The sequence below is a fragment of the Bos indicus x Bos taurus genome, chromosome 8 (genome assembly GCF_003369695.1).
Source record: "Bos indicus x Bos taurus breed Angus x Brahman F1 hybrid chromosome 8, Bos_hybrid_MaternalHap_v2.0, whole genome shotgun sequence".
NCBI lineage: Eukaryota > Metazoa > Chordata > Mammalia > Artiodactyla > Bovidae > Bos > Bos indicus x Bos taurus.
This window is the reverse complement of record NC_040083.1, coordinates 92,804,420-92,948,598: the sequence shown is the minus strand read 5'-3', so window position 1 is coordinate 92,948,598 and position 144,179 is coordinate 92,804,420.

The following is a 144,179-nucleotide window of genomic DNA, read 5'->3' as shown; positions in this document are numbered from 1 at the left end:
GAACTGATTCAAATGCATTCTTTTAATGGCTGAGTAATACTCCATTGTGTATATGTACCACAGCTTTCTTATCCATTCATCTGCTGATGGACATCTAGGTTGCTTCCATGTCCCGGCTATTATAAACAGTGCTGCGATGAACATTGGGGTACATGTGCCTCTTTCCCTTCTGGTTTCCTCAGTGTGTATGCCCAGCAGTGGGATTGCTGGATCATAAGGCAGTTCTATTTCCAGTTTTTTAAGGAATCTCCACACTGTTCTCCATAGTGGCTGTACTAGTTTGCATTCCCACCAACAGTGTAAGAGGGTTCCCTTTTCTCCACACCCTCTCCAGCATTTATTGCTTGTAGACTTTTGGATAGCAGCCATTCTGACTGGAGTGAAATGGTACCTCATTGTGGCTTTGATTTGCATTTCTCTGATAATGAGTGATGTTGAGCATCTTTTCATGTGTTTGTTAGCCATATGTATGTCTTCTTTGGAGAAATTTCTATTTAGTTCTTTGGCCCATTTTATGATTGTGTCGTTCATGGATCGGAAGACTCAATATAGTGAAAATGAGTATACTACCCAAAGCAATCTATAGATTCAATGCAATCCTTATCAAGCTACCAATGGTATTTTTCACACAGCTAGAACAAATAATTTCACAATGTGTATGTTTTAAACTTTTTAATTACATTGGTGTACAGTTAATTAACGGTGTTGTGGTAGTTTCAGGTGGATAGCAAATGGACTCAGTCATACATATACATGTATCCATTCTCCTCCAAACTCCCCTCCCATCCAGCCTGACACACAACACTAAATAGTTTCCTGTACTATATTGTAGGTCCTTGTTGGTTACCCATTTTAAGTATGGAAGTGTGTACTTGTCATTCCAAACTTGCTAATTATCCCTTTCTCCCAGATAACCACAAGTTTGTTCCCTAAGTCTGTGAATCTGTTTTGTTAATAAGTTCATTTCTATCATTTCTATTTAGATTCCTCATATAAAGGATAGCATACAATATATCTCTTTCTTTGTCCTACTTTCTTCTTTCAATATGACAATATCTAGGTGCTTCCATATTGCTGAAAATGGCATTAATTCATTCTTTTTAATGGCTGAGTCATTCATTCAGTCAGTTCAGTCGTTCAGTCATGTCCAACTCTTTGCAACCCCATGGACTACAGCACTCAAGGCCTCCCTATATAACACCAACTCCCGGAATTTACTCAAACTCATGTCCGTTGAGTCGGTGATGCCATCCAACCATCTCATCCTCTGTCATCCCCTTTTCCTTCCACCTTCAATCTTTCCCAGCATCAGGGTCTTTTCAAATGAGTTAGTTCTTTGCATCAAAGGTGGCCAAAATATTGGAATTTCAACATCAACAACAGTCCTTCCAATGAATATTCAGAACTCATTTCCTTTAGGATGTACTGGTTGGATCTCCATGCTGTCCAAGGGACTCTCAAGAGTCTTCTCTAACACCACAGTTCAAAAGCATAAATTTTTTGGCATTCAGCTTTCTTTATAGTCCAACTCTCACATCCATACATGCCTACTGGAAAAGCCATAGCTTTGAGTAGATGGACCTTTATTAGCAAAGAAATGTCTCTGCTTTTTAATATGCTGTCTAGGTTGCTCATAACTTTTCTTGTAAGAAGCAAGCATCTTTTAATTTCATGGCTGCAGTCACCATCTGCAGTGATTTTGAAGCCCCCAAAAATAAAGTCTGTCACTGTTTCCCCATCTATTTGCCCTGAAGTGATGGGACTGGATGCCAGGATCTTAGTTTTCTGAATGTTGAGTTTTAAGCCAGCTTTTTCACTCTCTTCTTTCACTTTCATCAACAGGCTCTTTAGTTCTTCTTTGCATTCTGCCATAAGGGTGGTGTCATCTACATATCTGAGGTTATGGAAATTTCTCCCATAAATCTTGATTCCCAGCTTGTGATTCATTCAGTCCAGCATTTCTCATATGTACTCTGCATGTAAGTTAAATAAGCAGGGTGACAATATACAACCTTGACATACTCCTTTCAAAATTTGGAACCAGTCTGTTTTTCCATGTCTAGTTCTAAATGTTGTTTCTTGACCTGCATACAGATTTCTCAGGAGGCAAGTCAGATGGTCTGGTATTCCCATCTCTTGAAGAATTGTCCACAGTTTATTGTGATCCGCACAGTCAAAGGCTTTGGCATAGTCAATAAAGCAGAAATATATGTTTTTCTGGAACTCTCTTCCATTTTCTATAATCCAACAGATGTTGGCAATTTGATCTCTGGTTCCCCTGCCTTTTCTAAATCAGCTTCAACATCTGGAAGTTCACAGTTGACATATTGTTGAAGTCTGGCTTGGAGAATTTTAAGCATTACTTTGCTAGCCTGTGAGATAACTGCAATTGTGGAGTAGTTTGAGCATTCTTTGGTGTTTCCTTTCTTTGGGGACTGGAATGAAAATTGACCTTTTCCAGTCCTGTGGCCACTGCTGAGTTTTCCAAATTTGCTCACATATTGAGTGCAGCAATTTCACAGCATCATCTGTTAGCATTTGAAATAGCTCACTGGACTTTCATCACCTCCACTAGCTTTGTTTTTAGTGATGTTTCCTAAGGCCCACTTATCTTCACATTCCAGGATGTCTGGCTCTAGGTGAGTGATCACACCACTGTGATTATCTGCATCATGAAGATCTTTTTTTGTATAGTACTTCTGTGTATTCTTGCCACCTCTTCTTAGTATCTTCTGCTTCTGTTAGGTCCATATCATTTCAGTCCTTTATTATGCCATTTTTGCATGAAAAATTCCCTTGGTATCTCTAATTTTATTTAAGAAAACAGAAGATGATCAGAGTGAACATCGACATTTTAGGAATCAGCAAACTAAAGTGGACTGGAATGGTTGAATTTAACCCAGGTGACCATTGTATCTACTTCTGTGGGCAAGAATCCCTTAGAAGAAATGGAGTAGCCATCATGGTCAACAAAAGAGTTTGAAATGCAGTTCTTGGATGCAATTGCAAAAACGACAGAATGATCTCTGTTCGTTTCCAAGGCAAACCATTCAATATCACAGTAAATCTAAGTCTATGCCCCAGACCAGTAATGCTGAAGAAGCTGAAGTTGAATGGTTCTATAAAGACCTACAAGACCTTCTAGAACAATACTCAAAAAAGATGTCCTTTTCATTATAGGGGACTGGAATGCAAACGTAGGAAGTCAAGAAATACCTGGAGTAATAGGCAAATTTTGCCTTGGAGTACAGAATAAAGCAGGGCAAAGGCTATAAGAGTTTTGCCAAGAGAACACACTGTACATAGCAAACACCCTCTTCCAATAATAAAAGAGAAGACTCTACTCATGGACATCACCAGATGGTCAATACCAAAATCAGATTGATTATATTCTTTGCTGCCAAAGATGAAGAAGCTCTATACAGTCAGCAAAAACAAGACCGGGAGTTGACTGTGGCTCAGATTATGAACTCCTTATTGCCAAATTGAGACGTAAATTGAGGAAAGTAGGGAAAAACACTAGACCACTCATGTATGACCTAAATCAAATCCTTTATGATTATACAGTGGAAGTGAGATATAGGTTGAAGGGACTGGATCTGATAGAGTGCTTGAAGAACTATGGATGGAGGTTCATGACATTGTACAGGAGACAGGAATCAAGACCATCCCCAAGAAAAAGAAATGCAAAAGGCAAAATTGTTGTTTTAGGAGGCCTTACAAATAGCTGAGAAGAGAAGTGAAAGGCAAAGGAGAAAAGGAAAGATATACCCATTTAAATGCAGAGTTCCAAATAATATCAAGGAGAGATAAGAAGGTCTTCCTCATGATCAATGCAAAGAAATAGAGGAAAACAAGAAAATGGGAAAGAGAGATCTCTTCAAGAAATTTAGAGATACCAAGGGAAATTTTCATTCAAACATGGCACAATAAAGGACAGAAATGGCTGAGTAGCATTCCAGTTTATATATGTACTGCATTTTTAAAATTTATTCCTCTGTTGATTAATGTATACGTTGTTTACATGTCTTGGCTATTATATTTACTAATCATGCTGATTGATAGTTATACTTCATAGAAAATTCTGTACTTACCTGTTTTCTGCCTTCTTGCCTCCATAATTTTTGATATGGAGTCTGTGGTGATATAAATTATTCTTTCCCTGTGTATAATATGACATTTTTGAGTTAATTTCAAAATTTTCTCTTTCTGTTTGATTTTTAGCAAGTTGATTTGTCTTTACTAATATTTAGTTTTATTTATATTATTCTACTGTGGATTTACTCAGCTTCTGGTTTGTATAAAAGTATGTCTTACATACATTTGGTAAGTTTTTGTCCATTATTTTTCCTTTTTTTTTTTTTCTGTCTTGATGTTGCTTAACTAAAGCTTCTTTTGCTCAAATTATATATAATTTATACTTTTGACATGTCCCACAGGTTCCTGAAGCTCTTCATTTTTTTCCAAACATGTCTTGGCATTCTGAAGATTGTATTATACAGTGGAAGTGAGAAATAGATCGAAAGGATTAGATCTGATAGAGTGCTTGAAGAACTATGGATGGAGGTTCAAACCAGATTGACCTTCAAGATTACTGATTCTTTACTCTATCATCTGTATTCTGCATACCCAAAGAATGTTTTATGTAGATATGTATTTTCTTTGAATTTTTCTTTTTTTAATAATCTTAGATTTTCTAGATTTTTATGAGTACTTCTTCATTTACCACACACATATACCTTCCTCAACACACACACACACACACACACACACACACACAAACATACACATGCCAGCTGCTTTAAAAGTCCTTCTATGATAATTCCAATATCCGGATAATCTAAGGGTTCAGATATGTTGATAATTTTTTCCTGTAAGAATGAGTACCACTTTAAAAAAATATTTATTTGACTGCACCAGGTTTTAGTTAAGATGTGTGATCTTTAATTGTGTCACGTGGGATCTAGTTCCCTGACCAGGAATTGAACCCCAGCTCTGCACTGAAAGCATGGAGTCTTAGCCAGTGGACCACCAGGGTAAGTTCCAAGAATGAGTAACACTTAATTCCTCATACATGGGTAATTTTAACTATATCCCACTAATTGTGAATGTGATGTTATACATGTGATATATTTGCATTACTCATTGGAAAAGACTCTGATTCTGGGAAGGATTGGGGGCAGGAGGAGAAGGGGACGACAGAGGATGAGATGGCTGGATGGCATCACTGACTCAATGGATGTGAGTCTCAGAGAACTCTGGGAGTTTGTGATGGACAGGGAGGCCTGGCGTGCTGCGATTCATGGGGTCGCAAAGAGTCGGACATGACTGAGTGACTGATCTGATCTGATCTGATCTGATCTGATATTCTTAAGAATGGTGATATTTGTTTTGTTTTACTAGGCAATTGGTTTGATTACGTTTAAATTTTAAATATTGCATCTCAACTCTAAGTTCAGTTATTTTAGAATCATCACAGCTACTTTGAGTCTGCACCATACATTTATGGGTTAGGAGCCAGGCAGTCTTGGGTAGAGCTTATACTCATAACTTGGGTTTCCTCCTCTGTGACATTCTCCTTTCCAGAGGTCTCCTCTCAAGTTTTTCAAAATACAGTTGCTTTGAAATATGTCTTCTGGTTTTTCAGGTAAGGAAGTCTGCAGAATTTCTCTAAGAATTATAGTCACTTCACACATTGAAAATGTTTGCCTAACTTTAAAGTATAATAAAAGCCAGGAGAAAAAAGCCATGTATTCACACAGTACCATTCTTTTTTGACAAGTGTCAGTTCAGTTCCTGAATGTACCTGCATTTGATTACTCTCCATTGCTTTCTAGACATTCTTTATTTTTGTTTTTTTGTAGTTTGTCTGGATTTTATAGTTATACACAAGTGGATTGGGTTCAGTAGGAGCTACTTAATCATGTTGGCAGTGGTAGTCCTTGTCTTAATTTTTTTTATTATTTCTTATTTCATACCTCCATGCAGGGAAACAGGAAAAGAGGAGCCAGAAGTTTCAAGAATTGGGGCTGGCATGAGTTTCCTACAGTGAATGATATGTGTCCTCAATTTTGGGCAATGCCGATACATTTGCCCAGATTTCAACAGTTGCATTATATGTGTATGTGTGTGTGTATCTGTGTGTATGTATGTGTGTATATAGGAAAGGAGTTCTGAATTATATCTTACAACATCTCTTTATAACTTTTTATCCTCAATATATATTAATATTATTTCCTGTTCTAAGTGAGAGTAATAGAAGGGTTGTAATTTGAATGTATTTAAATGTTCACAAAATAACAAGGCTTCAAATCAATTATTTTATCATCTCATATTTTATTCCCCTATAATAATTAAGTTAATCATATTATTCCATTATAATAATATAATGGAATAATAATTATAATAATATAATATTGTTATATAATTTTAAATCTTCACTAAGCTCTAAAAATATGGAAATATCTTCAGTGACAGCATATTCTGGATATGTCCAGAAAAATAGCTTGGATTAATTTAGATCCGTAGACTTATCAGCAGAAAACTCAAAATTGCTTTCATAAGTATTCCAGGGGAAGTAAAATCTATATATAATCTTTATATTGCCATTTTATTCTTCAGAAATGCCATATGCTTACTAATGTAAGACAAAGTAGACACCTTAAACTTATTTGTAAGGGAAAATAGCATCTCGGTGTCAGTTCCTATGGTGATTGATTGACGAGCACAAATTAAAGCTCATATCTGTATTAATTAATGACTTGCAATGAATCAATCAAAGATGAATAGGTCAACCAAATAAATTTTTCTAAATATACTGCCATTGGTATGTCATTAGGAAAAAAATCACAGCTATCAAAAAAAATTGGTTCAGACTTCAAATGCTTATTGAGTTATTAAATATTCAAAGATACATCCTCATTTTCAACTCTTATGTGATACAGTGAGGCAACTCCATAAAATTTGAAAATGAGGGAATTAATTTTCATGGACCTCTGAATAGTTAAACAGTGAACAAACATTTAATAGGGGAATTTAGTAAATTCTTAAAGATTTAGGAAAAGTTTATGGATTTCTGCTAGTCAAGCTGTTGGAGTATAGCTTAAGGCCAAATTGCTCTGTAGAAGCAAGACAAGTTTAGGTCATAGAAAATGACATTAATAGTCACAGAGGGAAAATCAATAGCCAGAGAAGATAAAACAACTTAAAGGAGTCTATTTACTGAATATTGAAATATTCTAATAAATGTTTAAAATAATTGTTTTCAGTTTCATTGAAATTGCAATATTCAGTACATATTGAGCATGGTCAGTGTGAAATCAGAAAGTCAAAGAAGATATTATCATTTGTATTCTTATGTAACTGGAAAAAATAGTAAAACGGGTAATAACTGATATGTGTATTAAGTGCTCCCTGTATTTCAGGCTTCACATGCTTTATCTTTCAATGCTAATGGCAGTGCACTGTTTTTCAATTGTTTTTGCTCAGTCAGTCAGTCGTGTCCGACTCTTTGTGATCCCCGTGGACTGTAGCCCGCCAGGCTCCTCTGTCCATGGAATTTTCCAGGCAAGAATACTGGAGTGGGTTGCCTTAGCTTTGTGTAAATTAATAAATTGAATTTATGTTGCCTACTCTGATATTATATACATATATTAGTTTATATTTGTTAGATGAGGCACATAACAGATAGATTTTTTTCTGGGCATTGAACAGTAAGCCTGAACTTTCAAATAACTTTTATAATAGTGAACATGTCCAAAGTAGTTGAGATAATATTTATTGTTGCTGTTTAAATTCATCATTCTACCTCTTGCTCTTTAATTCAGTGACATTAATTCTTATGTAAAAATATATTAAAAGGTATATAAAGCTTAAAATTTGTATATTACTAACAAGCATAGTATGCATTTCAAAAAACATGACTATAATAAAATATAATTTGCCTCTCACAGAATAAGTTAAATGGTGAGTTATGGAACTGCAATAATAGCCAAAATCATCAGCAGTACTATACAGAATACGCAAATTGAAATTAATAGAGGACAGAAAATGTCACAGTGTTGGAGCAATGAAAATAACAAGAATAAAACATAAAACTGGACATATGCTGAGCTGTTAGCCCAAGAAAGAGATTTTGAAATGCAAGGGAGTAAGCCTAAACTGTCTCATGAGGGAAGATAGAGGAAAGGAGCTTGGCTGGAAAAAAGGGTGAGATTCTGGGTATTGCATTCAGGTTAGAAACTTGTTTCCTTTAGTGATGAATGATTGTTTCTCTTTCTGGGTAAATTTAGGATTTTTTTTGTCATAAGGAATAAAAATTTTTCCAATTAGTTAAATATACTATAGCATATACAAGAATTTTATTCATGTAGAAGGAAGAAGCTTACTTATATTTTTCAATGGTTCCTGTTTGAATAAGTACAAACTTCTATTATTGCTGCTAGATAATTTAAAATTCATCCATGAGAAATAATATTTTTTCATATTTTATATTTATGCAGGTGTGTATATTTATGCACTGTAAGAAAGACTGATTTCTCCCAGATTACACACTTATCTAGAATTCATATTGAATGCTTCTGACTTTGTCTGCTTTTCACTTCTTTATAATGCATTTGCAGTGTTAGGTTGGGTGGTCCTTGATTAGGAGATGAAGTATATGTCCCTTCCAGGCTTGAATTCTTAATTTTATATATATATATATATATCTTATCAGAGGGCTTCAGTATTTATAATTTCATCATCTGCAAAAAGCAGGTGCTGTTATTGCTAATCTTTTGAGTATTTGAGAGAATTTTTATTTCATGCTGGAAAAATATAGTTGGATTTATATTACTGGTTTGTAATATATTCATATCAAGGTATATTAACATGTATTTCATTTTATTTTTGACTTTAATGTTGTAGAGGCAAATTCTGAAGCCAGTTTAACAGCTGTTGCTTTTTTGCATGTGACTTGTTTTTAGGACATATTTAGTAATATTGTTAGTTGATTGGTTGTTTACCTTGCTTTGTTCCTTTTCTTTTTGTCTTGTTTTTATTTTTCTGATTTTGCCCTCATTTCTCCTTAAGATTATAGTGCTTGCATTAAACCTTCATAAATTTCAGGACAAGTTTTAGTTGGTACTCAAATGTATACATTTGAATACATTACATTGAATACATTACAATACAATACATTACATACAAAATAAATAAATAAATAAATTAAGTAAAACAAACCTCTCTGAAATTAAATTGTTTGCAGTTAACACATAGATTCCTTACATTTTGTCCCAAATAAAAAGTTGTTGATAATCAGGAATTATACCAAACCATTTAAAATATCTCAAGAGCATTGTTCTTAATTAATGTATTTGTGTATCTATGTATGCATACATAATCTAATTTAAAATAATTGAAAATGTAAAAATATGAGATTAGCTGACTCTTTTGTGATTCAAAGTGAGAGAGGAATATAAAGCGGGCATATGTTTAACAGTAAGTTATTAACAAAGGTACAAATAAAGAATTATGGATGCCCAAAGGAGAGATTGTTATTTACTCACTTGAAATGAGTAATTAGTTGCATGTCTTCCATAACTGTTTTAATATTCCAAAAACAAAAGGTCCTTCATAGGAAATCCATATAATCCATTTACTTATTACAAAACTTATATATTACTATTCTAGAACTAATAATTTTTATTTGTATGTGTCAATTAAAGATTTAGGTTAATTACTATAATTTGAATGATCTGTATTTTTGGTTGAAAATAAAGATTATATATGTGTTATTTTAACTTTTTAAATGGAAATTTTAAATAATGCCATAAAGAAGGGATGTATATTAAAGTTTCTTCCTTCAAAATAAATCCTCCTATAGAGAAAAGAGAAGGAAAGGAGGAAATATTTTCTTCTTTTCTTCTTAGTTTAGGTCCTCAGTCTAGTCATACTAACCTGGTCTTACAAGATGCTATTGCTTATATGTAGGCACAAGTATCATCTTATTGGTAGAACTAACTCAGAATTTAATATGAATTCATATATTTATTACTTTTAAAAATTTTCCTCATTTCTTTAATTATTATCATCAATTTATTAAGAAATCACATTAAAGTATATGATGAATATAAATCTAGATGTTTTCTTTGTCCCTAATACATTAAGTCTGGTTCTAAATAGGAAAAGGAGTATATTTTGCTTCCAATATACAAGGCTATATATTGTCACCCTGCTTATTTAACTTATACACAGAGTACATCATGAGAAACACTGGGCAGGAAGAAGAACAAGCCAAAATCAAGATTGCTGGGAGAAATATCAATAACCTCAGATATGCAGATGACATCCCCCTTATGGCAGAAAGTGAAGAACTAAAGAGCCTCTTGATGAAAGTGAAAGAAGAGAGTGAAAAAGTTGACTTAAAGCTCATGAAAACAAAGATCATGGTATCCAGTCCCATCACTTCATGGCAAATAGATGGGCAAACAGTGGATACAGTGTCAGACTTTATTTTTTGGGGCTCCAAAATCACTGCAGATGGTAATTGCAGCCATGAAATTAAAAGATGCTTACTGCTTGGAAGGAAAATTATGAGCAACCTATACAGCATATTAAAAAGCAGAGACATTACTTGGTCAACAAAGGTCTGTCTAGTCAAGGCAATGGTTTTTCCAGTAGTCATGTATGGATGTGACAGTTGGACTATAAAGAAAGCTGAGCACCAAAGACTTGATGCTTTTGAACTGCGATGTTGGAGAAGAATCTTGAGAGTCCCTTGGACTGCACGGAGATCCAATCAGTCCATCCTAAAGGAGATCAGTCCTGGGTGTTCGTTGGAAGGACTGATGCTAAAGCTAAAACTCCAATACTTTGACCACCTGATGCAAAGAGCTGACTCATTGGAAAAGCCCCTGATGCTGGGGAAGATTGAAGGCAGGAGGAGAAGGGGACGACTGAGGATGAGATGGTTGGATGGCATCACCGACTCAATGGACGTGAGTTTGGCTGAACTCCAGGAGTTGGTGATGGACAGAGAGGCCTGGCATGCTGCGGTTCACGGAGTCACAAAGATTCGGACATAACTGAGCAGCTGAACTGAACTGAATACATGAAGCCAAATGGTTAAGATAAAATGTTTATCCTCATTGTAGTTCAATGAAAAACAAAGTATCAAAAAGTGGTATATAGTACCAAATGTATATTCTGTACCCCAGTTACCAGGGAATGTTTTCCCACAATAAGCTAAGCTCTGATACTGTCTGGGTGTCCTGTGAACTCATTCACCGTGTCTGACTTTATGAGACCTCATGGACTGTACCCTGCCAAGCTTCTCTGTCCATGAGATTTCCCAGACCAGAATACTGGAGTTGGTTCCTATTTCCTCCTCCAGGAAGTCTCCAGACCCAGGGATCAAACCCACATCTACTACATCGGCTGAATTGACAGGCAGATTCTTTACCACTAAGCCACCTGAGAAGCGCCCGTGGTGTCCTACAGTGCAGCTCAATTCTGGCATTGCATCCCAGAGATAGCATCAGATCCCACAGGTTAAAGACTGTCCCTTAGATTGTAACCTGTCCTAACCAATGGACTATAAATCAGAAGTTCCTATAACTCCTTCCTTGGATCGATTAAAGTAGCACACAGAACTCAGAAGTATTTTACTTACTAGGTCTTCAGTGTATTATAAAATAATACAATTCAGAAACAGGTAGATGAAAGAGATGTATAGGGAAAAGTATGTGGGAAAGAACGCAGAGCTTCAATGCCTCTCAGCATTTTTCTCCCTAAATCTGCACATATTCACCAACCCTAATATATGCAGAACCTAGTCCTTTTAAGTCGGAAGAAACACAAGCTGGAATCAAGATTGCCAGGAGAAATATCAATAACCTCAGATATGCAGATGACACCACCCTTATGGCAGAAAATGAAGAGGAACTAAAAAGCCTCTTGATGAAAGTGAAAGTGGAGAGTGAAAAAGTTTGCTTAAAGCTCAACATTCAAAAAATGAAGATCATGGCATCTGGTCCTATCACTTCATGGGAAATAGATGGGCAAACAGTCGAAACAGTGTCAGACTTTATTTTTCTGGGCTCCAAAATCACTGCAGATGGTGACTGCAGCCATGAAATTAAAAGGCACTTACTCCTTGGAAGGAAAGTTATGACCAACCTAGATAGCATATTCAAAAGCAGAGACATTACTTTGCCAACAAAGGTTCGTCTAGTCAAGGCTATGGTTTTTCTTGTGGTCATGTATGGATGTAAGAGTTGGATTGTGAAGAAGGCTGAGTGCCGAAGAATTGATGCTTTTGAACTGTGGTGTTGGAGAAGACTCTTGAGAGTCCCTTGGACTGCAAGGAGATCCAACCAGTCCATTCTGAAGGAGATCAGCCCTGGGATATCTTTGGAAGGAATGATGCTAAAGCAGAAACTCCAATACTTTGGCCACCTCTTGAGAAGAGTTGACTCATTGGAAAAGACTGTGTAGCTGGAAGGGATTGAGGGCAAGAGGAGAAGGGGACGACAGAGGATGAGATGGCTGGATGGCATCACTGACTCGATGGACGTGAGTCTGAGTGAACTCCGGGAGTTTGTGATGGGCAGGGAGGCCTGGCGTGCTGCTATTCATGGGGTCACAGAGAGTCAGAAACGACTGAGCGACTGATCTGATCTGATCTGATGGAGAGTTGTGTTACACTGACATTTCGGATTAAATCACAGGCCATTGGTGATTGATTCAACCTCCAGCCCTTCTCCACTCCCAGGAGATGGAAGTGATGATGGGGAGACTGAAAGTCCAAACCCTCTTGTCAGGATCACATGGTCTGCTGTCCAAGTAACCAGCCCCACCTCATGAAATACTAAAGACACTTTTCTGGTCTTGTCACTTGGGAAGTTATAGGAGTTTTGGGAGCTCTGTGCCCAAAATGGAAATGAAGGTCAAATATATATACATATATATATATATTAAATTGTGTATATATATATATATATATATATAATTTTTTACTATAAATCAGAATATCACAGTACTATTTCAGCATTCTGGCTACAGATGTGTAGTAAAAGCATGTGTTAGGAGCCAGACAAACTATGATTTTAAGGTCATAATTTACTTCTGTGACCTTCAGCTTTCTTACTTCTGAAGACTAGCTTCCTGAATATGCTGTTGTATTGATTAAAACTATTAAAAATAGAGTGATTAGGAGAATGAATTAGTAGTATTCTGAATGCTTCAATTATAGAGCAAGGCCAAATCCACTGTGAAAAATGGAGGTTCTTTTAGACTTTAAAAAAAAGAAAGTATTCATAGATTATTGATATTAATTATTTGTTCCCTTCTGGAATATTTTTAAAGTTTTTGTGGAGTCATTTAACTTGTATTTGTTTAGCTGGAACTCTATCAACAAAAGAAAAATCTACTGTAAATGGTGCAACTGATTTTCCATGCTTCTTTTATGGAAAATATGAGCCAATCTGTCACCCACTTATGGTAGATAAAAAGGATATTAGGTTTTTGTTTATGCTTGATGCTTTAATCCTGGCTTCATCTGCTAATCCTCTGTCATGGTGGTGGGATTTTTAAGCCACTTAAACTCTGCTCCAATTAGCTTAAGCTGCATGAACTTAAGTTACCTTAAATCCCTAGGTCTGATTTTCTATGTGATAGAATAGAGTTAAAGGTATCTAATTGAAGAGGTGTGTGAGGATCAAAATATATGATGTATACAGAGTACATGCTAAAGTGCCTAAAATTATGCTAAAATTAGATAATCACTATTGCAGACAAGCAAAGGCTCACTACTCAACTGGAATAGAAGCCAATGCCATGGTACCAGCTTTTAAGATATTAAAAAGCTTTATTTTGAGGTCAACTGACAAAGACATGGAGAGGGGAGAGCTAATATCTGTCTCCTTGCTCTGGCTTTTGGTCAAAATTAAATGAGTTAGGGCAAGAGAGTGGAGATGTAATAGCACTGGCAGGGCAAGTTTCCATTGGAGAGCTTGGGAACTTAGCCATTTATAGTAAGATATGACAATACCATTATACAGTGGAAGTGAAAAATAAATTCAAGGGATTAGATCTGATAGAGCACCTGAAGAACTATGGAAGCAGGTTTCTAACATAGTATAGGAGGTGGTGATCAAAACCATCCCCAAGAAAAAGAAATGAAAAAAAGGTAAAATGGTTGCATGAGGAGGCCTTACAAATAGCTGAGAAAATAAGAGAAGCTAAAGGCAATGCAGAAAAGGAAAGATACACCTGTCTGAATGCAAAGTTACAAAGAATAGCAAGGAGAGATAAGAAAGCCTTCCTCAGCGATCAATGCAAAGAAATAGAGGAAAACAGTAGAATGGGAAAGAAAAGCAATCTCTTCAAGAAAATTAGATACCGAGGGAACATTTCATGCAAAGATGGGCATAATAAAGGACAGAAACGGTATGGACCTAACAGAAGCAGAAGATATTAAGAAGAGGTGGCAAGAATACACAGAAGAATTATACAAAAAAGATCTTAATAACCCAGACAACCATGATGGTGTGATCACTCACCCAGAGCCAGACATCCCGGAATCTGAAGTCAAGTGGGCCTTAGGAAGCATCACTATGAACAAAACTAGTGGGGGTGATGGAATTCCAACTGAGCTATTTCAAGTCCTAAAAGATGATGCTGTGAAAGTGCTGCACTCAGTATGTCAGCAAATTTGGAAAACTCAGCAGTGGCCACAGGAATGGAAAAGATCAGTTTTCATTCCAATACCATAGAAAGGCAATACCAAAGAACGTTCAAACTACCACACAATTGCACTCATTTCACATACTAGCAAAGTAATGCTCAAAATTCTCCAAGCTTGTCTTCAACAGTATGTGAACCAAAAACTTCCAGATGTTTAAGCTGGATATAGAAAAGAGAGAGAAACCAGAGATCAAATTGCCAACATCCATTGGATCATAAAAAAAGGCAAGATAATTTCAGAAAAACATCTACTTCTGCTTTATCGACTACATCAAAGCCTTTGACTATGAGGATCACAACATAATGTGGAAAATTCTTTGAGACTGGAATACCAGACCACCTTACCTGCCTCCTGAGAAATCTGTATGAAGGTCGAGAAGCAACAGATAGAACTGGACATGTAACAATGGAGTGGTTCAAAATTGAGAAAGGAGTATGTCAAGACTGGATATTATCACCCTGCTTATTTAACTCTTATGCAGAGTACATTATGTGAAATGCTGGGCTGGATAAAGCACAAGCTGGAATCAAGATTGCCAATAACATCAGATATGCAGATAACATCACCCTTATGGCAGAAAGCGAAGAGGAACTGAGGAGCCTCTTGATGAAAGTGAAAGATGAGAGTGAAAAAGCTGGCTTAAAACTCATCATTCAAAAAATGAAGATAATGGCATCCTGCCCCTTCACTTCATGGCAAATAGATGGGTAAACAATGGAAACAATGGCAGACTTTATCTTCTTGTATTCCAAAATCACTGCAGATTGTGACTACAGACATGAAATTTAAAAATGCCCCTTGGAAGAAAAGCTGAAACAAACCTAGACAGCATTTTTAAAAGCAGAGACATTGTTTTGCAGACAAAGGTCCATCTAGTCAAAGCTATGGTTTTTCCAGTAGTCATGTATATATGTGAGAGTTGGACCATAAAGAAAGCTGAGGGCTAAAGAACTGATGCCTTTGAACCGTTGTGCTGGGGAAGACTCTTGAGAGTCCCTTGGACTGCAGGGAGATCCAACCAGTCAATCCTAAATTAAATCAATCCTGAATATTCATTGGAAGGGTTGATGCTAAAGCTGAAGCTCCAGTACTTTGGTCACCTGATGGATAGAGCTGACTCCTTGGAAAAGACCCTGATGTTGGGAAAGATTAAAGGCAGGAGGAGAAGGGGACAACAGAGGATGAGATGGTTGTATGGCTTCACCAACTCAATGGAAATGAGTTTGAGCAATCTCCCGGAGATGGTGAATAACAGGGAAGCCTGGCATACTGCAGTTCACAGAGTTGCAAAGAGTCAGACATGACTGAGGGACTGAACAACAACAATGATAATCAGACTTCAACACTGGAGCTTTCCTGGTAGCTCAGTTGGTAAAGGCTCTGCCTGCAATGCAGGAGACCCGGATTCAATCCCTGGGTTTGGAAGATCCCCTAGAGAAGGGAAAGGCTACCCACTCCAATATTCTAGCCTGAAGAATTCCATGGACTGTACAGTCCATGAGTCACATACAACTTGGCAAATGGTGCCATAATAATTATGGCATCACTGATGTAATGAACATGAACTTGGGCAAACTCCTGGAGATGGTGAGGGACAGGGGAGCCTGGCATGCTGCAGTCCATGTGGTCTCTGAGTTGGACTTGACTGGGCAAGTGAACAACAACAGTAATAATTATGTATATTTTAGCAACTTATTAATTTATATTCTTATATTTGTTTTTATGTAAGAAACCCTATATTCGAGAACTAGTTAAGACATAAATGAATAAATAAACTCAATGTTGCAATGATTTTACTTCCTTCAGTTTGACGTTACTCTAATTTTGAAGTTAGTCATTTCTCTTTTACCTTCCCTATATTAATATTCCTAATTTCAGATAAAAACATCAGAGATCAGTTTTTTGTTTTTTTTTTTTTAGCTCAGCATCCAAGCCTTCCCTGATCCCTCTGCTCTCTAAATTTGAATAAGGCAAACATTTCTTTCTTTTCTTTCCAAGTATTGAAAGCTAAATCTCGGAATGAAATAAAATGGAAACTAAATGAAAAGCCAAACTAATTTTACTTAAGCAGTTACAGCTTTCACAGTGAATGATTTGAAACTCTTCAGTGTTACTTAGTGAATGTAATCACATGTATTTGTCTTGTTGAGAATTATATTGTGACATATGCATGGTAAGCGGGACTGCTATTATATAAATTTCCCAAGATTTATCGCTTGCAGTTGCAGAGTACAAAGTGAAAGCCTGCTTGAAGTTTTCTTGACAAAAATATTTTCATTATTTAAAGAAACCTTGTGTATGTAAGTTGTTAACTAATTAATAAGACTAATAATCTCATTAAATTTAAACATTATTTGAATTCAGTGATAGAAATGCCTAAAATGTTTAGTAAGTGAAATAGAAGGGGAAAATGGGATGGTGTTCTGAAGTGCAGGCTGCTGCTGCTGCTAAGTCGCTTCAGTTGTGTCCGACTCTGTGCGACCCCATAGACAGCAGTGCACCAGACTCCTCTGTCCCTGGGATTCTCCAGGCAAGAATGCTGGAGTGGGTTGCCATTTCCTTCTCCAATCTGAAGTGCAGGACAGCATTCAAAGTTCACTGGTGGCAAAATATAATAGTCTATGATATACTTTTCCCTTCTTTTTTTCCCAGTTGTTTTAATTCATCTATTTTTTTTTTCCAGCATACACTGTTACGTGTCTTCTTATATTTTCTTCTTATTGCATTTCTCCTATTAGGATTACATTTCCTTTCAGTTGATACTTCAGTATTATTCCTTTTGTCTTCTTGAAATGGCAGCTTTGCATGCAAACAGAATGAGAGGAATGTCATGAGGTGAATGATTTGGATTGAAGTAAACAGATAAGGGGGCTTCCCTGGTAAGTCAACTGGTAAAGAATCCTCCTGCAATTCAGGAGACCTCAGTATGTTTCCCGTGGTGAAAAGTTCCCCAGGAGAGAAGGGATAGGTTACCCACTCCAGTATTCTTGGGCTTCCCTAGTGCCTCAGATGGTAAAGAATCTGCCTGCAATGTGGAAGACCTAGGTTCAATCCCTGAATTGGGAAGATACCCTGGAGGAGGGCATGGCAACCCACTCCAGTATTCTTGCCTGGAGACTCCCCATGAACAGAGGAGCTTGGCAGGCTGCAGCCCATGGGGTCACAAAGAGTCAGACACAACTGAGCAACTAAGCACAGCATGTCACAGACACATAAGGAGATAGCATATTAAAAAGCAGAGACATCACTTTGCTGGCAAAGTTCCCTATAGTCAAAGCTATAGCTTTTCCAGTAGTCATATACAGATATGACAGTTGGACCGTAAAGAAGGCTGAGCACTGAAGAACTGATGATACTGGAGCAGATTCTTAAGAGTCTTTTGGACAGTAAGGAATTCAAACTAGTCAATCCTAAAGGAAATCAACCCTGAATATTCATTGGGAGGATTGTTGCTGAAACTGAAGCTCCAATAGTTTGGCCACCTGATGTGAAGAGCCAACTCATTAGAAAAGACTCTGAAGCTGGGAAAGATTGAAGGCAAAAGTAGAAGAGGACAGCAGAAGATGAAATGGCTAGATTAAATCACTGACTCAACGAACGTGAATTTGAGCAAACTCTGGGAGATGGTGAAGGAAAGGAAAGGCCAGTGTGCTGCAGTCCATGGGGTCACAAAGACTTAGTGACTGAACAACAACAAGCACATAAGGAAAGAAATTCGGCTCAAATCCATGTTTGGTAGAAACCCTAGGATACATAAATCAGGAAAAAGGCAATGGTGAAAAGAGGCCTCTATTTATGGTCTTTCAACTGATTTATTTTTTCTCCAGTGGTTAAATATTTGCCATTACTGTTCATCAGTGCCACAGTTGGTTCCATAATTATTTGAAGAATATCCAGAATTCAGGTAAGCAATGAGCACTAGCTTTATATTTTTTAAACTAATATTGTGATTAAAGAAAACATTTCTGTTTTATTTTACTCCCAAATAACTTAAATGAGTAATTAAGAATCAGTAAATACTTAACTAACAGTAAGATATTGTCTTGAAACTGAGTTTATTTCTACATTTTGGCTAGTAAATTCTTGGGTTCATTCATCCCATATAAATTCAATTTTATCTCCATAATTTAATAAGAGTGTAGCTTTAGGATATCTACTGCTTAGGGGAAACAATTTCATTGTTAATATTATCTTAGAATAGAAATTAATTTCTAACTATGTACTGAGAAACAATTCCTTAAAAATCCTCTGAAATAAGGTCAATATTATTTCCAAAGATGAAGCTTTAATTGCTGCTTTGTCATTTAACCTATTTTACTGGCAAGACTCACTGTATATGAGTTGAATGATTATAACATTTTATCTGTACTCTATTTCATACTCATAGGCACCCTATGTTCAAGATAGGCTAGTAATATTATTTCTACTTTTAATATGAACGAATAATATCTTAGTAGCCCACTAGCATAAATCTAAAATATTCAGTTCAGTTCAGTCGCTCAGACATGTCCAACTTTTTGTGAAACCATGAATCACAGCACGCCAGGCCTCCCTGTCCATCACCAACTCCCAGAGTTCACTCAAACTCATGTCCATCGAGTTGGTGATGCCATCCAGCCATCTCATCCTCTGTCATCCCCTTCTCCTCCTTCCCCCAATCCCTCCCAGCATCAAAGTCTTTTCCAATGAGTCAACTCTTCGCATGAGGTGGCCAAAGTATTGGAGTTTCAGCTTCAGCTTGGTAGGCTATACATAAAACATAGGTCTTGTAACACCAAATAATACGTATGTCTTTCCTAGCAAAAAATACTTTGTCTATTAGTAGGGATTTGTTTTCATTTTAGAAGATATATTTTTCAGCACTCTGTTTAAGAAATCAGTTTATGGTTGTATTTGTACACGTTCTGCAAACCAGTTGGAAATACATCAAATGATCACTTTTATAATGTGAAATTATTTTTTAAAATGTTCACCATTTTTTATTTTGCTATTTACTAGCCATGTGACCTTAAACGTTGCTTAACAGCTCAGAGTCTGTTTTCTCATCGCCCCAAAAATGCAAATAATAATTTTACTAACCGCAGATAGTTTCTTTGTAGATTATATGAGCCAATATATTTAAAGTACTTAGCATAGGGCCTGGCACACTGTAAATGCTATATAAATGTTACTTATTAATAGCATCATCATCATTAATCCTTTTTAAAATATGGCATCAATACTTGGATGAGGAATAAAATTTGCCAGTGTGTTTACATGATCTTTTAAGACAAAGAATAAATGTCAAAGTTATGTAAGTAGTGAACAAAATTGGTTCTAGGAAAAGAATAAGAAAAGTTATAATTAAGGAGTAAATCTAGGTCCCAACTTTCTGTCAGTAAATCAAAAGTAGGAAACATAAATTGTATGTTTGTAGATAACTGAATAATAGAACAAAGTCTAGATTTAAAATATAGCCATTAAAGAACCTATGTGAGGACTATTACACAGTAATTATTGGAGATTTTCCTATGTATGTTAATATTGGTTGCCTTCAAATGTCACCTGAGATGAACAGTTATTAATCAGGATATTAATAGGAAAATGGTAATTCAGTATGGTGCTTCAAACACTGATCCTCATTCTCATGGTGATATAGTGATGTAGCTAGAGATGCAGAAAGTGGTATAGTTGATCTTAAATCTATAAAATAATTAAAAGATTAGCACAGTTCAGTTTAGTCGCTCAGTCATGTCCAACTCTTTGCGACCCTATGGACTGTAGCACACCGGGCTTCCCTGTCCATCACCAACTCCTGGAGCTCACTCAAACGCATGTCCATTGAGTCAGTCATGCCATCCAACCATCTCATTCTCTGTTGTCTTTGAAAATGAATAAAGAGGATTATAGACTTCAGTGTTCAGTTAGAATGTAGTCATAATCAGCTGTGGCCTCTTTTTCAGCTATAGTTACAAAGCGGCCTTGAAAGTTTATCTTCTTGGGCACATGGCAATGATAACCAAAATTCCCAGTAAGTTAAGTCCTGTGGCAATAGTTGGATTAGGAATAAACCTTTGCAACTTCAGTACTTTTGTGGAAAGGAATTCAGAGATATGGTCTGCAACTGTTCAAGAAATTCCCAGCTTAAGGAGCAGTGTAGAAGATCCTAAGTGAGTGAAAAGGTACAGTAAAGAAAATAATTATAGTGAAGTTGAGCAGAATTCAGTAGGGAATCTTAAATAATACAAAAAACAAAATGTGCATGAAGAGTTCTTAACCCTGACTTTCCAGAAAAGAAAAAAAAAAAACAACTTAGTTCTAGCTATGGGCTATGTTAACAGTTAATTTATTTTTCAGATTATTTTCTCTAAATATTACAGATAGATCTTTAGGGAGATAGGTACAATTGATATTCTCTGAGAGTTGCACGTGTACCTTCTCTTGAGTTCAAGAAAACATCTTGTATTCCTAGCTTTTGATCTATGATCTTCCCAATTTTGAATCCTTTTCTAGTAACCAGATCAAATATTTTAGTGATATTATTCAGAATTTTGGCAAAGTTTTAACTATGACATATAGAACTCTGTGTAATTTTTATGTTCCTCTTATGAATTAAAGTGAGACCTAAGTAAGGCAGATAACAGCATTCCAGTAATCTGTGGATAAGGATAATCAGATTGTCTAAGTTTATATCTAGTTCTTAGTATTCTTTTTCCAAAGTTTAATGCTTTTAATAAAGTGAAAACTGTCTTATTGTAGTCTGATCTCTGACATTGACATTGTAGTAAGAGGTTTGCAAATCTTTAAGAAAAATTTGGTGATACTGAGATCATAATATTGCTCAGAATGAACAAAAATAAAAAGTTCTGTATTTTCCCTTTAAAAAGATTTGGGTAGTTATTTCTTTAATTCATGGCCAGGTAGAATATCCCAACTGTAATAAAGGTGGCCTGAAATATGTTTTAAAAGGAGGATATTAAGATAGTATAAGAAAGTACAATTTTTATAGTCAAGAAAATATTTTTCAATAGTTTTTTTTTTTTTTTTTTGCCTTTATTACACATTATTTCCCTGGATATGTACTCATAGGTAAAAAATGTTTTGGTTCTTGTTCTCTATCTGCTCAGGGCTTTGCAAACATTTTAGTGATTTATATTTTTCTTAGACATGAGTGAGATTGAAAACTTTCCTGCAGTACTTCTACTGTTTTTAGTTCCAGTTTTCCATATATTTCCAGTTGATCAATTTATTTAAGAAGTTTGCCACCTCTCCAAATAAATGGATTTTCAAATATATCAACAAGTATTGCATCAATTTCCCAGACAGTATCAGACAGGGAGAATACACAAAGCATGTTTTAGCAATCAATGCTCACACACACACACGATCATATATTTGTCATATATATTATGCATTTATATTTTACACATAATTCAACAGAGTAAATAATGTATTATTTATTATATAGGTGTTTCGTAAATCTGACTAAACAGCAGCATTCAAAACCAGTTATAACTCTTCCTTCAAATTGGTCATTGGACATGATATTGGTCTGTGAAATAGCATATATATTTCATATATGTGGCTCATATTTCTCTTCATTAGTAGCACATACAAAGATATGAACCCAATCACATTAATAGTAAAAATTCCATTAAAATAATTCTTTATTCACTGTGTGTTGTTTATGCTCATGACCATTCATTATTGGAAAGGAAGGAATTAGCACTAGGCCTACCCAACTTAATCATTCTGATTATAGAAGTTCTGATAAGTATACCATTAGGGCTTAGTAGAAGGAATGAGCTTTTCTATGAAATGCTTTTAGCAGTATGTATCTGTCTGCATGTATCTTACCTGTCAAACTTTGAAACCCTTCTGAGTTATGAAAAGGAAGAAGCATTAGCAAGTATGCTGTTATTAGTCACCCTGTGGGTGACCCATATATCTGAGCTAGAAAAACCCTACCATGGTGGGAAGTATGTGGATCCAGAGAAGGGATAAATTATGGAAAACAAAGGATGTTCATTAGTGAATCATGAACTTAAATAAGAATACAATCAAATTATTTACACAGGAGTACCTCAGAGCAAGAGAAGATTGCTAACTATCTCTGTCCAAACTGGCATTCACTAGTGGCAGATGCTGGAAGAAACCTCTGGATCTGTTTTTCCCAGAAAAGAAGAATCGGGCTCTTGATGATTTATTGACTTTGCCCCAAAACTCCACCTAGATAATTTGGTGAAAAGAAGTGACATAGTACCCTTGATAACTCAGCTTATCACTAGCCACCTACTACCATTTGATTCATGGTTTATAGTCTATATTTGCCATTCTGGTTATTTTTCTGATTACCCGGGGAAAATACTACCAATGAATCAAAGAGGGTGGAGAATACTGAACAGCAGAGCTTCTGTCATTTTGTGGGGCTGTTAATCAAAGTGATACATTGCTGAGACAGCTGCCTGGGTGTGACAGAAAGCAGATTGCTCTGCCTTCTCAACATGTCAGAAGTTTGTTTGCTACTTTGAATATATGGAATGTCAATGTCAGTGGAATGCATTTAAAGAAGGTGTAAATGAAACCTGAAGAGCCTCAAGAGAGTTTGCATGTGCTTTGGTCTCCTAATTATACCAACAATACCCTCTGGAGTTATATAAGGGATATTTACATGATACCTTATATCACAGAAGTTGGGGATACACTAGGGGGTCAATATATCTAAGAGTTTCACAGGGCACAGTGTTTTAGGGAATGTAGTTACCAAAAACAATAAACAAAATGTAGTGAACAAAAACAATAAAATATAGATAGCAGTAATATATATTTTAGATTGATAGACCTGACCATCCAGCCTAAGATAATCTGTGAAAGATTTAAGGAGTTAATCTTGTAATACTAAGTGTGGCCAAAATGAGACTACTAAGATTTGTCATTAGGTGCCAAAGACTTGCTAAAACAAATAAGAACACTAGTGAGAACTAGAGGGATCTTCTATTTCGGAGAATGACCATGACTGGAAGATTTAATAAAGATATAAGCAAATGGATAAATTGAATAATAATTCTCATGGAAAATCAATAGCAATGTTGGAAGAAATCTTGTACTTTCATATATAAAGGACACGTGGATATTCTAATATTTATTAGAATATAGTATTTTTAAAAGTCAATGGTTGAGAGTTCTAGAGGGGAACAGGAAGTTGTATTGGTGGGATATGTTGCAAGTCTAAATTAAGGCATGTTGTCAGTGGAAATTGTGGCAAATACTATTCTCTCATGCCATTGTTCACAAAATAGCACTGAACTTTCCTTCTCTGTGATAAGTTGATTGGAATTAGGTAGATCAAACAATGGCACTTTTTTCCTATTACAATATTGCATAATGGCACTTGGAAGCCAGTACTTGTAAAACCTATATGATATATTAGGAATATGGTTATGACCACCAAAAAGATGAAGTCCAGAATTTACTGAAATAGGAGTGTACCAATTAATGAGGGTTTTGATACATAAGAATCTCTGTTGCAAAGAATAATTATGCTATATATTTTTTCTTTTAATGAAACCACTGGGGAAAGGGCAGTAAGCCCCGTAAAACACAATACAAAGATGAAGACAAATTGCCCCTAGAGAGAGAATTAAAAATAACCTCTATAGTCAATAGAGAGGGGAAGGAAACCAGCTGTGTTCATATCATTAGACATCTCCTACCACTGGGGAAAGGTTAGAAACTATGAAAATCTCAACTTCTTAGACCCAGGGAGATATATAGATATAGATAGATGTATGGAGAAGGAAATGGCAACCCACTCCAGTATTCATGCCTGGAAAATCCCATGGACCGAGGAGTATGGTGGGCTATACAGTCCATGGGGTCACAAAGAGTTGGACACGATTGAGTGACTTCACTTCACTTCATATATATTCGTATATATATATTTTTTTTTTTTCTTTTTTACCTGTTTGCTATCACCATCTTAGCAAATCTGAAGCAACTGTCAAGAACTTAGCTGAGCCTGGTAGAGCTGAGCTGCCAAGAGTCAGAGTGGGCAATACAGATAACAAGCTGGAATGAAAGTAACATTGAAGCCCTTAATCTCTTACTGCAATAGTGTAGAAAGAAGTTAAACTGGAGAAAGTAGTTCTCTGTTCCATGTCCTCATATGGAATGGCTCAGCTGCTGAAAGTTGAGTCAGCAAAGATATTTTGGCCATCTCACTGTAGGGTAGGGACCCTGAACAAATAGTGCTTGCAATTTGATGGACCTGAATGCTAGAAGAGGGATAGAGAAAAGGGCTAGAAGTGGATAAATACTGAGTCAGAGCAGTGTCTTTAACATTTCCTTTCTTTCTCTAATAAAGAGGCCTCAAAACAGGCTTTAGGAAGGTGTTTGCCAAATGGCCCAGGTAAAGAAGCTTCTTATGAAACAAAACTAGTGGAGGTAACAAAATTCCAGCTGAGCTATTTAAAAGCCTAAAAGGTGAGGCTATTAAAATGCTGTGTTCAGTATGTCAGCAAATTTGGAAAACAGCAGTAGCCACAGGACTGGAAAAGGTCAGTTTTCATTCCAGAAGAGCAATCTCAAAGAATGTTCAAACTACCATACAATTGCACTTATTTCACATGCTAGCAAGGTTAGGCTTGAAATCCTTCAAGCTAGACTTCAACAATACATGAACCAAGAACTTCCAAATGTACAAGCTGGGTTTAGAAAAGGCAGAGGAACCACAAATCAAATTGTCAACATTTGTTGGATCATGGAGAAAGCAAAGAAATTGACTTCATTGCTTCATTGACTATGCTAAAGCCTTTGTCTGTATGGATCACACAAATTGGAAAATTCTTCAAGAGATGGGAATACTAGACCACCTTACTTGTTTCCTGAGAAACCTGTATCAGGTCAAGAAGCAACAGTTAGAACCAGACATGACTCAATGGACTGGATCAAAACTGGGAAAGGAGTACTTCAAGGCTGTATATTGTCACTCTGCTTATTTAACTTATATGCAGAGTACATCATGCAAAATGCCAAGCTGGATGAATTATAAGCTGGAATCATGATTGCCTGGAGAAAAAGTCATTAGAGTTGTTACATACCATCTTACAGAAAAATCCAAACAAATTTTTTGGCAAACCCAATGATTAAATAGCAGAGATTTCTTTTTTTGGCTTTCTCTTGAATCTGAAGTTATCAAGATTTGCCCTTACTTTAAAAATAAAAAGATTCTTGAAAAAAACTAGAAATACGATACTCTTGATAAAACAAAAGGTGAAAAATGATATTACTAATATAAATCAATAAAACTACTGAGAAAATGCATTCAAAACAAAAAATTCACTTCTATGAATTTTCCAGGTTTAAAGAGTAAACTATAGTGCTGAAGGAATGGTGCTAAAGATCTTAAAAGTATATCAGGAATCTCAGTTTTGCTATTGTAGACATTATAACCCTCAACTTGTGAAACTTTGCCAGCAAAAATACTTAATATATTTAAAATCATAGTTACAATCAGCTTTAAGAGTATGAAACACTCCTCAAAGAACATTTCTTTTATTCATGACACTTAAAAAGCAATTTATTTTCCTGTAAAGATATGAGCAGATCACTCAAGCCTTTTATATACGCAGAGTTTCAAAGTTGGTATATACATTGTCACCCTACTAATTTTAGCATGATGGTAGTGATGATTCCCAAATGGTGCGGTGGTAAATAAAGAATACGCCAGCCAATGCAGGAAACACAAGAGACACAGGTTCAACTCATAAGTTCAGAAGATCTCCTAGAATAGGAAATGGCACCCCACTCCAGTATTCTTTCCTGGTAGCTCAGTTACTGAGTTACCAGTGATTGAGCAGGTAGCTCAGCTGCCTGCAATGCAGGAGACCCTGGTTCAATTCCTGGGTCAGGAAAATCCACTGGAGAAGGGATACACTCCCCACACCAGTATTTCTTGGGCTTCCTTCGTGGCTCAGCTGGTAAAGAATCTGCCTGCAGTGCAGGAGACCTGGGTTTGATCCCTGGATTGGGAAGGTCCCCTGGAGAAGATAATGGCTTCCCACTTCAGTTGTCTGGCCTGGAAAATTCCACGGATTGTATAGTCCCTGGGGTTGCAAAGAGTCGGACATGACTGAGCCACTTTAACTTTTTCCAGTATTCTTGCCTGGGAAATTTGATAGGCAGAGAAGCCTGGTGGGCTACAGTCCATGGGGCCACAAAGAGTCAGGCACGACTATCTGAGCACAGAGCACAGAGTTGATTTACATTGATAGTATTGACCAATTTGGTCCTGAGAATTTTCTTTAATGATACTTCATTTAGTTTTTCTTTAACAAGGAAGAATAGGAGTTAGTCACATGCCATGTGATGTTGGAGAAGACTGGAAGTTCCCTTGGACTGCAAAGAGAGTCAATCCTGAAAGAAATCAACTCTAAATATTCATTGGAAGAATTGATGCTGAAGCACCAATACTTTAGCCACCTGCTGTGAAGAGCCAACTCATTAGAAAAAGCCTTGATGCTGGGAAAGATTGAAGGCAGGAGGAGAAGGGGACAACAGAGGATGAGATGGTTGGATGGCATCACCATCCAACTGATATTAATGGATATCAGTTTGAGCGAACTCCGGGAGATGGTGAAGGACGTGGAAGCCTAGCATGCTGCAGTCCGTGGGGTTGCAAAGATGGAGCAACTGAACAACAACAACAATAATAATCCTTATAAAAGTTAACTTTCCTATCAGTGTCTTCTTCCCAGGAAACTCAACCTAAGATAATTGATATCAGAAATGGATCAAAAAAACTAGGTGATAGGGTGATGTGTTATGGCTGGATTTCTTGCTTCCAGACTGGCAATAAGGACCTTTCACTGATGATTCCTATTGGTGGACACAGATCCTGGCACAAGATAAAAAGTGCAGTTGTTAAAATTTTCATTTTTGGCAAACTGCAATGGTATTCTGCTGAGAAGAAATGTGCTAGTTGTTATGAAGTATGCAGCATTTGAAAATATAAGAAAAATAGTAAATGTAAGGTCAGTGGTATTAGGTAGTTATTACTAAGCACTGTTAATGTTGCAAGTGATCAAATGATGAGAGAAATTTTTAGGCAAATAAAATTTACATGTAAAAGTCAGAGAGTCTCTGTAGTTTAATTTTGTATGTCCATCATCCCTTTCAAGGGAGAGCAGAGAAAACTGAAGACTTGTCTCAGGGATAAACCACCAGATTAGCTGAGCTTCCAATGAGATAGGTCTGATATGCCAAGGCCAGGGTCCTGTTTGGGGTAGAGAGGGACCTCGATCTGTGAGATAGGAAATTTGAATTGGTGCACTGAAAAGTCTGAGAAGTCCATGTTCTTCAAACTCTCTGATCTTGTATAAATGGCCCAGTGTGTGCATGCTCTCAGTAAGTTATGTCTGAGTCTGTGACCCTGGGGACTGTGGCCTGCCAGGCTGCACTGTTCATGGGATTTCCCAGGCAAGAATACTGGAGTGGGTTGCCATTCCCTTCTTCAGGGGATCTTCTCATCCCAGGGATTGAATCCACATCTCCTGTGTTGGCAGGCAGATTCTTTACCACTGAGTCACAAGGGAAGCCCCAAATGTCCCAGTATTTCCTGTTAAATTCTATCACTGCGACTTGGTTGAAGAACTCAAAGAAACTTCTCCCTAAGAAAATATGCATCTCTCAAGATATGTACTCGGTTTCCCACCTTGACTAAATACCAGTAAAAAGAGTTGAATTACAACTGGTTTATTTAAGGATAAGCAGGGTGTCATTAAAAATGAAAGGAACTATAACTTCAAAAAGTTAGACTTAGCTAGTGCATACTAGCAGAAGCTGGGAGAATGTGCAGAGGATACATTTCTGAGTGTGTTTGATCAAGGGATGTTGAAACTAAAGTTGAACTAAAGCTTATTAGCCTATGGGTGTCTTCTGGAATACAAGATTTAATATACTAACAGAACCCTAGGAAATGATATAAACGTGCTACTAAGGTAGCTTTTAAAAGAATGAGAAAAATGGCCCTGTAACATAATTCAATTACTAGTTTTGCCAGGTTATTTTGTAGATTAACTTGGATTTTCTACCTCCATATTTTATGTAAATAATGATAATAACTGCTATTATTGTTAATTGATATCCAAATTATATTTCATGACCCATCAAATTTATCATGAGCTTGTCAAGACTAAATTCTCTTTACTGTCACTCTAAATTATTCATCTTCTTCATGTTGTTTGAATTGGGATTCCTAATGTCCTAATTCTTCTGTCACACCTAACTCCTATCTTATATTTATAACTTAACTTCTCTTTGTTTCTCTTTGTTGTTGTTTAGTTGCTAAGTCGTGTCCGATTCTTTGGGACACTCATGATCTGTAGACCGCCAGGCTCTGTCTATGGGATTTTCCAGGCAGGAATACTGGAATGATTTGCCATTTCCTTCTGCAGGGGATCATGATCTAAGACTAATCATATCATATTAGAAAAGGCAGAGGAACCAGAGATCAAATTGCCAACATCTGCTGGATCATCAAAAAAGCAAGAGAATTCGAGAAAAACATCTATTTCTGCTTTATTGACTATGCAAAAGCCTTTGACTCTGTGGATCACAATAAACTGTGGAAAATTCTGAAAGAGATGGGAATACCAGACCACCTGACCTGCCTCTTGAGAAACCTATATGCAGGTCAGGAAGCAACAGTTAGAACTGGACATGGAACAACAGACTGGTTCCAAATAGGAAAAGCAATGTGTCAAGGCTGTATATTGTCACCCTGCTTATTTACCTTATATGCAGAGTACATCATGAGAAATGCTGGACTAGAAGAAACACAAGCTGGAATCAAGATTTCCGGGAAAAATATCAATAACCTCAGATACAGATGACACCACCCTTATGGCAGAAAGTGAAGAAGAACTAAAGAGCCTCTTGATGGGAGTGAAAGAGGAGAGTGAAAAAGTTGGCTTAAAGTTCAGTGTTCAGAAAACTAAAATCATGGCATCTGGTCTCATCACTTCATGGCAGATAGATGAGAAAACAGTGGAAACAGTGGCTGACTTTATTTTTTCTGGGATCCAAAATCACTGCAGGTGGTGATTGCAGCCAAGAAACTAAAAGATACTTACTCCTTGGAATGAAAGTTATGACCAACCTAGACATCATATTAAAAAGCAGAGACATTACTTTGTCAACAAAGGTCTGTCTATTCAAGGCTATGGTATTTCCAGTGGTCATGTATGGATGTGAGAGTTGGACTATAAAGAAAGCTGAACACCAAAGAATTGATGCTTTTGAACTGTGGTGTTGGAGAAGACTCTAGAGAGTCCCTTGGACTGCAAGGAGATCCAACCAGTATATCCTAAAGGAGATCAGTCCTGGGTGTTCATTGGAAGGACTGATGCTGAAGCTGAAACTCCAATATTTTGGCCACCTGATGCAAAGAGCTGACTCATTGGAAAAGACCCTGATGCTGGGAAAGATTGAAGGCCGGAGGAGAAGGGGACGACAGAGGATGAGATGGTTGGATGGCATCACTGACTCAATGGACATGAGTTTGGGTAAACTCCGGCAGTTGGTGATGGACAGAGAGGCCTGGCATGCTGCGGTTCATGGGGGTGACAAAGAGTCAGCCACAACCGAGTGACTGAACTGAACTGAATCATATCATATGCTTGGAACATATTGCTTCTTGCATAGAGATTACCTCCTCAGTCTTCTGAATATTCAACTAGTGTTTCTGAAATGAATATTTCCCTTTGGGTTTTCAGTACCCTTAGCACTCTGCCCTTTGAAAAGAAAATTTTAAAATAATAAAATTTTATTTCTTCTATTGTACTACCATCTGAAGATGATATCCTGTTTTTTTTTTATATCTTTTCCATTCTAGCAAAACTTTTAAAAAGTATTTGAAATATTACCTCCACTTATTTGTTATTTATTCAGTCTTAAAATTACTATAATTCTAATTCAAAAAAGTATCATCTACACAAATTGTTCATCTCAAGTCAGCAATAAGCTATTACGTAACTAAGTACAGTAGACATGCTTTATTATTTATCCTTATACAGCCTTGATACTTGAAACTTTTTCTTCCATGACTTAAATAAGAAACCAATCTCCTACTTTTCCTCTTGTCTTTCTAGAAGCGTGTAATTCTTTATTCAGATGTGAAATACTTGAGTTCCTCAATACTAGTCTTCTGTTCTATCCCTCTTTCCTTACTTGATATCCCTGGGAAACCTTATTCATATCCAAGATGAAATTGCCACTTATAAAAAGAAGCCATCATAACTTCCATGCCTGCGATCTATCACTTCTCTGAGCTTGAGTCTTATATTTAATTGTTTACTTGAATTCTCCTTTTGGATCCTTAAAAAGCAGGTAAAATTCAACATGTCTAAAATTGAATTCTTGAGTTTTCCATCCAATTAATAGGGTTATTTGTATTGTTTTTAAAGTTCACTAATAGCACTGTCATCCAACTATAATGTATATAAGTAGTGCAAATATAGGCATTATTCTATCCACCTACCTACCTCTCCCATAACCAGTGTATTATATATAAAACTTTGGTAGATTGGATTATAGTTCCAATTCTTCAGTTCCCTAGAATAGGGTAATTTATTCATGCTATTTCTCATTTTATTTATAACATTTGCCTCATACTTCCCCACTCTATGGATGTGATTAATTTTTCCCTCTTGTACTTTTGTGAACACAATTAAAATAGCATGTTCCAGGTAGCTGTACGTCTTTATCCCTAGCCTCGGAGGAAAGGCACATAGAACAGACATGAACCCAGCCAGTAGACCTGCAGTCCCTTGTCTCAGACAAGTCCAGTGGAGATAAAATAAATGCTGGTTAATTTGCATGCCTGCAAATCTATAATCTATAAGCATGAAAATGTTTGTTGTAAGCCAGAAAGATTGTCAAGCTTTTTTTTAAAATAATATTCCATAGAACCTGATGATTAAGATTATCAGTCTTAATTGTACCTCTTCAATATCTCTTGAACTGATCTAATTTTTGCATTTCTTTCCTCTAATCAATTACTATTATCTCTTAAATACTAAAATGATTTCCTAATGACTCTACCTGTGTTAACTGTCTCATCAAGTATTTTTATAACATTGTTCCCAGTGCTATCCTTTGGAGATATGAATTTGATCAAAATACCTTCGTTTTCTTCCAAAACTCCTTTATACTTACACACTTCAAATGGTGTTTTTCTTCCTTTTAATAAAAGAGACAAAATTTTTGAAAGCCTTTTATGATCGGGCTTGTTGCTTACATTTTCTCCCAGGATGCCCCACCCCTTTACTTCAAACTGACTTTGTTTTGTTCCTTTATACTTGCATTTTATGGACATTGGAATTGTACCATGTTATTTCTTCTGACTGGCATATTTATCCAGTTACTATTTTTCTAGTTAACTCTTTGCTTCTGTTCAGATTTCAAGTAAATTATCCTTTTTTCAAAAAATAATCCACGTATTTCCTGACCAGATCAAACTATATCATACCCTCTCATTACATTTTATAGTGCCTTTAACACTTGAAACGGAGAAGGCAATGGCACCCCACTCCAGGACTCTTGCCTGGAAAATCCCATGGACAGAGGAGCCTGGTAGCCTGCAGTCCATGAGGTTGCTAACACAACTGAGCGACTTCACTTTGACTTTTCACTTTCATGCATTGGAGAAGGAAATGGCAACCCACTCCAGTGTTCTTGCCTGGAGAATCCCAGGGATGAGGGAGCCTGGTGGTCTGCTGTCTATGGGGTTGCACAGAGTTGGGCACGACTGAAGCGACTTAGCAGCAGCAACACTTGAAAATGTATATTTATGTATCTTATTTTTATTTCTATTTTATCTAAAAATGTAAATTATTGAGAGCATGATTTATGGACAATGCCTGGCCAATAGGACAATGCCTGGTGTATAAATTTCCTCATTGAATACGAATAAGATTTTGTTTCAAACATTGCCTCCAGAAGCAGTCACACCAAAACTTACTGCTAACAGCTTTTTCAGTGATGTCTCGCTTAGCCACATCTCACTTATTTTGAACTGAGACATCTTTGTTGAAATTGTTGCTTGGTTTGTAGGCATATATAGTTGCTACATCTGATCTTGCATATATGCAATCAAAGTTTTTTCACTTTGGAAATCAGTCAATTATATTTTATTGTTACCATTGATTGCGTTAGATTACAGTTACTCATTTTTAAAAGAATTTTTTTTTTGATCTCTTAAAATATGGCTCAGAGTGAATGCTAAAATGAAGTTAAAGCCTGGTTTATTCTATTTTATTTCTGTACTTGTCTCTAAATAAGCTTTAACTTCTAAAATGAGGACTTTTTAACTTTATTATTTCTGACATTTTTGAGCCTTATATAATTTCATTCATAAGAGAAAACAAATTAAAAGGAAATTAAGAAAATTTGTGAAGAACATGCTAGAAATCTATTCAAATTTTTAAGTAGATGCCCTGTAATTTTTTTTTTTTTTTGTCTTTTCACTGTTCAAACAATGGTTAAACCTTCTGGAGAAGGGTTACTATAAGCCATTTAGCTTTGACTGTCATTTAAAATTATTTTTTACTTCCCAGCAAAAATTAATGTCCATTTTTTTCAGATAAGAGGTTCAAAATTACTTTAGCTCACTTGAGCATAACAGTCCATCTCCTCATTCTTACAAACTTGAAAAATCACTGTTGTTATAAACTATAGGATATGGAAAATTATACATGGCGTAAAATGTCCCATTAAAACCAGAAGAGGAAGGAGAAAATCCATTTTTTTCCTGATCCGAAAAGAATGGGCCAGAATGAAAGGAAATAGAACAGGAGCAAAGAAATAGAGCATGGATATACCCACCTCTTTAAGCCAAAGTCCAACATGGGAAATATGTTAGACAGATGAGGAGAAAACTGAAAGTAGAACAGATTTTCACCTGTTCCTGTTTGGAACCCTAAGAAGAAAATCACTGCACAAGAAAGTCTCTTGTCTACATAATACTAGTGAAGAGTCATAAAAGAGCAACAGCAGAGGAGGAAAGCTGGATTATCAGTGTTGCTTTTTGGTGTTTAGGGGATCAAAACACCTCTTTGCACTCCAGTGAGAGGAAAGAGAAGTGCAAAGAAGGCTATTAGACAGTCAAAGGTGTAGTGTACATCCCAGGTTTTAGTCTTAAAAGTTTTAGTCTTAAAATCATGTTCATAACCTGAGAACACTTATTATTAGCAATAGACTTGATAAATAATTTGAATAGTTTGCATTTAAAATGTAGCAAGACTTCCAGTTTCAGCCTGATACATAAATAACATAGACTTCATTACTCCCTTCCTCACAAGAAAAACCTGAACAAACTGAAAATCAAAAACTCTTTTTTGATCCATCACATAAAGTCACAAAGAAAATCACTATCCCCTAAACTAAAAAGGTAGATTAATACAGAGAATCATGTCTTAAGTTGAGTAGCTGCTGGAGCCAAAAACTTATAGGAGAACTTAAAGATAATTTCTGATTTATGGAAACTGAGGCCTGTCAAGTTTGAGAGAGGAAACACCTGAAAGCCCAACTTTAGGAGGAATTCAATACTATTCATGACTTTTAACTCTGGAAGCCCCACTATGTTCTCAGAGTGAAGGTTGGAGAAAAATCCTCTCTACCCTCCAAGAAAAGGAGGAGAAAAGTAACTTTTTTTTAAATTAAATTTATTTATTGTAATTAGAGGCTAATTACTTTACAATATTGCATTGGTTTTGTCATACATCAACATGAATCCACCATGGGTGTTCACCTGAAGCCCCCTCCCACCTCCCTCCCAAGCAGGATACAGGAAGCTTCGGGCTGGTGCACTGGGAAAAGTAACTTTTTGAAATATGCTCAGATACTTCTGTCTCCTAAACACCCGAAGTCTGCCATTAGAAGAAACTGTGTTACCAGGGCCCAGCTATCTTGGGGGAAAGGAAATATCTGACTACAGACTCCTCTCACTTTAAATATAGAGAAGGAGAAAACCCAGCTCTAATTTTACCAAGCTTTCCTATTTCAACTAAAGGGAGGGAAAAAACAAAACAAAACTGAAAAGCATTTGTGAAGGTCCATAGCCTGGTGGCACAGACTTACTAGAGATTAAGATTTAATTATAGAATTTTAGAATGCTTCACCTGTTGCATTCCTTACCATCACATTAATACTGTTTCTTTATAATGGCAAGGGTTAGAAAGGAAATAACTGCAAAGCTCAGACCTTATTTAACAAAGAGTCTCTTGAGAAACCAAAGACCATAGGGAAGACAAAAACTAGAGAAATTTTAGAATTTGATACTATATCTAAAACAAACATGAGCCACAGTCTAACTTCTAGGCAAACAAGCATAAAATAGCACACTGAAGACTTGTTTATATGCATTGAGTGCATGCTCAGTTGTGTCTGAATTTTTGTGACTCCATGGACTGTAGCCCACCAGTCTCCTCTGTTCATGGAATTTTCCAGGCAAGAATACTAGAGTGGGTTGCCATTTCCTACTCCAAGGGATCTTCCCAACCCAGGGCTCAAAGCAGCATCTCTTACTTCTCCTGCAGTGGCAGGCAGATTCCTTTCCATTGGGCCAACTGGGGAGCCCGTAAAGACCTGCTTGCTTCAGTTTTTTTTTTTTTTTTTTTTTTAACCAATGTATCATGTTGAACTTACAGTGGAAAATCACAAGACATAATGAAAGACAAAAACACAATCTGAAAAAACAAGATACAGCACTGAATATATATATATTAAAACAGAGATTTTGGAATTATCACAAAAGGATTTAAAGCAACTGTGATACAGAGGATGAGGTTGTTGGATGGCATCACTGACTCAACGGACATACTGCTGCTGCTGCTGCTGCTGCTGCTGCTGCTGCTAAGTCGCTTCAGTCATGTCCAACTCTCTGTGACCCCATAGACGGCAGCCCACCAGGCTCCCCCGTCCCTGGGATTCTCCAGGCAAGAACACTGGAGTGGGTTGCCATTTCCTTCTTCAATGCATGAAAGTGAAAAGTGAAAGTGAAGTCACTCAGTCGTGTCCGACTGTTCGAGACCCCACGGACTGCAGCCTACCAGGCTCCTCCATCTATGGGATTTGCAAGGCAAGAGTGCTGGAGTGGGTTGCCATTGCCTTCTCTGTAATGGACATGAGTTTGAGCAAACTCCAGGAGACAGTGAAGGACAGGAAAGCCTGGCATGCTGCAGTCCATGGGGTCACAAAATTTGACATGACTTAGTGAGTAAGCAAATGATTAAAATGTAAAGAATGATCATGGAAAATGTAGATTTACAAGAACACATAGGCAATGTAAGCAGAGAGAAGAAAATTCTAAGGAAAGAATCAAATTATAATTCTAGAAATGAAAAAACCTGTGACATAAATGAAAAATGCCTTTGATGGTTTCATCAATAGACTGGACACAACTGAGACTCAGAGAGCTTGAAGACAGGTCAACAGAAACTTCCATACTGAAAAGAGAAGTGAAAAAGTACAAGAAAAGCAACAGAATATTCAGGAGCTGTGAGATAGTTACAAAATGTTCCATGTGCTTAGAGAAAACACAAGAAGAAAGAAACAGAAGAAATATTTGAACTTGTAATAGCTGACATAATTTTTAATTTTCTTCCAAATATATGACAGACAACAAACCCCAGATGCAAGAAGCTGATAGATCACAGACTAAGGTAAATGTAAAACAAAAACAAACAAAAAAAACACCTAACAGTAGGCATATCATATTCTAACTGTAGGTAATCAAAGATAGAAAAGTTGAAAAAAAAAAAAAAAAAGCAGTAAAAAGAAACACCTTATCCTATAGAGAAACAGAGAAAAGAATTAGGCCAAATTTCTCATGACAAACCATACAAGCAAGAAATGAGTGGAGTGAAATATTAAATATTGAAAGAAAAATTAACCTAGAATTCTCGATGAAATTCTAGTTCAAAAGTGAAGAAGAAATAAAGACTACATCAGAAAAATAAAAATTAAGAGAATTAGTTTTCAGTAGACTTGCCTTGCAGGAAATACTAAAAGCTTTCTGAAAAAGAAAATTACATAGGTCGGAAACTCAAAGCTACATGAAGAAAAGTGTTAGAGAAGGAATATATAAAGGTAAAATAAAATATTTTCTTATTCTTAATTGATATACAATTAAATTTGTTCAAGTTAATAATAGCAATGATGTATTTGGGTTTTTATAACCTATAAAAAGTGAAATGTGTGACAATACTGTTATAAAGTATCAAGAGAAACAAAAAAAAATGCTTTTCTCTAAGGTGCCTGCATTAATGTGGAGTGATATACTGTTATTTGAAATAGACTCAGATTTATTTTAAGTGTATATTACAAACTCTATGGCACCACTAAGAGAAAAAGAGAAACAATATGTGTTAACAGAGGAGAATCTGTTCATTGAAAAAGCAAGAGAGTGTCAGAAAAAACATCTACTTTTGCTTTATTGACTACGCCAAAGCCTTTGACTGTGTGGATCACAACAAACTGTGCAAAATTCTTAAAGAGATGGGAATACCAGACCACCTGACTTGCCTCCTAAGAAATCTGTATGCAGGTCAAGAAGCAACAGTTAGAACTGGACATAGAACAATAGACTGGTTCCAAATCAGGAAAGGAGTCCATCAAGACTGTATATTGTCACCCTGCTTATTTAACTTATATGCAGAGTACATCATGTGAAATGCTGGGCAGAATGAAGCACAAGCTGGAATCAAGATTGCCAGGAGAAATACTAATAACTTCAGATACACAGATGACACCACCTTTATGGGAGAAAGCGAAGAATTAAAGAGCCTCTTGATGAAAGTGAAAGAGAAGAGTCAAAAAGTTGGCTTAAAACTCAACATTTGGAAAACTAAGATCATGGCATCTCATCCCATCACTTCATGGAAAATAGATGGGGAAACAATGGAAATAATGAGAGACCTTATTTTTGGGGGCTTCAAAATCACTGTGGATGGTGACTGTAGCCATGGAAACTGCAAAGAGGTCCAACCAGTCCATCCTAAAGGAAATCAGGCCTGAATACTCATTGGAAGGGCTGATTCTGAAGCTGAAAGTCCATTTCTTTGTCCACCTAATACAAAGAACTGACTCCATGGAAAAGACCCTGATGCTGGGAAAGAGTGAAGGCGGGAGAAAGGGACGGCAGAGGATGAGATGGTTGGATGGCATCACTGACATGATTGACATGAGTTGAAGTAGACTCCAGGAGTTGTTGATTGACAGGGAAGCCTGATGTGCTGCAGTCCATGGGGTCACAAAGAGTTGGACATTACTGAGTGACTGAAGTGAACTGAACAGAGGAGAAAATATGGAATTATGTAAAATGATCAGTCAAAATCAGAGAAGGCATATAAAGAGCCAAAACAAAAGGAAACAAAGAACAAGGGTAGTTAATAGAAAACAGTTACAAACATAATCAGGATTAGTTCAACTAAGCACTTTAAATGTGAAAGGTCTAAATATAAAAATTTCAAGTTACTGTCTAATAGGGTGGATAAAAACAAATGCAAATATGTCTAATGAAGCTCATTTAAAATATAAAGATCCAAAGGTTAACAGCAAAGGGATAGAGAAAAGGATAGAGACAGATATACCATGAAAAATAAAAGTAATCTGGACTATTAATTTCAGATAAAGCTGATTTCAGAACATGACAAATTGTCAGGGATGAAGATGGCATTAAATATTGATAAAGGATACTTTACTTGAAAACATAGCAATCCCTAATATGAATGGGTCTAACAAAGAAGTGTCAAAATACATAAGGCAAAATCTGAGAAAAGAAGTAAGGAGAAACAGAAGAATTCACTATTATTGTTTGTTACTTCAACAATCAGCAATTTACAGGTCCATCAGGCAGAAATAATACAGAATATACATGAGCTAAATGACACCATGAAATAATTGGATATTATTGACATTTGCAGAATATGTTATCCAAGAGAAGCAGAACACACCTTTCTTAAACTCACAGAAAAACATTTGCCAATATAAACCACAGTCTAGAACACAAAACACAAAATACCTATTTAAAGGAATACAAAGTATTGCAAAGTACACACTCAGGCTACAATGGGATTAAAGTAGAAATCAAGAATAGAAAGATAGAAAATATAATTAAAAAATAAGTAAAACCCTTTTAAATAATACATGGGATGAGGAAGAAGACTTAAGAGAAATTTAAACATATTTAACTAAATAAAAATGAAAAGTTAATTTATTAAGATATGTAGGAGTAAACAATCAGTGCAATAGTCAATTAATTTATTAGGAAAAAATCTAAAATAATATGTGCTTCCACCTTATAAAAGAAGAAGAAATGAAACAAAAGTAAGCAGAAGAAAAGAAAAACCAAAAAGATGAAATCAAGAAAATCGATAACAGGAAATCACTAGAGAAAATCGATGAAACCAAACAGTGGTTCTTTGAAAAGAACAGTAAAAGTAATAAACCTCCAACCAAGCTAACGAAGGCATGGGGGCGGGGGGCGGGGGTGGGGAGGAAAGACATAAGTTAATAATATCAGAAATGAAAGGGGTGTCATCACTACTGATCTGAGGGATATTAAAGGGTAAGAAAAGAATACTATGACCGTCTCTATGCCCACAACTTGGTATCTTAGTTGAAATGTACTACTTCCTTGAAAGATACAGCACCAAAACACACACAAGCAGAAGTAAGGTACTCTCAATAGGACAGAAGGAATGAAGAGGCCGAGTCAAAGTGGAAATGACACACAGTTGTGGATGTGTTTCGTGGTGGATGTAAAGTCCAATTCTGTAAGGAACAATATTGCATAGAAACCTGGAATGTTGGGTCCATGAATCAAGGTAAATTGGTAGTGGTCAAATAGGAGATAGCAAGAGTGAACATGGACACAACTATAATTTAGACATGAATAAAGCAATGTATATGAATTGGAAGAATAAATATTGTAAAATTAATTTTCCTCCAAGTGATGCATAATTTCATTGCAATTACATCAAACCCCAAGTAAATTCACTCTGGTATTTTCTCTGGTCACTGATATATTTTGATTCATATTTTTTATCTTAATATTTTGTGCATAAGTTTGTTGCAGAAATATAATTAAACCCCAAATCCTCCCAACCCATAAAGCCTCTTCAGGAAAGTAGAATACAATTTTATTGTTAAATACTGAATCAGAAAGTAGTATGCATCACAGGCAACCTACTAAAGGAGTGCGGACAGAAATGTCACCCCTTTATACAGTCAAGCAGATATAACTCCTTGCACACATGTTCTCAAGATCAAGTAACTCGCTCAAGTAACTAGCTCACAAGTATGAATGGTGATGGTGGTTAAGTTGCTAAGTTGTGTCCAACTCTTGCAACCCCATGGACTGTAGCCTTCCAGGCTCCTCTGCCTATGGGATTCTCCAGGCAAGAATACTGGAGTGGGTTGCCATTTCTTTTGAGGACTTTAATAACACCATGTGTCACATATAATTCATCCTAAATGTATTTGGTAGTTGAGGTGATCATCTGTATTAGCTAATTTTCTTTATCCAAGAAAGAACGCTTTTCACAACTTGAACTGAGACCCACTGAAGTTAGGCTGGTACACTCCCACACAAACTGGAGATGGGACACTATCCTTGATAATTGCATTTCAAGATGGTTGCTAGATGCTTAAGGAAAATAATCCTGGGTTTCATAGCTGTCAAGAGACTAATTTGGCTTCTTAAAAGATTTATAAGGTTTCAAAAATAGGAAGAATTTAACTTTTCTGAAATAAATACTCTAATACAAATGGGATAAGTAGGGATGGATAAGTAGGGATGGAGGGTGAGTCTCTTCCCTTGTTTTCAAGGGAATTGTCTTATATTTAAGTTGTATTTGCCCTTAAAATATTCTTTCTGCATTAATGTAAAATAGTAACATTACAATTTTGAAGCTACCTCCATTGTTGTTTCTACCTTTCCCTGGGTAAATCTGAGCCATCTAAATATCCAGTAGGTCCATAGTAAAGAAAAGCAACTATCAGAATTATCAGTTCAGTTCAGTTGCTCAGTCGTGTCCAACTCTTCATGACCCCATGGACTGCAGCAAGCCAGGCTTCCCTGTCCATCACCAACTCCCAGAGTTTACTCAAACTCATGTCCATCGAGTTGGTGATGCTATCCAACCATCTCATCCTCCATCGTTCCCTTCTCCTCCCACCTTCAATTTTTCCCAGCATCAGGGTCTTTCGCATTGACTCAGTTCTTTGCATCAGGTGGACAAATAATTGGAGTTTCAGCTTCAGCATCAGTTGTTCCAGTGAAAATTCAGGACTGATTTCCTTTAGGATGGACTGGTTGGATCTCCTTGCTGTCCAAGGGACTCTCAAGAGTCTTGTCCAACACTGCAGTTCAAAAGCATCAGTCCTTTGGTGCTCAGCTTTCTTTATAGTCCAACACTCACATCCATACATGACTACTGGAAAAGCTATAGCTTTGACTAGACAGACCTTTGTTCATACAATAATGTCTTTACTTTTAATATGCTGTCTAGGTTGGTCATAGCTTTTCTTTCAAGGAGCAAGCATCTTTTAACTTCATGGCTGCAGTCACCATCTGTAGTGATTTCGGAGCCCAAGAAAAGAAAGTCTGTCACTATTTCCATTTGTTTGCCATGAAGTGATGGGACTGGTCACCCTGCTTATTTAACTTACATGCTGAGTACATCATGAGAAATTCCAGGCTGTAGGGAACACAAGCAGGAATCAACATTGCTGAGAGAAATATCAATGACCTCAGATACGCAGATGACACCACCCTTAAGGCAGAAAGTGAAGAGGAACTAAAGCACCTCTTGATGAAAATGAAAGACTGTGAAAAAGCTGGTTTAAAACTCAACATTCAAAAAACTAAGATCATGGCATCTGGTCCCAGTCGGTCTCAGTCAGACATGACTAAGCAAATGAACTGAACTGAATGTTGGGCTTCCCTGGTGACTCAGACAGTAAAAAATCTGTCTGCAATACAGGAGATCTGGGTTCAAACCCTGGGTCAGAAAGATCCCTTGGAGAAGGGAATGGCAGTGAAATCCAGTATTCTTGCCTGGAAAAGCCCATGTCCATGAGGTCGCAAAGAGTTGGACATGACTGAGTGACTTTCACTTTTTTTCTTTCACCAATATTAATTACTCTAGGAAACTTAGATTTTAAGACGTTAGTAGGAAACACAGTCCAGTTCTCCTGAGGTGTGACTTCACATGAGAAACATAAAGCCTGATGTTATTTTGTATGCCTTTTTTTTTTTTTTCCCCTGGTGATCGGCAGGAGTTCTCCCAGTTAGTGACAGACTTCCTTCCTGCAGAACACTTTTATATTGATGAAATATTTTAGTTAGTAGCAGTAGCAGACTTTGTTCCAGAAAGTCCTTTCAGGTTCTTACTATGTTTTATGTCTCAGAATTTCCAGGGAAGAGAGAAGCTGTTTTATGTATTGAATATAATTATGAGAAAGTGAAAGGTGAAAGTGAAAGTTGCTCAGTTGTGTCTGTCTATTTAAAACCTCATGGACTATACAGGAATTCTCCAGTATTCTGGAGTGGGTAGCCTTTCCTTTCTCCAGGGGATCTTCCCAATCCAGGGATAGAACCAGGGTCTCCCACATTGCGGGTGGATGCTTTACAAGCTGAGCCACAAGGGAAGCCCATGTGAAGACTCATCATGGTCTCAGACTCAAATTCATAAGCCTGTCATGCACAAATATAAAAGGTGACATTCCATGCTTGTTTCTTTAAAAAAAAATTATTGAGGTATAGTTGATGTGCAGTGTAAGTTTCAAATGAATAACATAGTGATTCAAATTTTTAGAGATTATATTGGCTATGGAGTATAATATATTTTATAACTATAAAATATTGGCAATATTCCCCTGTGTTGTATAATTTATCCTGTAGCTCATTTATTTTATGTATAGTAGCTTGTACCTTTTAACCTCCTACTCCTAACGTGCTCTTCCGTGCTTCCCTCTCCCCACTGATAGCCACTAGTTTATTTTCTTTATCTGTGAGCCTCTTTTTTCTTATATTCACTACTTTTAGTTTTTACATTCCACATGTATGCAATATCACACAGTATTTGTCCTCCTCTGTCTGAGTTGTTTCACTAAGCATAATACCCTCCAAATGCATCAGTGTTGTTGCAAATGGCAAAATTTCATTCTCTTTTTATGGCTGTGTGGCATTTCATTGAGTGTATTTATGTATCTCTTTAAGCATTCATCTCTTAATGAACACTTAGGTTGCTCCTATATATTGGCACTTGTGAATAATGCTGCTGTGAGCATCGGGGTGAATATATCTTTTCAAATTAGTGTTTTCATTTCTTCAGACATATATCCAATAGTGGAATTGCGGTTTTAATTTGCATTTCTCTGGTTATTAAAGATGTTGAGCATTTTTGTTTGTTTGTTTCACTTGCTTGTTGGCAGTCTGTATGTCCTATTTTGAAAACTGTCTATTCAGGTCTTCTCATTTTTATTAGTTTTTTTTTTTTTTTTCTAATTTTATTTTATTTTTAAACTTTACATAATTGTATTAGTTTTGCCAAATATCGAAATGAATCTGCCACAGGTATACATGTGTTCCCCATCCTGAACCCTCCTCCCTCCTCCCTCCCCATACCATCCCTCTGGGTCGTCCCAGTGCACTAGCCCCAAGCATCCAGTATCGTGCATCGAACCTGGACTGGCAACTCGTTTCTTACATGATATTTTACATGTTTCAATGCCATTCTCCCAAATCTTCCCACCCTCTCCCTCTCCCACAGAGTCCATAAGACTGTTCTATACATCAGTGTCTCTTTTGCTGTCTCGGGTTGCATGAGATGTTTATATATGGATGTTAACACCTTATTGGTCATATCACTCCATATCATTTGCAAATATGTTCTCTTACTAAGTAGACTGTCTTTCATTTTGTTGATGATTTCCTTTACTGTGCAAAAGCTTTTAAGTTTAATTAGGACCTGTTGGTTTGTTTTTTGCTTTTATTCTTTTGCTTTGGGAGACAAATCAAAGAAAATAATACTATGGATTTTGTCAAAGAGTGTTCTGTCAGTTCTTCTAAGAGTTTTATGGTTTCCAGCCATACATTTAGGTCCTTAATCCATCTTCAGTTTATTCAGAATTGAAGAGTTGTGTTCATCTCCCTACCTTTAACATGAGGGGAGGAAGATGTAGCCACCTAATGTTTTTTCTATTGCAGTGATTTTCCCATGGTTCCAGTTTTAGTTGACCTCAGAATAATTCAGTTTCCTTTGTCTGAGTCTGTTGCTTCTTCAGAAATATAAATTTAGATCCCATGACATATGAATCTCAGGTTTACATTCCACTCTGAAGACACACAGGATTTCTGAGCTATGACAGGTTTCCCAGACACTTTCTAAGCTGGTAGAGATTTTTATTTTTTGTTTATTTATTTAAAATTATTTCTTTACAAAGTCAAGTCAGCCTTTTTAAAAGGTTCCAGTTAAGGATCTTTAGTTCCATCAATATGCTTTACCTGAGTTTAATTCCATCATTTCTATGTTCTAATGGGAATTATGGTCTATCTTCTAATGTCATTGTTTGAGCTTCCTGGGACACCATAGAGTCAAATGATAAGTTAACACCGACTTTCAGCTCTCTTCATTTATGGTAACTTTAGATGTCCTTTTCTTTTTTTCTCCCCCAAATCTAATTGTGAGTTAAATGTTTTACCTTTAATTTGTGATTTAATGTGTGTGTGTGTGTGTGTGTGTGTGTTTACAGTGAGGATAGTAGGAGGAAAGGGGAAGGATGTCTATAACATCTTGATAGGTCATGGAGTTAGAAGAAACTGTAAGCCATTTTCTGTAATGTTGTTGTTATTCAGTTGCGCAGTTGTGCCCCACTGTTTGTGCCATCCTGGATTGAAGCACGCCAGGCCTCCCTGTCCTTCACTATCTCCTGGAGTTTTCTCAAATTTATGTCCATTGAGTTGGTGATGCCATTCAACCATCTCATCCTCTATCACCCCCTTCTCCTCCTGCCATGAATCCTTCCCAGCTTCAGAGTCTCTTCCAATGAGTCGAATCTTCAATTCAGGTGGCAAAAGTTTTGGAGCTTCAGCTTCAGCATCAGTCCTTCCAATAAATATTCAGGGTTGACTTCCTTTAGAATTGTCTGGTTTAATCTCCTTGTTGTCCAAATGACTTTCAAGAGTCATCTCCAGCACCACAATTCCAAAGCATCGGTTCTTCAGTACTCAGCCTTTTTATGGTACAATTTTCACATCTGTACATGACTACTGGGAAAACCATAGCTTTGGTTATATGGACCTTTGTTGGCAAAGTGATATCTCTGCTTTTAATACACTGTCTAGATTTGTCAAAGCTTTTCTTTCAAAGAGTAAGCATCTTTTAACTTCATGGCTGCAATCACTGTCTGCAGTGATTTTGGAGCACAAGGAAATTAAAATCTGTAACTGTTTCTACTTTTTCACCATCTACTTGCCATGAAGTGATGGGACCAGATGTCATGATCTTAGTTTTTTGAATGTTGAATCTTAAGCCAGCTTTTTCACTCTCCTTTTTCACCTTTATCAAGAGGCTTTCTAGTTCCTCTTCAACTTCTGCCATTAGAGTGGTATCATCTGCATATCTGAGATTGTGAATATCTCTCCTTGATTCCAGCTTGTGATTCATCCAGCCCAGCATTTTTCATGATGTACTCTGCATATAAGTTAAATAAGCAGGGTGACGATATACAGATTTGATGTACTCCTTTCCCTATTTGGAACCAGTCCGTTGTTCCACGTCCAGTTCTAATTGTTGCTTCTTGACTTACATACAGGTTTCTCAGTAGGTAGATAAGGTGGTCTGTATTCCCATCTTGTGAAGTATTTTCCATAGTTTGTTGCGATTCACACAGTTAAAGGCTTTGGCATGGTCAATGAAGCAGAATTAGATCGATTTCTGGAATCCCCTTGCTTTTTCTATGATCCAACAGATGTTGGCAATTTGATCTCTTATTTCTCTCCTTTTTCTAAATCCAGCTTGTGCATCTGGAAGTTCTCTGTTCATGAAGACACCTAGCTTGAAGAATTTTGAGCATTACCTTTCTAGCATTTTCTGCATGACATGAGATAAAGCTTTAGAACTCCTGTGGAGGGGACTGGTTCTTGATACTTGAGGGATAAGTGAAGGTCTGTTAAGCAAATAAAACAGAAACTATTATTAAAAGGGGATGAAGGAGTATGCTTGTAAGGGTTTAAATGTTTTGTGTAATAATGAAATTGCTTGAATATGGTGTGTTGGTGTTCTTTACATACTATATACATTTCCTCAGAAGAAATACTTCTTCAATAGCATAGACTTTAGGTTGTTCTGTGCCTGTGACAATATACAGCCTTGACGTACTCCTTTTCCTATTTGGAACCAGTCTGTTGTTCCATGTCCAGTTCTAACTGTTGCTTCCTGACCTGCATACAAATTTCTCAAGAGGCAGATCAGGTGGTCTGGTATTCCCATCTCTTTCAGATCTGATCTGATGTGCCTGTGAAGTCATATTTATTTTTCTGGAGAAGTATTTGCTTTGTGTCATTTTGTTTATGAATACCTTCAAAAGACTGCAGGATAGTGCAGCAGGTCTTATTTCTGAGAGAATCAAGTTGGAAAGATTTATTGAAGTATCTGGATGGAACTTAATAAGTTCTGTCTTGGATTTAACAGATAGTTTTCTGAATTTTATTTTACATGTGTTTTTAAAGAATGGGACATGTAACTGGGGTTTCCCAGTCAATAATTTGGAAAGAGTTTTAGATAGATACTATTATCTTGTCCTTCAAAAAAAAAAAAAAAACCTAATTATATGTAGTTTATCTCCTTGGATCTTCTTGCTAATTTAGAAACTGGATCATTACAGAAAAAAAAATCATTCTTTCAAATATTTTTGAGATAGGATATATGATCTGGGAAGTTGGTCAGTCTTTTGAGTTGAGAAGTAAGTCTTTTTCCCTTCTAATGCTTCATTCTCTGAACTGGATTCTGAGCATATTATATATGCTCAAGAGCACCTTGAGGTGAATCTGAATTTTGACACAGAAAGAGTGGCAGGAAGAGAGGAAACTTTTTGACTTGTTAGAAAGGCATCTAGGAAAGTCTTCCTGCTCAAGGCATGGTAAGGAGATCCGCAGCATCACCAGGAACATGTGGCCTACCTCAGACTGACTACACAGTCTCTATCTAGATAAGTTTCCCAGATGATTTATAATGAACATTCCAGTTTAAGAAGCCCTGTGGTTAATGAATTGAACAAGATGTGTCAGAGCTACATATTTTAATTTCTGTCATATCTGTTTGCTAATTTTAATTATTTGTATAATCTGTTTAATACCATCCATTTATTATCCTCGAATCTTTAGTAAAGAGCTATTGAACTATTTCAATCTAGTCTGTTTACAGAAGCAAATTAAGTCATGCATGTGAATCTGCTTTGGGTCAGAGTGACAAAATAGAAATAAGTGCCCTGAGAGGTCACTGTGATAAGAAACATGAACTTTAACACGTTAAGTGTTAAGTACTCCAAACTGCAGAAGATACTGAGAGGCTGCACGGTTAGTAGCCTATAGATAAATTAGCTCTTGCGATTCACAGGTAGTGGCACAGACAAGATCTGATTTGACTCTACACTGTGTCAGTGGTTGGAACTGGATAAATATTTGTTGAATTAAGTTGAATATAGTGAATAAAAGCTTCTTGTCATGCGGATTATTTCATTATTTATTCATCAATGTAATTATGTTAAGCTTACCTCTCTGAATCTTCTGCAAATTAATCTTCATTCTGCCCTCTAAAACTTTATACAAGGAACTTATGTTCTTATATAAAAGCAGCCCTTCAGTATTTGAAGCTCTCTGTTATGATATTCCAAGCTCAGGTACCCAATACTTTATCTCTTCTACAGGCTAACCACACACACATTTTTCAAATATCTTCCCTTGGATTCATTTATCCAGACCCTTCATTATTATAACCACAGTACTCTTATCAAGCATTAATGTTTTTGTGTCTCTTTTGAAAAAGAGATACAAGAATTAGATAGACAAGGGAGAGACTGTTTTCCTCTTCATATCCAAAGTATATTCTGAGGATGTCAGAGTTCTAAAGAGTTGAAAGAATTAAGCTGAAGAAAACTCATCTGAAGTGTTTGAATAGACAAAAATCAATGACTGCTGGTTAAATGAGAGGCACATAGAAAATACACTGTAAAATGAATTAAATGGTAATTGAAATACCTGCAGAAAATCTGATTAGAATCTGGGGAATCTCAAAGGTAGCTAGATAATAAGAAATGCATTTCCAAAGCCCATTTAATTCTGTCCGTGTACCTTAGTCAGTAAATTTGCAGTTAGTTTCATTAAATGAATTAATTTACATACATCAAACTTTTCATATTAAAGGTAGTGTTGCAGGAAACTTTTGCATGCACCTGGAGTTATCTTCCAAGTGGCTCTACAGGGATAGGTTGTTTTAACTAATTTTTAGAAGTTTAAAAATGTTTTATTAAACTCAGTCTTCCATACTTTGCAAAATTTATAAACTTAGAATGCCATTTATTTTACATGAATTCAAATTATAAACCTATAGATGTTTCGGGCATAGTATACTTTCTCCTATACTCTAGGAGAGTATTCCAAAATATTATCTTGAAGTTTCATGTTATTATATCATTTTAGTTTGTCAAAAGGAAGAATCAGTTTTTGTAAAATATAAATTCAAGTGTGTATATAAGTCAATAGAAAGAACTTTTAAAATATTTAGGCATGAAATAAGAAAGTCAAGGACTGGAGAAGTAGCTGAGAACTTCCAATATATTGGGTTGGTCATAAAGTTCATTTGGATTTTTCTGCAGCATTTTACTTTTTGATCAATCCTGTACTTGGATATAAGCTAAAATAAACTAACCAATATATGTTAGTAAATCTATTTTTATATGCTCAGTGAGAATATTATTAGGACTCAAATGATCACAAAATAAAATAATTGTTTCCAACATAATGAAATTAAAGCTTATTTGATGTAATAATAAACCCTCAAGGACAGGGACAGAAAGAGCAGAATAAACTGAGAATCAGAGACCCAGGATAAAGAATCAAAATTACAATCTTAAGAGACAACATAAAGCAATGTAATAATAACATAGGAGGTTCAAGAAGACAGTTTTTATCAGTGGTCATTTTTAGATGGATTTGGATACCTGGAAATCTATTATTAGTAGTGAAGATTCAAAGAATGAAAAACAAAATCTTAGAGTAACATATGGATTAATATGTATAGTTGAATTGTGATCAGGTTTAGTAGCCAGCAAATCAGGGTTTACACAGCAATATATAGAGATTAACATTTAGGCTCTAAATGTGGGCACACCTGATTTAGTTGTGAGCTGTGCCTTTAGAGAATACAGGCATGTGGATTAAAGAAAATAATGATTTTGCTTAAATAGTATCACACTGTTCCTGTCCTTGTATAGAAGAGGAAGATAGGGCATACAGAACACTGAGGGTGCTACCTATGTTAAATAAATTGCTACAGATTTTAATTGTAATAAGTATAGAAAGAGACCAAGGTAAGCAATTGCTACTGGAAAAAGATAGAAGTTGACCTGGTCATTCAGGGATCTTTGAAGAATGCACTTTCAAGCTGTGTCTCTGTGTGTTTGTTCTAGATAGCGCTGGTATAAATCTTAGCTTGGCCATCTAGATACCTGTGTGGCCTAGGACATGTTACTTAATTTCTCTGTACAACTGCAGAATAAGAGTATAAGTTGTTTTGTCATTATGTTGTAGCTTTCTCATTTCTTTCACTAAAGAATTAAAATATTATATGGAAATAAACTTGAAAATGGTTTTTATTTTTTAATATGTTGATATGTTCTACTATACATCTGGTTGCAAGCCACAGTCTTTAATTAGTTCTGTAATGACATCAGAGCGCTTCCTTGGTGGCTCAGTGGTAAAGAATCTGCCTGCCAACATAGGAGACGCAGGTCCAATCCCTGGGTCTGGAAGATCCCTTTGGAGAAGAAAATGACAACCCACTCCAGTATTCTTGCCTGAGAAATCCCATGGACAGAGGAGCCTGCAGGCTACAGTCTATAGGATCAGAAAAGAGTAGGACATGCCTTAGCAACTAAACAACAAATTATATCAGAGGGGATATGATATAATGTGTACAGGGAGTTATAAAAATGAAACACTGCTGTTAATCTTCATCTTGGAACTCTCAGTCTCTTATGAATCATATTGTCATCTGTAGTGTCCTATGAAGTCAAGAACTCTATTCCACAGTAAGAGAAAATATCTTGAAGAGATTTGCTAAAGGTCACTGAAGATTAAGGCTTTTAGCATCCAAGAGGCTAGGATTAAAAAAAAAAAGGATACAGAGGACTACTTTGAACTCAGATTAAGTATGGTTTATTCTTTGGGAAGAATCTTGTATAATTATGGGCCTGAGATAGAATGCAAACATACGTTTGAGCATGAAATATATTAGACTTCAGAGCAAGATGTTAGGTTACTTGGTTGAGAGAAAATGATGTGATGAATCAGGATATGGTGTGTATTTGACTGTGTGAATGAGAGTGAGGGAATAATATTTTCTATGATTGTGTCAAATTATTACATTCTATAGAAAGAATGATTCAGTGTCAACCAGAGCCAGTAAGAACAACTTAAATCCCACAAAAGTATTAGTGTAAGCAATAATTAAAGTTTTGTTTTTACTTAGGTGGGAAATTCCAAGGCTTCAAGCTTGGAAATAGCTAGCATAGAAATAATTTTTTAAAAAACGTAAAGTGTCAATAAGCCCAGGTATTATATAGTACTGGAGAGTCTAAAGGTGGCAATGTAAAGGACAGTAGCTAAAATGAGTGTGAAAACAGAAGCCAGATATGTTTAGAAGTACAAATTTGGAAAGACATATCTTCCGTGGTGGCTCAGTGGTAAAGAATTTCCTGCAATGTGGGAGACATGGGTTAGATCCTTGGGTGGGTAAGATCTCCTGGAGAAGGGAATGGCAATCCCTCCATATTCTTGCCTGGAGAATCCCATGGATAGAGGAGCCTGGTGGGATACCGTCCATAGGGTCACACAGAGCTGGATATGACTGAAGCTACCTAGCACACACACACACATGCATCACAACATAGAAATTCTTGCATGAGAAAAAGTAGATTGATGTGTCCATACTACAGTTTCCAGCATGATCGGTACTGTAGCAATCTTAGAAATAAAAATGCATTCCTGAAGTTAAAATTTTATTCCTTATATGCAATGTTCAGGGACTTACCAGGTGGCTCAGTGGTAAAGAATTTGCCTGCCAACACAGGAGAAATGGGTTCCATCCCAGGCTTGTGAAGATCCCATGGAGAAGGAAATGGCAACCCATTCCAGTATTCTTACTGGGAAAATCCCATGGATAGAGAAGCTTGGTGGGCTACAATCCATGGGGTCACAAAAGAGTCAGGCATGATGCTGTTTAGTGACTAAACAACATGCAATCCCCAAGGGACATATATCTGATTCTTTTAACATGAAGATAGAGGCTCTTTAAGCTTGTCAATCAGCTTTTTTAAAATTCCCTCTTGATTCCTTTGAATTTATGGATTCCGCATTGACATAACTATCATTGCTTATTTTACTAAATTATATTTACATGTGGTTTTTATATTATATGTTCAAATGATGAATATTTCTAGAGTAGGAAGTGCCTTTTGGAGACAAGCCTAGCAGGGATTGTGTTAAATTTTCTGTCATTTGTGACAAAAGTTATTTGTTAATGCTGGTCAAAATATCTGTGGTTTTTTATTGAATCGTTAGAGGTAAAACATATATAATATATGTTTCCAGCTTGTTAAGTTATCATTTTTCTTTCCACCCCTACATTTAAGGCTTTAAGTTCTGGTATTAAATTTACTTTGTTTAAGTTCCAACTCCAATACTGAGTAGTTTCATGACCTTAATTGAATTATTTCTTCTCTCTATGACTCTGTTTTCTAATCTGTAAAGTTGTGTATCTGCTTCAAATGGTTGTTATGAGGATTAAATGGAATATTACTGTAAATTGATTAGAAGAGTGCTTGGCACATAATATGCATACAACAAATGTTTGATATCATTGTCATTTTGGCAATCAAAAGGAAAAAAATACTCATGAAGTGAAACTAAATATTTTTCACAGTTATGTCAATGCCCTAAAATAAAATTTAAGTAGCCGTAAAAGTGAATGCTGATTAAACTCCATGGCTTACTAAAATTTTCCTTAAATTTTATTTAAAAATTTATACCTTACAATTGCTGCTGTCATATTAATAAATATCATACAATGCTTTGAATTTTTATATCCCACCTTTACCTTTTGGGCTTCCCTGATAGTTCAGTTGGTAAAGAATCTACCTGCAACGCAGGAGACCCGGGTTTGATTCCAGGGTCAGCAAGATTTGCTGGAGAAGGGATAGGCTACCCACTCCAGTATTCTTGTGTTTCCCCTGTGGCTCAGCTGGTAAAGAATCTGCCTGAAATGTGGGAGACTCTGGTTCATTCCCTGGGTTGGGAAGATCCCCTGGGGAAGGGAAAGGTTACCCACTCCAGTATTCTGGCCTGGAGAATTCCATGGACTGTATAGTCCTTGGGATTGTAAAGAGTCAGATAGGATTGAGTGACTTTCACTTTCACTTTACCATTTATCATTTCCTGTGGAAAGCAATACAAAACAAAATTTAGATCATGTTTAATAATTTACCTTAACTAAAATCCTCTGACTATGAAGATAGAGTCTTTTAGTATTTTCAGAGCTGTAGAACTCCAGGTGGGCAATTTAAAATTAACAACACTGGCTACAGATACAATTAAGCACAAACTATTACACTCAGTACAGTCTTGCTCTCTCTGACCATGTATATGCCAGTGCATTTGCACATGCACACATTCTCTGTATACCTTTCTCCTTTCTCACCTCTTCTAAATATTATCAAGGAAAATAAGTACTGAAATAATTAACTATTTTTTCAAGTGATTTTATAATTTACAGTTTTCTTTCCACAGCTGTAGTTCATTGGCATATATGGAACTGTTCACTAGTGAAATGTTTCCCTCAGGTTATCTTTGTATATTCAGATATAAGCAGCACTGCATATGATTTTTCTTGTTGGGTGTCAGTAAATATTTTGAGAAATTTCTAGTGTGCAGTACAAAACAAAATTAATTATCATATTTAACAATATTCATTAAAGGATATATTATATTTAAATCTGGTTAAGTTCTGACATACAACAACACTAATTTACAATTGAAATTAATCTTTATGTATGTATTAAAGGAGGCATAACCAAATATATGTGGTTTTTATTGTTGTGATTCCTATTTTTAGTTTTTTTCTTAAACTAATAAACTTTATAGGACTTTTAGGTTGACTGCAGAATTAAGTGAAAAGTGCAAAGAGTTGCCTTATACACTCTATGAACCGCCCCCACCCCCAACACACACACATAGGATTAGCATACTACATAGCACTGGTACATTTGTTATAATCAATAAACCTACATTGATACATCATTATCACCCAAAGTCCATAGTGTACCTTAGGGTTCACTCTTAGTCTTGCACACCATTGTAGCATTTTAGTTTTGATGAATAAAATAACTTTTAACATTCACACCTGTATCTTTATCCATCTTCTTAAGACTTTCTATATGCCCTGAAAATTTACCCTTCTGCCACCATTTTTAGCAAACAAGTATTGAAACCATATCTATACTTCTCAGGCCAAAGGAACTCCAATAGGATTACAGTTTTTATTAATCCCAGAACACAAATAAGTAAAAGTAGTAACATCCATCTAGTCAAGGCTATGGTTTTTCCAATAGTCATGTATGGATGTGAGAGTTGGACTGTAAAGAAAGCTGAGCACCGAAGAATTAATGCTTTGAACTGTGGTGTTGGAGAAGAGTCTTGAGAGTCCCTTGGACTGCAAGGAGATCCAACCAGTCCATTCTAAGCGAGATCAGTCCTGGGTGTTCGTTGGAGGGACTGATGTTGAAGTTTAAACTCCAATACTTCGCCCACCTGATGCGAAGTGCTGACTCATTTGAAAAGACCCTGATGCTGGGAAAGATTAAGGGCAAGAGGAGAAGGGGATGACAGAGGATGGGATGGTTAGATGGCATCACGGACACAATGGATATGGGTTTGGGTAGACTCTTGGAGTTGGTGATGGGCAGGGAGTCCTGGCATGCTGCTTTTCATGGAGTCGCAAAGAGTCAGACACGACTGAGTGACTGAACTGAACTGAACTAACTGTATTCAAAGTCTTATAACTTCAGTAAAGTATGTTTTAGATATTTAATGCATTACTTCACATAAAAAACTCTCAATTTTGTTATCATTCCCAAGGTGGAGCAAATATGCACATTTGGACACATCACAGAAGATGCTTTTGAAAATAAAATACTTCATGTAATATGAGATGCCATCAAAAATGGTTTAAAATATGTTACTGCTGCTGCTGCTAAGTCACTTGAGTCGTGTCCAACTCTGTGCGACCCCATAGATGGCAGCCCACCAGGCTCCCCTGTCCCTGGGATTCTCCAGGCAAGAACACTGGAGTGGGTTGCCATTTCCTTCTCCAATGTATGAAAGTGAAAAGTGAAAGTGAAGTCGCTCAGTCATGTCCGACTCTTCAAGACCCCATGGACTACAGCCTACCAGGTTCCTCCATCCATGGGATTTTCCAGGCAAGAGTACTGGAGTGGGGTGCCATTGCCTTCTCCGAAAATATGTTACTAAGATGATCTAAAATGTTACATCTTTTTGCAAGTTACTATGTGTTCATTTTAACACTCATACACCATGCTTGATTTTGGCTTCACAGGTGACACTTTGATAAAGAACCTGCCTGCCAACGCAGGAGACACAGAAGATGTGGGTTCGATTCCTGGGTCAGAAAGATCCCCTGGAGGAGGGCATGGCAACATACTCTAATATTCTTGCCTGAAAATCCCATGGACAGAGGAACTTGGTAGACTGTAGTCCATGGGGTTGCAAAGAGTTAAACACAACTGAAGTGACTTAGAATATTGAACTTATTTGCTCAGTCATGTTGGACTCTTTGTGACCCCATGGACTGTAGTCTGCCAGCCTCCTTTGTCCATGGATTTCTATAGGCAATAATACTGGAGTGGGTAGCCATTCCCTTCTCCAAGAGATCTTCCCAACGCAGGGATCGAACCCAGGTCTCGTGTACTGCAGGCAGATTCTTTACCTCTGAGCCACCAGGAAGCTCTTAACATTATATATATATATATATATATATATATATATATATATATATATAAAAAAATTTTAAAGATTTACTTTATCTTGAATTAGTAATGAATATATTGGTAGATATGTAGATAAATAATGATATTTAAAACTTTTAACATCTTAAAGATATACAGTTACTAAGAGTGCAAGTTCTAGAGTAAGGTTGTCTGGTTTGGAATCTCAGCCAAACATGTAGTATTTGTATAATTTGGGGCAAGTTGTTTTTCACCTTTAAGTTCAGATTAGTCATCTGGAAAATTAGAACAGCCACGGCAACCACAATATAGCATAATTCAAGTGGTAAATCAAAGACTTCCCTGGTGATCCAGTGGTTAAGAATTCACCTTGCGATGCAAGGGATGCTGGTTCAATCCCTGGTGGGGAACTAAGATCCCACATGCCATGGAGCAACTAAGCCAATGCACCACAACTACTGAAGCTCATGCATTCTGGAGCCCTCACACCATAATTAGAGAGTCTGTGTGCCACAATAAAAGACTCCGTGTGCCACAACTAAGACCCAGTGCAGCCAAATAAACAAATAAATATTTAAATAAAAGGAGTAAACCAGATAACTTCTGTCAAGATCTAATCAGAGTGACTAGAACTTAAGCTGTCAGTCATTTCTATCTGATTTTTATTGTTATATCTGCATTTATTAACTCTCAGTTTAAAGTGTGTGAATTCTGTATCTCCAAAGAGGTAAAAAGATATGTGAATCTCTAATATTAGATGTAAAAATAACTTAAGATGTGCACATATATATATACATATATATATACTTGTATACATTTTTTCTTCCATATCATATTTGGAAGAGTCCAGTGATTATGTGCTAAGCTAATTATATGGATTAAGCAGTAGTACTTGACAGGCATTGAATTTTTGAATGATGACAGCATGCCTCAGGTGGCATTAAAACATACCAAGCTGAAGGCTATCAATTTTACCACCTGAGAGGTGTTCTAATTAACCAAAAATGCAGAACCTAGAGTGGCTGTTCCATTACTGTCAATAAGAGCAAACAGTTGGATCCTTAGATTTATTAGCCTGCAAATTGCTGACTGTCAGTTCCAAAATACCAACTGTGCTTTCCATTTGCAAATTTTTTTCTAGTGTTTTGCTGAAGTATACTGTTAATTGTAGAAGAACAAATATTAAGTGGTAACAGAAGGGCCTGGGAATCAGGGGCAAAGTTACCTGCTTGAAAATGTATCTTTCCCACATTTTGCTATGTGACCTTGGAGAATTAATTAATTACAGCATATTTCCCTATATATGCATTGAAGATGGATAATTTCTTTATAAATTTTAGCAAAGTTTAGTGAAAATACACTTAATGTGTCTGCAATAGTTTTGAACTGTAATAATCACAGATGCTATTTTTTCCTACTTTTGTCTCTCATCCTTCATAATATACCCAGGAATTTAGTCAAACAAATGATTCCATTTAGACAACTGCAGGTTTTAGTCTTATTTTTTTTTAACTTATCAGGGGATAAAATTGCCCAGTATGTAATAGTACAATGTTATTTATTCTGTGTAAAGCATAACTATTTCCTCAAATTCACATTTTTTCCCCTGAAAGCATTAACAGGTTAATAGCAGCAGCAGCAGCAGTGTATCTGTTCATGGGTAAGGAAATCAAAGTTTTCCAAAGAGAGAGACCATTGCTTTTATAATAAAAGTTCTAATTTACTCAGCAGACAAGAAGAATACATGTGATTTCAACCCTACTATTGCATCTAAATGTTTACAGTGACACAGTGACATCTTTACTTCTTTGGTATTTTCAATGATCCATACTGTAGAACTGCTTTAGAGAAGAGCATGGTTTAAAATGTTTCTAAATCAGTAACCAAATCCTTTCCTTTGAATGAAAAACAAAGTACATTTAATTCTATGCTGGATTATTCAGGATGATGAAGGCAGTTTTATGAAGTGTTTTAAGTTTATTTGATAATCAGGAAGCCCTTTGAAATAATAGTATAAAGTGTAATCCTCATAAAAAAGTGAGAAACAAAAATGTGAACTTATATTAGGAACATGGTTACTATAGTCTTCAGATAAAATAATCAGCAATTGATAAGAATTTTTATCAACTTTTTTGTGATGATATTGTATAGCTTTAGGTCTGCATTCATAGTTCCAGTATACAATTTTTCTCTGGCTGGAGCATGAAGTTATATGTGTGTAGCCATGTGAAAGCTACCCACTCTAACTTCCGAGGCAGAATACAGATTCTCACCATCCCCATTCTTGCCCTAGCTGAATAAGGACATTATCAAAAGGCAAAAATATAGGACACTGAAAGATGAACTCCCGAGGTCAGTAAATGCCCAATATGCTACTGGAGATCAGTGGAGAAATAACTCAAGAAAGAATGAAGAGACAGAGCCTAAGCAAAAATAACATCCAGTTGTGGATGTGACTGCTGATGGAATTAAAGTATGATGCTGTAAAGAGCAGTGTTGCATAGGAACCAATGATAGGTCCATGAATCAGGGCCAAGTTGGGAGTGGTCAAACAGGAGATGGCAAGAGTGAACATCAACATTTTAGGAATCAGAGAACTAAAATGGATTGGAATGGGTGAATTTATTTCAGATGACCACTATATCTACTCCTGTGGGCAAGAATCCCTTAGAGGAAATGAAGTAGCCATCATAGTCAACAAACGAGTCTGAAATGCAGTACTTGGTTGCAATCTCAAAACTGACAGAATGATCTCTGTTCATTTCCAGGCAAACCAATCAATATCACAGTAATCCAAGTATACGTCCCAACCAGTAATGCTGAAGAAGCTGCAGTTGAACAGTTCTATGAAGACCTACAAGACTATTGAGAACTAACACCTAAAAAAGATGTCCTTTTCATTACAGGGGACTGGAATGCAAAAATAGAAAGTCAAGAAATACCTGGAGTAACAGGCAAATTTGGCCTTGGAGTACAGAATGAAGCAGGGCAAAGGCTAATTAAGTTTTACCAAGAAAATGCACTGGTCATAGCAGTCATAGCAAAAACCCTCTTCCAACAACACAAGAAAGATTCTACACATGGACATCACCAGATGATCAATACCAAAGTGAGACTGATTATATTCTTTGCAGCCAAAAATGGGGAAGTTCTATAGAGTCAGCAAAAATAAGACCAGGGGCTGATTGTGGCACAGACCATGAACTCCTTATTGCCAAATTAGGGCTTAAATTGAAGAAAGTAGGAAAACCACTAGATCAGTTAGGTATGACCTAAATCAAATCCCTTACAATTATACAGTGGAAGTGAGAAATAGATTCAAGGGATTATATCTGATAGACAAAGGGTCTGAAGAACTATGGACAGAGGTTCCTGACATTGTACAGGAGGCAGGGATCAAGACCACCCCCAAGGAAAAGAAATGCAAAAAGGCAAAATGGTTGTCTGAGGAGGACTTACAAATAGCTCTGAATAGAAGAGAAATGAAAGGCAAGGAAAAAAGGAAAGATATACCCATTTGAACGCAGAGTTCCAAAGAATAGCAAGGAGAGATAAAAAAGCATTCCTCAGCAATCAATGAAAAGAAATAGTGGAAAACAATAGAATGGGAAAGTCTAGAGATCTCTTCAAGAAACTTAGAGCTAACAAGGGAACATTTATGGAAAGATGGGCACTATAAGGGAAAGAAATGGTATGGACCTAACAGAAGCAGAAGATATTAAGAGAAGTGGCAAGAATACACAGAAGAACTGTACAAAAAAAGATCATCACGACCCAGATAATCATGATGATGTTCACTCTAGGTGATCACTCTAGGTGATCACTCGCCTAGAGCCAGACATCCTGGAATGTGAAGTTAAGTGGGCCTTAGAAAGTATCACTACAAACAAAGCTAGTGGAGGTGATGGAATTCCAGTTGAGCTATTTCAAATCCTGAAAGATGATGCTGTGAAAGTGCTGTACTCACTATGCCAGCAAATTTGGAAAACTCAGCAGTGGCCACGGGACTGGACAAGGTCAGTTTTCATTCCAATCCCAAAGAAAGGTAGTGCCAAAGAATGTTAAAACTACTGCACAAACTGCACTCATCTCACATGCTAGTAAAGTAATGCTCAAAATTCTCCAAGCCAGGCTTCAACAGTATGTGAACTGTGAACTCCCAGATGTTCAAGCTATATTTAGAAAAGGCAGAGGAACCAGAGATCAAACTGCCAACATCCTTTTGGTCATTGAAAAAGCAAGAGAATTCCAGAAAAACATCTATTTCTGCTTTATTGACTATGCCAAAGCCTTTGACTGTGTGGATCACAATAAACTGTGGAAAAATCTTCAAGAGATGGGAATACCAGACCACCTGACCTGCCTCTTGAGAAAAATGTATGCAGATCAGGAAGCAACAGTTAGAACTGGACATGGAACAACAGACTGGTTCCAAATAGAGGAAGGAGTACGTTAAGGTTGCATATTGTCACTCTGCTTTTTTAACTTATACGCCTAGTACATCATGTGAAATGCTGGGTTGGATGAAGCACAAGCTGGGTTCAAAATTGCCAGGAGAAATATCAATAACCTCAGATATGCAGATGACACCACATTTATAGCAGAAAGTGAAGAAGAACTAAAGAGCTTCTTGAGGACAGTGAAAGAGGAGAATGAAAATGTTGAATTAAAATTCAACATTCAGAAAACTATGATCATGGCATCTGGTCCCATCACTTCATGGCAAGCAGATGGGGAAGCACTGAAGGATGGGGAAGCAGTGTCAGACTTTATATTTTGTGCTCCAAAATCACTGCAGAAGGTGAATATAGCCATGAAATTAAAAGACACTTGCTCCTTGGAAGAAAAGTTATGGCCAACCTATATAGCATATTAAAAAGCAGGGACATTACTTTGCCAACAAAAGTTCATCTAGTCAAATTATGGGTTTTCCAGAAATCATGTATGGATGTGAGAGTTGGACTATAAAGAAAGTTGAGCACCGAAGAATTGACGGTTTTGAAGTGTGGTGTTGGAGAAAACTCTTGAGAGTCACTTGAATTGCTAGGAGATCCAACCAGTCCATCCTAAAGGAAATCAGTCCTGAATATTCATTGGAAGGACTGTTGAAGCCAAAAGTTCAATATTTTGCCCACCTGATGCGAAGAACTGACTCATTGGAAAAGACCCTGATGCGGGGAAAGATTGAAGGCAGAAGAAGAAGGGGATGACAAAGAATCAGATGGTTGGATGGCATCACCGATTCAATGGATATGAATTTGAGTAAACTCCTGGAGTTGGCCTGTTGCGCTGCAGTCCATGTGGTGGCAGAGTCAGACGTGACTGAGGGACTGAAGTGAACTGATCCAAATAAGGATGTATTTTTCAAAGTAGTGAAAAGTGAAAGTGTTAGTTGTTCAGTTTTGTCCAACTCTTTGTTACCCCTTGGAGTGTAGCCCCCCAGGCTTCTCTGTCCATTGAATTCTCTAGGCAAGAATATTGGATTGGGCAGCCGTTCCTTTCTCCAGGGCATCTTCCCATCCTAGGGATGTACCTTGATCTCCTGCATTGCAGGCTGATTCTTTACCATCTGAGCCACCAGAGAAGCCCAGCAGGTGAAATAAAAAGACAAATAGTTCTATGGGAAGATCAAGTGTATTTTTCCTGTATTGTTTTTGTTTTGTGTGTCTGTGTTTTCCTACATGGTATGTTTTATCAAATCTATTAAAATTCTACCCTAAAGTGGGATAGCAGCAAGGAGGGAAATTATTGCTTTATGGTAATATAAAATGCATGCTTTTTCTAAGTTTTATTGTGCTGTAGAATACACTTACCACTAGCTATATCTGACCATTGAACACTAAACATCTAGATACAAGTTGAGATGTGATATTAATTTAAAAATAGTACACTGGATTTCAAAGATCTTTATTTTAAAAAAATGGTTAAAAATAGCTCAAATGATTTTCTGTTGATTCCATAATATTTTAGTAAATAAAACATTTTATTAAAATGTTTTGCCTATTTTTATTTACTTCCTTAAGTGTGGCTTCCTGAAAAATTAAAATTATATATGTGGTACATACACATATACGCATACATGTGTGTATCAGATCAGATCAGTCACTCAGTCGTGTCCAACTCTTTGTGACCCCATGAATCGCAGCACGCCAGGCCTCCCTGTCCATCACAAACTTTCGGAGTTCACTGAGACTCATGTCCATCAAGTCAGTGATGCCATCCAGCCATCTCATCCTCTGTCGTCCCCTTCTCCTCCTGCCCCCAATCCCTCCCAGCATCAGAGTCTTTTCCAATGAGTCAACTCTTCGCATGAGGTGGCCAAAGTACTGGAGTTTCAGCTTTAGCATCATTCCTTCCAAAGAAATCCCAGGGCTGATCTTCAGAATGGATGGGTTGGATCTCCTTGCAGTCCAAGGGACTCTCAAGAGTCTTCTCCAACACCACAGTTCCAAAGCATCAATTCTTCGGTGCTCAGCCTTCTTCACAGTCCAACTCTCACATCCATACATGACCACAGGACCCCTCGTCCAAGGTAAGGAGCAATGGCTGCGCTTTGCTGGAGCAGACGTGAAGAGATACTCCACGCCCAAGGTAAGAGAAACCTGAGTAAGACGGTAGGTGTTGCAAGAGAGCATCAGAGGGCAAACACACTGAAATATGTATGTATACATACATACATATCATTTAGGCTTCTCTGGTGTTTAAGACGATACAGAACCTGCTTTCATATAGGAGACTGAGCTCAATCCCTGGGTCAGGAAGATCCCCAGGAGAAGGAAATGGCTACTGATGCCACTGTTTTTGCCTGGAGAATTCCATGAACAGAGGAGTCTGGTGGTTCTACAGTCCATGGGGTCGCAAAAAATCGGAAAAAATTGAACTACTAAGCACTATATATATATATATATATATATATATATATATACCAACTACAAAACAACTATATATTTAAAATCTGTAAGATGTATAAATAAAGTATGTTTCTAATGCATAACATTGATGCTGCAGGTCACATGCAGTTATGTGAATAGCATATTTAAATTATTATCAGAAATGGCCCACGGATGTGTTTTGTTAGCCTAAAACAACAAAACAGCCAAATATTTTTACTAGCAAAATGGATTTATTTGGGAGGATCAGAGAACTGCAGTTCATCCTCTGCTACCATTGGTGAAGCACAGCATGTCTGGTAGAGCAAAGTAGAGGAAACTCTTTCATAGAGAAGGGGAAGTTGGGAGGGACTGTTATAAACAAAATGTCCATTGGAGGAAACAGAATTCAAGGTATGGGGCTTTTTATTGGCTGAATTATGACAGTCTCTCATTGGCTAAGCTGTTACTAAGCAAAGAGAAAATCTATTTTTCTTCTAGATTGGCAACAATTCTAAACATATGCACAACATGAATAGCAAGCTAATTTGTTTACCTATGAAATTTTTATTTGAAGGTAAAGGAGTAAGGGTAGTCATAATATTCATAAAATTAAGTGAGATTTTTTTTCCTTTAAATTGTGAAGCTTGTTATAAAGCAATAGTAAATTAAGAGAGTGTGGTATTGGGGAAAAGAGGAATTAGACTACTCAGCTGTATATTCCACATTTAGAGGGAACTTTGTAAATGGGAGAGGTGTCACTGCACAGAAGAAGGAGAAAAAGCTAATTTATGATGAAAGTGAAAGACGAGAGTGAAAAAGTTGGCTTAAAGCTCAACATTCGGAAAACTAAGATCATGGCATCTGATCCCATCACTTCATGGCAAATAGATGAGGAAACAGTGGCTGACTTTATTTTTCTGGGATCCAAAATCACTGCAGATGGTGAGTGCAGCCATGACATTAAAGGCTGTCAAGGAGTAATCCATGCTTACTCCTTGGAAGGAAAGTTATGACAAACCTAGATAGAATATTAAAAAGCAGAGATATTAATTTGCCAACAAAGGTCTGCCTGGTCAAGACTATGGTTTTTCCAGTGGTCATGTATGGATGTGAGAGTCGGACTATAAAGAAAGCTGACCACCGAAGAATTGATACTTTTGAACTGTGATGTTGGAGAAGACTCTTGAGAGCCCCTTGGACTTCAAGGAGATCCAACCAGTCCATCCTAAAGGAGGTCAGTCTTGGGTGTTCATTGGAGGGACTGATGTTGAAGCTGAAACACCAATACTTTGCCCACCTGATGCGAAGAGCTGACTCATTTGAAAAGACCTTGATGCTGGGAAAGATTGAGGGCAGGAGGAGAAGGGGACAACAGAGGATGAGATGGTTGGATGGCATCACTGGCTCGATGGAAGAGGGTTTGGGTGGACTCTGGGAGTTGGTGATGGACAGGGAGGCTTGGCGTGCTACGGTTCATGGGATCACAAAGAGTTGGACACGACTGAGTGACTGAACTGAACTGAAAATGGTGTAATGGTGTAGAAAAATATTCTTTTTCCACAGGGAAAAGTGAAAGTCGATGTCTGTATAATAACAAGCTGGTATCAATTCCATATAAATAAGGGGCTTTAGTATAAAAGAAAAAAACTTTAAAGCAATGTTAGCTATAAGTAGTGTCTATGAAACTGAAGTAGGAAAATGTTTCAAGCAAAGATACATATATACTTATTCCTGTAACACATATAATAGTAAACTTTAAAGTAAAATATTGATAAATTTGACTACTTTAAAATTAACTTCCATTTATTAAAAGAAGCCATAAAGTAAATTAAATGACATAAATTGAAAGTGCATATTTTCAATCCATCAAACTAACAAAAGGTTAATATAATATTGGCATGGAAATCAGCTAGAGATTGCAGGAAAGAAGAAAGAATCAACCTCAAAAGAACCAGATGGAACTTTGTATGAGGATGGAAATGTTCCATATGTTCATTTTTTGTATTGGGTATGTGAAAAATATACATTTTCTAATAGAATTGTATAAATTTAAAAAGCTGTCTATATAAATAAAACTGACATTAAAGAAAACTGAAGAGAATTCTGTGACCTTCCAGCAGTTAACACTTAATGTTTCCACTGCAGGAAGGCACAGGTTCAATTCCTGGTCAGGGAACTAAGATTTCCCATGGGCCAGCCAAACTAAACTAAACTAACTAACTAAATTCATGTTGATATATGGTAAAACCAATACAATATTGTAAAGTTAAAAAAAAATAAGCAATCTAAAACAACAAAAAAAATAAAATGTATGAAGTAAATAAATGCATAAAACAACTAAAATACAATATTCAGGAGGTATGTGTATGTAATCAAATCATAAATACAAAAGAATTATAAGCCTATATTTATCATGATAGTAACTGATGTGAGGAATGAAAGGAAGATGGGGCTCAGAGAAAACAGTGATTTTAAAGTTATGTTTGAGCTCCATTTCTTAAGGCTGTTTTTTATGAAATTGTATTATTATTACTACTACTACTATTTCTATTAAAATTGTATTATATGTATGAACTACATATCACCCATAATGATATGAACTGTAATATATATATATATATATATATATATATATATATGCAATAATTAGGATGGAGTTAAACATAAAAATGGAGCACTTTTTAAAAACTACACAACTATTTATTTATTATCCAATTAGTGAAGAGATGAAGCAAAGTTGTTCAAAAATTTGACCTAAAATAGATATAGCAGTACACATCTATGAGAATGACTTAAAGGATGAATACCAGGTATTAGCAAGGATAATAAAGGAACTCTTTTTTTTATTCCATTATGGTATAAAACACAGAGAATGAAATCTACCCTATTCATAAATTCCAAGTGTACAGTATTGTTGCACAATGTTGTATAGCATTCTCTAGAACTTTTCCATCTTGCATGACTGAAACTCTGTGCCCATTACAAGGCAACTCCCAGTTTCTCTTCTCCACAGGCGTTGGCAACCATCATTCTACTTTCTACTTACATGAAATTTGACTACTTTTCGTATCTTATATAAGTGGAATCATGTAATATTTGTACTCTGTGATCAGCTTATTTCAATTAGCATGTAGCCTCAAGATTTATGCATTTTGTTGTATGTAACAGGATCTTCCTTTTAAAGGGTGAATAATATTCTGTTGTGTGTACATGCCACATTTTCTTTATTCAGTTCAGTTGAGTCACTCAGTCATGTCTGACTCTTTGCGACCCCATGAACCGCAGCACGCCAGAACTCCTTATCCCTCAGCAACTGCGGGAGTCCACCCAAACCCATGTCCATCGAGTCGGTGATGCCATCCAACCATCTCATCCTCTGTCGTCCCCTTCTCTCCTGCTCTTAATCTTTCTCAGCATCAGGGTCTTTTCAAATGAGTCAGCTCTTCGCATCAGGTGGCCAAAGTATTGGAGTTTCAGCTTCAACATCAGTCTTTCCAATGAACACCCAGGACTGATCTCCTGTAAATGGGTGCACACAAAAGTTTTTTTCACCTCTTGGCTATTGTGAATAATGCTGAAATGAACATGGGAGTGCCAATAGCTCTGAAATTCTGTTTTCAATTCTTCTGGATAAATAGTCCAAAGTGGGATTTCTAGATCACATGGTAGTTCTATTTTTAATTTTTTTGAGTAATCCCAATACAGTTTTCCATAGCAGCTATACCATTTTACATTTCTACAAACAATACACAACAAGGGTTGTTTTCAGACACTCCTTTTAACATTATATTTTAAATAATGAACATTCTAAGAGGTATGTGATGATACATAATTTCATTTTTTTTAAAAATTGTTTTTCTTTAATGGTTAGTGATATTAAACATACTTATTGGCCATTTGTATGTCTTTTTGAATAAATGCCTATTCAGTATTTGCCCATTTAAAAAAATTAGGTTATTTGCTTTTTTTTAATTGACTGGTATGAGTTCCTCGTTTATTTTGGAAAGTAATCCCTTACCAGATATATGGTTTGCAAATATCTTTTCCCATAAATAGGTTGTCTTTTTAAATGTATTTTTATTTATTTGACTGTGCTGCATCTTCATTGTTGCACAGGCTTTTCTCTAGTGTGATGTCTTCAGCTTTGTTCTTCTTGATTATTTTGGTTATTCTGGGCCTTTGGTGGTTCCATTTGAATTTTAGGATTTTTTTTTTTTCTATTTCTGCAAAAAAAAAAAAAAAATCCCATTGGGATTTTGATGAGGATAGCATTGAATCTATAGATGACTTTAGTAGTATGGACATTTTAACAATATTAAGTCTTCTCATCCATGAACACAAATGTCTTTCCATTTATTTTTGTCTTCTAGTTTATTTCAGCACTGTTTGGTAATTTTCATTGTATGTGTCTTGCTTTCTTGGTTAAGTTTATCCCTAAGTTTATTCCTATAAACAAGGAAGAGGGCCTTCACTAAGAAACCTACTGTGCTGGAACCCTGAATCCAGACTTTCAGTCTCCAAAACTGTAAGAAGTAAATGTTCATTTATACCACTCAGCCTGTATTTTTGTTGTTGATGTTATAGCACCTTGAACTGGCTAAACAAAGGGTACTTGTTTTATTTGTTCATGTTTTTTTTTTTAAATACTATCTAAAAATATGATATAACTGAACAATTACAGAAGGTGAGATGTAATAAGGTTTCACTGCTAATTTATGCAACTAAAGTAACAGGATATCAAACTGTCTAAAAATGAAAGATTGAATAAAGGAAATTAAAACAGACTATAATATCTGTAAATTCATTGTAGTCAAATTTCTTAACTTTAGAAGGTCTTTTCTATTCTAATACCCCTAATTGTAATGTAACCATTTATATGAAATGGAACAAATTTCTCTATTTCAGTTAAATGTTACCTTTATCTATAAAATTAAATTATATTTAATAGCACTTCTATTCATAAAAGTTGACATGAACACTATGGCCATTATTTTTTTTTTATTTTATTATTAAAAAGTCTATTTTTCTATCTGTATATGAGAATGAAGAGAATCTTAGCTTATTTATTTTTATTTACTGAACTTTTTCACATTCTTAAAAATATACATATATACACACATATGAACATACATATATATGTACATATTTATTTAAATTAGCTATGAAAATAATAATTTGTGCAAGGGCATTGGGTAGACTTATTTTAAAATAGTCTGTATCTTTAATTCTGTAGTTTTAGGTGGTTATCTGCATAACTTTGAATTGGGAGGGAAAAAAATAATTCTATAATAACATCAGATTATAAAAGAGAATACACATAATCACCAGTACTTAACACATAAATACTGTTTAGTGATGCAATATGACATTCTTTTATACAGAACATCTTTTCACCTAGGTTCTTAATACTGTTTATGAAATCAAATATATTACTTTGTAAGCTCTCACACAAGGTGTAAGAATCTTTACATATTTACTTTCTTCTTGAGTTTTCTCTATTCATTTTATTTGTGATGAATTTCAAGATTTACTTTAAGACTCTGCTCAGATAAAATCTTCTTTCAAGCTTTTCCAAACTTCGTTGTTGAATTAATCATTTCTCCTTTCTATTTCCAAAAAGCTTTATACTTAACTTCTTTGACTGTAATGAAATATGTGCGGTGTTTAGCCAATAGCAGGTCTTAATAATGACAATCATCTTTTGTGTTCTCTACTATGGTACTTTCCCAATATTAAATTGTTAAAAGATCTTCACTGCACTACTGTGACTTCTTAATGTCAGTCTTTTTATTTCCAGTGTTCAACTTAACACCTACAACATAGCTGATTATTCAATAAATGTTTGCTAAAAAAAATGTTTGCAAAAAATAATGTGTTTAGAGCGACAAAAGAAGAAATGTTCAGAAAAATGAATCATCTGTGTTAAATGATTCCCCATTTGGGGAAGAAATCTGATGCAGAAAAAAATTACATTAAAGATGAGCCTTTTATAAGTATGTGAATAACAAGTATGGGGAAGAAAACTTTTACAAAAATAAAGACTATGAAATTCACAGTTTTTAACAGCATTAAGTAATATAATCTGAGTGCTGTTTTAGTCAACTCAGCTCAATTCTGTAAAACTTAATTGATCTCCATTGCTGCTGCTACTGCTAAGTCGCTTCAGTCGTGTCTGACTCTGTGCAACCCCATAGATGGCAGCCCACCAGGCTCCCCCGTCCCTGGGATTCTCCAAGCAAGAACACTGGAGTGGGTTGCCATTTCCTTCTCCAATGCATGAAAGTGAAAAGTGAAAGTGAAGTCGCTCAGTCGTGTCCTACTCTTAGCGACCCCATGGACTGCAGCCCACCAGGCTCCTCCTTCCATGGGATTTTTCCAGGCAAGAGTACTGGAGTGGGGTGCCATTGCCTTCTCCAATTGATCTCCACACACACACACACACACACATCACACTGTGTTGGTGTTGTGATATTTTCAAAGTTGAACAAAATGTGTCTTAAAATTTCTACTACTACTTAGGGAAAAACATAAATGTAGAAAACAATAAAGAAAAACAAAGTACATTATTTCTATCTGTTTTCTATTTATTGGAACACAAGTTTATCTGTGAATTCAAAGAAAATCAGGCATAGACATTTCCCTTAAGTGACATTTTGTATATCTTATGACAGTTTTTTAAGGGAAGTGGGATTAGAAATATTACATTATTTATTCCCACTTCCCAGGTAATAAATAAATAAATAAATTGAATAGCTTCTACCTTAGATAGTTCTATCAAGAATGAGAAGGATTCTTACATGGGGATTCATCAGAATGTGCAGGCTCTACAGCCATCTGATTACAGTAGCTGAAGCAATCCCTCTAATGCTACTACTTTCAGATTCTTTTTTATGCCTAGAAGTCTGCCCAGTACATTATATGAATTAATCTGTTCAAAGGCTACTCACTTAACCCTCTCCCACTTAGATATCTTCAGTGCCTTACTATGTAGATATTTTATTTATGAACAGAAAGTAGATACATGTTTAGCTATATCTTGAATGATATATCAAAGTTATTAAAGATAAAGTAACCATATGTCTTAACTTGCCCAGAAAGATTCTGTTATATGCTTGTCAAGCTGATGTAAATATTAATAGCACCACTTTTTATTTTCCAAAGTGTCTCAGTTTGGACAATAAATTATATGGTCACTATCCTTACAGACCTACTAGTATTTCAGCACTTCTGAAACACTTCTTAAGCAGTGAGAAAGGCTTCATATAGCATGACTTAACTAATTCAGAGTCATTCTTTCTGGTCTAATTCCAAAGATTCCTACTCATATATTTTTGTACCTTGTTACAAAATTAGTAAATCTGAATTAAAATCTGATCATGCCACTCTTCTGCTGATAAAGTGTAAAAGACTCCACAAAATCTACAGGATGAAAGTTAAAACTCTTCTCTGCAGGGAAGATATAAATAATTTGATAACATCAAAATGTTTCCTTCTCCTTTCTTAATACTTACCCGTACTTACTGAACTCTAGACCTATTAAGTTTCTTGTGATTTGTCAAGTATGCCTCTTTCTGATGCTGCTGTGATTTTGCTCTTGCTGATCCCTATATCTGAAATTGATTTCAGTTCTTATTTGTCTACATTCTTTCTCATTTTCATTTTTCTCATTCTCATCAACCTAGCTATAAGATTGTCTTTTTTGTCGAGAGTCAAGCACCCCCTCCTCCTTAGACATAGTGGCATTAGGTACATATTTCTGAGTTTAGTACTTATAATGGGCTCTTCCCTGATAGCTCAGTTGGTAAAAAATCCACCTGCAATGCAGGACACCCCGGTTTGATTCCCGAGTCAGGAAGATCTGCTGGAGAAGGGATAGGCTACCCACTCCACTATTCTTGGGCTTCCCTGTGGCTCAGCTGGTAAAGAATCTGCCTGCAATACCAGAGACCTGGGTTTGAGCCCTGGATGGGGAAGATCCGCTGGAGAAAGGAAAGCTACCCACTCCAGTATTCTGGCCTGGAGAATTCCATAAACTGTATGGTCCATAGGGTCGCAATTAGTCAGACACAAATGAGCGACTTTCACTCACTCACTCAGTACTTATAATATCCTTGAATTTAAAACTTAGCACTTCTGTTTTTCATTCACAATGGGAACATTGAAGGACTATATATTATTGTTAATGTTTTACTTTGCCAGAAATCACTGATATCTTTGACATACCAAATACTTAATAAACAGTTCCAAAGAGTGAATAATTCTCTTTTTCTATTCCACTGATGGAGTTTACCATCTGCTCTTCAGGTGGCCTGCATTTCCAAGCAGCAGGACTCCCAAGATGATGAAAGCCAGGGGTCTCTGTTGGCTTCAGACCTTCCATCAGAAGGAGTTGGGTTTCCTAGCAGCGCTAGTTCCAGGCAGTAGATGTTCCCTGTGCTATATTTCCGGACTTGCATCGCCTGGCAGGAATTTAGTTCTGACTCTTTGTTCACTCCACGTTACTGAGGGAATCATTAGTATATTTTCCCCTGCTGACTAACATGCTTAGATTCAGTGGGTTGCCTCGTCTGATTTGAGGTGGTGAGACAAATATGTCTACAATGACCAAAAGATAATTATTGAAAGTTAAGAAATAAGTGAATGATATTACACAGTTGTATTGAATTGTTTCCTTTAATATGAACTGAAATATTAATAGAAATAGTTTATATACAGAAATAACAGAAATTTTCTTGTAAAATTTCATGAAAAGATGATTTATTGATTTTGGAGTTGGAAAAACATATAAAAAACCAACTAATTGCTTAGGTTTTTGATACTTCTGGGTCTTGTTGGAGGATAAAAAAACTTTTGAAATTCTTCAGTTTTTCTCTTCTCTGTTAATTTTTCTAAGTGAACTTGCAGTACCAGCTCTAACTGTATTTTACACACTCCAATTTTAAATTAAAAAAATTCTTCAAAAGTCACAAAGCAGTCAGATCTCATATATTGGAAGGTATGTTTTGAGCTATGTTGGAGTATATATAGTATATATGGAATTCCTAGCTTCTTAGTCATCCAAGATAAAAACCAAAATCAAACATCCTTCTCTCTTGGTTAAAAAATATTTTTATCTGTAATAGAAAACTTACAACTAGAACGTACTTGGTAAACCTGTAAACATTCAGACAGGGAAGCTAAGTGTTATCAGAGTAAAATTGGCAGAAGGCTGCCGAGCTACGTATAGCGTTAGCGCACTGTCTCATCTCTGTAACACTGAACTACTGGCATACCCAAAGAGATAAGAAAACATTTTCACAACTGTCAGAGTCCATGGCCATATAAATAGGGAAATAATTAAAAACCACTTTGCAAACTGCCAATAAGAAGGCACTTAGGAATTTTTAGTTTCTTCCTTAATCAACCCCCTTTTCAGACAATTATTTTCTTGATGGATGTCAAAGCAAATAGTTAAGGGCTGGAAAATGGTCATGTTGGAATGATTAACTTTCAGTTTATATATTTTGATACTTAAATAAACAAGTTATTAAGAAACACTAAGTATATTTAAAATTTTTGTAACCACATGATTATAGTTTATTTCATAAGACTTATGATTTTCTTCAAGGAATTTATACCTATCCAAAAATATCATCAATCTTATTTTCTCAGTAGACAAGGAACTTGAGTAAAAATAAACAATCTGAAAAAATATGAAGTAGGGAACACAGAGGAGACAGAAAATTTATTGATATCCTCAAACTGCCTCAAGGCTGGCTTTAGCTATCACTTGTAAGTTTGAGTGCCACACTTTGCTTTTGAGAAACTAACAGCAGATTCTGAAAGTGCTAAAAATAAGAGATTACATTTAATCTACAAGAATTGGTGCTAATACTGCAGGCCTGATTCTTCCATTGTTCTTCAAATCATAGGCTTGGTATCTACAGTAGAATCTGGGAATTATTGTTTAATTATTGATAGGGCCTACATGGGACTCATTGTTAAAATGGCTCATTATGTTAACCTCGCAAACAAAGGATAAAATTACAGTGACCCTTGAGACTTTCCAAATTGCCCAAACTTCTGTTTTCCTGCCGGTGCCTACCTTCTCAAGGCTACAAGACCAGCAGATTTCAGACCTCCTGCTACGTGACTGCAGGACTCAAGCTACAGGCTAAAAATTCACGATCCCTTCATTTAATTTTTCATTGGCAGAATATAAGAAAGACAGTCAGAAAGGGAGGTCGCCGGTTCTTTTCAAGGGCTAGTCACCCTCCCGTTTTCCCTCTAATAAATTTCCTTTTCTCACCTGACTGCCCGGCTAACTGTTTCTCCACACTTGCCTTAAAATTATATTCTCTAGCCTTGACATAACACTGACATTAGTGTAACTAACTTGTTTTTCTTCTGTTGACCAACTCCAGCAAAATGTCCTTGAGCTAATGTAAAACAGAGTGTATGATTATATGCTCACATCTATAATAATGAGTCTGGTGTTTATCAAGTTAACTTGATTTTTCTAAAACTTTATGGAAATTTCCAAACTTTCTCTTTCTTAAACTAATTAGGTAGCATGATACATTATTGCAAGTTATTATGAGTATGTGGAATTAGTATGTTCTATTCCTCTGTGATTTAAATTCCTAATATTATGGAACAGTATCTGAATTTACACTGATGTATAATAAATCCTTTGCACATGAAAATCTTTCATGTTTGACAAGTTATTCTTGTTGCCAGAATTATTATTGAAGTGGTAGGAAAAATGTGAATCAAACTTTTTGAAACCTTTTCTAGGCAGACATTTATTATATATACTTTGGAACTACATTGTATAAGTTTCATAAATGCAACTTTTATAAGTCATACAAAAGTTATAACACACTTTTTTCTATGAGAAATTTACCAGTTTCAAACAGGGATTGGATGATAAACAATTATCTTTGATTGTTGTGCATGAGTCTTCTGGACATATTTCAACTTTTAAAAGAGAAATATAGTTTTATGTATTTGCATATTGTTTCAACTTATTTTTCAAAGTAATCAGGCTATATAATATGTAAGTTAACTATAGAGAGATATGTTTGAACATCTTATTCATCTCTGGGATTGTAATATATAGCATATATTTTGCAAATGTACATGCTCAACAATAATTTGTTAAATTTGTGATGGCTTGAAGGAACATGATTTTTAATTTGTATATAGTAGAGAAGCACAACAATTAAATAGTTTGATAACATTTTTGTGAGAATTTTATAAGGGTGGAATTTTAGGGGGAAATCAGTGGGAGAAGACATCAAAGAAGCTCTTGAAATGATGTAAATGCTAGATGAAGAGAATCTAGATTAGATATGTTGTCCAGAAATATGAATATGGATATGAATTCCCAAAATATGGCAAGGGATTGTCAAGCAATTGGATAGAAAAGCCAAAAATAAGTCTATTAAATGTAAGTTAAATATAACAAAAGATTGGCAATTAGTATTCCTTTTCTACTCTATGGTAAATCTGAAGAGTATGGAGTTTTTCTTGTCTGGAAAATTCCATGGACAGAGGAGCCTGGCTGGCTACAATCCATGGGGTTGCAAAGATTCAGACATGACTGAATGACTGAGCATGCATGAGCACATGTACAAGGAAATTTTCTCCATCACCCAAAGCATAAACTGTTTGAGTGCAAGGACTTTGTTTTCCCATATCTATTATCATGCATGTCTTATAATAGTTTCTCACTTATTTTTCAATAAATATATGAATATATATATATAAAAAAACTATAGAATGTCTCAGGGACAAGAATAGAACTCAGAACAATTATGTTTTAATGTTTGAGAAAATCCTTGAAAAAGCAGCAAAGTACCACTTATATAGGCACAAGGCTTCTATGCCAACAGTGTTAAAAATAGCTTTGTTTATGTACTTCAAAATGTTCAGCAATCAGTATCCAGTGATGGTGGAGCCATTCTTCCTCATTCCTGCTTGGCACATGTCTTATACCTGTGGAGTTATGAAAGAAAAATCAACATTCCATTTTAATTAGCAGCTGAATGTAGTTGTTTTAAGGAAACTCAGAATGTTGCACTGTTCCTGCATTTTGAAAATTGCCCATACCTGAATGAGAACAATAAGTAGACATGAAAGGTGCTTATACAATCCTCAGTTGATTAATCGACTTAGAGTTTGAGACAGCTGTGCAGGCAAACCGTTTTGCATCTGAATATAGCATTTTATGAGACTACATATTTTTGGTAAATAAACCTGAAGAAATGATACACCTGTGCTCTGAGAATGTTGTCAAGATTCTTAGACAGCAGTTCATTTTGATTAAAATGTATCATTCCAAACTTGAGACAGATTGTTGCCTTGGCATTGTCCCACGTGTTTGGGAAGCATAAAATGCTCAAATGAAGTGTTCACCAAGTCTTGAAAATGATCATGACAGAAAAGAAGCATCACAAAATTTTGGGAGAAAGATAGGAAGATATTTTGTTGAAAAAAAAATTCAGTACACAGAGTGAAAATGCAATTTTTGTAGTATTGTGAGGTTGTTAAATTAACATTTGTTCAGTAGAGTCTCAAAGTCTCTGCAGTTCAACAAAAGACCACAAGGAATTGAAACATAAGTTTATTACAGGTTCTTGGAGGAGGTATACACAGCACAGTCTGAAGGGTCACAAGTAGAGAGAGTGCTGCAGGACCTGTGCATTTTATTAAGGTCTGTGAGTAGAGTGCTTTGGGGTTCCTAGGCTAAGGCTGGATTGGTCAGTACAAACCAAAGAGCAGGTTTTGCTAAGCTACCATGAGACATGCAAGAGGAAGACCCTGGGAAATGGAGGAGACTGCTTATCACAAGGACTACTGTGTGAGTCCTATTAGGGACTTACATTACTTGTGACTGTGGGCTGTTATCTGGAGAATGTGCTTGAGGTGGAGACTAGTGTCACTTCAAGGCCCCTGCAAGGCCTCTTGGCCACACTAAGTGGGTGTACTGAGGCAAGAACATTATGAAATAATTTAGGTAAACTCTCATAAGTAGGCTTAAGCAAGTAGATTGAAGGCGGGCAAAGTGATGTGGATCTAGAAAGTATGCCTGGGTTCAGGAGTTAACTAGGTTCAGACACCTCCAGTGCATTTCTTTCCCTTGTGACCTCGACCAAGTTCATTTATCTTTTCTCTAAACTTTTCCTTTTTATCACTAGTACCATAAATATACTCACTGTGAAGATTTTATATTAAATAAAACAATGTGTTAAGTCTCTGGCTTACTGTGGTCCAAGTATGTCTAACATAATCTCTTAAGCCCCTTAAAAGCATAGAGATTTTTTTAGCTAGTTATAGAAAGGGAACCCAGATTCAAAATGTGAGAGGGATTTATGTGAAGGAGGCTCTCCATCGGTGGCTTTGATCAGGAGGATTCTGTAAAGTAAGGACCTAGAAGCTGAGAACAGTCCCTGATTAAGAGAAAATAGAGACTTTAATGCTAAAATACCAAATAATTGAATTCTGCCAATAATAGAAATAAGCATGGAAGTAAATTCTTGCATAGAGCATAGCCTTGTTGACACCTTGATTTCAGTTTGATAGAGGCAGAGAAACTAGTCAAGTCTGCCTGTACATCTGACCTGCCATGCTATGAGATAATAGGGCTTCCCTGGTGGCTCAGAGGTTAAAGCATCTGCCTCCAATGCGGGAGACCTGGGTTCAATCCCAGGAGAAGGAAATGGCAACCCACTCCAGTATTCTTGCTTGGGGAATCCCATGGATGGAGGAGCTTGGTGGGCTACATACAGTCCATGGGTCGCAAAGAGTCAGACATGACTGAGCAACTTCACTTTACTTTATGAGATAATAAATAGGTATTGTTTTAAACATCTACCTGTGGTAATTTGTCATGAATCAAGAGAAAACTAACATACCTTTTATAAGTTTCTATTACTGTTAAATTCCCATCTTGTCTGTATTTATCTTTAGATAGTCATTTTCTTCTAAACTTTGAAGATGTTTCATTTTGTGTTTTGCTTTTTGGCAGAAATGGGTTTATTTGCCTTCTGTTTTAAGAGGTTGAGTTTGGAATTTTTTTGTGTGTGTGATAAGTGTATGATTTTATTGACATGATTTTTGACTGGTAGTCATATAGGCTCAAACACATCCTAGGGGCAAAAAATAAAATCTACATTTTCTTACTCTCCCCCCCAACATCTTATCATTTTGATGTCCTCTTTTACATCTTCATGTTCATCCTTTTGCTGTCCATTGTGGTTATCGTCACTTACACAGAAGTTTTTTTTTTTTTTAATCTGTGTACAGGATTATTGAAATGATTTACTTTCCAATTGTAATTTTCTATTTCCTGTAGATTCTTCTATTTAGAGAAGATCTTTCAATATTTCCTTTACAATAGGATAGGCTTAGTGCTGCTGCTTTGTTTTAGTTTTTGCTTGTCTGAGAAATTCTTTGCCTCTCCTTCTATTCTAAATGATAATCTTTCTGGGTAGAGTGTCCTAGGTTGCAGATATTTCAATTTTATGACTTTGAATATATCTTTATACTGCCATCTGACCTGCAACATTTCTGTAAGGAAATAAGCAGATAGACTTCTGGGGATTCTTTTGTGCTTAACTCTTTGTTTTTCTTTTGCTACCTTTAGAATCTTCTGTTTGTCTTTAAGTTTGCCATTTTTATTATAACATGTCTATTTGTGTTTATCTTGTTTGGAACCCACGGTGCTTTGTTGTGAATCCATGCAGGCAATGTCCTGCCCTCTGTGAGTGTGAGCACAGGGAAAAAACGCTACAGTATGCGTCCTGTCTCGCCCCTTGTGCATCCCCATGAAAATGGCAACTAGGCTCTAAGGCTGTCCAGTCTTCCTCTGCATACATCCTCAGTTGCAGCCACACTTAAGCTTGGGAATTTCTCTGTCACAACATAATAAATAGCTGTACTGTCTCTAAGTGCTGACTTTTTAAAAGAAGGGGAGTTTTCAAATTGAACTTAGTTTCATGGTCATTTCCAAGGTTTTGCTTATTGTTCATTATCCAGGCCAGATAAATGAAGGATCAGATGAGTAGCGATTGGTATGCATCTAAAAATCTATGCTATTATATTTACTTTTGGTATGTGAGGGCATCATGTGGTTTTTTGTTTTTGTTTTTTTGCATCTCTATGATAATTTTATAAAAACTATTTTCTTAAATATTGTTTCAATAATTTTTGTATTGTCTCCACATGGAGAGTTTTTTAAGATACCCAGTTTTCTGAGCAGATATATAAGTAGAAAATGTCTTGAATATGATTTAATTTGTAAGGTATGTGATGCAGGAGCAATGAAGACAGTAAACGTAATGAATAGCAATCACATTTGCATTTTTAAGTTATTCTTTCAGTAGTGTGGGGAGTAAATTGAAAGATGTAGCACACTAAGGTGAGAATGAAAGTCTCAGCTAGAAAAACAGTATTATAGACAGAAAACAAAGGAAGATACAAGAGAATCTTGAGTGCTAAACTCAACAAGAATTTGTAAATTGTTGGACTTAAAGAGAAAAGGAGGTAGTTAGATTTTAAGTAATTTCTTACTTGTATTAAAAGTTTGATAGATTTTCTTCTAATCAACACAAAAAAAGATTCAGAAAGAGGTAGACTGAGGGACAGTAGTGGCACAGAAGTAACTATTTTAGTAGGAATGTTTTGAGATCAGTTGCATGGAGACATAACAGTTTAACTAGACATTGGCATTGCTGATTTAAAACTCAAAAGAGATTATAGCCAGAGATATATGTATTAAAAAAAGAAAACTATTGACAAAAGAAAAACTTAGCTTTATTACTGGGTAATATTAAACAGGCAGAGTTTATAGCAAACAGAGAAGAGGAAAAGTGTGGGTCAGATCAGTTAATTGTTATATCGCAGAACAGGGATTAGACTTGGGGAAAATGACAACTTTCAATAATATGCTCATTTCATTTCTGCCTACCAGTTTCTCTTTTCTAAATGCCATTGATAATGGAGAAAAGCCAAATTCCCTACATTGTTATGTCACTTATTGTTGTTCAGTCAACTCAGTCGTGTATGACTCTTTGTGACTTAAGGGACTGCAGCATGCCAGGCTTCCCTGTTTTTCACCATCTCCCAGAGCTTGCTCAAACTCATGTTCATTGAGTCGGTGATGCCATCCAATCATCTCATCCTCTGTCATCCCCTTCTCTTCCTGCCTTCAATCTTTCCCAGGATCAGGGTCTTTTCTAATGAGTCAGCTCTTTGCATCAGGTGGCCGAAGTACTGGAGCTTCAGCTTCAGCATCAGTCCTTTCTATGAATATTCAGGGTCGATTTCCTTTAGGATTGACTGGTTGGATCTCCTTGTATTCCAAGGGACTCTCAAGAGTCTTCTCCAACACCACACATAAAAGCATCGCTTTTTAGGTGCTCAGCTTTCTTTATGATCCAAATCTCACATCCATGCATAACTACTGGAAAAAAAACCATAGATGGACTATAATGGCCTTTGTTGGCAAAGTAACATCTCTGTTTTTTAACATGCTGTCTCAGTTTTTCATAGTTTTTCTTCCAAAGAGCAAGTGTATTTTAATTTCATGGTTGCAGTCACTGTCCTCAGTGATTGCAGAGCCAAGGAAAATAAAGCCTGTCACTCTTTCCATTGTTTCCTTTTCTATTTGCCATGAAGTGATGGGGCTGGATGCCATGATCTGTGTTTCTGAATGTTAAGTTTTAATCCAGCTTTTTCAGTCTCCTCTTTCACCTTCATCAAGAAGCTCTTTAGTTTCTCTTCCCTTTCTTCTCTAAAGCAGTGTCATCTATGTATCTGAGGTTATTGATATTTCTCCCAGAAATCTTGATTCGAACTTGTGCTTCATCCAGCCTGGCATTTTTCATGTGTACTCTGCATATAAGTTAAATAAGCAGGGTGACAATATACAGCCTTGATGTACTCCTTTCCCAGTTTAGAACCAGTCCAATGGCCCATGTCCAATATAAACTCTTCCTTGTTGACCTACACATAGGTTTCCCAGGAAGCAGGAGAGATGGTCTGATATTCCCATCTCTTTAAGAATTTTCTACAGTTTGTGGTGGTCCATAACTGTCCAAGGCTTTAGCATAGTCAATGAAGCATAAGTAGATGATTTTTCTGGAATTATCTTGCTTTTCCTATGATCCAATGGATATTGGCAATTTGATCTCTCATTCTTCTGCATTTTTTAAATCCACCTTGAACATCTGAAGTTCTTGGTTCATGTACTCTTGAAGCCTTGCTTGGAGAATTTTGAGCACTACTTTTCTAGCATGTAAAAAGATCGCAGTTGTGCATTAGCTTGAACATTCTTTGGAATGGCCCTACTTTGTGATTGGAATGAAAACTGACCTTTTACAGTCCTGTGGCCACTGCTGAGTTTTCCAAATTTTTCTGCATACTGAGTGTACCACTTTTACAGTGTCATCTTTTGGATTTTAAATAGCTCAGCTGCAATTCCATCACCTCCATTAGCTTTATTTGTAGTGATGCTTCCTAAGGCCCACTTGACTTCATACTCCAGGATGTCTGGCTCGAGGTGAGGGATCACACCATTTTGGTTATTTGGGTCATTAAGATCTTTTTTTGTATAGTTCTTCTGTGTTTTCTTGGCAGCTCATCTTTATATCTTCTGAACCTATTAGGTCCATACATTTTCTGTTCTTTATTGTACCCATCTTTGCATGGTATGTTCCCTTGGTATCTCTAATTTTTTGAAAAGAGCTTTAGTCTTTCCCATTCTATTGTTTTCCTCTATTTCTTTGCATTGATCACTTAAGAAGTCTTTCTTATCCCTCTTTGCTATTCTTTGGAACTCTGCATTCAGATGGCTATATCTCTCCTTTTCTCCTTTGCCTTTAGCTTCTATTTTTTTCTCAGCAATTTGTAAGACCTCCTAAGACAGCCAGTTTTCCCTCCATAGTTCTTCAGGCACTCTATCAGGTCTAATCCCTTGAATTTGTCACTTTCAATATATAATCATAAGGGGTTTGATTTGGGTTATACCAGACCACTTGACCGGCCTCTTGTGAAACCTGTATGCAAGTCAGGAAGCAACATTTAGAACTGGACATGGAACAACAGACTGGTTCCAACTAGGAAAAGGAAATGTCAAGGCTGTATATTGTCATCCTGCTTATTTAACTTATATACAGAGTACATCATAAGAAATGCTGGGCTGGAGGAAGCACAAGCTGGAATCAAGATTGCCAGGAGAAATATCAATAACCTCAGATATGCAGATGATACCACCCTTATGGCAGAAAGTGAAGAGGAACTAAAAAGCCTCTTGATGAAGGTGAAAGAGGAGAGTGAAAAAGTTGGCTTAAAACTCAACATTCAGAAAACGAAGATCATGGCATCTGGTCCCATCACTTCATGGCAAATAGATGGGGCAACAGTGGAAACAGTGTCAGGCTTTATTTTTGGGGGCTCTAAAATCATTGCAGATGGTGACTACAGCCATGAAATTAAAAGATGCTTATTCCTTGGAAGGAAAGTTATGACCAACCTAGACATCATATTAAAAAGCAGAGACATTACCGTGCCAACAAAGGTCCATCTAGTCAAGGCTATGGCTTTTCCAGTGGCATGTATGGATGTGAGAGTTGGACTGTGAAGAAAGCTGAGCACCAAAGAATTGATGCTTTTGAACTGTGGTGTTGGAGAAGACTCTTGAGAGTCCCTTGGACTGCAAGGAGATCCAACCAGTCCATTCTAAAGCAGATCAGTCCTGGGTGTTCTTTGGAAGGATGGATGCTAAAGCTGAAACTCCAATACTTTGGCCACCTCATGCGAAGAGTTGACTCATTGGAAAAGACTCTGATGCTGGGAGGGATTGGGGGCAGGAGGAGAAGGGGGTGACAGAGGATGAGATGGCTGGATGGCATCACCGACTCGATGGACATGAGTTTGAGTGAACTCCAGGAGTTGGTGATGGACAGGGAGGCCTGGTGTGCTGCAATTCATGGAGTCACAAAGAGTCAGACACGAGTGAGTGAATGAACTTAACTGAACTGAACTGATACCTGAATGGCCTTAGTAGTTTTCCCTACTTTCTTTAATTTAAGCCTGATATTTGCAATAAGGAGTTCATGATCTGTGCCACACTCAGCTCCCAGTCTTGTTTTTTCTGACTATATAGAGCTTCTCCATCCTTGGCTACAAAGAATATAATCAACTCATTTCAGTATTGACTGGTGATGTTCAAGTGTAGGGTCGTGTCTTGTATCATTCAAAGAGGGTGTTTGCTATGATCAGTGTATTCTCTTAGCAAAACTGTTAGCCTTTGCCCTGCTTCATTTTGTACTCCAAGGCCAAACTTGTCTGTTTCTCCAGGTATCTCTTGACTTCCTACTTTTGCATTCCAGTCCCCTATGATGAAAAGGACATCTTTTTTTTGGTGTTAGTTCTAGAAGGTCTTGTAGGTCTTTATAGAACTGTTCAATTTCAGCTTCTTCAGCATTACTGGTTGGGGCATAGACTTGGATTACTGTGATGTTGAATAGTTTGCCTTGGAAATGTACAGAGATTGTTCTGTCATTTTTGAGATTCCACTCAAGTACTGTGTTTTTTTAATTGAATAAAAACACATTCCACAATTTAATTTAAAATATTACTGTATTCCCTGGGAAAAACTTAAGGTTGTCAGTTTTAAAATTTGCAACCTGGTCTCCCTTAAGAACATTTTACACCTAAATAATCTTTGGAAATATATTCTACCTGATTACTCAGATGGTCAGTTCTTTTTCTCACACTGAAATCAAATTGTACATTCCTGTGGACAGTTATATTTTATTTCATTTATATATATGTGTGTGTGTATATATATATGTATATATATATATAAACACCAAATATAGGATGTTTTTCATAGAAACACTTTGATTCCATACTTGTTATAAGTTCTGCAACACAGAATTGCAGATTTTGCACAAGAAGCAGAATAATTCACCCAAGTGCTAAAAATACATTGAAGGCATATTCCCCATCCATAATTCATTAGAAATAGTATTCAGAAAATATTGAAGCTATGAAATGAGGTAAATATTATAATGTTATGTTAAAACTGTAGGTGACCTAATTCAGATAGCAATATCAAGGATTTCTCTTATAACGTATGTTTTGTTTTCTTTTATGGTACACCTTATTTGCAATATTGCTTGGAGGATACTTTAGAATAAAAGTGTAAAAGCTTCCTTCTGCTCTGGCCTCCAAATCTTCTTTGTATGCACCCTTTGTGAAACCTTAACTATTCACATATTTTCACAAAATCTTCCTCTGCTTATCATGTTCCAACTGAAGATATTTTATACTGATGAATGAAACCTTCTTTCATGAGTAACAATGGTCAACTCACCGTAAACAGTTAGGTGAAGAAATACCTATATGTATCATTGTAAACTAAGAACAGTTGAATTTACAAATGTCTTTTACAATACAAATCTTTTATCACTACATACTTTTTTGGTCTTCAATATGATTTGGTGGTATATTTCTGATTTGCTCTGCAGTTGGTTAGAATTAATTTCTGTTTATTAACTACAATGAGTTTAATCAAGAAGGAGATCCTTGAGAGAAAGATGAGAGTACAAGTTTCATGTTTGATTCCAAGTACACTGTTAGAGATATGTGCAAGTAAAACAACCCAGGAAAGTAGTCAATAAAGGGTGATTATCAAATCAGTTACCACTGGGGACAAAAACTCAATTTAGCTTTGAAATTCTGGGAAACAGTAAAGAACATGTCCTAAAGTTAGCAGAAATAGAGAACATGTGGAGATCTGTCTATATCAGACAACTCTCCTTCTGTCATATGTTGAGACATGCTTTCAAAAGAAATTTCAAATTCCTGCACTTCTAGGTTGCCTTGCTCTGGTTTAGTGTGCTCCTTTAACACTTGGTTGGAGAGTCTCAGGTTTTCTAATAATCCCCATGATTATGTAAGGGTGAATGATGAGACGATCTGGGCAAGATACTCTCAGTATTTCCTGTATGTGCATGATTGCAAGTACATCTGTGCATCTTTTTTATTAAACAGTCACTCATTTTGAAATTTTATAAATCAAGAATAAAAATCAATACTATCAGTAATTGCTGTAACAAGCAAAAGAATACATCAAAACTATACCTTAATAAATAGACATAAAGTTTAAGAAGAAGAGGATGACAGAGGAGAGATGGTTGGACGACCTCATCGACTTAATGGATATGAGTTTGAGCAAACTCTGGGAGATAGTGAAGGACAGGGAAGCCTGGTGTGTTCCAGTCTATGGGGTTGCAAAGAGTCAGACATAACTGAGTGACTGAACAACAATCCTTCACTACTCACTACTGGAGTAGGGATAGGCTACCCACTCCAGCATTCTTGGGTTTTCCTTGTGGCTCAGCTGGTAAAGTATCTGCTTGCAATGTGGGAGATCTGGTTTAAATCCCTGGGTTGGGAAGATCCCCTGGAGAAAGAAAAGGCTACCCACTCCAGTGTTCTGGCCTGGATAATTGTATAGTCCATGGGGTCCCAAGGAGTTGGATGTGACTGATTGACTTTCACTTTTTTCACATTCACCATAGCCAGTGACCAGTTTTCTTACTTCTTCCAAAGTCAGTTATTGGTCACTATATACCTAGTCAGTTCATACACAAACAGCAAATCATATAGTAATAAACCCATGTGATTTTTTTTTCTTTTAATAAAAGTGGCTAGTTAAAAGAAGGATTGGCCAACAAAGATGAAAGTGCAGCAAGAAACTAAGTGTGATAAAGCCGAAATTGAAGTTGGAATTGAACATAAATGAAGTTCATCAATGAAACAGATGACCATGAGAACATTGGCCCTACCATAGTTTGAGAGGCTCTAGATACAAGGATAGAGGAACTTAAAAAAGGAAATAAATGAGAAAGTGCTTGTGTGAAAAAAGAGAAGACATCACAGAGGAAGGGATGCCAATAGAAAATTTCACAGTAAAATAATTCTTGGAGATATTTCTTGACATTCAAAGTGGAAAGAATAAAATGTTGGAAGCTAATCAAAAGTTAGGAAGACTGTAATAATTCACTAAGACATAGAAAAGATGTTCACGTTTATCACAAGTTATACAATGAAAAGGAGGCAAGCACTCCTCAAACTATTCTTAATAAGTTTTTACAAAGAAATAGAATTTTAATTATAAATGTTTCTAATATTTGAAATTACAATGTATAAGATAAAATATTAGGGCTTTCCTGGTAAGTACTGGTGCCTCAGCAGTAAAGAATCTGCCTGACAATGCCAGAGATGTGGGTTCAATCCCTGGATTGGGAGAAAGAAGTGTCAAACCACTCCAGTATTCTTGCCTGGAAAATCCCATGGACAGAGGAGTCTCGCGAGCTATAGTCCATAAGGTCATAAAATAATCATATATGACTTAGTCACTAATCAAGATAAATAATATTTTTACTATGTTTATTTTCCTATACGTGTATAACTGACAATAAAATATTTTTAATGCATTGACAAACAATTTCAAAGTTCATGAAACGATTATGAAATTTTCCATTTGCTATTAAGTTTTCTTCACTTGACTTAACTTTGTACCATTATTTTTGTGGTACTACACTCATATCCAGCAATGTGCAAGTGTCTGTGTACATGTTAAGTCACTTCAGTCATGTCTGACTCTTTGCAACCCTGTGGATTGTAGCCTACCAGGCTCTTCTGTCCATGAAATTTTCCAGGCAAGAATACTGGAGTGATTACCATTTCCTACCACGGGGGATCTTCTCGACCCAGGGATAGAAACTGTGCCTCTTAAATCTCCAGCTTGGCAGGTGGGTTCTACTACTAGTGTCACCTGGGAAGCCCTGTGCAAGTGTCTAAGTATACATATATTGTTATATGTTTGTCTTCTATACATATATCGATATTCATATATAAATGAATGTAAAGTTAGGTCTAATTATTTTCCATCTAAATAACTTTCAAACTCAAATGTCTTTTGTAATCAGTTTTTAATGGCTTAGCATTTTGGGGGCTTCCCAAGTGGCACTAGTAGTAAAGAACCTGCCTGCCAGTGCAGGAGACACAGGCTCAATCCATCCACTGGGAAGATCCCCTGAAGGAGAGCAGAGCAACCCACTCCAGTAGTCTTGCCTAGAGAATCCCATGGACAGAAGAGCCTGGCAGGCTATAGTCCATAGAGTTGCAAAGAGTCAGACACAACTGAAGCAACTTAGCACACATGCATACATGGTGTTGCACATAATTTTCATGTCCATATGAACATATAAGCATGTATTCAAATACATTATGGCTTATATTTTTTTACTGGTAACAATTCTACTACTCAAAATTGTTAATAAAATCTTTGTTCTCGTTGTTCAATTGCTAAGACATGTCAAACTTTTTGTGATCCCATGGAACTGTTGCCTGCCAGCTTCCTCTGTCCATGGGATTTTCCAGGGAAGAATATTGGAGTGAATTGCCATTTCCTTCTCCACGGAATCTTCTCAACCCAGGGTTCAAATCCCTGTCTCAGTCATTGGCAGGCAGATTCTTTACCGCTGAGCCACCAGGGAAACCATTTTATATATAGCAGTATGTATATGTTAATTTCAAACTCCTAATTTCCACCCCTCCATTTCCCCTTTGGCAACTGTCTGTTTGTTTCTTAAGTCTATAAGTCTGTTTCTGTTTGTAAACAAGTCCATTTTTTTACCATTATTTAGATTCCACAGATAAAAGATATCGTATTGTATTTGTCTTTCTCTGTCTGACTTATTTCACTTAGTATGATAATATGTAGGTCTATCAGTGTTGCTACAAATGGCACCTTTCATTATTTTTTATGGCTAAATAATATTCCATTGGATATAGGTTCCATATGTTCTTCATCCATTCCTTTGTTGATGAACATTTAGGTAGCTTCCATGTGTTGGCTATTGTATACAGTGTTACAATAAACATTGGGGTGTGTGTATCTTTTTGAATTATGACTTTCTCTGGGTATATGCTTAGGAGAGTGATTTCCATACAAATTTAAACATTTTTTTCCTCTAGTTCTGGAAAAAAAAGCCACTGATAATTTAAGGGATTGGAGCTGTAAATTGCTTTGGGTGGTATAGTAATTTTGACAATACAGATGCTTCTAATCTAAAAATATGGTCTTTCCATCTGTTTATATCATATTCAGTTTCTTTCATCAGTGTTGTAGGGCTTTCAGAGTACAGATACATTGCCTCCTTAGATAGCTTTTATTGTTGTTGTTCAGTTCTCAGTCATGCCCGACTCTTTGTGACCTCATGGACTGCAGCACTGCAGGCTTCTTTGTCCTTCACTGTTTCTTGGAGGATGTTCAAACTTCTTTCCAGTGAGTTGGTGATGCCATCCATCTATCTCATCCTGTTGTCCCCTTCTCCTCCTGCCTTCAATCTTCCCAGCAGCAGGGTCTTTTCTAATGAGTCTGTTCTTGGCATCATTGAGTCAAAGTACTGGGGTTTCAGCTTCAGCATCAGTCCTTCCAATGAATATTCAGGAGTGATTTCCTTTAGGATTGACTGATTTGATCTCCTTGCAATCCAAGGGACTCTCAAGAGTCTTCTCCAACACCACAGTTCAAAAGTATCAATTCTTCAGCACTTAGCTTTCTTTATAGTCCAACTCTCATATTCATATGTGACTACTGGAAAAACCATAGCTATGACTATATGGACCTTTGTTGGCAAAGTTGTGTATCTGCATTTTAATACACTGTCTAGGTTGGTCATAATTTTTCTTTCAAGGAGCAAGTGTCTTTCAATATTATGGCTGCAGTCACCATCTGCAGCGATTTTGGAGCCCCGAAAAATAAAGACTGTCACTGTTTGTATGTTTTTTTTTTTCCTGTCTACTTACCATGAAGTGATACGACTGGATGCCATGATATTAGTTTTTTGAAAGTCGAGTTTTAAGCCACCTTTTCAAGGTCCTCTTTCACCTTCATCAAGAGGCTCTTTAGTTCTTCTTTGCTTTCTACCATTACAGTGGTGTTATTTGCATATCTGATATGCAGATAGGTTTATTCCTAGGAATTTTATTATTTTTTGATGAGATGATAAATGGGATGGTTTCATTAAACTCTCTTTTTGATCTTTTGTTGTATAGTGTGTAGGAATGCAAGAGGTTTTTGTTATTAATTTTGTATCCTGTGACTTTACTGAATTCATTGATGAGTTCTAATAGTTTTCTGAGAGCATCTTTAGGATTTTCTATGTATAGTATCATGTCATCTGCAAATAGTGACAGTTTTACTTTTTCTTTTTTAATTTGGCTTCCTTTTATTTCCTTTCCTTCTCTTATTGCCATGGCTAGGGATTCCCAAAATTATCTTGAATAAAAGTGGTAAAAGTGGATATGCACAGATTTTTTCTTATCTTAGAGGAAATGCTTTAAGCTTTTTACCATTGAGTATGGCACTAGCTATGGGCTTGTCATAAATGGTCTTTATTATGTTATGTTCCCATTATTCCCAAATTCTGGAGAGTTTGTATTATAAACAGTTTGTATTTTTGTCAAAAACTTTTCTGTGTCTATCAAAATGACCATATGGTTTTTATTTTTCAATTTTTTAATGTGGTGTGTCACACTGATTGACTTATGAATATTGAAAAATCCTTGCATTACTGGGGTAAATACCACTTGTTTAGGATGTATGATCATTTTAATGTATTGTCAGATTTGGTTTTCTTATATTTTGTTGAAGATTCTTTGTTTATATTTATGGTGTATTTGCCTGTAATTTTCTTTTTCTGTGACACAATTGTTTTGGTATCATGGTGATGGTAGCCTCATATAATTAGTTTGGAATTGTGCCTTCCTCTGCAATTTTTTAAAATAGTTTTAGAAGGATAGGCATTACTTATTTTCTAAATGTTTAATGGAATTTTCCTGTGATGCTAACTGGTCCTGGACTTTTGGTTTATAGGAAGATTTTTACAGTTTCAATTTCAGTTTTGTGATTGGTCTGTTAATACTTTTTGTTTCTTCCTGGTTCAGTCTTGGAAGATTGTACTTATATCAATAACCTCAGATATGCAGATGACACCACCTTTATGGCAGAAAGTGAAGTGGAACTAAAAAGCCTCTTGATGAAAGTGAAAGTGGAGAGTGAAAAAGTTGGCTTAAAGCTCAACATTCAGAAAATGAAGATCACGGCATCCGGTCCCATCACTTCATGGGAAATAGATAGGGAACCGGTGGAAACAGTGTCAGACTTTATTTTTGGGGGCTCCAAATTCACTGCAGATGGTGATTGCAGCCACGAAATTAAAAGACGAAAGTTATGACCAACCTAGATAGCATATTCAAAAGCAGAGACATTACTTTGCCAACAAAGGTCCATCTAGTCAAGGCTATGGTTTTTCCAGTGGTCATGTATGGATGTGAGAGTTGGACTGTGAAGAAGGCTGAGTGCTGAAGAATTGATGCTTTTGAACTGTGGTCTTGGAGAATACTCTTGAGAGTCCCTTGGACTGCAAGGAGATCCAAACAGTCCATTCTGAAGGAGATCAGCCCTGGGATTTCTTTGGAAGGAATGATGCTAAAGCTGAAGTACTCCAGTACTTTGGCCACCTCATGTGAAGAGTTGACTCATTGGAAAAGACTCTGATGCTGGGAGGGATTGGGGGCAGGAGGAGAAGGGGATGACAGAGGATGAGATGGCTGGATGGCATCACTGACTCGATGGACATGAGTCTGAGTGAACTCCTGGAGTTGGTGATGGACAGGGAGGCCTGGTGTGCTGCGATTCATGGGATCGCAAAGAGTCGGACATGACTGAGCGACTGAACTGAACTGAACTGATGAATTATTCTATTTCTTCTTCTGCTGCTGCTGCTGCTAAGTTGTTTCAGTCGTGTCCGACTCTGTGAGACCCCATAGACGGCAGCCCACCAGACTCCCCAGTCCCTGGAATTCTCTAGGCAAGAACACTGGAGTGGGTTGTCATTTCCTTCTCCAGTGCATGAAAGTGAAAAGTGAAAATGAAGTCGCTCAGTCATGTCCAACGCTTAGCAACCCCATGGACTGCAGCCTACCAGGCTTCTCTGTCCATGTGATTTTCCAGGCAAGAGTACTGTAGTGGGGTGCCATTGCCTTCTCTGCTATTTCTTCTAGATTGTCTATATCATTGGTATATAGTTGCCAGTACTAGTTTCATATGATCCTTTGTATTTCTGTGTTGTTTGTTGTAACTTCTCCATTTTCATTTTTATTTCTATTGATTTGAGCTCTCGCCTTTTCAGTCTTACCAGAGATTGTTGTATTTTATAACAATTTTCAAAGAATCACCTTTTTATCACCTTGAACTTTTTTTTTCTCTTCTATGAGTTTCTCCTCTTATGCTTTTATTTCATACTTTCTAATATATTTGACTGTTTTTATTCTTTAAAAAGTTTTTTAAAATTCCCTAAGGTGAATATGTTCGAAGTACTGCACAGTTGCACTTATTTCACACACTGGCAAAGTGATGCTCAAAATTCTTCAGGCTAGGCCTCACCAGTACATAACTTGAGAACTTGCAGGTGTTTTCAAGTAGCCATGTATGGATTTGAGAATTGAACCATGATGAGGGCTGAGCATGGAAGAATTTAAGCTTTTGTACTGTGGTGTTGAAGACTCTTGAGACTCCCTTGGAATACAAGGAGATCCAACCAGTAAATCCTAAAGGAAATCAGTCCTGAATATTCATTGGAAGAACTGAAACTAAAGCTGAAGTTCCAATTCTTTGGTTACCAGATGTGAGGAACCAATTCATTGGAAAAGACCCTGATGCTGGGAAAGATGGAAAGCAGAAGAAGGGGACGACAAAGAATTAGATGGTTGGATGGTATCACTGACCCAATGGATATAAGTTTGAGCAAGGTCTGGGAGATTGTGAAGGACAGGGAAGCCTGGTGTGCTGCAGTCCATGGGGTCACAAAGAGTCAGACATGACTGAGCAATGGCAACAGTGGTGGATACTCACCCTGAAAATTTTCAGTATTTTTTTTGTAATTTATTCATGTTAAGATATACAGTTTGCTTTCTTTAGCTGTGTTATTTTTTTTTTAACTTTACAATATTGTATTAGTTTTGCCAAATATCGAAATGAATCTGCCACAGGTATACCTGTGTTCCCCATCCTGAACCCTCCTCCCTCCTCCCTCCCCATACCCTCCCTCTGGATCGTCCCAGTGCACCAGCCCCAAGCATCCAGTATCATGCATCGAACCTGGACTGGCGACTCGTTTCATACATGATATTTTACATGTTTCAATGCCATTCTCCCAAATCTCCCCTCCCTCTCCCTCTCCCACAGAGTCCATAAGACTGATCTATACATCAGTGTCTCTTTTGCTGTCTAGTACACAGGGTTATTGTTACCATCTTTCTAAATTCCATATATATGCGTTAGTATACTGTATTGGTGTTTTTCTTTCTGGCTTACTTCACTCTGTATAATAGGTTCCAGTTTCATCCACCTCATTAGAACTGATTCAAATGTATTCTTTTGAATAGCTGAGTAATACTCCATTAATTTGTAATATTTTTATTTAGTTAAAATATTTTTAAAAATCCAGTGTGTTTTGTCACTCTATAGGTTACTTATGATTATAATTTTAATTTTCAAACATATCATGAACTTCTAGGTATCTTTTGGATATGATTCCCAGTATATTTGCATTGAAGATAGAATATACACCAACGTGTAAACCATTTATTTTAGCATGCTTATCTTCCCATTTGTGTGATCTCCTTTCAAGAAAGTTTCTTCACCAACACATCTGATCTTGAGCAACTAGTAACCAGTCTCTGTAGATTTGTCCTTTTCCAAAGTTTCACAAGAATGAATTACAAAATACATATGCTTTGTGTCTGACTTTTCTAGGTACTGAGTTCCATATGTTCTTCATCCATTCTGCCACAGGTTACTTAAATTCAGAAAAAGTTGTTCTCCTTAATAATTTTGAATGTCCCCTTGATGGCTTTAAAGTTTAAATTGCATACACTATAAAATTCTTTCATTTTAAGAGTACAGACTGGTGTGTATTAACAATACTAACACTTATGTAACCAATTCACAATTTAAGTAATAAAAATTTTTCATCACTTACAATGCTCCTTTAAAGTAAATCTTCCCATCCCTAGACACAAACATTGTGGGTCTGCTTTATGTCACTTTGAAGCAGTATTTATTGTTTTTAATTTCATTTACATTTCATTTCAATTTAATTTGTGGGAATGCTTTTTTAATATTTAAAAATATTTAAATTTTATTAATACTAAATTGTATTGACTTAAAATATTATTTTATTAATATTTTTTATTAATTAAAATATTTTTAATGCTTAAAATATTTTTTTAAATTCATTTGTTTAAATACCATTGTCCAGAGACTATTTGGTCTTTGTTGAAGTAACTTGATATTTTGTCAAAAATCTATTCTGAAGTAAATATTCTATTCCATGTGATCTACAAACCTATATTTACATTATATGAAACTCTTGAATGTTTCTTTCTCCCCAGTCTTGAAACAAAGACCATTTAAAAAATAATTTATTGTTTTTACAATTGTAGATATTTTGCAAATGCCTTTTACCAGGTTGAGTGAGTTTCCTTTTTTGAGGTGATGGGATGGAAAATATTTAGCATTCAATTTTCTGGATGTAGAGTGAAGGCTATGATATGTAGCATTTGCCAGTTTCCATGTTACCAATATGACATTAATTGAAATGCAGAATTGCTGAAAGTTTAAGAGTTAGCTCTTGGGCTAGCTCCTTCATAGCACTGATTCCTAGGTTACTGGAAACTTTTATTACTTACTCTCACTGAATGCATCTATATTTAGAAATGGTACATCTTTTTAAAATAAGTTCACCTCTTCTTACTATGCAATATCACTCTTTATCTTTTCAGATAATCACTTGCTTTTATGAATCATTATCTCAGCCAATTTTCTACAGTTCAATTTTATTTCTACTTGCATCTTGATTTCTTATATGCTAAACATTTGTAAAGCTTAAAGATATTGGGAGTATTTATCAGATCACCAAAAATACACAGAAGAAGAAGGGTGACCATTTATTCATTAATTTTCAGTATATGCCTTTTAATAACTAAAGTATTATGACTATATATTTTCCTCTGACTATAGCTTTTACTGTTACACATTTCTCATCATAAACCCATTAGTTTGTAAAGTTTAGTTTTTATTTCCTCTTTGGGAGAAAGTCCACACAGCAGCAAGATTAAAACCTGGGAATGTTGCCTGAATATATTTATCCTTATTAAATTTGCTTTATGTTTTCCTTATGTCTACATTGAACATTTTTCTACATTTTCTGTAGTAAAGATCATTAGTTTACTCTGTAGTACAGGAAAAAGTGAGTGGTTTATACAGAGCTAGATGTATGATTGGCTCATTGAATACATTGTTTCCTTTATCCAAACATATTTATTTACTAGATTTGATTGATTCTGATTAAGGGAAATTAACATATTTCACCCTGATTATTTTTAAATCAAGACTAATGTATATTTTTGACATATTTTACTTAATATTTCCCTAGTATATTGTTTGATTTATTCAATTTTAAGATTTTTAGAGTGGCTTCATGTCCTTCTGAATTTCAAAAGAGCCTCTTATACATTCAGCATGTATATAATTTCCAAAGAAGTATGATTTACTTTGCCTATGTTTGTCAGACTACAGCCATGTTCTAATCTTAACTACATCCTAGAGTGTCTCTTCCCTTGATAGTGTATTTTAATCCTTTGCAGGTGGTGAGGATTGCCAGCCAAGTTGTGGACTTGTCATGTAGTTGATGCTCTAAAATATAATTGTGTTAAGGAGGAAGAAAGTATGTAATACATTATTATAATCTTTTTGTAAAAATACTATCAGGCACTTCTGGATACAAAATGTGCCTAATTCACAATTTTATTTTCCTCTTCTCAATATTTCCTAATGTTTTGCTTTTCTCTAACTTTTCCTTCTTAATAATTTTGTTAATATTTTTATTGATTTTTTATAGTTAGATCATCCTACATCAAGTTGTTCTAGAAAATATTTTGAGTACAAGGATCTGTAAGCAAAATATTAAATTAAGGATCATTCTTTAAAGAGTAAAATTTTGTGGAAATCTCAATTTATTACTTATTACACAATGGATCTCCTTCTCAAGAACATAACTCCCCTATTTGCCAGGAATTTTAGAATAAAACAAGATTTAATTTGACTATATACACCTATCTAACATATTTTTAGATGAGAAATATTTAATGATCTTTTATTGGTAAAGTATTAATTTTCTCAGATGTCAGGATAATTTTGAATCAAAGATGGGGAGGAACTACTTGTCTTACCATACCTGATTCCCTACAGGGTCAGCAACACAACTAAAGTTGCCATTGCAGAAAATATTTTTTAAATGACCTTCTAAATTTTCTTGGTAATTGTTTGATTAAGCAAGTACAGTGATTATACTTTTCTCTGTTGATCAGGGAAAAGGCTGTTTTTGATGGGGAGAAGAGGTATAAAATATCCAATCTGCCACATTTATACTTTTATTCACTATGTTTTTTTTAAGTTTACTTTTTTACAACTTTCACTCAGAGGATTTTGCACTGTGTTTGGTATTGGCAAAAGCTTGATAATTCCCCAGCAGTTTTGGAAGTACAAAATAATGCTTCCAACCTTTAAAACCAAACACTTTGGTAAATACCGCAGATGCCAAATTACTCTAGCAGGTGCTAAATTGCTACTCGTGTATCACCTTGGGATATGATGAAGATAAATGGAGACTATGCATTTCCCCAGTATTCCACAATTACTGGAACACCTGTGCTAAATGATGTGGTGCTAATACACCATAAACATCCTCACAAGGCACAGAGGACCTTCTAGTTTCACATTTCAACTTGCTAAACAGGCCTCAACTTAATGTGGGTGTTTAAAATGTATCACCTATACTTGACATTGCAACTGTATAGTGAGTATCAGTATCATGTCACTGACAGCTGACTTGCTTCTCTCTCTCTCTCTTTTAATACCCTTACCTTATTAACCTTAATATCTTATTCTGTACATTCTTATCTCATTTTTGCTGTAAGAATATGTATGTTTTTCTTTGCTTCAAGTGAATCATCTTCACACCTTTGCTTAAATATCAGAGATCAATACCATTGTCAGCAATACTGGATGTCATTAGCACTAAAGTTCTAGGACCTCTGCTTTTTTAACAAATCATCTTTCACACATATAAACCCTCATATGCAATATAAAGGTTTTAAAGATGATATGCTAAATGGAGATGTCTACAAATATATAGCATCAGATATGGACCTAAGTCTATTTTTACCAAATTAAACATTAAAAATCAAACAGCTATGTGTGTATGTATCAATGAGTTTATGATAGCATCCATAGTTATTGTGAATTAAGATTCTCCTAGTCCTGAGGGCAAGAGGAGAAGGAGGCGACAAGGGATGAGATGGTTGGATGGCATCACTGACTCAATGGACATGAGTTTGAGCAAACTCCAGGAGATAGTGAAGGACAGGGAAGCCTGGTGTACTACAGTTCATGGGATTGCAAAGAGTTGGACATGACTTTGCGACTGAACAACAGTTCCTGTTATAGACTATGTTTAACAGCTTTATTGACATGCAGTTCACATAACATATAATTCAACATTTGAATGTATATTATACAGTGTTCATAATATATTTACAGGGTTGTATGGCTATTACCACAATCTAACTTTAGAGTAGTTTTGTCCCCTGAAAATGGAAATCCTCTGCCTCCTTGCAGTTGTTTCCCATTCCCCCCACACGCTGACACCTCCTGTCTAGGCAGTCACTTATCTATTATGTGTGTCTATAAATCTGCCTTTCCTTTCATTGTTTTAAAGAGTTTATCTTTTACTCTTCAGCGGTTTTAACTTTATGCGATTAAATGTGGATTTCCTTGTTTTGACACCCTTCCAAACTTGGATTCATAACATTTTATAATTTATAGCCGTATATTTTGTCATGTTACAAAAGTGAAAGTGAAAGTCGCTCAGTCCTGTCTGACTTTTTGTAACCCCTTGGACTATACACTTCATGAAATTCTCCAGGCCAGAATACTGGAGTGGGTAGCCTTTCCCTTCTCCAGGGGATCTTCCCAACCCAGGGATCAAGCCCAGATCTCCCACATTGCAGGCGGATTCTTTACCGGCTGAGCTACAAAGGAAGCCAAAGAATATTGAGGTGGGTAGCCTATCCCTTCTCATGTTACAAAAACTATCTTCAATTATTACATCTGCCCCACTTGCTCACTCTCTCTTTTAAACTACATCTGCTTTGCTACTATGTGTGTATACCTTCATAGAGCTCATTAAAAATATATATATATATATTTTTATATATTTATTTACTTGGCAGCACAAGGTTTTAATTGTGGCATGTGGAATCTTTTAGGTGGGGGCATGTGGAATCTTTATTTGTGCCATGTAGGATATAGCTTCCCAACCAGGGATGAAACCTAGGCCCCTTGCATTGGAAGCCCAGAGTGTTAGCCCCTGGACAACAAGGGAAGTCCCACTCATCTTACACATTGAGTTCCCATAGTACATTTTGTATAGATCCTATAACTATATTTACATTTTAAGTTTCAGTCTTGAGATGTGTCCTATATTTAATATTCTGTCTGGATTAGCAGTAGTTGGAAAAGCAAGGGGAAATTCTGTGAAACTGTACGTTTTGTGTAGCTCACAGTCCAAACCATTTTTTATGGATTTATTTGAATAACTTTCACAGTTTTCAACCTACTCTGAAATGACCACAAAGGGATCACTAATGAATCTGGAGCATATTAAGCTCTTATCTCCAAAAGTATATATTTTGATCATTTATTTATTTATTTTTGAATCTTGATTAGAAAATAAGAAGTTCTTGTGACTTTCCATAAAAAAATAAACATGTAGAAAGGCATGAATAATGACTTCCATTGCCTTTGAAATCTGAATTAATTCTTGTAATGGATTCAGAAGTCATTTAAGCTTATCCAGGAAGTGATGATTTTTGAAAAATGATACAGATTAGTGGCAAGGTTAAAAAAATCTTTTTTTTTAAACTTAAAAAGTATCATTCTGAATCCATAGATATGGACCCAACAGACCCTAATATGGGCCACAATTAAAAAGTAACTTTTTCAATATTATTTTGAAAAATTTGCTAGTGAACTATAGTACCTGAAACTTTAACTGTAAATTTGCCATTTAAAATGAAGAATGCTGAGATGGAAAGTTTATTATAATTAGGTTTTTTTTTTTCTTTATATACCTATAAGGACATAGAATAGTATGAAATATTCATAAAAAAAAGTTTAATAGAATTTTGTTTGAATAAGGTATTTACTTGTATTTGCTTGAAGGCGAACACTCTTCTCTCTATAAAATGAGTAATAAGGTCAGTGTCATAATCTCAAGTTTAAAACAGTAGATAAAGAGGAAAGCTTACCCATCCACTTTTCCTCACCCATCCATTCACTCAACAGATGTTTACAGCAAGACCTAATGACTAACATTTTAACATCCAATCTATTATATGAAATTATTGGTTTGGGGGTCATATAAAGGTCTATAAACAAACAAGTAAGAGACTATGAGCTGAGCTGTCAGAACAAAACCAACAAAACTATCCTGCATTTTATCATCATAGTGCTGCTTTTTTATCTGAAAAAAAGTTCCATTAAAATTCTGAATGAATTTCAATGGTGCAATCATGCTAAAAAAAGACATGACTCAAAATAACTACCTCAGAATGTTAAACATCTTCGACTAAAACAGTAATGAAGTGAAAATAAGTGGAGGATTCAATTCTAGCCTGGGATGTAAGCCCAAGATTTTAATAAATGAATAATGAAAGTGTTTGCCTAATAATAATCAATTCTTCCAATAACAGGTTTGCTGTCAGTATATAATCATTTTGAGTAACTAAATTTCAATGAATTCAGTTGTTAACTCAGGCATATGCTTTGCGTTATCAATATGGCCAGGAATCTCTCCTAGGTACCTTCCTTGAGCCATTTTTTCTGGGTTAGATTAAAGGAGTTTCTACACTGATTGCTACAGTTTCCTTCTGTAGAGGCTTGGCTCATTAGGTCAGTTATTAACCAGTGCCTGCTATGAGAAGAGAAGGAGGTAGGAGCCAGGGCCATGTGTGCCACACTGCCAAATCACAGATCCCTGCCCAAATACGGATACCTAGTTCTGTATTATGGTTCTGGATAAAGTAAATAATGTCCTCTTATAATCTTCCTCTTTTCTCTACCAGGGTCTCCTCAAGCTTCCACTTTCAGAGTAATTTAGTATTCTGTCTCTCCATCCATCCCGTCTCTTCCCCTCTCCTTGTCTCTGTCTCTCTCTCATACACATATTACTTTTTGTCTCTTGTTACCATTATAATTTAGAATAACTCTCAAATTATGATAAACCTAGACAACATATTAAAAAGCAGATAAATCACTTTACCAACAAAAGTCTGTATAGTCAAAACTGTGATTTTACCAAAATTCAGGTACAGATTAGAGGATTGGAGCATACAAAATGCTGAGTGCCAAAGAATTGTTGCTTTTGAATTGTGGTGCTGGAGAAGACTCTTGAGACCCTTGGACAGCTAGGAAATCAAACCAGTCAATCATAAAGGAAATAAACCCTGAACATTCATTCACTGGAATGAATGAATGATGCTGAAGCTGAAGTTCCAATACTTTGGTGACTTGATGTAAAGACTGACTCATTGAAAAAGACCTTGATAGTAGGGAAGTTTGAAGGCAAGAAGATGAGGGGGCAACAGAGGATGAGACAGTTGGATGACATCACTGACTCAATGGACATGAGTTTGAGCAAACTCCAGGAGATAGTGAAGGACAGGGAAGCCTGGTGTGCAGCAGTCCATGGGGTTGCAAAGAGTTGCAAAGGTTGTTTTAGAAGAAACTGACTTCAGTTCAGTTCAGTTCAGCCACTCAGTTGTGTTTGACTCTTTGCAACCCAATGGACTGTAACAGGCCAGGCATACTAAATAAAGCAGAAGTAATAAAGATGGGATAGATCCAATAAAGCAATAAAGATGCTTTTCTGGACCTCTCTGGCTTTTTTGATGATCCAATGAATGTTGGCAATTTGATCTCTGGTTTCTCTGCCTTTTCTAAATCCAGCTTGAACATCTGGAAGTTCATGATTCATGTACTGTAGAAGACTGGCTTGGAGAATTGTGAGCATTACTTTGCTAGTGTGTGAGATGAGTGCAATTGTGTGGTAGATTGAGCATTCTTGGTCATTGCTTTTCTTTGCGATTGGAATGAAAACTGACCTTTTCCAGTCCTGTGGCCCCAGCTGAATTTTCCAAATTTCTGGCATATTGACTGCAGCACTTTCACAGCATCATCTTTTAGGATTTGAAATAGCTCAACTGGAATTCCATCACCTTGACTAGCTTTGTTCATAGTGATATTTCCTAAGGCCCACTTGGTTTCACATTCCAGGATGTCTGGCTTCAGGTGAATGATCACACCATCATGGTTATCTGGGTCATGAAGATCTTTTTTGTACAGTTATTCTGTGTATTCTTGCCACCTCTTCTTAATATCTTCTGCTTCTGTTAGGTCCATACCATTTCTGTCCTTTATCAAGACGATCTTTGTATGAAATGTTCCCTTGATATCTCTAATTTTCCTGAAGAGATCTCTATTCTTTCCCATTCTATTGTTTTCCTCTATTACTTTGTGCTGATCATTGAGGAAGGCTTTCTTATCTTACCTTGCTATCTGGTGAAACTCTGTATTCAAATAGGTATATCTTTCCTTTTCTCCTTTGCCTTTCCCTTCTCTTCTTTTCACAGCTATTTGTAAGGCCTCCTCAGACAACCATTTTGCCTTTTTGCATTTCTTTTGAGGGACGGTCTTGATCCCTGCCTCCTGTACAATGTTGCAAACCTCTGTCCATAGTTCTTCAGGCACTCGTGTCTATCAGATCTAATCCCTTGAATCTATTTCTCACTTTCACTGCATAATTGTAAGGGATTTGACTGAGGTTGTATCTGAATGATCTAGTGGGTTTTCCAACTTTCTTCAGCTTAAGTCTGAATTTGGCAATAAGGAGTTCATGGTCTGAGCCACAGTCAGCTCCTGGTCTTGATCTTGCTGACTGTATAGAGCTTCATCATCTTTGGCTGCAAAGAATATAATCAGTCTGATTTTGGTATTGACCATCTGGTGATGTCCATGTGTAGAGTCTTCTTGTGTTGTTGGAAGAGGGTGTCTGCTATGACCAGTGTGTTCTCTTGGCAAAACTCTTATTAGCCTTTGCCCTGCTTGATTCTGTGCTCCAAAGCCAAATTTGCCCATTACTTCAGGTAATTCTTGATTTCCTACTTTTGGATTCCAGTCCCCTATAATACAATGGAAATCTTTTTTAGCTGGTTAGTTCTAAGTGGTCTTGTAGGTCTTCATAGACAGTTCAACTTGAGCTTCTTCAGCATTACTGCTTGGGGCATAGATTTGGATTACTGTGATATTGAATGGTTTTCTTGGAAATTAACAGAGATCATTATGTCATTTTTGAGACTGCTTCCATGTACCGCATTTCGGTACTCTTGTTAACTGTGATGGCTACTCCATTTCTTCTAAGGGATTCTTGCCCACAGTAATAAATATAACGGTCATCTGAATTAAACTCACCCATTTCAGTCCATTTTATCTCACTGATTCCTAAAATGTCAGTGTTCACTCTTGCCATTTTATTAGTTTCAGGTGAACAGCACTATATATATATATATATATATACACACACACACACACACACACATATACATATATATGTATACATACGTATATTCAAATATATATACATGGAACAACAGACTGGTTCCAAATTGGGAAAGAGTGTGTCAAGGCTGTTTATTGTCACCCTGTTTATTTAACTTATATGAAAAGTACATAATGCGAAATGTCAGGCTGGATGAAGCACAAACTGGAATCAAGATTTCTGGAAGAAATATACTCAGATGATACCATCTCTATGGCAGAAAGTAAAGAGGTGCTAAAGTGCCTCTTGAGGAAAGTGAAAGAGGAGAGTGAAAAATCTGGTTTAAAACTCAACATTCAAAAAACTCAGACCATGACATCTGGTCTCATCACTTCATGGCAGACAGATGGGGAAACAATGGAAACAGTGACAGACTTTAATTTCTTGGGCTCCAAAATCACTATAGATGGTTACAGAAGCCATGAAATTAAAAGACATTTGCTCCTTGGAAGAAAAGCTATGACCAACCTTGTCAGCTTATTAAAAAGCAGAGACATTACTTTCCTGACAAAGTTCCATCTAGTCAAAGCTATGGTTTTTCCAGTAGTCATGTATGGATGTGAGAGTTAGACTATAAATAAAGCTGAGCACTGAAAAATTGATGTTTCTGAACTGTGGTGTTGGAGAAGACTCTTGAGAGTCCCTTGGACTGCAAGGAGATCCAACCAGTCCATCCAAAGGAGATCAGTCCCGAGTGTTCATTGGAAGGACTGATGCTGAAGTTGAAACTCCAAGACTTTGGTCACCTGATGGAAAGAACTGGCTCATTTGAAAAGACCCTGATGCTGGGAAAGGTTGAAGGCAGCAGGGGAAGGGGACTACAGAGGATGAGATGATTGGATGGCATCACCAGCTCGATGGACATGAGTTTGAGCAAGCTCCAGCAATTGATGATGGACAGAGAATCCTATTGTGCCACAGACCATGGAGTTGCAAAGCGGTGGACACAACTAAGCAACTGAACTGAACCAATACGCACCCACCCACACACACAACCATCCATATATATATAAAGTGAAGTGATCGCCCCACCAAGTCTAGCTAATGGGCTTCCCTTGTAGCTCCGTTGGTAAAGAATCTGCCTGTAGTGCAGGAGACACGAGTTCAGTCCCTGGGTTGGGAAGATCCCCTAGGGAAGGAAATGGCAACCCACTCCAGTATCCTGCCTGGAAAATCTCAAGGTCACAGGACCCTGGTGGGCTGCAGTCCATGAGGTTGCAAGAGTCAGGCACGGCTAAGCGACTATCACTTTCTCACTACATATGGTTACATTTTCTTTACTTGGGATGAGAACTTTCAATATCTACTTCTTTAGCATCTTACAAATACACAGTATAGTATTATTAAATATAGCCACTGGATTTTACATCCAGGATTTTTGATGCTCACTCTTTCTAGATTTTTTTCTCTTTACTCTCTAATTGTGGGCCTGCCTTAATCTGTGTTCTCTAGTAACTCAATCCAACATACTTCAGTGTAATTGTGGAGGGTTATGTGTGGTGCTGACTGAAGTCAGCCCTCATTTTATAATCCATAAAAACATGAAACACATTTAGAGTGTATTTCTTCTTTCAAGCGAACATTTCTATTACTGTCAACTGGTTTTGGTCACTATATATTTCACAGCTGTGTATTACATCCCAAGTCTTACTTATTTTGTAACTGGAAATCTGTACCTTTTGATCAGTTTCAATCATTTTTTTCCTATTTCCTACCCACTAGCTCTGGCACCGATCAATCTGTTCTCTGTATCTATAAGTCCAATCTTTTTTTTTTTCTTTATTGATTCTATATATATAACGAGATTTTACAGTATTTGTATTTCTCTATGTGACTTATTTCACTTAGAATGATGTACTCAAGGTCAGTTTGTGTTGCCACAAATGGTAGAATTTCCTGCTTTTTATGGTTAAATAATATTCTGCTGTGTGTGTGTGTGTGTTTGTGTTTGTGCACACATGCACACACAAATTTTCTTTATCCATTCATCTATCAGTGAACACTTAGGTTGTTTCTATGTCTATTGTAACTATTGCTGCAATGAACATGGTGTACAGAATTTTTTTAAGGTAGTATTTGTGTTTCTTTTGGATAAATGCCCAGATGTAGCATTGTTGGTTCATATGGTAGTTCTATTGTTGATTTCTTTGTGGACACTCTATAGTGGTTTCCAACAATTTAATTTTCCATATATACAAGATTTTTGACACTCACTCTTTCTGACTTTTTACTTTCTAGTATTTTTCTCCTTACTTTCTAATTGTGTCCTCTAGTAACTCAGTCCAATATCCCGTTCCAGTTCCAGTTCAGTCATTCAGTCCTGTCTGACTCTTTGTGACCCCATGAATTGCAGCACTCCAGACCTCCCTGCCCATCACCAACTCCTGGAGTCTACCCAAACTCATGTCCATTGAGTCAGTGATGTCATCCAGCCATCTCGTCCTCTGTGGTCCTCTTCTCCTCCTGCCTCCAATTCCTCCCAGCATCAGAGTCTTTTCCAATGAGTGAACTCTTCACATGAGGTGGCCAAAGTATTGGAGTTTCAGCTTTAGCATCAGTCCTTCCAATGAACACCCAGGACTGATCTCCTTCAGAATGAACTGGTTGGATCTACTTTCAGTCCAAGGGACTCTCAAGAGTCTTCTCCAACACCACAGTTCAAAAGCATCAACTCTTTGGCGCTCAGCTTTCTTCACAGTCCAACTCTCATATCCATACATGACCACTGGAAAAAAGACAGCCTTGACTAGATGGACCTTTGTTGGCAAAGTAATGTCTCTGATTTTGAATATGCTATCTATTTGTTCATAACTTTCCTTCCAAGGAGAAAGCGTCTTTTAAATTCATGGCTGCAATCACCATCTGCAGTGATTTTGGAGCCAAGAAAAATAAAGTCTGACACTGTTTCCCCATCTATTTCCCATGAGGTGTTGGGACAGGATGCCATGATCTTAGTTTTCTGAATGTTGAGCTTTAAGCCAACTTTTTCACTCTCCTCTTTCACTTTCATCAAGAGGCTCTTTAGTTCCTCTTCACTTTCTGCCATAAGGGTGGTGTTATCTGCATATCTGAGGTTATTGACATTTCTCCTGGCAATCTTCTATGTAATTGTTGAGAGCCATGTGTGATGCTGACTGAAGTCAGCTCTCATATTATAAGCCATACAAACATGAAGCACATTTTAGTGTGTACTTCTTCTTTCAAGAGAACGTTTCTATTAATATTTTCTTGGTTTTGGCCAGTATATGTTTCACAGGTGTGTTGTTGTTTGTTTGTTTTTGTTATTGTTTTCCAAAAAGCTAACTAGTTATTATCTGTGATAGGTTTGGTCTAATTTGGTTTGTCTACCATCAGAAGAAGTAGAAGCATTTTCTGTTAAAATTAAACTTGTCTATAATTGAAAACTGAATAATCTTATCCTGAAAGTTATATGAGAGGAACAGAAATACTCATAGGAGATTCATCTTAATAGTTAAAATTGTAAGCCATTCAAATTAAATCAACAATAGGGTGAATGAACACATTTTGACATATGAAAGATAAGAACAAAGAAATTATTACAGATGCACTTAACAACATAGAGAACTTTTAAAAGATACTTTAATGAAAGAAAATGATTCAAGAAAGTATACTGCTTGATTCCACTCATAAAAATCAAAAAAAAATTAGGAAAAAAAAGAAAATATGAGCTGTAGCCAGGGTTTTTGTAACTTTAGAGAAACATGAAGGCCACTGTAATTCTGAGTGCCATAAGAGGTGCTTCATCTTTGTACATTTTGTGATGACAAGCTGAACTCACGATGACTTATTTTTGAATTTTATATTGGCCTATTTCTTATATATGCAATGTAGAAATTAAAAATAAGTGAAAACTTAGAAACACAAAGAAGCCATAATACTATATAGAAAATGGAAATTAAATAATTTGATAGAATTAGAGAAATCTCCCAAACACATTGTTGATTTTAAAAAAATCCAAATACAGAACAATGAGTATGCATTAGTTCAGTTCTGTTCAGTCACTCAGTCTTGTCTGACTCTTTGCAACCCCATGGACTGCAGCACACCAGGCTTTCCTGACCATCACCAACTACCAGAGTTCACTCAAACTTATGTCCATCTAGTCGCTGATACCATCCAACCATCTCATCCTTTGTCATCCGCTTCTCCTCTTGCCCTCAATCTTTCCCAGCATCAGGGTCTTTTCAAATTAGACAGTTCTTCACATCAGGTGGCCAAAGTATTGGAGTTCAGTCCTTCCAAAGAATATGCAGGACTGATTTCCTTTAAAATGGACTGGTTGGATCTCCTTGCAGTCCAAGGGACTCTCAAGAGTCTTCTCCAACACCACGGTTCAAAAGCATCAATTCTTCAGCACTCAGCTTTCTTTATAGTCCAACTCTCATATCCATACATGACTACTGGAAAAATCATAACTTTGACTAGATGGACGTTTTTGGCAAAGTAATGTCTCTGCTTTTTAATATGCTGTCTAGGTTGGTCATAGCTTTTCTTCCAAGGAGCAAGTGTCTTTTAATTTAATGGCTACAGTTACCATCTGCAGTGATTTTGGAGCCTGAGAAAATAAAGTCTCACACTGTTTCCATTATTTCCACTTTTATTAGCCATGAAGAGATGGGACCAGATGCCATGATCTTAGCCTTCTGAATGTTGAGTTTAGTTCTTCTTCACTTTTTGCCATAAGATTAGTGTCATCTTCATATATGAGGTTATTGATATTTCTTCTGGCAATCTTGAGTCTAGCTTGTGGTTCATCCATCCCCGCATTTCACATGGTGTACTTTGCATAAAAGTTAAATAGGAGTGACCGGTTGGATCTCCTTGGAGTCCAAGGGACTCTCAAGTGTCTTTTCTAATACCACAGTTCAAAAGTATCAATTCTTCGACACTCAGCTTTCTTTATCCTCCAACTCTCACAGCCATACATGACTACTGGAAAAAACATAGCTTTGACTAGACGGACCTTTGTTGGCAAAGTAATGTCTCTGCTTTCTAATATGCTGTCTAGCTTGGTCATAACTTTCCTTCCAAGGAGTAAGTGTCTTTTAATTTAATGGCTGCAGTCACCATCTGCAGTGATGTAGTATCTGCAGGGATGTAGTATAATTAGCAGTATTGTACCAATGTCAGCTTTATGTTTCTGATATTGTCTTACAGTTATATATAGCATGTAACTGTTGTGAAGAAACTTAGTGAAGGGGTCATAAGAAGTACATAAGAACCTTTATGTACTATTTGTGCAACTTCCTTTAGTCTATAATTATTTCAAAATAAAACATTAAAAGTAAAGACTTGATACTTATACTTTAAGTTGTTTATTTTCTACACATAGTATTAGAGAATATATGATTTATACACTTTGGCATAAGTAAATGACAATATTGACTAGATAAAGTAAGAAATAAGTGATGTGGAAAATTAAAGTCTATTGACAAATAATCATGGGTCATTTTTCTAAAGGAAAAAAATATATTGGATTAGGAACCAAGAAGGGTATTTTCTTTAATCTCTATTAACTGATATTCTCCCTTCTACTCCACCATCTGCACATAGAAAAGCATTTTATTTCTATGATTTCAAATTATTTTCATACTGCACAATTAATAGGACTTCTCCACATATTTTTTTCCTGTTTTATGATCTAGTATGTCTACTTTATGAGTATCATCCCTGCCTTTATATTTGATCATTTTTGAACATAATTATTCAAACCTTGAATATATAGGCTTCTCCATATTCTGTAGGGGAATATCTTCCTAGTCTCAAGGCCCTAAGATTTCTATTGTATTTCGGTGAGGAGAAATAAATATGAATTTCTCCCCTAAAATATACACGATATTTTATTGTAATATTTGCACACATGTTTAAAATAATAATATTGAGGGTCAAAAATGAAAGAGAAAACCAGAGCAAAACCTATCAGAAAACTTTAGGTCTTTCAGGTGTCAGATGTATATTTTATACTATACAGATTTGCCAGAGGATACATTATATTGAGATTTACTAGAGAGACATTGTGATACTTAATAAATAAACTGAAAGAAGGTAAAAATATTTAAATACATATTACAAATCTTTATTATTTCATGTTAAATTAAGTCCCTATCATGTAGATCATTTAAATTATTATATTGAATAGAAGCAGTACTATTGGCTGCAATTGTCTGGATCCTCTTAGGAAAACAAAACAAACTAATGCTGTGTGTCTTATGCTTATACATCTGTAAAATGTAATTATCATTTACTGTATCTTTTTTTCAGGAGTGATACTCTTATCCATAGGGCTCATGAAATTGTTTTTACAATCATATGCATGGAAAATGAATACAGTATTTATCAATATTTAAATTATTTTAAAAGGTATACAATTTAAGAATGGAGAAACCTATATATTCCATTTCTCTACTGAAATGCTAACCTAGATAAGCAGCTTTTTTTCACCATTTTCCTAAATTATACATTTTCCAATATCTGTGACATTAATATATTTACTGATTTAAAAAACATTCATTTGTACTCTTAGAATATTTAAAACAATATATTTTCATTTTACATCAGTGTATCAAGTTATGTATTAAGCCAAATGTAACATTCCTGGACTAGGTTAATATGCAATTTAATTTTAATGCATAGGAGGAAATTTGATATGCTTATTACAGTTTTTTTTTAAGAAATGTGTTAATATATTTTTATTCAGTCACTCCAAATCATTCTGATTACTACACAAAAACAAACAGAATTAAATTATGTACAAAGTTTTTGTAATTAATATTCTAATTGTACTTAAAACATAAATCTAGCTTTTTTCCCTAACATTTTGTTTTTTTTTTTTAGAAAGCCATTGACTAAATCTGATGTTGTCGTCGTTGTTCAGTCTCTAAGTCATGTCCAACTCTTTGCATTCCGAGGCTCTACAGCATGGCAGACTCCCCTGCCCTTCACTGTCTCCTGGAGTTTCCTCAAAGGTGTGTCCTTTGAGTCAGTGATGCCATCTCATCCTCTGCTGCACTGTTCTATATTTGCCTTCAATCTTTCTCAACATCAGGGTCTTTTCCAGTAAGCTGGCTGTTCACATCAAGTCGCCAAAGTATTGGTGCTTCAGTTTCAGCATCAGTCCTTCTGCTGCTGAATATTCAGGATGAATGAATGTTCAGGGTTGATGTTCTGTAGCTTTGACCGATTTGATCTCCTTGCAGTCTCAGGGACTCTTATGAGTCTTCCCTGCCACCACAGTTTGAAAACATCAATTCTTTGGCAGTCAGCCTTCTTTATGGTCCAACTCTCACATCTGTATATTACTACTGGAAAAACCATAGATTTGACTATCTTGACCTTTGACAGCAAAGTGATGTCTCTGCTTTTTAGTATTATTTCAAATCTGATGAGATAACCATATTGTTTGCTTTAAACACTGTTTAAAGCAGTTCAAAAGTTTAAAACTGTTTAAAAGTCTGTTTAAAAGTCAGTTCATATCTGACTTTTTCCTTACATTGTACACACCTACACACAAGCTTAAGCTGTATTATAATACCTTAATCTTTCAGGGTTTAATTGTATTATCTTCTGATATTTCTTGGTAGCAGCATTATTTTTCATTTAGGACTAAAAGTTGATTTCAATTCTTCAATTTGCATAGAAAAATGTATTAGATATACTTTTTTCTCTTTCTCCTAAGTATATCCGGAAATGCCCTGGACATTATATGCAAAGCAAACGTAAGTAGACCCTGAAAGGTAGAGAGAAGACAGACTGGCTAAGGACTTGAGGACATGAGGAATAGCATGATGATAAGTTCTTTGAGCTTCATTTTGGTCTGTTGTACTGCAGTGTATGCTAAGTCACTTCAGTCATGTCCGACTGTTTGTGACCCTGTTGACTAGAGCCCACCTTGAAGCTTAAGAAGCTCGAAACTGGAAATGCCATTGAGTGACAGTATCCCTCTTTCCAAAAAAAAAAAAGCCCCAGCAGAAACCTACAGTTATCTCAAAAATTCTATAAAAAGTTTAAGGTAAAAAAATTAATTAGGCTCATTTAAATATTTGACTGAAAAAAAGTTAATGTCTCATTTTACTTGTTTGTTTCCATAGGTCTTATTAAACAAAGTATTTGGTGTCAACAAAACAATGAATTTGTTCAACTAACATTTTATTGAAAATTATATTGAGATAATTTTAGATTTACATGATAATAATACATAGAGATGCCACGTACTCTTTAGCAGTTTCCCTCAATGGTAACATTTTATAAAACTATAATGTAACAAAGATGCTAACATTGATAACATCCACTGATCTTTTTCAGATTTTCTCAGTTTTATTTGTACTCATGTGGGTATGTATTGTTTAGTTTTATATAATTATATAATGTTAATCACATGTCTGCATCAAAATAAAGATATTGAGCAGTTCAGTTGTCACAAGGATCCCTCATGTTACCCTTTTATAATTGCAATCAGCTTTCTTCCCCTACCCAGATTCTAACACATGGCAATCACTAATCTCTTATGTATTTCTAAAATGTTATCATTTTTTAATATCATATAAATGGAATACTACAGTAGTAATCTTTCATATTGGCATTTTCCCCCTCAACATAATTCCCTGAAGATTTATTAAAGTAGTTATATGTGCAATAGCACATTCCTTTTTACTCCTCTGTAATATTCTATGTTGTGTATATATGTATTGAAGGTCATCTGGTTCTTTCCAGTGCTGAGTTATTAAAGCTAAAGTTTCTATGAACATTTGCATACCTAAGTTTTACTTCCTTGTGGAAAATGCCCAAGAGTATGACTGCTGAGTCATCGGATGGGTTCGTATTTATTTTTATGAAAAACTGCCCAACTATCTTCCTGAGTGGCTATACAATATTACATCTCCATCAGCAACGTATGAGTGATTCAGTTTATCTGCATTCCTGCAAGTATGTGATGTTCTCACATTAAAAAAAAATATATATATATATAGACATTCTGATAAGTATGTTGTAATAATCTTATAGTTTTAATTTGTATTTCCTTAATGGTATTTATTTTTCACTTAAGTCTATAATCCATTTTGAGTTAAATTTTATGTAAATTTATGAGAGTTAGGTCAAGGTTCTTTTTTTTCTCTAATATATATCCAATTGCCCCAATATCAGTTGTGCCGACTATACTCTCTTCATTAAATTGCTTTTGTAGATTTGTCAAAGCTCACTTAAACATATTGCTAGATAGTATAAGCCTTCCCTGGTGGCTCAGATGGTAAAGCATCTGCCTACAATGCGGGAGACCCGGGTTCGATCCCTGGTCGGGAGATCCTCTGGAGAAGGAAATGGCAACGCGCTCCAGTATTCTTGCCTGGAAAATCCCATGGATGGAGGAGTTGGTTGACTACTGTCCATGGGGTTGCAAAGAGTCCAACACGACTGAGCGACTTCACTATTCACTAATTTCATAAATACTTTTAATGGTGTCAGAATTACATAAGATGCACAGGATATTGAGGTGAGCCAGTCATAATTTTTTTTCTTCAAAATACTCAAAGTGTTATAGGGGCAAGGAACTTAAGAAGACATGACAGAATATAAAAGATTCTGCATTTGAAATTTGTATCACTATATTTTGGGGCAAAATGGAGGAAGGAGACAGTTCGGTGTAAAGAGGGAACTTCCAGGAAGAGCACTGATGAACCTGCTAAAAAAATAACCAGTAAGTGGATAGAGAAAGCACTTCAGGTATAAGAAGAAAACAATATTTATAAAGGGTTTGAATATGAGAACTTAGAGCTTTGATATTATCTGGGGCATTAGGAGAACTGCATAAAATTTGGAACGGCCTAAGCATAGAGTACAAGAAGACCTGATGAGATGTGAGGCTGGAAACTTAAGAAGACAGACTATGGAAGACCTGCTTAACATTCTAACAAATGTGGTAAAAGGGAAATATTAAAAATTGTTAAGCTAGTGGGTGACATAATCAGTATAAAGAAAAGTATTATATAGACCGTATTCTTTTCTTAAAAATCAATTATGCTTATATTTGTATTAGTCTGTCTGCACCTTCTCTTTCAATTTTTACAAATAGATTTATTTAGCTCCTACACTTTCTGATTCAGTTCATACAAATAATATTCTACACATAGCCGTGATAATGAAGGCCTTACAAATTATAGATAAGAGAAGAAATGGCTGTTGGTTCAGGTGCAAAAGAACAAAGGATTCAAAAAATTACAACCATTTAAAGAATGTTTTAGGTAAAAATAGAATGTGAAAGTGTTTACAAAAAAAAAAAAAAAAGTGTTTACAAAAAAGGAAATCCTGTTCTGTAACTAGCAAGAAGGACTGATGCTGAAGCTGAAGTCCAGTATTTTTGTCATCTGATGTGAACAGCTGACTCATTGGAAAAGTCCCTGATGCTGGGAAACATTGAGGGCAGAAGGAGAAGAGGGTGTCAGAGGATGAGATGGCTGGATGGCATCACTGATGCAATGGACATGAACTTACTCAAACTTACAGCAATGATGAGGGACAGGGAGGCCTGGTGTGGTGCAGTCCATGGGGTTGCAAAGACTGAGACATAACTAAACAACAACAATTAGCAACCATGAAAGAGTCTATGTAAAGTTATTGTATGGTTCCATTTTATGGTATCTTCAGTTCAGTCAGTTCAATTCAGTTGCTCAGTTGTGTCCAACTCTTTGTGACACCATGAACTGCAGCAGGCCAGGCCTCCCTGTCCATCACCAACTCCTGGAGTTTACTCAAACTCATGTCCATCGAGTCAGTGATGCCATCCAGCCATCTCATCTTCTGTGGTCCCCTTATCCTCCTGCCCCCAATCCTTCCCAGCATCAGGGTCTTTTCCAATGAGTCAACTCTTTGCATGAGGTGGCCAAAGTACTGGAGTTTCAGCTTTAGCATCAGTCCTTACAGTGAACATCCAGGACTGATCGCCTTTAGAATGGACTGGTTGGATCTCCTTGCAGTCCAAGGGACTCTCAAGAGTCTTCTCCAACACCACAGTTCAAAAGCATCAGTTCTTCGGCACTCAGCTTTCTTCACAGTCCAACTCTCACATCCATACATGACCACTGGAAAAACCATAGCCTTGACTAGATGGATCTTTGTTGGCAAAGTAACGACTCTGCTTTCCATATGCTATCTAAGTTGGTCATAAATTTCCCTCCAAGGAGTAAGTGTCTTTTAATTTCATGGCTGCAATCATCATCTGCAGGGATTTTGGAGCCCAGAAAAATAAAGTCTGACACTGTTTCCACTGTTTCCCCATCTATTTCCTGTAAAGTGATGGGACCAGATACCATGATCTTCGTTTTCTGAATGTTGAGCTTTAAGCCAACTTTTTCACTCTCCTCTTTCACTTTCATCAAGAGGCTTTTTAGTTCCTCTTCACTTTCTTCCATAAAGGTGGTGTCATCTGAATATCTGAGGTTATTGACATTTCTCCCAGGAATCTTGATTCCAGCTTGTGCTTCTTCCAGCCCAGCGTTTCTCATGATGTACTCTCCATAGAAGTTAAAAAAGCAGGGTGACAATATACAGCCTTGACGTACTCCTTTTCCTATTTGGAACTAGTTGTTGTTCCATGTCCAGTTCTAACTGTTGCTTCCTGACCTGCATACAGGTTTCTCAAGAGGTAGGTCAGGTGGTCTGGTATTCCCATCTCTTTCAGAATTTTCCACAATTTTTTGTGATCTACACAAAGGCTTTGGCATATATATTGTATATAAAGTACCTCATTTATAATTTTGTCTTCCTTTCTTGTCTATTAATTAATGTTTTTGAATATAACTAATCAAATGGGTGCACATAAATTCAGAAAAGTTATTTTGATGACTTTTAGTACTCTACTTGTATTTTTATTGTGTGTGAAGTTTCATTCAATTGTTTGCCTTTGATATCTTAATACAAAATACTAACAAAGGTGTTTATTCTGAAAGAAATTTGAAAAATAAAAGCCATATGATTATTTCAATAGATGCAGAGAAAGCCTTTGACAAAATTCAACATCCATTTATGATAAAAACTCTCCAGAAAGTAGGAATAGAAGGAACATACCTCAACATAATAAAAGCTATATATGACAAACCCACAGCAAACATTATCCTCAATGGTGAAAAATTGAAAGCATTTCCCCTAAAGTCAGGAACAAGAAAAGGGTGCCCACTCTCACCACTACTATTGAACATAGTTTTGGAAGTTTTGGCCACAGCAATCAGAGCAGAAAAAGAAATAATAGGAATCCAAATTGGAAAAGAAGAAGTAAAACTCTCACTGTTTGCAGATGACATGATCCTCTACATAGAAAACCCTAAAGACTCCACCAGGAAATTACTAGAGCTAATCAATGAATATAGTAAAGTTCAGTTCAGTTCAGTTGCTCAGTCATGTCCGACTCTTCGCGACCCCATGAATCGCAGCATGACAGCCCTCCCTGTCCATCATCAACTCCTGGAGTTCACACAGACTCACGTCCATTGAGTCAGTGATGCCATCCAGCCACCTCATCCTCTGTCGTCCCCTTCTCCTCCTGCCCCCAATCCCTCCCAGCATCAGAGTCTTTTCCAATGAGTCAACTTTTCACATGAGGTGGTCAAAGTACTGGAGTTTCAGCTTCAGCATCATTCCCTCCAAAGAAATCCCAAGGCTGATCTCCTTCAGAATGGACTGGTTGGATCGCCTTGCAGTCCAAGGGACTCTCAAGAGTCTTCTCCAACACCACAGTTCAAAAGCATCAATTCTTCAGCACTCACCCTTCTTCACAGTCCAACTCTCACATCCATACATGACCACAGGAAAAACCACAGCCTTGACTAGATGGACCTTTGTTGGCAAAGTAATGTCTCTGCTTTTGAATATGCTAACTAGGTTGGTCATAACTTTCCTTCTAAGGAGTAAGCATCTTTTAATTTCATGGCTGCAGTCACCATCTGCAGTGATTTTGGAACCCCAGAAAATAAAGTCTGACACTGTTTCCACTGTTTCCCCATCTATTTCCTGTAAAGTGATGGGACCAGATACCATGATCTTCGTTTTCTGAATGTTGAGCTTTAAGCCAACTTTTTTCACTCTCCTCTTTCACTTTCATCAAGAGGCTTTTTAGTTCCTCTTCACTTTCTTCCATAAAGGTGGTGTCATCTGCATATCTGAGGTTATTGACATTTCTCCCAGGAATCTTGATTCCAGCTTGTGCTTCTTCCAGCCCAGCGTTTCTCATGATGTACTCTCCATAGAAGTTAAAAAAGCAGGGTGACAATATACAGCCTTGACGTACTCCTTTTCCTATGTGGAACTAGTTGTTGTTCCATGTCAAGTTCTAACTGTTGCAGGATATATAATCAACACACAGAAATCCTTTGCATTCCTATACACTAATAATGAGAAAATAGAGAAATTAAGGAAACAATTCCATTCACCGTTGCAACGAAAAGAATAAAATACTTAGGAATATATCTACCTAAAGAAACTAAAGACATATATATATAGAAAACTGTAAAACGCTGTTGAAAGAAATCAAAGAGGAAACTAATAGATAGAGAAATATACCATGTTCATAGATCAGAAGAATCAATATAGTGGAAATGAGTATACTACCCAAAGCAATCTATAGATTCAATGCAATCCCTATCAAGCTACCAACGGGAATTTTCACAGAGCTAGAACAAATAATTTCACAATGTGTATGGAAATACAAAAAACCTCGAATAGCCAAAGCAATCTTGAGAAAGAAGAATGAAACCGGAGGAATCAACCTGCCTGACTTCAGGCTCTACTCAAAGCCACAGTCATCAAGACAGTATGGTATTGGCACAAAGACAGAAACATAGATCAATGTAACAAAATAGAAAGCCCAGAGATAAACCCACACACCTATGGACACCTCATCTTTGACATAGGAGGCAAGAATATACAGTGGCGAAAAGACAATCTCTTTAACAAGTGGTGCTGGGAAAACTGGTCAACCACTTGCAAAAGAATGAAATTAGAACACTTTCTAACACCGTACACAAAAATAAACTCAAAATGGATTAAAGATCTAAACATAAGACAAGAAAATATAAAACTCTTAGAGGAGAACATAGGCAAAACACCTTCCGACATACATCACAGCAGGATCCTCTACGACTCACTTACCAGAATATTGGAAATAAAAGCAAAAATAAACAAATGGTATCTAATTAAAATTAAAAGCTTCTGCACAACAAAAGAAACTATAAGCAAGGTGAAAAGACAGCCTTCAGAATGGGAGAAAATAATAGCAAATGAAGAAACTGACAAACAACTAATATCAAAAATATACAAGCAACTCCTGCAGCTCAATTCCAGAAAAATAAATGACCCAATCAAAAAATGGGCCAAAGAACTAAATAGGCATTTATCCAAAGAAGACATACAGATGGCTAACAAACACATGAAAAGATGCTCAACATCACTCATTATCAGAGAAATGCAAATCAAAACCACAATGAGGTACCATTTCATGCCAGTCAGAATGGCTGTGATCCAAAAGTCTACAAGTAATAAATGCTGGAGAGGATGTGGAGAAAAGGGAACCCTCTTACACTGTTGGTGGGAATGCAAACTAGTACAGCCACTATGGAGAACAGAGTGGAGATTCCTTAAAAAACTGGAAATAGAACTGCCATACGACCCAGCAATCCCACTGCTGGGCATGCACACCGAGGAAACCAGAATTGAAAGAGACACATGTACCCCAATGTTCATCTCAGCACTATTTATAATAGCCAGGACATGGAAGCAACCTAGATGCCCATCAGCAGATGAATGGATAAGCAAGCTGTGGTACATATACACAATGGAGTATTACTCAGCCATTAAAAACTGATACATTTGAATCAGTTCTAATGAGGTGGATGAAACTGGGGCATATTATACAGAGTGAATTAAGCCAGAAAGAAAAACACCAATACAGTATACTAACACATGTATATGGAATTTAGAAAGATGGTAACGATAATCCTGTATGCAAGACAGCAAAAGAGACACAGATGTATAGAACAGTCTTTTGGAGTCTGTGGGTGGGGGGGGAGATGCTTTGGGAGAATGGCATTGAAACATGTATAATATCATATAAGAAACGAATTGCCAGTCCAGGTTCGATGCAGGATACAGAATGCTTGGGGCTGGTGCACTGGGATGACCCAGAGGGATGGTATGGGGAGGGAGGTGGGTTCAGGTTTGGGAACACATGTACACCCGTAGTGGATTCATTGATGTATGGCTAAACCAATACAATATTGTAAAGTTAAAAAAAAAAAAAAAAGAACAACAACAAAAAAAGGAAAATTAAAAAAAAAAAAAAGCTTAATTGATGTTCGATGTTGGCACAGGTTCACATATACTAGAGAATGTTTTTCCCTTGACTCACAGCTGTGTTAGCTGCAGGTAATACTTCTCAGGAAAAAAATGTAATCTTTCCATGAAAATAAGTACTGTTTACTAATTCAAACTTTCATTAAATGTGCATCTATTGTGAAAAAAAAATTTGAATTAAATATATAATTGGCATAATTTTATGTATATATCTGGGTTTGTGTGGCATAAAAACAGGTAAATATAATGAGGGTACTGACCATTTAACAACAACTCTTCCAACATATGCAAATAGGTACGGATATTATAAGGATGCTTTTGAACTGTGGTGTTGGAGAAGACTCTTCAGAGTCCCTTGGACTGCAAAGAGAGTCAACCAGTTCATCCTAAAGGAAATTGGTGCTGAATATTCATTGGAAGGACTGATGCTGAAGCTGAAACTCCAATACTTTGGCCACCTGATGCAAAGAATCAAGCCACTGGAAAAGACCCTGATGCTGGGAAAGATTGCAGGTGGGAGAAGAAGGGGACAACAGAGGATGAGATGGTTGAATGCCAGCACCAACGTGATGGACATGAGTTTGAGCAAGCTCTGGGAGTTGGTGACTGACAGGGAAGCCTGGAGTGCTGCAGTCCATGAGGTCACAAAGAGTCAAACACGACTGAGTGACTGAACTGAAACTTTAGACCAGAATGAAATTAAAAGATTCCTGGAAAATTTTTGTGATTAACAGGAGATAAATTAATATGGAGTGATAGTATACTAGATGTGTGAGTAGATGCACAATGTATTCTAGTTACTCCTAAGGTGATGTTTTGGAGTAGTTTTTGACAGTGATTAACTCCTTTCTTGTAGTATTGTGGTAAAAATCATACTAGACAACATGACTAAAATATATTCCATTTAATAGCTACTAAATAATTCATAATTTTGATTAAAGTGAATTTCATATACCTGGATTCTGGACTGCCAGCCTCACATGTATTTTTAACACTGCCATTACTGCCTCCTTTTTAGCTTTAGACAGGCTCAAAGCCAGCAACTTTAACTGTTGCCTCTACATTTGCCTCATTTCCTGTTTGTACTCTGGTGAAACACTCCTACAGCTTACCTACTTAAGTAGCTTTTATTTCTCACTGTTTTCTACTGGATCATCTTCCCCTATCTGCCCTTTAAATCTTGGCTCTTCTCCCAGTTGTATCTCTGGACAAAATTTCTTCTATCTTTATGCACGCTCTCTCTCTCTCGGCAATTTCATCCATTCTCATTGTCTTAACTGTCATAAACTTTCTGATAGTTATATTCTTGTCCCTGAGCTCTGAAGCCATATATCCAACTGTTAATAAACATTTAAGAGATGATGGTTTAAAGCAGTTTCATTGACAGCTTGAATTTTCCATTTGCTAGCTGCTGCACTATCATATGAATAAAATGAATAACAACAGTTTTGCAAAAATCAGCTTCTTGGAACAAAGGCATAGCTATTACTACTCTCATGAGCTTATTCTATGCCTACAGACAAGCTTGACTGTGTTTGTTGTTGTTTTTGCTGTGCTTAATCAAGAGAAGATTGAATAGGCATGATGGCAGCAGATAAGAAATATTTAGGCAATCAGTTTCAATTTCCTGAAACTATCATTCAGTTCAGTTCAGTCGTTCAGTCGTGTCCGACTCTTTGCAACCCCATGAACCACAACACCCCAGGCCTCCCAGTCTATCACCAACTTCCGGAGTCCACCCAAACCCATGTCCATTGAGTTGGTGATGCCATCCAGCCATCTCATCCTCTGTCGTCCCCTTCTCCTCCTGCCCTCAATCTTTCCCAGCATCAGGGTCTTTTCCAGTGACTCAGCTCTTCACATCAGGTGGCCAAAGCATTGGAGTTTAACTATCATACAGGTGGCTATTAAAAAAATATCACTGATAGAATATGTACAGAAATGTGCACAAATTCTAAAGTGCAACATAGTTATCTATGTGTAACTTTTTCTCAGATTAAGAAATTTAATATTATTGGCATCCCATAACCTCCATTATTGCCCCCTTACAATTATTACCTGTTTCTTCCTGTTACTGTTTCAAAAAGAACATGTAGACTTACGACAGCAGTTGGAAAACCCTCAGGCAATTGGTTTCAAACTTTTGAGCGTTACACATAGGCCATCATCAGTTCAGATGTGCTGAATGTACAACACCATTGTAGGTTCAAGTTCAGTGGAGAAAAAAGTAACTTGGGAAACAGGGTTATAATTTTTCCCCATCAAAATATATGGACCTTCCTCTTGAGGAAGTATATGTAACAGCAAGGACAACTAAAATATTACAAGGTCTCCATTAGATTTCTGTGCCTACCGGCTAAGGAGCCTACAGGCAGAGTAATGATAATGGACTTGCTCTCTAATGAGAATGCTAAGGTTGTCTCATGAATTCCTAAGCATTAAATATACAGTGCAGCCTGTGAAGCCCTCAAGTATGTAACTTATGAGAAAAACTAAAATTAAAATTTGGCTCTGGAGACTGATGCGTATTAAAACCAAATTTTGTAAGTTGAAATTGATTTTGAAATGGTTCTTTTGCTGAAACCATACAGACAAAAGAAAAGTTCAATTAATGTGGTCCAATTACCTGATTGTCCCATGTGATATATATTTAATCAAGATAATAAAATATATCTTTATATTTTCTACTGGGGAAAAATAATAAGTTATACTAAGCCCTGTAAGCCATTCCTTTCTATTGAATGCTTGGTAAACCATCATGCTTTACAATCAAGTGCAAGAAAAAATCTGATCATGAACATCTCAATGTATTAATAGCAAGTCTCATATTGTATCTTAGGCAGTACTCAGAGATATGAAAGGTTGTTCACATGTCCAAATGTAGTCAGAAAAATCTAGCCTGAAAATGTCTACATGGAGGCTTACAGATATCAATATCCTGTGTAAGAAAAATGTATATCCTGCATAGGAGAAAGGTATACAAACACAGGAAAATTTTTAGTTGCATAGCAGTCTGGAAGTTTCTCTTCAGTGTCCAGATAATAAAAACCTTCATATGGTGACCAAAGCCTTTTCAAAGTTTGAAGTAAAACTTTCTTATCTTAAGCACCATTGCACATTCATGCCTAAAGAGCACACTAACTGTAAAAAACTGTACTTCCATAATCACTTCTTTATGAAGTACCCTGGAGTAGATCCTGGGTGATTTTGAATATATACCAATGTTGATTATATTTATTTACTAGGCATTAGAGAGTGCTGAAAAACTCAGATTTATGAAAGTGTAGAATCATTTGTGTGTTTAAGGAAATAGCATTATGCAATCAGTTCAGTTCAGCTGCTCAGTCATGTCTGACTTTTTGTGACCTCATGGACTGCAGCACCCCAGGCCTCTCTGTCCATCACTGACGCCCAGAGCTCATGCAAACTCATGTCCATTTAGTCGGTGATGCCATCCAACCATCTCATCCTCTGTCATCCCCTTCTCCTCCCCACTTCAATTGTTCCCAGCATCAGGGTCTTTTTCAGTGACTCAGTTCTTTGCATCACTTGGCCAAAGTATTGTAGCTTCAGCTTTAGCCTCAGGCACGCCAGTGAATATTCAGGACTGATTTCCTTTAGAATGGACTGATTGGGTCTCCTTGCAGTCCAAAGAACTCTCAAAAGTCTTCTCCAACACCACAGTTCGAAAGTATCTATTCTTCTGCATTCAGCTTCCTTTATGGTCCAAGTCTCCCATCCATACATAACTACTGGAAAAACCATAGCTTTAATTAGAAGGAACTTTGTTGCGAGTAACAGCTTTTTAATATGCTTTTTAATATGCTGTCTAGGTTGGTCTAGGTTTCTTCCAAGGATCAACTGTCTTTTAATTTCCTGGCTGCAGTCACCATCTGCAGTGATTTTGGAGACCTCAAAAATAAAATCTGTCACGGATTCCACTGTTTCCCTATCTATTTGCATATAGTGATGGGACCAGGTGCCATGATCTTAGTTTTCTGAATGCTGAGTTTTAAGCCAACTTTTTCACCCTCCTTTTTTACTTTCATTAAGAGGCTCTTACATTCTTCTTCATTTTCTGCCATAAGGGTGGTGTCATCTATATATCTAAGGCTATTGATATTTCTCCCTACAGTCTTGATTCCAGCTTGTGCTTCATCCAGCCCAGCATTCTGCATGATGTACTTTGCATATAAGTTAAATAAGCAAGGTGACAATATACAGCCTTGATGTACTCCTTTCCCAATTTGGAACCAGTCTGCTGTTCCATGTCCTGTTCTAATTGTTGCTTCTTGAACTGCAAACAGATTTCTCAAGAGGCAGGTAAGGTGGGTTGGTATTCCCATCTCTAAGAATTTTCCACAGTTTGTTGTGATCCACACAGTTAAAGGTTTTTGCAAAGTCAATAAAGCAGAAGTGGTTGTTTTTCTGGAACTCACTTGCTTTTTCTATGATCCACTGGATGTTTGCAATTTGATCTCTGGTTCCCCTGCCTTTTCTAAAACCAGCTTGAACATCTGGAAGGTCACAGTTCATGTATGTTGAAGCCTAACTTGGAGAATTTTGAGCATTACTTTACTAGTGTGTGAGATGAGTGCAATTGTGCACTATTTTGTGGGCAAGAATCCCTTAGAAGAAATGGAGTAGCCCTCATAGTCAACAAAAGAGTCTAAAATGCAGTACTTGGATGCAATCTCAAAAATGACAGAATGATTTCTGTTCATTTCCAAGGCAACCAATCAATATCACAGTAATCCAAGTCTATGTCCTGACCAGTTATGCTAAAGAAGCTGAAGTTGAATGGTTCTATGAAAACCTACAGGGCCTTCTAGAACTAATACACCAAAAAGATGTCCTTTTCATTACAGGGGACTGGAATGCAAAATTAGAAAGTTAAGAAATACCTGAAGTAAGAGATAAATTTGGCCTTGGAATACAGAATGAAACAGGACAAAGGCTAGTAGAGTTTTGCCAAGAGAACGCACTGGTCATAGCAAACACCCTCTTCCAACAACACAAGAGAAGACTATGCACATGGACATCACCAGATGGTCAATATCAAAATCAGATTGATTATATTCTTTGCTGCCAAACATGGAGAAGCTCTATACAGTCAGCAAAACAAGACTGGGAGCTGACTGTGGCTCAAATCATGAACTCCTTATTGCCAAATTCAGACTTAAATTGAAGAAAGTATGGAAAACCACTAGTCCATTCAGATATGACCTAAATAAAATCCCTTACAATTATACAGTGGAAGTGGCAAATAGATTCAAGGGATTAGATCTGATAGACAGAGTGGCTGAAGAACTATGGACTGAAGTTCGTGACATTCTACAGGAGGCAGGGATCAAGACCATCCCCAAGAAAAAGAAATGCAGAAAAAGGTAAACTGGTTGTCTGAGGAGGCCTTACAAATAGCTGAGAAAAGAAGAGAAGGGAAAGGCAAAGGAGAAAAGGAAAGATATACCCATTTGAATGCAGAGTTGCAAAGAATAGCAAGGAGAGATAAGAACACCTTCCTCAGTGATCAGTGCAAAGAAATAGGGGGAAAAATAGAATGGGAAAGAATAAAGATCTCTTCAAGAAAATTATACATACCAAGGAAACATTTATGCAAAGATGAGCACAATAAAGGACAGAAATGGTACAGACCTAACAGAAGCAGAAGATATTAAGAGGTGGCAAGAATAAACAGAAGAACTTGCAAGTTAACCATATATTATTATCTATATGATTCTAATTATGAGAAAATTGCGGTATAATATAAGCTTTGGTTATACCTACATAATTTCTATAAGAGAAACACAATTGGTAGATCTGATGAAAGAAAATTCCTGGTCCTGATAGTAATAATACAGTACTATGTTTCTGGGGAATATAATTCTGGTTTAGAGGGAGCCATAATAAAGTTTTAGTCAGATGTCATAATAAAATCATGTCACAAATTTGCAGTTGTCTGTATTCCTGTGAGACTTCCTGAGTTAAGATCCGTATACTCAGAAGTAAAGATTCATAGGATACAACAAGGGATGAAACCTAAAACATGCTTTTGAAAAACTTTTTTGGAAAGAGTTGTACACATTTACAAAATCATTTTGTTGATTCACTAAAATTCCAATATAACAGTAGAAGTTTAGCATCATGAATTTTATTTACAGATGGTGATTGCAGCCATGAAATTAAAAGACAGTTACTCCTTGGAAGGAAAGTTATGACCAACCTAGATAGCATATTGAAAAGCAGAGACATTACTTTGTCAACAAAGGTCTGTCTAGTCAAGGCTATGGTTTTACCAATGGTCATGTATGGATGTGAGAGTTGCACTATAAAGAAAGCTGAACACTGAAGAATTGATACTTTTGAACTGTGGTGTTGGAGAAGACTCTTGAGAGTCCCTTGGACTTCCAGGACATCCAACCAGTCCATCCTAAAGGAGATCATCCTGGGTGTTCATTGGAGGGACTGATGCTGAAGCTGAAACTCCAATACTTTGGCCACCTGATGCAAAGAGCTGACTCATTTGAAAAGACCCTGGTGCTAGGAAAGATTGAGGGCAGGAGGAGAAGGGGACAACAGAGGATGAGATGGTGGGATGGCATCACTGGCTCAATGGACATGTTGCTACTGCTACTGCTAAGTCACTTTAGTCGTGTCTGACTCTGTGCGACCCCATAGATGGCAGCCCACCAGGCTTCCCCATCCCTGGGATTCTCCAAGCAAGAACACTGGAGTGGGTTGCCATTTCCTTCTCCAATGCATGAAAGTGAAAAGTGAAAGTGAAGTCGTTCAGTCATGTCCGACTCTTAGCGACCCCATGGACTGCAGCCTACCAGGCTTCTCTGCCTATGGGATTTTCCAGGCAAGAGTACTAGAGTGGGGTGCCATTGCCTTCTCCGCAATGGACATGGGTTTGGGTGAATTCTGGGAGTTGGTGATGGACAGGGAGGCCTGATGTGCTGTGGTTTTCATGGGGTCACAAAGAATCGGACATGACTGAGTGACTGAACTGAACTGATTTCCTACATGTTTATCTGAGAGAAGAGGTTAGGTTGATGGTGACTTGAACTTCAAAAATGTGCAGTTGGCCTTTTATCTGATATAAATTATTTGGAAAAAACCAACTTGATCACCAAGAATAAGAAAGATTAAGTGAGGCATATTTTGTAAGCTTTCTTTATTAAAATGAAGACTATGCAAACATTCTGTCTTTCATATTAGCTAAGTTAACTGGATGATTGATTGCTTTCTTTTCTAGGATATTAATGCACAATATGTTTTTCTTTATAATCCCCCATAGTTCTCAATATTTAAGTAAGAATTATTCTCTTTCAAATTCAATCGCAGTGACAAAAATTTCAGCTCTACAACACACTGAAAATAGAATATCATTTATGGAAAAATAATGTAAATATTTAATCTTTATTTTTCTTTTCATCACCACTTTCCCATCTTTTGTATTTTACAAAACAGTTGTCTAGTATATGACTCAGTCTTTCTTTCCTTCAATTATTCATTCATTAACAATCAAACATTGACTGATCAGTTACTCTTTGGCAGATTTTGCTCTCCTATCTACACAAAGGCTTTGACATTCTGTTGGAAATAATATTTAGGAACTACTTCATTTTCCCTTGATTGGCACCTTCATTATTATACTCCTGCTCTTTTCTCATACTATATCTAAAATCTACAAGTGACATGTCCTAAAGATGCCAGTCCTTCCCACCTTGCTATATGGCCAAAAGTGGCATTACCAGAAGTTTAATATTTTCTGGATTTAGATGAAAAAGTACACCACAAAATATGGAACCTGACATTCTTCTTCTTCTGCTGCTGCTGCTAAGTCGCTTCAGTCGTGTCTGACTCTGTGCGACCCCATAGACGGCAGCCCACCAGGTTCCACAGTCCCTGGAATTCTTCACGCAAGAACACGAGTGGGTTGCCATTTCCTTCTCCAATGCATGAAAGTGAAAAGTGAAAGTGAAGTTGTTCAGTCTTGTCCAACTCTTAGCGACCCCACGGACTGCAGCCTACCAGGCTCCTCCATCCATGGGATTCTCCAGGCAAGAGTACTGGAGTGGGGTGCCATTCCCTTCTCCTGACATTCTGAGGATCTTCAAATGGGTCAACTGATGGAATTCTGAATAGAAAAGGAATCATTCCCCTATAGGTTGAACTTTCAACAGGTGGAATGAGGAGATACATTTCCCTCTTTTCTCTCTTCAAATACCAAAGTGTATAACAAAGAATAGTTCACCCTCCTAGTCCAATCAGAAAAATCCTGCATTTATGATGTGCAAGACTGCTGACAACAATATCTCCAAATCCTCCTAGGGGTTAAATGATCAGTTCAGCTCGGTCGCTCAGTCGTGTCCAACTCTTTGCGACACCATGGACTGTAGCACGCCAGGCTTCCTTGTCCATCACCAACTCCCGGAGTTTATTCAAACTCATGTTATTGAGTCGATGATGCCATTCAACAATTTCATGCTCTGTTGTCCCCTTCTCCTCCAGCTTCAATCTTTCCCAGCATCAGAATCTTTTACAATGAGTCAGTTCTTCACATCAGGGTGAGAAAATATTGCAGTTTCAGCTTCAAATCAGTCCTTCCAGTGAATATTCAGGAATGATTTCCTTTGGGATGAACTGGTTGGATCTCCTTGCAGTCCAAGTGACTCTCAAGAGTCTTCTCCAACACCACAGTTCAAAAGCATCAGTTCTTCAGTGCACAGCTTTCTTTATAGTCCAACTCTCACATCCATACATGACTATTGGAAAAATGATAACTTTGACGAGATGGACCTTTGTTGGCAAAGTAATGTCTCTGCTTTTTAATATGCTGTCTGGGTTGGTCGTAAGTTTCCTTCCAAGCAGTAAGCATCTTTCAATTTCATGGCTGCAGTCACCAACTGCAGTGATTTTGAAGGCCCCCAAAATAAAGTCTGTCACTGTTTCTGCTGTTGCCCCATCTATTTGCCATGAAGTCATGGGACCAGTAGCCATGATCTTCATTTTCTGAATGTTGAGTTTTAAGACAAATTTTTCACTCTCTTCTTTCACTTTCATCAAGAGGCTCTTTAGTTCTTCTTTGCTTTCTGCATATCTGTGGTTATTGATATTTCTCCCAGCAATATTGATACCAGCTTGTGCTTCATCCAGTCCAGCATTTCTCATGATGTACTCTGCATATAATTTAAATAAGCAGGGTGACAATATACAACCTTGATGTACTCCTTTCCTCATTTGGAACCACTCTGCTGTTCCATGTCCAGTTTTAACTATTGCTTCTTGACCTGCATACAGATTTCTCAGAAGGCAGGTGGTCTGCTATTCCTATCTCTTTAAGAATTTTCCACAGTTTGTTTTGATCCACACAGTCAAAGGCTTTGGCACAGTCAATCAAGCAGAAGTAGATGTTTTTCTGGAACTCTCTTGCTTTTTTGATGATCCAAAGATGTTGGCAATTTGATCTCTGGTTCCTCTGCCTCTTCTAAATTCAGCTTGAACATCTGGAATTTCACAGTTCACATACTGTTGAAGCCTGGCTTGAAGAATTTTGAGCATTAGTTTGCTAGTGTGTGAGATGAGTGCAATTGTGTGGTAGTTTGAGTATCCTTTGGCATTGCCTTTCTTTGGGATTGGGATGAAAACTGACCATTTCGAGTCCTGTGCCCCTGCTGAGCTTTCCAAATTTGCTGGCATATTGAGTGCAGCACTTTCACAGCATCATCTTTAGGATTTGAAATAGGTCAACTGGAATTCCATCACCTCCACTAGCTTTGTTTGTAGTGATGCTTCCTAAATGATAGCAAGACTAGTAATGTTGCATCAATTTGTAATGCTTCCTGTCTTTCTTCACATCTTATGCCTGTCTTGTTCACTACTAATCTTTGAATACCTAAGACTCTGTCAGGCATACACTAAATAAATACCTGTCACTCACAGTTTTCTCTTACCTTACTGCTGTACTGTATTAATTATTTTGTATTTGTATAACACCTTTCTTGGTATTAAAATTTCATTTTTGCTACATCTATGGAGATCAGTGTTGCCTGCAAAAATAAAAACTCATATTGGGCCATAATGAAAATCACTTGCTAAAATAGTGATGGTCAAAATTATTTTGAAAGAAAACCCCAAAATTTAAACAATTTACAGATACTCATTGATTTGATTCACAAAGGATATACCCATTCAATCTAAGGACTGAAGCAAGCACCATTTTTTATTTATTCTCCCACATAATGCTTCCCTGGTCCACAGGGCAAATCTCACAGTGGTAGCTGACCCACAGAGAGACCAACAAATTTCATCTGCTGAATTATCAGCATGCCTCATTCTTTTAATGAACTGTAACAACTGCAGTAAATCAATTGGTTATGAGGAGAGAATGCCCTGTGGGTGAGCAACAGAGCTCATGAGAGTGAAATCTTTAAATGAAGTGAAATCTGCCTTTAAAGTTTATTAACAATTTGAAGAAATAGCAGTTCAAAAAAAATCAGAGAATATTTCATGACTCAAGTAAGTTTTTCATAAGTTTATATCTGAGATTTAAGTAAAAAGGTAGGTTTCTTTCTTTCTTTTTTTGTAAAATAGCTTTCAGTTCAGTTTTTATCCTCTGGCAAAATACAAACCAACACTTTGTGGAGAGAGGAGAAGAGGAAGGCAACACAGTCTAGCTCTATGGCACATTTAGAAGAGGAAATGAGATTTAAAAGCCTCACTCCACTGCTTGCCCAGTTGAGAAAAAGTCACGACCCTAACACCCACTTATAAGTATCTTATTATATTAAAAAAATAATACATTTCCAAGGCCCACCTGACTGCCCCTGCACAGAAACGGTTAACCTTCAATATTTGATATCAGGGCGCCTGGGATGGAGGTGGTAAGAAGAGGCAGATTGAGAAGAAGGAGATGCAGAAAGAGATGGACAAACCCATGTGTCACTGGGGCCCTCTGAAATATCTTTTCTTTGGAGGGCACCTGTCAGAGACTGAAACCAGTGTTATTCCAGTGGTTGTCTCACTCCTGTCCTCAGGGCTTAATGCTCTGGGGTGATCTGTCCTTTCAGACACTCCTGTGAGGTTTCAAGATCAGGATTCATCTTCCCTTCTCAGTCCCAGCCCATTCTGCTCACCACCCAGCTTTTAAGGTCTTAACAAGGAGCAGTTCCCTCCCCAAGTAAGAAGCATGGGGAAAGCTGGAGGTCCTGCATTTGAGGAGATAATATTCTGGGGGGTGAGCCACTTTTGGGGTCCCCCTTCAGTCCCTGGTCAGGTAGTAAATGTGTGCAGCCCCCTCTGCCCCCCACGCCCCTGGCCCCCCCTCACTGGTGGAGGTCTCAAAAACGTGGATGGTGCAGAGCAACAGTTTCTTGGTGTCTCTGTTTGTCACCACCTGGAGGATGGTGAAGTTCTCCAGGATGCTGTTCATCATATAACACTCTGGAAGCTTCCTCAATTTGTGCAGAAAATTCACCAGGTACTTCTTGGAAGGAAAGTTATGACCAACCTAGACAGCATATTAAAAAGCAGAGACTTAACTTTGCCGACAAAGGTCCATATAATGAAAGCTATTGTTTTTTCAGTAGTCATGTATGGATGTGAGAGTTAGACTATAAAGAAAGCTGAGCACCCAAGAATTGATGTTTTTGAACTGTGGTGTTGGAGAAGACTCTTGAGAGTCCCTTGGACTGCAAGGAAGTCCAACTAGTAGATCCTAAAGGAGATCAGTCCTGAGTTTTCATTAGAAGGACTGATGTCAAAACTGAAATTTCAATACTTTGGCCACCTGATGTGAAGTACTGACTCATTGGAAAAGACCCTGATGCTGGGACAGATTGAAGATGGGAAGAGAAGGGGAGGACAGAGGATGAGATGGTTGGATGCCACCACCGACTCAATTGACTTGAGTTTGTGTAAACTCTGGGAGTTAGTGATGCATAGGGAGCCCTGTTGTGCTGCAGTCCCTGGGGTCGCAAAATGTCGGACATGACTGAGGGACTGAACTGAACTAAATTGAACTAATGTGTGATGTTCTGTGGAATGAAGAATGCTAATATCTTCCATTTTGGGGGGAGAGTGTGGGGGTGGGTTACAGTTCTGTAAAGTTCTCAAAGATATTATTACATGTATCCCTTCGGGTGGAACCAGAACACTGCCCTAAGGCCACACTGTTGTTTCTTGGCTACTCCTCCCTTGTCTCTGCATTCCCTGCCTTCCCTGATTAGCAACTGTTTCAAAGGCTTCCATGCCCAGGACCCCCACAGCATCCTGGTCAGGTTTCAACATCATGAGCCTAATTGATAGATTTAAGAAGTTTTAGAAACCCTAGTCCATAGATTTAGTCTGGGCTTTTGTATGTGTGTGCACAGAGATAAATTTAATTGAATAAGGTATAAAAAGAAGTATATACTAATAAGATTGATAGTCTTAGTTATAATGCCAATAAAAGTTATCAGCAATATAATATTTCCATTGTAATGAAAGAGGGTTAATAATTTTCTCATAATTTCATCTCTCAATGATTAATGTCCCAAATAAAAAATTGATTGTAAAAGATTTGTCATGTGGTTACACATTTGGGCAAAGAAGAAGAGGACTTATCTTCTTGTTTTTGTAATTTTTTTCTTTTAAAGTTGGGCTAAAATTCACATAGCATAACCTTAACCAAAGAATTCAATGACATTTATTATATTCATGATGTTATTCAACCACCATTTCTATCTGATTTTAAAATATTTTCATTGCCTCAAAATAAAACCACATACATATTAAGCTATTAATTGACTTTCTTCCGTTACCAGAGCCCCTAACAACTGACAACTCACTTTTTGTCTCCAAATCCATACAGACCCCTTGTTAAAATATGTATCAGTGTTTCTTTTTTTCATAGAATAATATTACAATATGGAATAATATTCCACTTACCTGTATATATATATTGTAGTTTGTTTATTCATTCATCTATTGGACATTTGAGTAGTTTCCATCTTTTACTATTGTGAATAGCACTGCTATAAATTCTAATGTATAAGTATTTAGTTTGTATTTTAAGATCATAGGGCTGTATATTTAGGATGAGATTGCTGTGTCATGTGGTAATTCTGTGTTTGAATTTTTGAATAATTACCAAACTTGTTTCTACAGTGACTGTAATCATTTTATATTTGCATCAGCAATACACTTTGAATTATATATATATATATATATATATATATATATATATATATTCACATGCACATACTGCATCTTGGACAAGACATGTTTTTCAAAGTGTGAAATAGTATCTAACAACTTTGATTTACCTGTCCCTAATGACTAATGCAATCTCAAAAATGACAGAATGATCTCTGTTCGTTTCCAAGGCGAACCATTCAATATCACGGTAATCCAAGCCCTTGCCCCAACCAGTAATGCTGAAGAAGCTGAAATTGAATGGTTCTATGAAGACCTACAAGACCTTTTAGAACTAACACCCAAAAAAGATGTCCTTTTCATTATAGGGGACTGGAATGCAAAAGTAGGAAGTGAAGAAACACCTGGAGTAACCCGCAAATTTGACCTTGGAATACAGACTGAAGCAGGGCAAAGGCTAATAGAGTTTTGACAAGATAATGTACTGCTCATAGTAAACACCCTCTTCCAACAACACAAGAGAAGACTCTACACATGGACATCATCAGATCGTCAATACCAAAATCAGACTGATTATATTCTTTGCAGCCAAATATGGAGAAGCTCTATACAGTCAGCAAAAACAAGACCAGGAGCTGACTGTGGCTCAGATCATAAACTCCTTATTGCCAAAATCAGACTTAAAGTAAAGAAAGTAGGGAAAATCACTAGACCATTCAGGTATGACCTAAATCAAATCCCTTATGATTATCCAGGGGAAGTAAGAAATAGATTTAAGGGACTAGATCTGATAGATAGAGTGCCTGATGAACTATGGATGGAGGTTTGTGACTTTGTACAGGAGACAGGGATCAAGACAATCCCCATGGAAAAGAAATCCAAAAAAGCAAAATGGCTCTCTGAGGAGGCTTTTACAAATAGCTGTGAAAAGAAGAGAAGCAAAAAACAAAGGAGAAAAGGAAAGATATAAGCATCTGAATGCAGAGTTCCAAAGACTAGCAAGGAGAGATACGAAAGCCTTCCTCAGTGATCAATGCAGAGAAATAGAGGAAAACACCAGAATGGGAAAGAGTAGAGATCTCTTCAAGAAAATTAGAGAGACCAAGGGAACATTTCATGCAAAGATGGTCTCGATAAAGGACAGAAATGGTATGGACTTAACAGAAGCAGAAGATATCAAGAAGAGGTGGCAAGAATACACAGAAACTATACAAAAAAATCTTCACGACCCAGATAATCATGATGGTGTGATCACTGACCTAGAGCCAGACATCCTGGAATGTGAAGTCAAGTGGGCCTTAGAAAGCATCACTACAAACAAAGCTAGTGGAGGTGATGGAATTCCAGTTGAGCTGTTTGAAATCCTGAAAAATGATGCTGTGAAAGCGCTTCACTCAACATGCCAGCAAATTTGGAAAACTCAGCAGTGGCTACAGGACTGGAAAAGGTCAGTTTTTTTTTTTTTCATCTCTACATAGTTACTTTTTTTTTTTTTTATTCTTCCAATTTTATTTTATTTTTAAACTTTACATAATTGTATTAGTTTTGCCAAATATCAAAATGAATCTGCCACAGGTATACATGTGTTTATTCCAATCCCAAAGAAAGGCAGTGCCAAAGAATACTCAAACTACCACACAATTGCACTCATCTTACACACTAGTAAACTAATGCTCAAAATTCTCCAAGCCAGGCTTCAGCAATATGTGAACCATGAACTTCCAGATATTCAAGCTAGATTTAGAAAAGGCAGAGGAATTAGAGATCAAATTGCCAACATCTCCTGGATCATCAAAAAAGCAAGAGAGTTCCAGAAAAACATCTATTTCTGCTTTATTGACTATGCCAAAGTATTTGACTCTGTGGATCACAATTTCTGAAAGAGATGGGAATAGCAGACCACCGACCTACCTCTTGAGAAACCTATATGCAGGTCAGAAAGCAACAGTTAGAACTGGACATGGAACAACAGACTGGTTCCAAATAGGAAAAGGGGTACTTCAAAGCTGTATATTGTCACCCTGCTTATTTAACTTCTATGCAGAGTACATCATGAGAAATGCTGGGCTGGAAGAAGCACAAGCTGGAATCAAGATTGCTAGGAGAAATATCAATAACCTCAGATATGCAGATGACACCACCCTTATGGCAGAAAGTGAAGAGGAACTAAAAAGCCTCTTGAGGAAAGTGAAAGTGGAGAGTGAAAAAGTTGGCTTAAAGCTCAACATTCAGAAAACAAAGATCATGGCATCTGGTCCCATCACTTCATGGGAAATAGATGGGGAAAAAGTGGTAACAGTGTCAGACTTTATTTTTGGGGGCTCCAAAATCACTGCAGATGGTGACTGCAGCCATGAAATTAAAACTCCTTGGAAGGAACATTATGAACAAACTGATAGCATATTGAAAAGCAGAGACATTACTTTGCCAACAAAGGTCCATCTAGTCAAGGCTGTGGTTTTTCCAGTGGTCATGTATGGATGTGAGAGTTGGACTATGAAGAGAGCTCAGTGCCGAAGAATTGATGCTTTTGAACTGTGTTGTTGGAGAAGACTCTTGAGAGTCCCTTGGACTACAAGGAGATCCAATCAGTCCATCCTAAAGGAGATCAGTCCTGGGTGTTCATTGGAAGGACTGATGCTGAAGCTGAAACTCCAGTACTTTGGCCACCTGATGCGAAGAGTTGACTCATTGGAATAGACCCTGATGCTGGGAGGGATTGGAGGCAGGAGGAGAAGGGGATGACAGAGGATGAGATGGCTGGATGGCATCACCGACCTTCATGCACATGAGTTTGGGTAAACTCCGGGAGTTGGTGATGGACAGGGAGGCCTGGTATTATGGGATTCATGGTTTCACAAAGAATCGGACATGACTGAGCAACTGAACTGAACTGAACTGAATGACTACTGTTGTTAAGTATCTAATCCCATGCCTGTGGGCCTTACTATATCTTTCTTAGAAAAATGTCTATTCAAGTTCTCTGCCCATATTTTATTTGGATTGTTTATATTTTTTTGTTAAGAATAGGGCATCTTCTGTGTAGCCAACAAAGGAAGACATATGAAGGAAAGTGAAATATTATTAGCTAAGTAAAGGCAAATGGATGTTAACAACCAAAATATGTGTGTCATAATACAATGGAGCAAGACTCTATGGTCTTTGTCCACATGTCCTCTGCCTGTATTTTGTTTGTGGGAAAACTTTCACTAAGGCATAAGTTTAATTAGAGAAGTGAGAACATGCAGAAAGAAAAGAAAGCAGTCAAAGGAAGCCAATAAATAATAGTTTAATCATTAAGCATAGGCAAGGACCTTTAACTCCTTCTCAAAGGCTATAGATAATATTCTGAACCATATCCTGTGAGCTATCTTATAGATACTGAAAGCCCAAGCATGTGGAAGAAGTTGACTACATAGTGACAAGACTGTAGCCATGCTATGTGAAGTGAAGTGAAGTGAAGTCGCTCAGTCATGTCCAACTCTTTGCGACCCCATGGACTGTAGCCTACAAGGCTCCTTTGTCCATGGAATTTTCCCGGCAAGAGTACTGGAGTGGGTTGCCATTTCCTTCTCCAGGGTTTTATCACAGCCATGACATAAGCTGCCACAATTCCAAGAACATGGCTCAGGGGAATGGGAGAAAGCAAAAGTTAACTGTACTTAAAACAATCAAGATGCCACTGATCAGACTTGTTGTTTAGTCACTAAACTGTGTCTGACTCTGCAACTCCATGAATTGCAGCACACCAGACTTCCCTGGACTTCATTATCTCCCGGATTTGCTCAAACTGATGTCCATTGAGTCAGTGATGCCATCAACCATCTCATCGTCTGTCGTCCCCTTCTCTTACACTCAGTCTTTCCCAGCATCAGGGTCTTTTCCAAGGATTTAGCTCTTCACACTAGGTGGCCAAAGTATCAGAGCTTCAGCTTCAGCATCCATCCTTCTAATAAATATTCAGGGTTGATTTCCTTTAATATTGACTGGTTTGATCTCCTTGCTGTCCAAGGGACTTTCAAGCAGCTTCTCCAACACCACAGTCCAAAAGCATCAATTCTTCAGTCTTCTTTATAGTCCAACTCTCACATCCATATGTGACTAGTGGCCAAACCATAGCTTTGACTATATGGACCTTTGATGGCAAAGTGATGTCTCTGATTTTTAACACCCTGTCTAGGTTTTTCATAGCTATTCTTCCAAGGAACAAGTGTCTTTTAATTTTTGGCTGCAGTCACCATCTGTGTTGATTTTAGAGACCAAGAAAATGAAATCTGACACTGTTTCCACATTTTCCCCATTTTTGCCATGAAGGGAAAGGACTGGATGCCACGATCTTAGATTTTGAATATTGAGTTTTAAGTCGGGTTTTTCACCTTCATCTAAGAGACTCTTTCACCTTCATCAACAGGCTCTTTAGTTACTCTTCAATTTCTTCCATTAAAGTGGTATTATCTGCATATCTGAGGCTGTTGATGTTTTTCTCTGCAATCTTGATTCCAGCCTGTGATTCATCCAGCCTGGCATTTCACATGATATATTCTGCATGTAAATTAAATAAATAGGGTGACAATATACAGCCTTGACATACTCCTTTCCAATTTTGAACCAATCCATTGTTCCATGTCCAGTTACAAATGTTGTTTCTTATCCTGCATACAGGTTTCTCAGGATGCAGATAAGGTGATCTGATATTCCCGTTTTATTAAGAATATTTCACAGTTTGTTGTGATCCACACAGTAAAAGGCTTTAGCATAGTCAATGAAGCAGAAGTAGATTTATTTGGTGAATTTCCTTGCTTTTTCTCTGATCCAACATATGTTGATAATTTGATCACTGGTTAGCAAAAAGGCAAAGGAGAAAAGAAAAGATATAACCATCTGAACTTAGATTTCCAAAGAATATAAAGAAGAGATAAGAAAGCCATCCTAAGTGATCAATTCAAAGAAATAGAGTAAAGCAATAGAAAGGGAAAGCCTAGAGAGCTTTTCAAGACTATTAGAGATACCAAGGGAACATTTCATGGAAAGAGGGTCACAATAAAGGACAGAAAGAGTATGGGCCTAACAGAAACAGAAGCTATTAAGAAGAGGTAGCAAGAATACACAGAACTATACCAAAAAGATCTTCAGGATAATCATGATAGTATGATCACTCACCTAGAGCCAGACATCATGGAGTATGAAGTCATGTGGGTCTTAGGAAGCATGACTACCAATAGAGCTAGTGGAGGTGATGGAATTCCACCTGAGGTATTTCAAATCATTAAAGATGATGCTCTGAAAGTGATGCATGCAATATGCCAGCAAATCTGGAAAACTCAGCAGTGGCCACAGGACTGGAAAAGGTCAGTTTTCACTCCAGTCCCAAAGAAAGGCAATAACAAAACATGTTAAAACTAACACACAATTGTGTTCATTTCAGATGTTAGCAAAGTAATGCTCAAAATTCTCCAAGCTAATCTTCAGCAGTATGTGATTTGAGCACTTTGAGATGTTCAAGCTGGATCTAGAAAAGGCAGAGGAATGAGAGATCAAATTGCCAAAATCCACTGGACCATAGAAAAAGCAAGAGAATTCCATAAAAAACATCTACTTCTGTGTTTGACTGTGTGGATCACAACTTTATAAAATTCTTAAAGAGATGTAAATACCAAACCACCTTACCTGCCTTCTGAGAAATCTGCATACAAGTCAAGAAGCAACAGCTAGAACCAGACATGGAAAAATGAACCGGTTCCAAGTTGGGAAAGGAGTATGTCAAGGCTGTATATTGTCATCCTGCTTATTCAATTTATATGCAGAGTACATCATGCAAAATGCCAGGCTGAATGAAGCACAAGCTGGAATCAAGATTTCTGGGAGAAATATCAATAACCTCAGATATGCAAATGACACCACCCATATGGCAGAAAGTGAAGAGGAACTATAGAGCCTCTTGATAAAGTTGAAATAGGAGAGTGAAAAAGCTGGCTTAAAACTCAACATTCAAAAAACTAAGATCACGGCACCCAGTCCCATCATTTCAGGGCAAATAGATGAGGAAACAATGAAACAATGATAGACTTTCTTTTCTTGGGATCCAAAATCACTGAAGATGGTGACTGAAGCCATGAAATTACGATACTTGTCCTTGGAAGAAAATCTTTGACAAACCTAGACAACATATTTAAAAAAGCAGAGTCATTACTTGCCAACAAAGGTCTGTATAGTCAAAGTTGCAGTTTTCCTAGTAGTCATGTACGGATGTGATAATTGGACCATAAAGAAGGCTGAGTGCTGAAGAATTGATGCTTTTGAACTGTGGTATTGAAGAAGACTCTTGAAAGTCCCTCGGATTGCAAGGAGATCAAACCAGTCAATTCTAAAGGCAATTGATCTGCTGGAGGGGCTGATGTTGATGAAACTCTAATACTTTGACCACCTAATCAGAAGAGCAGACTCCCTGGAAAAGATCCTGAGGCTGGGAAAGATTAAAGGCTAGAGGAGAACAGGATGACAGAGGACAGGATCATTGGATGACATCACTGACTCAATAGACATGAGATTGAGCAAGCTCCAAGAGATGTTGAAGGACAGGGAAGCATGGTGTGCTACACTCTATGGGGTCACAAAGAGTTGGACACAACTGAGCAGCTAAACAACAACAACAGACTACTGATTAACAATTTCAAGATGACTGTCAGAGCTTACTCACTGCTCCTACATGTAATTCCCTCCCTCAGCCTATAAAAGCTCTTGCCCAGTGATTGTCAGTTGGGAGGGAATTGGCTTTTAGATAGGCATCACCCTTCTACTCCCAATTGCTGGTATACAAAATCAGGCAAACTTTTCTTTCCACCAATCTGGCCTCTTTATTGACTTTTGAGCTCTGAGCCATTGGATCCCACTTTCGGTTACAATGATATCTTTAAGTTTTTCTGCCTCACACAAGAGGGGACATAGTTTGGCATTTATTGCATTTAATTTATTTTTTTTTTCTTGGAATTTGAAGCATGTTATAGGTAAGGACCACATATCTTTCATAGTTATATTGATTATTACACAATATTTGTTGAGTTATTTTTTAATTTATCATGACTTATTTACTCAATTTGGTGATTATCAAGAATATTTTTCATAAAGATATTTTGTCACGTGGCTGAAAATATGAATGCACATATCCTTTCTACAATGTCTACTTCTAGGTTGAAATACTAGTTACATAGTAGGTCTGATGTGAACACTTTCAGCAAATAAGTGATTATACTTACAAATTATTTTTTGGTAATTAGTAGGATGCACTTTTAACTCAATGAAACTTAGCCATGCCCTGTGGGGCCACCCAAGACCTGTGGGTCATGGTAGGGAGGTCTGACAGAATGTGGTCCACTGGAGAAGGGAATGGCAAACCACTTCAGTATTCTTGCCTTGAGAACCCCATGAATAGTATGAAAAGGCAAAATGACAGGATACTGACAGAGGAACTCCCCAGGTCAGTAGGTGCCCAATATGCTATTGGAGATCAGTGGAGAAATAACTCCAGAAAGAATGAAGGGATGAAGCCAAAGCTAAAACAATTCCAGTTGTGGATGTGACTGGTGATAGAAGCAAGGTCCAATGCTGTAAAGAGCAATATTGCATAGGAACCTGGAATGATAGGTCCATGAATCAAGGCAACGTGGAAGTGGTCAAACAGGAGATGACAAGAGTGAACGTCGACATTCTAGGAATCAGCAAACTAAAATGGACTGGAATGGGTGAATTTAATTCAGATGACCATTATATCTACTACTGTGGGCAGGAATCCCTTAGAAGAAATGAAGTAGCCATCATGGTCAACAAAAGAGTCCAAAATGCACTACCTGGATGCAATCTCAAAAACGACAGAATGATCTCTGTTCATTTCCAACGCAAACATTTCAATATCACAGTAATCCAAGTCTATGCCCCAACCAGTAACACTGAAGAAGCTGAAGTTTAATGATTCTATGAAGACCTACAAGACCTTTTAGAACTACCACTCAAAAAAGATGTCCTTTTCATTATAGGGGACTGGAATGCAAAAGTAGGAAGTCAAGAAACACCTGGAGTAATAGGCAAATTTGGCCTTGGAATACAGAATGAAGCAGGGCAAAGGTTAATAGAATTTTGCAAAGAGAAAGCACTGGTCATAGTAAACACCCTCTTCCAACAACACAAGAGAAGACTCTACACATGGACATCACCAGGTGGTCAACACTGAAATCAGATTGATTATATTCTTTGCAGCCAAAGATGGAGAAGCTCTATACAGTCAGCAAAAACAAGACTGGGAGCTGACTGTGGCTCAGATCATGAACTCCTTATTGCCAAATTCAGACTTAAATTGAAGAAAGTATGGATAATCACTACACCATTCAAGTATGACCTAAAAGAAATCCCTTATGATAATACAGTAGAAGTGAGAAATAGATTTAAGGGACTAGATCTGATAGAGTACCTGATGAACTATGGATGGAGGTTTGTGATTTTGTACAGGAGACAGGGATCAAGACAATCCCCATGGAAACGAAATCCAAAAAAGATAATGGCTGTCTGAGGAGGCCTTACAAATACCTGTGAAAAGAAGAGAAGTGAAAGCAAAGGAGAAAAGGAAAAATATAAGCATCTGAATGCAGAGTTCCAAAGAATAGCAAGAAGAGATAAGAAAGCCTTCTTCAGCGATCAATGAAAATATATAGAGGCAAACAACAGAATGGGGAAGACTAGAGATCTCTTCAAGAAAATTAGAGATACCAAGGGAACATTTCATGCAAAGATGGGCTGGATAAAGGACAGAAATGGTATGGACCTAACAGAAGCAGAAAATATTAAGAAGAGGTGGCAAGAATACACAGAAGAACTGTACAAAAAAGATCTTCATGACCAAGATAATCATCATGGTATGATCACTCACCTAGAGCCAGACATCCTGGAATGTGAAGTCAAGTGGGCCTTAGAAAGCATCACTACAAACAAAGCTAGTGGAGGTGATGGAATTCCAGTTGAGCTATTTCAAATCCTGAAAGATGATGCTTTGAAAGTGCTGCACTCAACATGCCAGCAAATTTGGAAAACTCAGCAGTGGCCACAGGACTGGAAAAGGCCAGTTTTAATTCCAATCCCAAAGAAAGGCAATGTCAAAGAATGCTCAAACTACTGCACAATTGCACTCATCTCACACACTAGTAAAGTAATGCTCAAAATTCTCTAAGGCAGGCTTCAGCAGTACGTGAAATGTGAACTTCCTGATGTTCAAGTTGGTTTTAGAAAAGGCAGAGGAATGAGAGATCAAATTGCCAACATCCGCTGGATCATGGAAAAAGCAAGAGAGTTCCAGAGAGGCATCTATTTCTGCTTTATTGATTATGCCAAAGCCTTTGACTGGATGGATTCCAATAAACTGTGAAAAATTCTGAAAGAGATGGGAATACCAGACCACCTGATCTGCCTCATGAGAAACCTACATGCAGGTCAGGAAGCAACAGTTAGAACTGGATATGGAACAACAGACTGGTTCCAAATAGGAAAAGGAGTACTTCAAGGCTGTATATTGTCACCCTGCTTATTTAACTTATATGCAGAGTACATCATGAGAAACGATGGGCTTGAAGAAGCACAAGCTGGAATCAAGTTTGCCAGGAGAAATATCAATAACCTCAGCTATGCAGATGACACCACCCTTAAGGTAGAAAGTGAAGAGGAACTAAAAAGCCTCTTGATGAAAGTGAAAGAGGAGAATGAAAAAGTTGGCTTAAAGCTCAACATTCAGAAAACAAAGATCATAGCATCTGATTTCATCACTTCATGGGAAATAGATGGGGAAACAGTGGAAACAGTGTCAGACTTTACTTTTTTGGGCTCCAAAATCACTGCAGATGGTGACTGCAGCCATGAAACTAAAAGACACTTACTCCTTGGAAGAAAAGTTATGACCAATCTAGATAGCATATTGAAAAGCAGAGACATTACTTTGCCAACAAAGGTCTGCCTAGTCAAGGCTATGGTTTTTCCTGTAGTCATGTATGGATGTGAGAGTTGGACTGTGAAAAAGCTGAGCGCAGAAGTATTGATGCTTTTGAACTGTGGTTTTGAAGACTCCTGAGAGTCCCTCGGACTGCAAGGAGATCCAACCAGTCCATTCTGAAGGAGATCAGTCCTGGGATTTCTTTGGAAGGAATGATGCTAAAGCTGAAACTCCAGTACTTTGGCCACCTCATGAGAAGAGTTGACTCATTGGAAAAGACTCTGATGCTGGGAGGGATTGGGGGCAGGAGGAAAAGGGGACGTCAGAGGATGAGATGGACGAATGGCATCACCTACTCGATGGACGTGAGTTTGAGTGAACTCTGGGAGGTGGTGATGGATAGGGAGGCCTGGCATGCTGCGATTCATGGGGTTGTGAAGAGTCAGACACGACTGAGCAACTGAACTCTACTGAACTGAACTTAGGATGCACTTATTTGAAAAAGTATTGTGTGGAAAAAATATTGAGGTTTTAGGTTATGGTTTTTGTACGATCAACATAATAGGATTCATTGGACAGAGGACTGAGTTAGAAGGACTCTTCTGTGCTTAGTCAGTTGTGTCCAACTCTTTGCAACCCCATGGACTTTAGCCCACAGTTTCCTCTGTCCATGGGGATTCTTCAGGCAAGAATAAGACTCAGTGGGATATCCTCCTCCAGGGGATCTTCCCAACCCAGGGATTGAATCCAGTTCTCCTGTATTGCAGGTGGATTCTTTAACAGCTGAGCTACCAAGGATGACCCAGAAAGACTCTAGTCACATAGTGTACTGAGCTATTCAAGTAGTTTGAAAATTAATTACCAGGGCCATTTTGAAGAATAAAATACTTTAAAATGAATTTATATTGAATAAAAAAGGTTTTGAAATGCCCATCTGTGACAAGTACATAAAATATAACATTGAAGTTAACCCAATTCTCATGATGCAATTTGCCGAATTCGCAAAACTCCCGTGTCAGTCACCCAAAGAAAATCCTTAGTCCATTTAATAGGCCTGCATTTTTATTTGTATATATCTTTATTCTCTCAGTGTTGATAAGTGAATGAAATAGACTGGTACATTTCTTTTGTGGCTGTCATTATTAGCCTGAATATAATTAGGCTAGTGAAAGCAGAGACATTACTTTGCCAACAAAGGTCCGTCTAGTCAAGGCTATGGTTTTTCCAGTGGTCATGTATGGATGTGAGAGTTGGACTGTGAAGAAGACTGAGCACCAAAGAACTGATGCTTTTGAACTGTTGTGTTGGAGAAGACTCTTAAGAGTCCAACCAGTCCATTCTGAAGGAGATCAGCCCTAATATTTCTTTGAAAGGAATGATGCTAAAGCTGAAACTCCAGTACTTTGGCCACCTCATGTGAAGAGTTGACTCATTGGAAAAAGACTCTGATGCTGGGAGGGATTGGGGGCAGGAGGAGAAGGGGACGACAGAGGATGAGATGGCTGGATGGCATCACTGTCTCGATGGACGTTGAGTCTGGGTGAACTCCGGGAGGTGGTGATGGACAGGGAGGCCTGGCGTGCTGCGATTTACGGGGTGGCAAAGTCGGACATGACTCAGTGACTGAACTGACTGACTGACTGAGTGAAAGCAGTTTCATTTTTTATTGTTAAAATGTAACTAGTGATGCAGTTATGATATGTATGTGGCTACTTAAAACTGAAATATCTCCCAATGAATCCTAAGATTCTAGCATGCTTGAGAATTGAGATAGAAAACCATTTGTTTTATTCCCAATTCTATATATGACTTCGTAAATGTTACAAATAAGCCCAGCAACTGGATAATATCCTATGAACAAGTGGCTAATATCCCTTACCAGGTGGTAAATTAGTACAGTGTGCTTGTGTGAAAATTCTTATTTTCTACCTACACATTTATTTGTTCAACGAATTGCTTCTTACTGATTAATAAGTGAAAAATCTCGTACTTCTTAAATAGAAAGACAGCAATAAAAGAACATCGTATCTTGAATGTGAGAGTTTTACATTTAAATTCCTAATCTTACATTTTTGTAGCTTTGTGACTTTGACAAATTATATAATTTCCTCAATTCTCTATCTTTGTTTGATTAGTAACTTTAACTTACATATTATTAATTATTTTTTCATTGTCTACTACATTGACCACACAGGCAACTCTTTTTAGAAGTAATTCATGCCATTATGATGCTAGCAATTTAGATTATTTAGTCAGGTAGAATTTTATCTTCTGTCTCAGATTCAAGGGACGATTCATGACCCTTTGGTTTACGTTTATGACTTGGATATTTACATGACTTTGTGGTTTCTTGTTCTAATGATGAGTATTTAATTGCCTTTGCTTTTATTTTTACACCTATAAGATTGATTTTGATATTAGAACATCAGATCAGATCAGATCAGTCGCTCAGTCATGTCTGACTCTTTGCGACCCCATGAATCACAGCATGCCAGGCCTCCCTGTCCATCACCAACTCCCGGAGTTCACTGAGACTCGCGCCCATCGAGTCAGTGATGCCATCCAGCCATCTAGTCCTCTGTCATCCCCTTTTCCTCTTGCCCCCAATCCCTCCCAGCATCAGAGTCTTTTCCAATGAGTCAACTCTTCGCATGAGGCGGCCAAAGTACTGGAGTTTCAGCTTTAGCATCATTCCTTCCAAAGAAATCCCAGGGCTGATCTCCTTCAGAATGGACTGGTTGGATCTCCTTGCAGTCCGAGGGACTCTCAAGAGTCTTCTCCAACACCACAGTTCAAAAGCATCGATTCTTCAGTGCTCAGCCTTCTTCACAGTCCAACTCTCACATCCATACATGACCACTGGAAAAACCATAGCCTTGACTAGACGAACCTTTGTTGGCAAAGTAATATCTCTGCTTTTGAATATGCTATCTAGGTTGGTCATAACTTTCCTTCCAAGGAGTAAGCATCTTTTAATTTAATGGCTGCATTCACCATCTGCAGTGATTTTGGAGCCCAGAAAAATAAAGTCTGACACTGTTTCCACTGTTTCCCCATCTATTTCCCATGAAGTGATGGGACCAGATGCCATGATCTTCGTTTTCTGAATGTTGAGCTTTAAGCCAACTTTTTCACTCTCTACTTTCACTTTCATCAAGAGGCTTTTTAGTTCCTCTTCGCTTTCTGCCATAAGGGTGATGTCATCTGCATATCTGAGGTTATTGATATTTCTCCTGGAAATCTTGATTCCAGCTTGTGTTTCGTCCAGCCCAGCGATTCTCATGATATACTCTGCATATAAGTTAAATAAGCAGGGTGACAATATACAGCCTTGAAGTACTCCTTTTCCTATATGGAACCAGTCTGTTGTTCCATGTCCAGTTCTAACTGTTGCTTCCTGACCTGCATACAGATTTCTCAAGAGGCAGATCAGGTGATCTGGTATTCCCATCTTTTTCAGAATTTTCCACAGTTGATTGTGATCCACACAGTCAAAGGCTTTGGCATAGTCAATAAAGCAGAAATAGATGTTTTTCTGGAACTCTTTTGCTTTTTCCATGATCCAGCGGATGTTGGCAATTTGATCTCTGGTTCCTCTGCCTTTTCTGAAACCAGCTTGAACATCAGGAAGTTCACGGTTCACAGATTGCAGAAGCCTGGCTTGGAGAATTTTGAGCATTACTTTACTAGTGTGTGAGATGAGTGCAATTGTGCAGTAGTTTGAGCATTCTTTGACATTGCCTTTCTTTGGTATTGGAATGAAAACTGACCTTTTCCAGTCCTGTGGCCACTGCTGAGTTTTCCAAATTTGCTGGCATGTTGAGCGAAGCACTTTCACAGCATCATCTTTCAGGATTTGAAATAGCTCAACTGGAATTCCATCACCCCCACTAGCTTTGTTTGTAGTGATGCTTTCTAAGGCCCACTTGACTTCACATTCCAGGATGTCTGGCTGTAGGTCAGTGATCACACCATCATGATTATTTGGGTCATGAAGATCTTTTTTGTACAGTTCTTCTGTGTATTCTTGCCATTTCTTCTTAATATCTTCTGCTTCTGTAAGGTCCATACCATTTCTGTCCTTTATCCAGCCCATCTTTGCATGAAATGTTCCTTTGGTATCTATGATTTTTTGAAGAGATCTCTAGTCTTTACAGTTCTGTTGTTTTCCTCTATTTCTTTGCATTGATCGCTGAAGAAGGCTTTCTTATCTCTTCTTGCTATTGTTTGGAACTCTGCATTCAGATGTTTATATGTTTGCTTTTCGCTTCTCTTCTTTTCACAGTACTCAAATATAATTCATTCATTTCTCATTAAAAATGTTTATCATTTTAGTTGCTGAGTATGGGATATTATAGAGTCAATGCATTTTTTTGTTTTTTAATGGGAGATTGAGGAAACAATTGTGTCCTGTGAACTGGAAACTCTATCTCATTTATATCCTAGCATCCAGAACAGTCTTATTAATAACATTTTAAATTTATTTTGATAATTGACATTTATTGAATATTTTCTATGTCACATAGTGATTTAAGGGGTTTACCTATATGTCACTTAATCCTTAAAACCCTGTAAGCTTAATACTAATAGTATCTTCATTTTTCATATAGTACAGAGACTTAATACATCCAAGTCACCATATTAGTGAAATGTTTTACCTTTCTGACTAATTATTACTCAGTATGAGTAAACTTCTATTTCTTTAATACCTGAAAACATATATAATAAAAACTCTCAAAACCTAAGTAAAAAATACCTAGAATAATTTCAATTTCATGCAAATGGTCTACAGGGAATATTTTGATGTAACACTCTTCCCAGTCATATCACACTGCACTAGAAAAACTCTAAAGACAGACAAGTTGATCAAGAGCATATACAAAAATAAGAAAGACTTGGCATACTAATTATTTATATTTGGTTTATCCATTGCAGGTATAGAGAATGTAGGTAACATCTAGAGTTGTGTAAAACAACATATGTTCATAGTTTGGATGTGTATAGTCTTACCAAACTATAGCCAGTTTTGCATTTTCTGTTTTTTTGCTACCATGGAATCAAACTCTGCTTGCATTTTTACATGATATGATTTCATCAGTATACTTAAATGCATATCATAATTCTGGGAACACTTTCCCTAATGCCCACTCTAGTTTAGTCTAAAATGTTTTATTATATATATATATACATATATATGTATGTATATATATATATGTGTGTGTGTGTGTGTGTGTGTGTGTATTAATATCAAATCAGGCCAACATTTAAAAAATCAAGACCTTCCCAATAAAGATCTGTCCTCCTTTGTTTCTTAGGAAAGTGACCAGAAGATTTGGAAGCATTGGACCAGAATTTAGCAGGAGTTGATTTGCAGTTGCATAATTCAGACAGGATGCATACTTTCCAGTTCAGCAGAATACCCATCAATTTATTATCTCCTTGACAGAAAATCTGAAAGTCATCTATAGATCATCATCATTTGCTGTTGCTTTTTTTTTTAAAGAGTAAATAAATATTTCCTTGCTTTTGTATCTCTAAAAATGATGTGCAAATGAAAAAAAATAAATCTAGGAGAGCTTGTATTTCAAAATAACAAGAAATAATTGGTATTTCTTTGTGGAAATAAACATTATTCTTATAATTTACTGTAAAAACAAAGTATTTATTTAATATGTAATATGTATCTTTGGTCTTATACCCATGTTTACTCCTATAGATATTTGAGTTTGTGATTCCTGGTCTAGAGATATGCAACAGTAGAAACACTTTTGAATTTTGGTTTCTATATTTCTATCAGTTGTAGTGGTTTTTAATAGCACATGCATGGTTCATCAGTTTAACCGTTTTCAGGATAGGAATGTCAGAGGAATGCATCTGTCACCGAAAATTAAGAAACAGCCATACCGTACCTACTGGTCTAAGAAGCTTAA